Source organism: Halichoeres trimaculatus, unplaced genomic scaffold (assembly GCF_033239565.1).
Source record: "Halichoeres trimaculatus isolate MK-OKI-2021-1 unplaced genomic scaffold, fHalTri1.1 fHalTri1_scaffold_8, whole genome shotgun sequence".
Taxonomy (NCBI): Eukaryota; Metazoa; Chordata; class Actinopteri; order Labriformes; family Labridae; genus Halichoeres; species Halichoeres trimaculatus.
This window is the reverse complement of record NW_027437186.1, coordinates 36,188,860-36,329,708: the sequence shown is the minus strand read 5'-3', so window position 1 is coordinate 36,329,708 and position 140,849 is coordinate 36,188,860. Positions and strand designations below refer to the sequence as shown.

The 140,849-nt window shown below is 37.9% G+C and overlaps 9 protein-coding genes and 1 long non-coding RNA gene across 20 annotated transcripts in view; 5 read left to right on the top strand and 5 right to left on the bottom strand.

The window, feature by feature from the left end:
• The window catches only part of rrbp1a (ribosome binding protein 1a), a 21,036-nt gene extending 6,189 nt beyond the window's left edge, over positions 1–14,847 (top strand). Inside the window, exons 4-27 of one of the 5 annotated variants that reach the window (XM_074676091.1) lie at positions 1–60; positions 886–1,038; positions 3,149–3,267; positions 3,379–3,532; positions 5,666–5,804; positions 5,954–6,138; positions 6,219–6,256; positions 7,519–7,594; positions 7,730–7,767; positions 7,864–7,945; positions 8,030–8,070; positions 8,158–8,236; positions 8,322–8,411; positions 8,550–8,636; positions 8,731–8,820; positions 8,905–8,997; positions 9,103–9,153; positions 9,253–9,345; positions 10,419–10,502; positions 10,732–10,809; positions 12,070–12,153; positions 12,250–12,348; positions 14,095–14,238; positions 14,322–14,847. The exon at positions 1–60 is cut by the window's left edge and continues 63 nt beyond it. In XM_074676091.1, coding sequence (XP_074532192.1) covers positions 1–60; positions 886–1,038; positions 3,149–3,267; positions 3,379–3,532; positions 5,666–5,804; positions 5,954–6,138; positions 6,219–6,256; positions 7,519–7,594; positions 7,730–7,767; positions 7,864–7,945; positions 8,030–8,070; positions 8,158–8,236; positions 8,322–8,411; positions 8,550–8,636; positions 8,731–8,820; positions 8,905–8,997; positions 9,103–9,153; positions 9,253–9,345; positions 10,419–10,502; positions 10,732–10,809; positions 12,070–12,153; positions 12,250–12,348; positions 14,095–14,238; positions 14,322–14,360 — 2,196 coding nt within the window. In that variant the 3' untranslated portion in view covers positions 14,361–14,847. Of the gene's footprint in view, positions 61–885; positions 1,039–3,148; positions 3,268–3,378; positions 3,533–5,665; positions 5,805–5,953; positions 6,139–6,218; positions 6,257–7,518; positions 7,595–7,729; positions 7,768–7,863; positions 7,946–8,029; positions 8,071–8,157; positions 8,237–8,318; positions 8,412–8,549; positions 8,637–8,730; positions 8,821–8,904; positions 8,998–9,102; positions 9,154–9,252; positions 9,346–10,418; positions 10,503–10,731; positions 10,810–12,069; positions 12,154–12,249; positions 12,349–14,094; positions 14,239–14,321 lie in introns of all 5 variants that reach the window. The other 4 variants (XM_074676092.1, XM_074676089.1, XM_074676093.1 and 1 more) reach the window with 4 other exon arrangements.
• Positions 14,848–20,432: 5,585 nt separating this feature from the next.
• LOC141794891 (cofilin-1-like) lies at positions 20,433–23,033 on the bottom strand. The gene is made up of 4 exons (XM_074675503.1): positions 22,905–23,033; positions 21,539–21,831; positions 21,278–21,354; positions 20,433–21,180 (listed from the first exon to the last, which is right to left on the bottom strand). The coding sequence occupies exons 1-4, from the start codon at positions 22,905–22,907 to the stop codon at positions 21,053–21,055; spliced, it is 501 nt and encodes a 166-aa protein (XP_074531604.1). The 5' UTR covers positions 22,908–23,033; the 3' UTR covers positions 20,433–21,052.
• Positions 23,034–23,066: 33 nt separating this feature from the next.
• On the top strand, positions 23,067–37,590 carry LOC141794892 (uncharacterized). Its single transcript, XR_012598567.1, has 3 exons — positions 23,067–23,245; positions 28,561–28,655; positions 37,440–37,590. It is a non-coding gene; the product is annotated as an uncharacterized LOC141794892 (long non-coding RNA).
• On the bottom strand, positions 28,337–41,591 carry LOC141794890 (calpain-2 catalytic subunit-like). Its single transcript, XM_074675502.1, has 21 exons — positions 41,355–41,591; positions 40,905–40,974; positions 38,189–38,307; positions 37,977–38,110; positions 37,731–37,899; positions 37,556–37,639; positions 35,260–35,345; positions 31,931–32,005; positions 31,686–31,846; positions 31,437–31,606; positions 31,304–31,315; positions 31,014–31,225; positions 30,876–30,912; positions 30,725–30,790; positions 30,575–30,632; positions 30,421–30,485; positions 29,211–29,279; positions 29,045–29,123; positions 28,714–28,830; positions 28,572–28,630; positions 28,337–28,480 (listed from the first exon to the last, which is right to left on the bottom strand). The coding sequence occupies exons 1-21, from the start codon at positions 41,589–41,591 to the stop codon at positions 28,457–28,459; spliced, it is 2,103 nt and encodes a 700-aa protein (XP_074531603.1). The 3' UTR covers positions 28,337–28,456.
• Positions 41,592–44,407: 2,816 nt separating this feature from the next.
• Positions 44,408–57,456, bottom strand: LOC141794889 (calpain-1 catalytic subunit-like). 3 transcript variants are annotated; one of them, XM_074675500.1, is made up of 21 exons: positions 57,220–57,456; positions 54,705–54,774; positions 54,476–54,594; positions 51,979–52,112; positions 51,733–51,901; positions 51,563–51,646; positions 51,390–51,475; positions 51,230–51,304; positions 50,903–51,063; positions 49,826–49,995; positions 49,711–49,722; positions 49,388–49,599; positions 47,780–47,820; positions 47,359–47,426; positions 47,215–47,272; positions 47,064–47,128; positions 46,914–46,982; positions 46,759–46,837; positions 44,728–44,844; positions 44,568–44,626; positions 44,408–44,482 (listed from the first exon to the last, which is right to left on the bottom strand). In XM_074675500.1, the coding sequence occupies exons 1-21, from the start codon at positions 57,454–57,456 to the stop codon at positions 44,459–44,461; spliced, it is 2,109 nt and encodes a 702-aa protein (XP_074531601.1). In that variant the 3' UTR covers positions 44,408–44,458. The 3 variants fall into 3 exon arrangements, with proteins under 3 accessions (XP_074531601.1, XP_074531602.1, XP_074531600.1); XM_074675501.1 differs by having other exon boundaries at positions 47,359–47,423; XM_074675499.1 differs by having other exon boundaries at positions 47,359–47,436; positions 47,784–47,820.
• Positions 57,457–61,811: 4,355 nt separating this feature from the next.
• LOC141794764 (calpain-1 catalytic subunit-like) lies at positions 61,812–85,399 on the top strand. The gene is made up of 22 exons (XM_074675255.1): positions 61,812–61,967; positions 69,938–70,184; positions 73,499–73,568; positions 74,621–74,739; positions 74,992–75,125; positions 75,233–75,401; positions 75,548–75,631; positions 75,722–75,807; positions 78,016–78,090; positions 78,433–78,593; positions 78,675–78,844; positions 78,956–78,967; positions 79,843–80,054; positions 80,139–80,178; positions 80,269–80,334; positions 81,261–81,318; positions 81,479–81,543; positions 82,441–82,509; positions 82,585–82,663; positions 82,760–82,873; positions 84,404–84,462; positions 84,543–85,399. Exons 2-22 carry the CDS (start codon positions 69,939–69,941, stop codon positions 84,567–84,569), a joined length of 2,115 nt encoding a protein of 704 aa, XP_074531356.1. The 5' UTR covers positions 61,812–61,967; position 69,938; the 3' UTR covers positions 84,570–85,399.
• A 148-nt stretch (positions 85,400–85,547) lies between these two features.
• On the bottom strand, positions 85,548–87,663 carry mrpl14 (mitochondrial ribosomal protein L14). Of its 4 annotated transcripts, none has more exons than XM_074675257.1 (3): positions 87,582–87,663; positions 87,075–87,177; positions 85,548–86,037 (listed from the first exon to the last, which is right to left on the bottom strand). In XM_074675257.1, exons 2-3 carry the CDS (start codon positions 87,152–87,154, stop codon positions 85,671–85,673), a joined length of 447 nt encoding a protein of 148 aa, XP_074531358.1. In that variant the 5' UTR covers positions 87,155–87,177; positions 87,582–87,663; the 3' UTR covers positions 85,548–85,670. The 4 variants fall into 4 exon arrangements, with proteins under 4 accessions (XP_074531358.1, XP_074531360.1, XP_074531359.1 ...); XM_074675259.1 differs by lacking the exon at positions 87,582–87,663 and adding an exon at positions 87,283–87,552; XM_074675258.1 differs by lacking the exon at positions 87,582–87,663 and adding an exon at positions 87,396–87,551.
• A 1,837-nt stretch (positions 87,664–89,500) lies between these two features.
• Positions 89,501–123,689, top strand: tmem63ba (transmembrane protein 63Ba). Of its 2 annotated transcripts, XM_074675497.1 has the most exons (24): positions 89,501–89,843; positions 102,477–102,695; positions 102,995–103,074; positions 107,454–107,498; positions 108,597–108,687; positions 109,769–109,806; positions 109,925–110,067; positions 111,736–111,787; positions 111,878–111,986; positions 112,072–112,142; positions 112,550–112,630; positions 112,723–112,846; positions 115,496–115,629; positions 115,717–115,854; positions 116,132–116,285; positions 116,376–116,482; positions 116,575–116,661; positions 116,756–116,821; positions 116,892–117,054; positions 119,606–119,711; positions 119,899–120,066; positions 120,146–120,261; positions 120,373–120,441; positions 122,046–123,689. In XM_074675497.1, exons 2-24 carry the CDS (start codon positions 102,501–102,503, stop codon positions 122,223–122,225), a joined length of 2,517 nt encoding a protein of 838 aa, XP_074531598.1. In that variant the 5' UTR covers positions 89,501–89,843; positions 102,477–102,500; the 3' UTR covers positions 122,226–123,689. The 2 variants fall into 2 exon arrangements, with proteins under 2 accessions (XP_074531598.1, XP_074531599.1); XM_074675498.1 differs by lacking the exon at positions 107,454–107,498.
• A 3,136-nt stretch (positions 123,690–126,825) lies between these two features.
• Positions 126,826–136,329, top strand: LOC141795166 (zinc transporter ZIP9). Its single transcript, XM_074675956.1, has 7 exons — positions 126,826–127,140; positions 127,360–127,465; positions 129,132–129,293; positions 129,376–129,444; positions 133,040–133,125; positions 133,202–133,336; positions 133,418–136,329. Exons 1-7 carry the CDS (start codon positions 127,045–127,047, stop codon positions 133,673–133,675), a joined length of 912 nt encoding a protein of 303 aa, XP_074532057.1. The 5' UTR covers positions 126,826–127,044; the 3' UTR covers positions 133,676–136,329.
• A 4,212-nt stretch (positions 136,330–140,541) lies between these two features.
• LOC141795397 (uncharacterized) overlaps positions 140,542–140,849 on the bottom strand; it is a 2,159-nt gene continuing 1,851 nt past the window's right edge. Inside the window, exon 1 of the mRNA XM_074676250.1 lies at positions 140,542–140,849. This exon is cut by the window's right edge and continues 1,851 nt beyond it. The gene's annotated coding sequence lies outside the window, so the exon portion shown is untranslated.

Sequence of the window (140,849 nt, the reverse complement as noted above, 5' to 3'; positions counted from 1 at the left end):
CTGGCAGCAGAGCAGGAGGACGCCTCTGCAGCAAAGAACCGCCTCCGAGAACTCACCAAGGTTAGACACTCTCAGGGTTAGGCTAATATCCTGCCAAAGCACATCATCTGGTCTCATCTATTACACATATTTACACTGTCAGCTCAAAATTTCCCTAAAACCTCCAAAAGCAGCCGGCTTTCTGAGCAACTTCCTAAGAAACCCATTGTCGTAAACATTTTCGGTGAAGTCTCAAGTTTGGAGAAATCAATCTGCTGACAGGAGGAAGCCACACCTCTAATACTGCACAGGTTACACCCATGACTTTTATTTGGTTTGGTAAAAATAGTCACAGCTGCATAACTGACTCATTAACACATGGCCTGAAACTCAGCATCAAAACTGTGTCTGGTTTTAGTCTGTTTTTCCTCTCTGTTTTGAACATCATGCTCACCAATAAAACATTTTGATTCTTCTCAATTAAAAGTCCAAAACCAAATATTCTGTTTGAAACATTTAAGAGGTAAAAAAGTCTGTTTTTATTTTTAATTTACTTTTTTTTAAGTTCCTGTTGAGAGCAGAAAACTCTTAAAATCAAACAGCAACTGAGTTAAAAATCTCTGCTCCTCAGTTTGGCCTGTAGGTGGCAGCAGAGGACAAAGTATTTCTGTTATCTGTCTTAAAAGGGGCAAATTTTGTTGAGTTTGAGCTTGTATCTCTATTTTTTTTGTCCTGGAGGTGGCACTAGAGGACATTTTTTAAAGAAGAAACAGAAACAAATTGTTCTCACTTAAAAAAAAAAAGAACAAAAGGGCAAAATTCATCCTCAGGCAGATGACGTCTTTGATTTTTAAAGCCAGTTACTCCACAGAAATTCCTCCCTGACCCTGTTTTCTGCTTCATCAGGAGCTTTCTGCTGAGAAGTCCAAGGTGGCCAATGTGGAGACCAGACTGAGTGCCCAGCTCAGCAAGAGGGAGCAGGAAATGATCGCCCTGCAGGCTCGCATGCAGGCCAGTTACCAGGACCATGTAGCACAGACCCAGGCGCTCAACGCAAAGGTAGGTTCACACACTTTCTCATTCTCAGGCATGAGGGTTTTGCTACTCCAGGGTATCCACGGGGTCTTAAAAAGTATTAAAAGTTGATAAACCAATTTGGGGAAAATGAAGGCCCTTAAAAAGTATTAAAAAGTCTTAATTGCGGTCTTATGAGATATTATGTTTCATAGGTATTCAAGTTTTGACCCCAAAAAATATCCATGCATATTTATTTTCCTCCTTGCAACTGTCCCCTGATTGGGACGTTAACAGGGTTCCCGCGGATCCTTGAAAAGTCTTAAAAGGCATTGAATTCATAATTCTAAAAATAAGGCCTGAATTGGCATTAAAAAGTCTTAAATCCAAATTTCAAAAGTCTTAAAAATATGAACACATTGGTAAGATTTATGTTAGTTTGCAGTAAAAAAAAAAATTAAGTAACGTTTATCTATTTTTCTAAATAATTTCCTGATTTACTCCCGTGGCAACATCCCGTAATCACAATAGCGGAACTAACAGAACAGTGATGTTGTTGCACCAGGAACTTTTAAAGCAGACGCATGTCTTGGTTCTACCTAGGGGGCCTGGAGAGAGAAAAAAATTGGCAAAAAAATCCAAAAGTGGCTTAGGGAAATTAATTATGGCAGCAAAATTGAGAATTAAATTTGAAATTGAATTTCAAAAACCATGTTAAAATTTCAAAAATGGTTGTGACAGTGGCCAAAAGAGATGAATGGGGGCAAAATAGGCATAAAGTTGTAAAAATGGGGTTAAAAAAAGGTAAAAAGTGATGTTTTATGTAAAATAAACATTGGGTCAAAATAGCCTCTCACCCAGGTAATTCATGTGGTGTTTTTGTTTGTTAGTTTTGTTTGTTTCAACTGTGGTTCGTTATCGACTTGTTTTAAAATTTGATTTCCAACGTCATTAAAAAAGTCTTAAATTTAACTTACCTTGAACTGTAGGAACCCTGGTTAAACAAACAGCCAATAAAGTTCTAAAATAGAATAGAATAGAAAAGAATAGAGTTACTTTATTGATCCCAAACTGGAAAATTGTTGTGTTAACAGCAGAAATCGATGGAGTCAGTAGAAAAATACAAAAATAAAAAAGAATAATTAAAAAAAATACATAGACTCTAGTTATAATAAAATACAACAATAAGGATTGTGAACACCAGCTATAAATTAACGTCATTTCTAGTTTCATAAAGAGAAATTAAATACAACGTTAAAGCAAATCACACAATCTCCGGCACATGTCCTAAATCTTAAAAATGATTAAATAATTTCTCATTTTCTTCAGCAAGTTGGCCTCAAATAACTGCTGTTCCTTGTTGGGGGAGTGTTGATAAACCTGCCTTTAGTTTCATTTCTTCTTTCAAGCTTTATTTCTCTTTAGCTTACATCATTTCTGTAAAAATTAGTGCTGTCAGGCGATTAAAAAAATTAATCGAATTAATTACAGGATTTGTAATTAATTAATCTAATTAATTGCATTTTAATCTCAAATCTGCTTAAGGTCCCAAAATAAAGATTTTAAATTCCAGGACATTAAAATTACATTAAAAGACATTAAAAAAACATTTACAAATAAGGTGGAGATATTTACAACACATTTCTAGGTACCCTGATGCATAAGGAACACAAGAAAAAAGTTTTTTGGTTCTATCTTTACAAAATCTACGCATTCCTGCACCTAAGATAAGCTGATTTGATTTTTAGTGTGATACATTCAGGGACTGTCGGAAATTTGAAAATCTGACGAGAACGCCTCTTTTTCCAAGAAGGACAAACGGTTTGTAAATGCCAGACATTTAAAAATAGGTGCGTCTTTGAACGCCCCACGAGTTTGGGATCCAGATTAATCTGCGTTAATTTTTATAACGCGTTAATATGCGGTGTAATTAATTAATCTAATTAACGCGTTAAAATGACAGCCCTATTAAAAATGTAAACTGCAACTGTTAAAAAGTGGATGCCAACAACAACTGAAAGTTGCGATAAAGGCTTAAAAATTTTTTTAAGGTTTTTGAAAAAGTCTTAAAAGGTATTGAAACCAACCTCAGGATTTTAGCATATACCCTGTCCTCACTAGGGTTAATAACGCTCTGAAACTCTTGATCCCACAGATCCTCAGCCTGCAGGACCAGCTGGAGAAAGGCCCGAATGCCCAGCTGGCCCGTCTGCAGCAGGAGAACTCGATCCTCCGCGACGCACTCAACCAAGCCACCAGCCAGGCCGAGAGCAAGTGAGTCGTTTCCTGCTGAGTTTCACAGAGACATGCTGAAAACCATTTCATACTGAGACATATTCAAGGTGACTCTTTTTCTCTCCCCCCTCTCTTTGATCCCATCCGCAGACAAAACGCAGAGCTGGCCAAACTGCGTCAGGAATGCTCAAAGTTAACCAAAGAAGTTGGAGAGAAGACAGAAAGTCTGCTTGCTGATGAGCACATCAGGAAAGGGCTGGAGGCCAAGGTCTCCACCGCAGAGAGTCAGCTCTCAGTGCTGCAGGTTAGCGAGGCCACGCGTCACATCATTGCTGCTCCTTTTAAAACATTATTTTTGTTTTTAAGTTTGTTTTGCATGAAGATCGAGTTAACAGGGGCTGGGACTTCAATGCAGAATCAACCTCCTGAAGTGTTTTCATGATATTGTAGGAGTCTTTCAGCAGCATTTTCTCATCATTTTTTCCTTGCAGCCGTGAAAAAGTGAAGCTTTCTTTCTTTTCTCAAAAATAAAGAATGCTTCCCTTGCGAGCCAGCTTCTTTCCCACCTCTCAGCGAGCCCTCTAATGTTACGGGGAGGTTTAATTGCCTGGTAATCACAGAGCCTAGGGCTAGACTGGAATGCAGCCATACAATAACGGGGCTGCAGGCGGCGTCTCAGCAACAGCTGGAATGCGTGCGTGTCTGAGCACCTCTCTCTTCTGCATCTGGCTGTGAAGGAGGAGAACAGTGTGAGCCTTTTTGAAGTTTGTCTCAGTACAATCACTGCTTTATCTGAAGATGTTCTCCACAGCATGCACAGATTAGCAATCTCTAACGCAGATTGAGTCAAATGTTCACGCTGGTTAACTATTTCTTAACCCTCCTTCCTAAAGGTTCAGGGTCTTCAGAGGTGTTATGTAACAGCTCAGACCCTCAGACTGGATAGAAACGCACACATATGATATGTATTCATGTTTGAGCTGTTTGGCTCGAAGGGACTTTGGGGAACTTCTGTGAATTACTGCTCTATAAGAGCATGAAGCGCTCGTCAACGACCGGCTGCTTTGCCTGAATCTGTCTTTCAGGCTAAGAGAAACTCGACTTAAAGTTTTCCTGAAGTTTGAAGTGCTTCTTGAAATCCAATCCAAATGTAATCCTAAGAAATTCTGAGATAGGCTCCTGAAATATATTTTGTTCCCCCGTGACAAAACCACAAGCCAAAATTCCTGTGACTTCTTCTCTTTTTTTAAGTTTTCAATAAAGGTTTGAGAGACCAAAACCTTGATCCTAAGTCAAACATAAAAACCTTTTTTGACTCCATGGCGCTAACGAGAGTCTGTCCTTCTCGTCTGAACCCTTTTTTGCCATTTTACCAACCTGACAGACTTTAAGGTTTTCAGTTTTGCTGTTTCTTGTTTTTTTTTTTTTTTTTTTTTATTTATTTATTTTATTTTTTTAATTTAATTGCTTATTAACAAACATTTATACATATTATCCATTTGTCATTTGACGTTTTTGTCTCATTTTTTTCCTTTCATTTTTTCTCTTTTCTTTTTTTTCTTTATTTTTGTTTAGATTTGTTTTCTTGTCTTTCATTTTTTCCCTTCTTAAATTTATAAAAACATGAAGAGTTTCACCGTTTCATCAGTTTTGATTTAATTCGAAGACAATTCTTTTTTTTTTTTTAATTTTTCCTCTTTTTTTGCTTTTTCTTTCACTTTTTCTTTTTGTTTTTTTGTTTAGATTTATTTATTTATTTTTTTCTCTGCATAAATTTATAAAAACATGAAGAGTTTTGCTGTTTCAACAGGTTTTTTTAAGACTTTTTTTTTCATTTTTTCCCTAATTTTTCCTTTCATTTTTTCTTTTTCCTTTTGTTTATTTATTTTCTTGTATTTCATTTTTTATAAATTCATAAAAACATGAAGAATTTTTCTGTTCAACAGTTTTGATTTTATTTGTAAGACATTTCATTTTTTTCGTCTTTTTTTCTTTTCCTTTCACTATTTCTTTTTCCTTTTGTTTCTTTTTTTGTTTAGATTTATTTTATTTTCTTCTTTTCTGCCTAAATTTATAAAAACACAAAAAGATTTTTGCTGTTTCAACAGGTTTGATTTTATTTGTAAGACTTTTTTTTTTCTTTCTAATTTTCAGGGTGGGGTTCCCTCCTTGACTAAAACCCTCAGTGTGTCAGAAAACTTCAGTGATATCACAGTCTTGGTTTCCTGTAGGTGTAACATCTGTCACATCTGCTGAGATTCTACGTTTCCACGCGTTTTAAGAACAATCTAAAAGTAAAGAAGCATTAAATGGAAGAACCAGAACCAGGACAGGAGCTGGTGTCTCCATGTGAATCAGTGCTGCAGAACGGTGTGATTTGGTGACTCTTTGCTGCCCCCTGCTGCCATTTTTGACTCTTTTTTTTGTTTGTTTTCAGGCCAGCCATGCTGAGAGTGAGCAAGCGTTACAGAAGAGGCTGGAGGAGGTCAGCGAGGAGCTGAGGGCGACACAGAGTAAAAACAGCAGCCTGCAGGAAACTCTGGACAAAGCCCAGCAGGACAGCAGCTCTCTCTCAGGTCAGAGAACGGTGCAACGGCTCTTTGCTGCAGAAAATAAAATAAATTTTTATCAGGCGTTACAAGAAATGTGGGACCAGGAGTTCTATCATTTAATATGAAACGCAGATTAAGCGTCAGTGTTTTGATATCGGTCTTTATCCCTGCAGAGTTTCAGGTCACCATTGGGACGTTGGAGGCTGAAATCAAGGAGCGCTCTGCACAGATCGATGCCCTCACAGCCCAGCTGGAGGAGACGCAGGCGGAGAAAAACCAGCTCGTACAGCAGGTGGCCTCCATCAACTCTCTGCTGGAAGCTAGTCAGACCAAAAAAGAAGAGGAGGAGAACAATCAGGTAGGACAGGATGTGGGTCTATCTTTACTGAAATGACCCGACCCTGAAGGAGCTCTCTAACCCATGTTTGTCCGACCCAGGAGGTGAACACAGAAGAGCTGGAGCAGCTGAAGCTCAGGTGAGTGAGTGAGTCGACACCCTCAGGTGTCAAATTACACGTTTGTTACGTAAGTGGAAAAAATCTGGTAAAAGTCCTGTTTGAGCTCAGTTGCACAGTGAAACAGTTCAGGCTCAGAGAGATTTTGAGCATTTCTGCCTTTTTGTGCAACACTTACTAAACTTTAGCTCCTTTTCAAGAGACTGTTACACTTATTTAACATTTTAACATTTTTTTTATCAAATTTTTCTAAAGTATATAATCTTACTCTATTTGCATACCTTTATTTTTAATTTTTATAATTATTTTTATTATTATATTTTTATATTATTATTTTTTTATATGTTGTTGTTATTATTTTTTAATTTTTATATTATTATTAATATTATTATTTATTATTATTTATTTTTTCATGATAATGGATATGTTGGTTTTTCTCCATTTTATTTTGTTAGCTTTCTTAGTAATTTATTATTTTATTATTTTATCAATATGTGCATATTTATACCTCTAAATTTTAAGCCAAAAATTAAATTAAAAAGAATATTTTTTATTTATTTATTTTATTTTTTTGGAACATAATGTTTAATTTTGATTTGGATTTGCCACAACATGGAAAAAAATCATTTTTTTGGTCAGACATGGACCATTTAAACACTTTAATATAAATTCATAAAAGGCAAGGACACACAAAAAAGGAAACAAAATAAATAATTAAATTAATAAATTACACCCTAATGTACAACAGTGTGGCAGAATATTCTTTTATGAATCCTAAATTGGGGAATTGTTTTTTGCCACAGCAGCTCACAGAAAAAGTGTGATAAATGCAATAACATTAAAAAAACAGAATAGTAATAGAAAAAGAATATGAAATAAAAATTTGAAGAAGAATAGAAAAATATTACTATTTACATATTTACATAAAAACAAATAAGTACAGTTCAAGATCAGCATTCGACTAAATAAATATAAATAAATTGAAAAAAGTGGGTAAAAATACACATCTCTTGCTTGTTACCTCTTTATCTGAAAATGCTTTTTTTAACAGTTTACATTTTCACATTATTTCTTCATATTATTTCATGGTCTTCTGCTTGAATCTTGTGGTTTTGGAAAGGTCGCAATAATGTAAAACAAAAAAATCCACCAAACACATTAAAGCTAGAGTAGTTAGCTTTTTAAAGAGTGCACAGTGATGTTTGTCGTAGATTTTGTGCATGGCGTGGAGCAATCTCTGTGATTTGTGAGTGTGTCTGAAATCAACGCTTTCCTCTCTGCAGCCTCCAGGAGAGAGACGCCCAGCTGAGCACACTTCAAGATGAAATGAAGCAACTACAGGAAAAGCAGGAAGCTGCAGTGAGTCTCAGAAACAAGCTATTGGGCAACAGCTGTTTCTCAGTCTGCAGAATATTTTTTCCTTTTTATTCTTAACAAAACGAGAACAGAAGTGTTAACCACAAATATGCTGCTGTTTTTTTTTTTTTTTAACAGGAGAACACTATTGTTGAACTCGAGCAGAAAAGTAAAAGGTATCAAGATTTTTTTCCTCCTCATCTGAGCTCAGGTTTTCTTCATCATCAGTTTCTGTTTAATTTAACTGTTATTAAATTGTGTGTTTTGTTCAGTGAGGACACCAGCCTCATCACATCGCTTCAGGATGAACTGAAAAACCTCAAAGAAGAGATGTCACAACTCACCAGCACACCAGTTAGTTTTCCACCACCAATTAAAGAGACGTTAAATCAGCATGCATATTCACCATCTCAGCGACATGTGTCTTCTGTTTTTCAGGCGTCAGATAACTCTGCAGAGGTCGCACAGCTACAGACGAGGTACACGAGTTAACACAGCTCAGAAAAAATGAGTCTTGTACAGTTTCAGTCTTTTATTGATTTTTATTTTTATTTTTTTTTATCTAGTGTGACAGAGAAGGACGCCCTCATCACATCTCTACAGGAGGAGCTGAGAGAAGTCAGAGAAAAGACAGACGTTGATGCAGTAAGGCCTGTTTTTTCACACTTAAAGCTCATTAATTAAATAAACTTCGCTTTAATAACCTCCCTGATTCTTCGATCTTTAGCAGAACTCTGTCGCTGACCTGACGACTTTCCAAACTCAAACCAAAGAAACTCTAAAGACGCTCTTCCCACAGATACAAATCGAGACAGAGGAGGTAGGAAAATTTCTTTTAAAGGATCATTTCACTATTTTTGGAATGAAGTCGATTTATGCCCCACAGTTGATCTCCTTAGACATCATTTGTTGGTGAAAGTGTTTTTAAAACTTAGTTTCTGCCTTTCTCCCTCTGCAGTCTGACTGGTTACAAGTATTCACACAGAAAGCTCAGGAGGCGCTCAGCCAGCAGAGCCAAGAGTCTCAGTCCAGCACAGCATCACCTGTAAGTCCAGTTTTCTCACGTCTACCTCTATCTGGGTAAAACTGTTCTGTGAAACTCAATCCTGGTTGTGTTTTGTTTATAAATTTTGTTTCAGGAGCTGTTAGAAAAACTGAAGGAGGCCGAGGAGAGCCACGGGTCCCTGCAGGCGGAGTGTGACCAGTACAGGACGGTCCTGGCAGAAACTGTAAGACATACACATGAATAGTTGTTGTTATTTGTTTTTTTAGATACATTTTAAAGTTTTGTTAAAGTTTCTTTTCTCTTCCAGGAAGGAATGCTGAAACACCTGCAGAAGAGCGTGGAGGAAGAAGAGCTCGTATGGAAGTCCAAGATGGCAGACTCAGAAGAACAGCTGAGGGTGGTAAGATCTTTTTTAACCTGGGTTTACTGTTTGATTTAAACACGTTTTGGTCTCACGTTTTATTTCCTGAAACCTCACACTGCTCTCTTTTTCTCACCCCTCCAGGCTTTGGAGAAGGTCAGCAAACTGGAGGCAGAAAACCAAAGTGTAGAACAGGTGAAAACTTCCTCGCACTCAGTTTGAATCACGTTTTAAGAAAATCCAGAAAGTGAAAATCGTCTTCTGCTGCTTAGAAACTGTTTGTTTTCTTTGAAGATGAAGGAACAGATGATGCTTCTGGAGGCTCAGCTAGAGAAGCAGTCTGAAAACCAGGGGACGTCAGAGGAGACGGAGCAGGTACATGAGCAGGTGGAGTTTTATTGGTTGCACAATAAAGACTGGACTGATGGGGATTCAGATTTTAAGAGCAAGTTCCTTTATAATCTCCCACAGAAACTCACAGAAATGATGTGGAACTGTGAAGCTGGTGTTTCCATCACATGGCACATCTTCCTGTTTTTCTAAGGTTTCATTTCCTGGTTCAGACAGCAGCTCAGGGCAAATTGATACCTATTTATTGCATAAATAGAATGATTATTAAAACTTTTTCAATTTATTTTTCAAAAATGTCAGATTATTTTTTTTTTAAAAAAGGCTAAACTTGTGTTTGGTATCTTCACAATCCCATGTTTTTAAATTTCTATACCTGGAGTCTGCAACCTTTACTTTCATAGGAGCCATTATTCCTCAGCTCACCTGGATGAAAATTATTGTGAAGCCACAAAATTTACTTTATCTTCACACAAAAAAAGATGATTAAGTCCATAAAATTCTTCACATAGTTTAAATCTAGCGAACTCTTATTTAAAAAAAAAAAATTATGTGATATCTTGGTTTTTAATTTGTGATAAAAAAAATTTCAAAAAAAAAAAACCTTTAAAAATAATAATTTTCAAAAATAAAATATTTTTTGCATCAATTTAAAACATTTTTGAAATTTCAAAAATAAGCAAAAAAAATCACAAAAATATGAAATTTAATAAATATGCAAAAATTAATACCATACATAGATAATAATTGCAAAACTCATCATTTTTATGTTTTTTGCTAATGTTTCGCCACATATCAAGCCCAATATTAATCTGGCCCATTATCAGTGAAACAAATCCATTAACACAGAATTAAAATCAGTATTTTCTTCCAGATTAGTCTTTTTGTAGACGTAGTTATCTTCCCAGGGCTGTAAAACTTGAGGTTAGCCACAGGTGCATGGAAAGTTGGTGGGCTGTTGATGTTGTAGGAGGTGAAGTAGAGCGGTGGCAGGCTTTATTGACAGATGGGATGAAGATTTAGTTCACTTTCCTCCTAAATTTAAAGGTTTCAGCCCTCATGGTGCATTTGAGAGCCTCACCTGTCTGATACCTGCTCATTTCTGTCCACAGCTGAAGCTGCAGCTGTCCGAGTGTCAGAGCCAGCTGGATTTGGCCCAGAAGGAGGTCCAGGCACACAAGGAGGAGCTCACACAGGTAACTCCACTGATTTTACCTCTTTTTCATCCTCAGGGCGAATAAACTGACTTACACACACCAAGCTGAGGTAAGATGAAGATTTAATTAGAGATTATGATTAAGAGATGTCACTTATCATGAGGTTTACAGAGCAATCCTCCCTTTACCTGCACAACCGGTTTGATGAGGTGTCGTGTTTCACTGAAGGGGTTAAAGTTATGTAACCAGTGACGGCTTCCTGTTTCAGGTCAGAGAGCAGCTGGGTGAGATCACGATGAGGGCTCAGCAAGAGCAGAATGGCCCAGCTGAGGCTCAACACAGTCAGGTCAGGGTGCCGAGGTCTCAGAGCACCCTTCACGATCACTGTGGGGGGGTACTGGACTCCGACTGGAAATTCTGAATGATTTATAATCTGTTTACTTTCTGAATGAGCGTGATTCAACGTGATGCAGATTTTCAAAGAGCAATTTGCAGGTTGGGGAGTCTGCTGAATCAATGATGAAATCAATAATGGGGCTGTCTTTTGGTCTTTAATTTTTCTTTATATTTTTTTTTTTAATTGCATGTGTCAAATTACTTTTGGATTAATTATTTGAACATATTTTGCTCTGTAACCATGAGCTAAAGGTAGAGACAGCAGCAGCAATCAAGACGATGTTTTGGCAGCATGACTACGGTGTGCATGAAAGGACAAAAATTTAAAGAATCAGACCTCAGTTTGCTGATTTCACTTTTTAAATATATAATTCTAATATTTTATTAAGAAATTTCAGTGAAAGCAGGAGAAATGAAAGAGTAAAAAAGCCTGAGTGAGTGATTCCTTGTTGATACATGCTTGTGTTGTCAACATCAGCTCACTGCTTCAGCACCCAAAGCAGAACCAGAGGTCTTGAGTCCGTCTCTGTGGTGAAAAAGTGATAAAGAAACAGTTTTAGTAACAGCCTCGAGATTTGACACATTTATTTTGAAAAATAGGATTGAATGAAACTTTTTCTCAGTGGTCAAAGTCAGACAAGATTTAACGCGATTTAAAAAAACCTGATCTTGCAAGTTGCTCTTTTCACGGATCATGTATTTGTAATTCTTCATGACGAATAAAAACATCTTGTGCTCTGGGTTAGCATGTAATCATACCTCTGCTCTGAATGGAGGATGTTGCCTCAGTACACGGATACTGGGTCACACATCACGCGTGTGAAGCAGAGCTGCATTTCCAGTCTTTCCAGTACTCCTCTGACACAGCAGCTGTTTGTGCTAACCACCTTTTTCACTGACTGCGTGGACGTGACTCTAACCACTTCATTTTCTTTGGCATGCCCACCTTAACCTTCTTTAGTTTCCAGATATTTGTTTGTTCAACTTTTAACCACTGAAGGAAGTTTGTTTGACTTTCACTTCATGTAGCCTGAGAAGAAACTAACATAGCACACAAGCCGAGCAACTTCCGTGTGTGTGTGTGTTTGGATGTGTGTGTGTGCTCTTTAGCTGCTGCTTTGCCACAGGAGAGTGTGTGTACGCTCCAGCGTCTCAGATGTTTGTCTCTGTGAAGGCTTATTGTGTGTTTGCTGTTGTTGTCTGCCGACAGGTCCAGAAGGAGCTGAGTCAGACGAGCGAGAAGCTGCAGGAGGAGGAGTCTCAGAGGCGGCAGCTTTCAGAGGAGTTTGAGCAGGTCGGATGATCATTAGCGTGTTTGTTTTAGGTCAAGGAGGGTGGTTCGTCAGCTCTGTGGATTACATCATTTTGTCTCTGTGTTTTCAACCTCCAGGCTCAGAAGACTTTAATAGATCTTCAGGCACAGCTGGATCTTCAGAAGGATTCTGCTGAGTCACCACAAGCAGACACAGAGGATGTAGCTCAGCTAAAGGTGTGGGAAAGTTTCCTCGTGATTTCTACTTTGTTTCTCTCAGTCCTTTAACGGTGCACTGAGATATGACTAAGCACAATGATTCAGCAGAGCAGTATCCTTATTCAAACATTCAAACTAGGCTTCTCCTCCTTGGCTCAGTGCCAGCTGCAGCACACACCCACAGCCTCCGACAGTGATACATGAACACATTCACTAGCCCAGCAACCACCTGTAGCTTCACGTTTCAATGTGGGAGAGACTCTAGAGCTGTGCACCTGACTTAGCATGTTAGCACAAGCTAATCACAGGTATTTAACACATACCTGGTTAGCAGAATGCTAACTCACATCTCTCTTCATCCCGTGCTGCTCTCCAAGTTCCTGAAAGCGAGTGAAAGTCGAGCCAAGCTCCCCCTTCGTTTCACTTTGGTTGTGTTTTTCTTCTTCCATGCTACATCTGCTATCGTAGCTGCTCTAATTAGCTTCTACAACTCGCTAATCAACACGCAAAGTCACTTGTGCACTAGGTGTGATGGGATTTTGCTGATGTAATTACACTTTCATGCCCAGAAACATCCTGATACAACCAAATAATCAACATCCAATAATTGCAGTAAAAGTCCAATTTTATAAAATTTGCAAAAAAACAAACAGAAATGTAAAACATTTGCTAAAATCTCAAAAGTTTGCTAGAAAATAAATAATTTCATAAATCAGAAGAATTTCAAAACCATTTGTAACTTAAAAAAATGTGCAAAATCCAATTTTTTAAGTAAGCAAGTTTCAAAAATCTGCAGAATTTCAAACAATTGTTAAGTTTGAAAAAATATAAAAAATGTAAGAAGATAAAATGTTATAAATTTACAAAAAATTCTGAAATGTTAAAAAATTACTTAAATTTTAAAAGTGTGCAAGAAAGTAAATTTTATAAATCAGAAAATTTTTAAAAATATTTGAAACTTCAAAAAAATACAGTCCAATTTTATAAATTTGACAAAAAAAAATCAGAAATGTAAAACATTTGCTTAATTCCAATTTTTTTTTTTAATATGCTTGAATTTCAAGTTTACAAGAAAATAAATAAAATTTATAAATCAGAAAATTTTAAAAAATATTTTAAAATTTTACAAAAATGTGCATTATCAAATTTTATCAATAAGCAAAAATTTCTGAAATTTAAAACATTTGCAAGTAAATAAATTTAATAAATGGGAGAAATTTCAAAAATATTTGATACTTCAAAAAAATATGCAAAATCTAATTTCCTTAATTTGCAAAAAAAAAATATATATGAAATTTAAAAATTTGCCTGAATTTCAAAAGTTTGCAAGAAATTTAATAAACTTAATAGATTTGCAAAAATTAAAAAAGTTTTGAAAGAACACTTGAATTTGATAACAGTATTGATAACCCCGCTTTACTCATCAACTTCACATCCTCCTTTCAAGTAGGAGAAAATGTGAATACAATAGACTAAAATGAGTAGAGTGTCAGATGTCTTTTTGGTCATTTGTTGATTTTTTTTAAACAGAAATGAATTCATAAATGAATTTCCCACTCATCTCATGATAATAGCCCAGAAACATCCTGATACAACCAAAACATCAACATCCAGGCAGAGGGTAGGGTTCAGTGCAGACACAGACACTGACACAGATGTATAGACGGCCATAAGAGACGACTGAGCAGGCTTTCTTCTGTATCTTGCATCGTAATAATTAGTCTGTCAGCTCTGGAGTGACGCTTGCTTCTGTTGTGGGATCAGGAACGTTTGGAGAAGGAGAAGAAGCTTTCCAAAGACCTCGGCCAGGCAGCCACCAAGCTCCAGCAGCTTCTCAAAGCCACACAAGAGCAGCTGACCAAAGAGAGAGACACAGTGAGGACGCTACAGGAGCACCTGGATGGAAAGGTAACCGTACACACTCACTCACTTCTGCACTCAGAGCATTCAGCTCTCACAGTAATAACTCTTTTCTTTCTTTCTGCTTTTAGGGAGAGTACGTGGAGCTGAAGGAAGGAACGTCCGTCTGAGAAGTTAACTGCAGACACTACAAAAAAACTGCCAAATATGCCTTATGATTACCATAGTTATGCATTCCAAAACTATTTTTCTTGTACTGTAGTTGATTGCACTTGTTGCAACTGTAGGAATCAAATGTTTGACATTATGAACATTTCAAAGTAGGATCAGAGGAGCGAGTCCTTCTACAATCTTTATTAAAACCCACATTCCATCAACGGTCTGGCTATGCCAGGAGTTATTTATCCCCTGCCTTATATTCCAAACATTTCCCCATAGTTCAGTGTTAAAAAGGGAAACCGACTGTGCGTCAAACGTACATCAACCTGTGCAATTACTTTGTATGTCTTTTCTATGTGGGTGAATGATGGGAACATTTTATGGTTCGATGTGTCACTACCGCTACAGCCTGCTTTCCTCTGTAGCTGGCTGCCAGTACCATGCATCAAATTTGTATGAATGAATAAACTACAGTGTAGCTCTACAGCGTTTCTCTCCAGTGTCTGTGTCGCGGTGAGTCAGGGTGTAGTTCACACAAGCTGGAAGTGATGTAAGTTAGCTCGTGTGAGTGCGTTGGTATTTTGACATAGTTTCAGCAAATCTGTCTTAGACATCTTCCTCATTTAAAAGATTGACAGTTTTCTCATGATGATAAAAATGAAGTAACATCCTGTTGGGTTAAAGAAACTCAAATAAAGTTGTTTCCCAACTGCTTTGAGGAGAACATATTAAGTTTCATACAGGAAGTGTTACCCTTTCCTTACAGAGACCCATGATATCAGCACACAGGAACATGATTTGTTGAAAATGTGGCATTTTTTAAAACAAAACACGAGTTCAGGTCAGCACTTGTTACAGATGGGAGGTTGTCTGTTGATCATGCTCAGGGGTTCGCAACCTGTACTTTCATAGGAGCTATTTTTTCCTCAGCTCACCTGGATTAAAATTATTCTGGAGCTGCAAATTCTACTTCATTTTCACAATAATTAAAAGGTGTATATAATTCTGTACATGGTTAAAATTTGAGGAGTAATTATCTAAATAAGAAGGGTTTTTTTTTTTTTTATGATATTTAACATGTAATGTCTTGGTTTTTTAATATTAATTTAAAAAAAAGTTACAAATATTCACAAAAAATTCAAACAATTCTGAAGATTAAAAATACCAGCAAAATTTCAAAAATATTTGAAACTTCAAAAAAATGTGCAACATCCTTTTTTAATAATTTGCAAAAATATTCTGAAATAAAAAAAACTACTTAAATTTCAAAAAATTGCAAGAAAAAAAAATCATAAATCAGAAAAAATTCAAAAATATTTGAAACTTCAAAGAAAAATACAGTCCAATTTTTAAACATTTGAAAAATATTTTAAAATTTTAAAAGATTCCCTAAATTTAAAAAGTTTGCAAGAAAACATATTTTATAAATCAGAAAAACTTCAAAAATATTTGAAACTTAAAAAAATGGGCAAAATCCAATTTTAAATTTGCAAAAAAATCAGAAAAATAAAAAATTTGCTTGAATTTCAAAAGTTTGCAAGACAATAAATATATTTTATGAATCAGAAAATTAAAAAAAAATGAAACTCATTTTATAAATCAGCAAAAATTTCTGAAATTTAAAATACTTGCAAGAAAATAAATAAATTTTATACATTGGAAAAATTTCAAAAATATTTGATACTTTGAAAAAAAAATGTGCAAAGTCCAATTTCAGTAATTTGCAAAAAAAAATCTGAAATTAAAACATTTCCTTTATCTTTAAAAGTTTGCAAGAAATTTAATCAATTTTATAGATTTGCAAAAATTTAAAAGTTTTGAAAGAATACTTGGATTTGATAACATGTATTGATAACCCCGCTCAACTCATCAACTTCACATCCTCCTTTCAAGCAGGAGAAGATGTGAGTATAAAAGACTGAAATGAGTAGAGCTTCAGATGTCTTTTTAGTCATTTGTTGATTTTTTAATAGAAATAAATTCATAAATTAAATTCCAGCTTATGTCATGATAATATTATAAACTGAATGTTTTCATTGATGTAAAATGTGCAAATCAATCAAATGAGCTGGCTGAGAGATGTTCAAGTAGATGGTGAGTTGGTTTTCCATGTATGGACATGTTTCTCTGAGTGTTTCTATGCGACACTCTGCACCCGCCACACCCACAAAAATAAAAAGATCTGAGTCAGAGGGTGGGTCTCAGTACCAAAACATTGAAGCGTCACTGCGTCACAGTGAGAGGTTGTTTAACCAACAAAACCCGTGAGATAGAGGGCAACCTTCAACATTAGCAACAAGACAAACAAACAAGTAAAAAGCAATAAAAATGATAACAGAAAACATTTTCTTTTGTGATCCAGGTGTCATAAAGTTTTTTTTCAACCCAGCCTTTACACAGTTAAACACCATTTCAAACATTTAAGCACAATTTAGGAAAACTTTTCATCCTTAATTTTAAGAAAGTCTTACACTTTCTTCTCAGCAAGAATTAGATTCTTCCCACAGCACATGAACGCACCGCCACAGAGCAATTTTCACTCCAACAGTGGTTTGGAGATTTTCTTACAGCTTAAAGTAGGAATGCTCTGCTTGTGAAGGGGAGAGTGGGTTGCATTGAGACATTTTTCATCTATGTAATTTATGTTAGATTTAAAGATGTTTTAACTGGACTGTATCGCCACCTTCTGGCCTGGAGTCTCACACACACTGTTGTAAAGATGAAACTTTTAACCAGGTATGTGTTTGTTGTGGAACAAATTTTGTTTGTTCAAGTCAACTTTTTACCAGATATAACACGGTAAGGTATTTATCAGTACAGTTACGTTGCACTTTTGTTTGACAACTAGCCAACATTGTAAGTTTGTACCGTAGGCTAACATGACAACCCTGGTTCTGTCCTGCCAGTCATCTACCAATCAGAGCTACCGTAACCTCACTCTTCATTTTATTGATGGACTCTCAAGTTTGAACAGAATGAGCATTAGCACAAACAATTTAGCCCCTTTAGCCTATTAGCTTCTTGTTTTAGCCTTTTAGCTTGTGTTTTAGCCTTTAGCTTGTGCTCTATCTCTCTCCTGTTTCTCTTTCTTCTGCTCTTCTGTCTGACAGTTAGGCTCCAGTGTCCACCATCCAGGGCTTGACATTAACTTTTTTGCCCACCAGCCACTGTGGCTAGTGGTTTCCCAAAATTACCAGCCACTCTGCATTTTCACTAGCCACAATTTTGTTGTTAGATAATTATGTTTAATGTGATTAAAGCTAATAACGAAATGCTAAAATTTACTTGAACTAAATTTACGACATTTTTAAATGTAAATGACCCCTGTTTATACTCAGTTAAAGACTACATATATGTTTAATGCCACTTTTGAAACAGTCGTGTGGAGGGTTGTGCTTCTTTAATGTGAACGTATGCCAACCATTAAGACAAAGTCATAAAAGGAGTAGTTTATTATTGCATTTGATAAAAGTTGTGAGATTAAATGTGTATGTATACATGAAGAGGCAACCTCCGGTCTGAGAATATGAGACAATGCGGAAGTGCTAAAAATCTGCTGTATCTCGAGTGTTCGCTTGAAGGCTGGCTCCGGAAGTAGCCGAAGTCACAAACACAACAAGCCAAAAAAAAAAAGGGAAAAAAAGCCGTTTTCAAAGCAGAAATTAACCTATTTACAGCCTGGTTCAAAAAACCATATCCTGTCTGAGTCGCTAGTTTTACTGTCAGCTCCCACTGTACGGGGCTGAATTTTTTTCTGACTCTGCTGTTCAGAGGATATAAAGATCGCGAGCTCCCCCAATAAGAGGCACAGCTGAGGGTCACGTGACGGCCGGCGACCTATGGCTGTAGGAGAAGCCCTTGCCACTACCAATATGGCCGCTATAGCCGTTGTGCCTCATTTTTCGTTTCAGAAACAGACGGGTGACGTCGGCGTGACTACGTTCATGTTTTATACAGTCTATGGTTTACATATACAACATATATAAGTCACACTGGACTATAAGTCTTATTTATTTAGAATGATTTGGTTTGTTTACAGTATTTTCACATTTGGAGCTTTGAAATATTGTTCCTACAGCTCCTCATATCTGTGACCAGTTTCTCCTCCTCCTCTCTCCTGCTCTAGGTGAGTGTTGCTGGTGAGATCGATGCAGTGTGACCATAGACTGTAAAAAAAAGGGTTAGAGGACCTTAGATGACCTTAAATGAGCTCTATCTGATAGACGTTCTCACTTTTAAAAAGTTACGGGAGGTGGTGTTTGTGTCTCTTCATTTAAAGAAGGAAGAGATTTTACTCTGCACCTCCACCTGACGATCAGGTAGGATTTAACATCTGATGAACGCAGCTCTAAACACTCCTCGTGAATATTATTTATCACTGAAATTAACTTGACTGCAGGACAGAACCGTAACACATGGAACAAATTCCCATCTTGTCTGCACTCATGCCGATAAAGACTTGAAGCACACGGGTCAATAACATGAACTGGACGAACAGCTTTATCACTCTACCTAATAAATAAATGAATAAATAAAATGAATAGAAGGAGACACAGTCCAGGAGGGCTCTCCACCTCTCCCCACAGACAGCTGGGATAGGCTCCACTACCACAACCCTGAGCTGGATAAGTCAATCAATCAATCAATCAATCAATCAATCAAACAATCAATCAAACAATCAATCAATCGATCAATCAATCAAACTTAATGTATAAAGCACTTTTAATACGGCACATTGTAATACAAAGTGCTTTTCAACAAATAAATAAATAAATGAAATGAAATGAAATGAAATAACAAGAACTGGGATGAGGGAGAAAATTGCATAATTAAAAAAAAAAAAAAAAAAGAGAGAGAGAGAGAAAATATAAGACCCTGCAATCCCCCCCCCTCAAACCAATATACATACACACAAAGACATAAAAAGGAAATTCTGACAGGAAACATGAGGAAACGCAGGAGCTAAAACTAAAATAGTAATTAATTAAAACATTGAAAATAAATAAACAAAAATAAAAAAAATACTTAAAATACTAAAGGTTAAGAAAGGTTAATGTGTAAATAAATAAGAAAAAATAATATAATGATATCAAATAAAAGTTGTAAATAATAAATAATATCATAAAATGAGAAAGTTTAATGTCAGGTGTTTAGTAAAATCATCAAAAATAGGATAATAAAAGGAAATAAAAGGAAAAACATTAAACAAAGAATAAAATTCCAAATAAAAAATCTGAACTAAAATGTATAAATTAAAAAAATTAATATTTAAAATATAATTTAAAATATAATTTAGAATAATAATTTAAAATAATGATATAATAATAATAATAATAATAATAATAATAATAATAATAATAATAATAAATAAAATCTTCTAAAACAGGATAATACAAGGAAAAACATTAAAGAATAAAATTCCAATTTTAAAATCTAGACTAAAATGTAGAAATAAAATATATATATATATATATATATATATATATATATATATATATATATATATATATATATATATATATATATATATAAAATGTAATTTAAAATAATAATAATAGTTATTATTATTATAATTATGATAACAATAATTGTTATCATAATAACAATACATAAAATCAGCCTAAATAGGATAATACAAGGAAAAACAACAAAGAATAAAATTTTGATCAAAAAATCTAGACTAAAATGTAGAAATAAAAAAATATAAAATACTTAAAATGTAATTAAAAATACTACTTATAATAATAATTATATTATTATTATTATTATTATTATTATTATTATAAGTACAATCAGCTAAAAGACAGATTTAAAAGTTAGGTCTTGAGTTTTCTTCTTTTTTTAAACAAGGAGTTTTTTATGCTTTGCATTGATCTTCCAGAAGTATGAGCCCTGGAATGAATCCAAGATTATATGGTTAACCTAACAACCTGCCTTCTTTTACCTCTTAGTGCCAGGACCAGCTCCTCTCCCTCAGGGCATTTTAATACTCCCCTAACAAAAACACAATGGAAAAAAATGTAGGGATGTTCTGTTTAGAGTAGAAGAGAAAAGAATCAGAGGAAAACAGTTGAATTCATTGCATCGAGTTTATTGGATAGTACAGTGCAAAGACTGCTCCATTTCCAGTGAAACGTGACTTTTTAAAGTTGGAAAATTTCTACACAGGTGACCAAAGCGTAGCAGGTCCAGTTATTTTGTCACAACAAATTGCTTAGTTTTTCTGTCCTTATACACCAGTCCATACAGATTATTGAAAGCTCCTGTGAGGAGGTCTTGAAACGACCAAAGAAGACCAGCATTTACAACAATGAGTGTTTCTTTAGAGTTATTTTTAAAGCTACTAGTGGGGCAAGTGTCAGCCTTCAGCCTTTAATTAATTTATTTATTTTGTTATTAAGCATGCAGAGGATAAATCCAGCAGAAATCACTATGGCTACAGGGGAGGGACACAATACAAAAGTTTTCCACAGGAGCTTTAAGCGGCATAATAACAGCAGATTACAGATTTGTGAAATACAGATGTACAAAGTTTCAAATAAAACAGACATTTAAGTTTTGGCCATAAATGGATATGACTGATAGAAATCTTTTCCACCCCAGATTCAAACCTTCCCTTTGGCAAACTTTTGAACCATCCCCGCAGCTCCCTTTATGCTGATGTTTTGATAAAACAGAGGGAGGACTCTGGTTTTGATCCATTTTATGCCTTCATCTTCGTGCACACACATGTGCCCTCTATGTCTTGGAGACCTTTCCCCACTTGGCCGGCAAAACTTTTATGGTCCAAGATGTCTGTACGATCGCTTAACTCCATGTGGTGCTTGATACCTGTGGAAGACAAACAGAGCCATTAAACAATGACAAAACAGCTTTCTGCTTCAGTGGCGGGCTGTTTAATTTACATTAGTTAAAAAAACAAACCTACCATGCATGATTTTCTTTATACTACATTTTGAAGAGGCGTACAGCATTTTTTTTTTGACGGCACAAGTGTCAGGAATCCTGTTGGGAAGGGAGATCATTACACAAGTTTCTACAACAAACAGACTGAAAAAATAGTATCTACCTCTGCGCACAGCTCTTCCCCCTTACACTAATAAAATGCAGTTTAAATAAAGAAAGTGCTGAACCCTCAGTCCAAAGTTAGCTGAGGATTCAGATAAATCAATCCAAATCAGGGACTTACCATGACCCAAAGATGAGCACTTCTTTACCAATCCCTTCATGGTCTTTGTAGTGGCAGTCGTACAGGAAATAGAAACACTCTTCATCCTTGAGCTGTTCCTTGAAAATCTGATAAGCATCCTGTCCCTTCTTGGTCACCTCTTCTTGGGTGACCTTCAGGTCCACATTAATTACGTCACCCTGGATGGTAAATGTCACAAGTCTGAGACGCTGGTTTGAGTCGTCATTGTTTTTGACCACTTTCATCTCATTGTAGATTGTCGTGACATCTGTGTGGACTTGGATTCCAGATGCCTATTTGGAGAAAACACACAAAAACAACAAAACAAAACTGTCATTATCAAGTTTAAAAACCAGGAAAAGGACAAAACTGCTGACTCATCTTGCATCGTGAAGTTTGAAAGATATTTCTTTCTTTCTCATGTTGTGAGACAACTCTGCGTAACTGATGATCCACCGAGTTTAAACTGGACTGAACACAGAAAAGTGCAGACCCGAGGAAAAGGAGTAAAGATTGCTTTTTTTAATGGTGGCCACACCTTTAAAATCAAAAACAAAATATTTTCAATTAAGTTAAAGAAAGCATCACCCTTTCCTCAGGGGAGAGACTTCAGTGAATCAAGTGAAAAAGGAAAGAGCAGCTCAGACTCACTGAGTCACACGTGGATATTTCTCAGAGAGGAGCTGCTGACTCTCCTTTGTCCATGTTGTGTTTGAGCCCCTTAAAATGTGGGATTGATTAAAATAAGCAACACAGTGCGAGCGGTTTGTCTGCAGTTTGCTCTTGCCTGAGTGACTGTTGCTGTCTTGCGCTTTTGTTTTCGGGAAACAAAGCAGAAAAGAAAGATTAAGAAACAGGAAGTTGTTGAAAAAGGCAGCGGAGAGATGTTTTAACACTCTGTTTTCTGCCATCTTTTGAAGCAGTAACATGCTGTGGGTGTAGTTTCCCCAACTCTCAAGGCCTCGGCTCTGTCACATTCCAGTCATTGTGGAACAAGTTAGCGCAAGAAAGACCGCCCCGAGGGATTGTCTCAGAACAAGTTTGAAGCACAGACAAAGCTCCCTCCATTTTGGAGGCAAAAACCACACCTTGAACAAGCCCTTTTCACTAACACAGAGCTCCTTTCACTCAGCAAACAGTCCCCTCAAAGAAACATGAAGTGAAAATCCTGCATTCCTCAGACATTTGCAACAAGTTTCCTCTAACTTCACTCTTTTTCTCTTTCAAAACGTGTGGTGTTTAGAAATCAGGCTGAGGCTTTCTAAAGTAGCTCCATGTTACACAACCAGAGTGGCACACAAGACACAAAGAAGAAGCTGTTAGCAGAGAAATGAACAGAGCTCAGCTCTCTCAGAGAGTTACTCACCATTTTGCCTCGAATGTGAGAAGGACACAAGCAGGAGGGAGAAAATGGCAACAGCAGTCAGGCTGCTGGAGGTTCATAAGGAAGGAGAGCAGGTTGACTCATAGAGGAGGAGCCGGGGCTAAATGAGCACACCTCCAAAACTCGGCACCACCCCCCTCCTCTCAGGTGTGAAGGTTTCTGCTGCAACCTCAGCATTTCTGATTAGAAAAATCACATGTTAAGGATAAAACAGCAGATAAATTTGCCTTATTATCAGGGGAAAAGGAAAGGGGCTTTATCCTGCTTTCAAGTCTCAAAAATCTGCTTCACATACAAGTCTTCCTCTCCAGGAGCAACCTCAGGTATGCTTGAGACAGTCTCAGGTGGGAGCGGCACTTGACACCCTTATATGGACAACAAACCTGTCCACATCTTTGAGCTAATCTGCTGTGGAGAAGCAGCTCAGTGGCCTTATAAGGCAAAGTTAGGATCAGAGCATTGATGTGACTTATGGATTTATCAATCAGCCTCTGGACAGAGAAAGCGTCTGACCCGGACTCCAATACTCGTCATCCGTATTTACAGAAGCAGTAGCCTTCTTTGGGTTTAATCAAATCTCTGAACACAGCTCAAAGTACACCATCACAGACCAGTCAGACGAAAGGAATTTCAAGTGTGAATTTAGGATGTCAGCTCAGCGTCTTAGTCAAAACGCCACTGTTACACCACGGGTCAGTGCAGCGTATGTAAAGTAGAGACATGACTAACAAAGTGACAGCACAAACTCATTACCATCCCGCTCTTCAAATTAACTACAAATAAAAACAGGAAATTGTAGATAAATAATAGTTTATCTTTAATTGGACTCAGAAATCACTGAAGGCAGGCCCTCAGTGAGGAAGAGCAGAAAGAAAAACAACAAAAACAGGTCAGTAGTTAAAAAAAAAACACACCAAACAGCCAGATAACACACATACAGCTTTGGTTAGCTTTGGTTAGCTTTGGTTAGCCTTGGGGCTGATTTAGTGCTTGGATTGATCAGCTATTTAGCTAGACTTCAGGCTAGCTTTAATGAACCAATTAGATGTTTTTTGGGGCTAGCATTGATACGCTATCAGGCTGGTTTTGGGTCCAGTTCTGATTTGCCATTGGGTTGGTTTTCAGCTAGCTTTGATTAGCAACTAGGCCTGGTTTGGGCTAGTTTTAAATAGCCATTGGTTTGTCTTTTGGCCTGCTTTGACTAGCATTTTGCCTGGTTATAATGGGCAAGCTTCAATTAGCCATGGCTTTTTTTATATGGCTAGCCTCTACTAGCTGTTGGCTTGTTTTGGTCAAGCTTCACTTAGCCATTGGGCTTTTATACAGTGCTAGCTTCTATTAGCCATTGGCTTGGTTTAGGGCTAGCTTTGATAAGCCATGGGGCTTGGTTTAGGGATTTCTGTGTTAATCCCTTAAGCTGTATTTTTAGGCAGCATAAATGAGGTTTCAAGCTGGGGAAAGGGCTTGCCTTAATTAGATATCTGGCTTGTCAATTGGTTAGTGTTGATTAGCCATTTCAATGTTTTTTAAGCTAGCTTTGATTAGCATTTGGGCTGTTTTTATGGGGCCAATTTTGATCATCCATTTGGTTGTCTTTGGGCCTGCTTTGATAAGCCATTTGCCTAGTTATGATGGGCTAGCTTTGATTAGCCTTAGCTTTTTTTATGGCTAGCTTCTATTAGCCATTGGGTTAATTTGGGTTAGCTTTTATAAGATATTGCACGGTTTTAGGGTTAGCTTTGATAAGCTATTTGTCTGTTTCTAAGGGGCCAGTTTTGATTAGCCATTAAGTTGGTTTTTGGCTAGCAGTGATAAGCCATCTGACTTGTTTGAGGTTAGCTTTAGTTAGCCATTGGGTTGTCATAGGGCCAACTTGAATCAGCTATTGGAATGTTTTGGGGCTAAATTTAATTAGCCAGTGGGCTTTTTGCAGGGCTAGCTTTCTATTAGCCATTGGCTTAATTAGGGCTAAATTTGCTAAGCCATGGGACTTTTTTTAGGGCTTACTTTGTTTATTCATTAAGTTGTATTTCTGGGCTGCATTGATACACTTTTATGCTGGGTATAGGGCTTGCCTTGATTAGACATTTGGCTTGTTTATGGGCCAGCTTTGATAAGCCATTCGGTTGGTTTTTAGGCTAGCTTTGATTAGCTATTGGGCCGTTTATAAGGGGCCGATTTTGATTAGCCATTTGATTAACCATTGGGCCTGCTTTGGTTAGCCATTAAGCTGGTTTTTGGGTAGTGCTGATAAGCAATCTGACTTGTCTTGGGCTAGCTATAATTAGCCATCGGGTTGACTTGAGGCTAACTTGAATTAGCCATTGAAATGGTTTCAGGGCTAAACTTTTTTTGGCCTTGGGCTTTTGACAGAGCTAGCTTCTGTTAGCTGTTGGCTTAATTTGGGCTAGATTTGATCAGCCATGGATCTTGTTTTAGGGCTTTATTCATTCATCCATTAAGCTGTATTTTTGGGCAGAAATAATAAGGTTTTGTGCTAGGTATTGGGCTAACCAGTTTTGATAAGCCGCTTGGGAAGTTTTAAGTTTAGCTTTAATTAGCCATTTGCCTTTTTCTAAAGGCCCAGTTTTTATTAGCCATTAAGTTGATATTGGGCTAGGGCTGATAAGCCATCTGACTTGTTTTGCGCTAGCTTTAACTATCTTTTGAGTAGTCATGGGGCCAACTTTAATCAGCCATTAGAATGGTTTTGGGGCTATGTTTAATAAGCCAACGAGCCCTTTACAGGGCTAGCTTCTATAAGCCATCGGCTCAATTTGGGCTAGCTTTGATTAGCCATGGGGCTAGTTTTAGGGCCTAATATGTTTATCCATTAAGCTGTATTTTTGAGCTGAATTGAAACGGTTATGTGCTTGGTATAGAGCTAACCTTGATAAGACATCTGGCTTGTTAAATGGTTGGCTTCTGTTAGCCATTAGGTTGGTTTTTAGGTTAGCTTTGGATTAGCTATTGGGCTGTTTTTATGTGGCCAATTTTGGTAAGCCATTGGGTTGTCTCTGGGCCTGCTTTTGTAAGCCATTTGCCTGGTTATTATGGGCTAGCACTGATTAGCCATGGATTTTTTTATGGCTAGCTCCTATTAGCCATTGGCTTAATTTGGGCTAGCTTTAATTAGGTATTGGGCTGATTTTACAGGGGGCCAGTTTTGATTAGCCATTGGGTTGGTTTCTAGGTTAGCATTTGCCTGTTTGCCTTGATTAGACATCTGGCTTGTTAAATGGTTAGTGTTGATTAGCCATTGGGTAGGTTTTTAGGCTAGCTTTGATAAGCTATTGGGCTGTTTTTATGAGGCCAATTTTGATTAGCCATTGGGTTGTTTTTGGGCCCACTTTGATCAGCCATTTACCGGGGTATAATGAGCTAGCTTTAATCAGCTTTAAAAAAAAATTTGGCTAGTTTTTATTAGCCATTGGCTTCATTTGGGCTAGCTTTGATATGCAATTGGATTAGGTTTTTTTTTTAGTCTAGCTTTGATTAGCTATTTTGCCGATCCTATGGAGTCCACTTTTAACAAGCCACTTGGTTGGTTTTATAGTTAGCATTGACAAGCTATTAGTCTGTTTCCAAAGGGCCAGTTTTGATGATGAATTAAGTTGGTTATGGGCTAGCGCTGATAAGCTATCTGACTATTTCTAGGCTAGCTTTAATTAGCCATTGGGTTGTCATTGGGCCAACTTGAACCAGCCATTGAAATGGTTTTGGGGCTAAATTTGATTAGCCAGTGGTTGTCTTTGGGCCTGCTTTGATTAGCAATTTGCCTGGTTATAATGGGCTAGCTTTGATAAGCCATGGAGCTAGTTTTAGGGCTTACTTTGTTTATCCTTTAAGCTGTAATTTTGGGCTGCATTGATACGGTTTTGTGCTGGGTAGAGGGTTTACCTTGATTAGACATCTGGCTTGTTAACTAGCACTGATTAGCCATTAGGTTGGTTTTTAGGCTAGCTTTGATTAGCTATAGGGCTATGTTTAACGGGGCCAGTTTTGATTAACCATTGGGTTGTTTTTGAGCTAATTTTGATGAGCAGTCTGACTTGTTTTGGGCTAGCTTCCAATAAGCCTTACCCCTCACTGAAGCACCTGAATTAATCTGCAAAGTATTTCCCTTAGTGTGATTTTTATGTCCCTTGTATATCTGTTTTCTGCTTCACATAGTTAGTTTTTTTTTATGAAAATTACAATATAGATTTGGATCATTTCACTTAAAAACACAGCAAGCATGACTGAACTGCTAAACTGGCTCATGCAGCGTGGAACTCCTCATTTTTAGATGATACGTGCTAACTGGATACTTTGTGCATCGTAAACCGACCCCCATGGTGACTATTTTAAAATTCAGATACTCTGTTTCAGCAGCACAGTGGCTTTTCTTTCCCTCTGTGGATTAGTGGTTTTCAGGGTCAGAGTCCCACCCAACATCCGGACTCTTGAAATGTGCAGAAATGTCTGCACATGTCATAGCTTGCTGACTAGGTGCTTACATTTTATACCCAGGAATGTGTGACTTTAGGAAGAGAAGTCTCTCTGAAGGTGGATTCAGACAGCTGACGGTATGTTTGGAAAAAGAGTGACAGAGTTAAGGACAATGATCTCACATTTTAGTGACCTCAGGGATTAATGGTAACAATGGTCGGGCCTGCCAGTCAGTGCCGTCGGCAGCCAGCAGTGAAGAGGGAAACAGCTCTGAGCCACTCAGAGCAGGAAATGGCTGCTACATAACTCTGTCAGGACAACTTCATGCAGCTGCAGGCATCAGTTTGGTAACACTCGCTCTGTGATGTGGAGTGGGAAACTCAAAACTGAGAAATATCTGCCCTCTGCTGGAAGAGAACTGAGACTGCAAATCTGTTTTTGGGGGTTGTGTTATTCTGAAGCCACAAAATCTACTTTATCTTTACAATAATACTTTGAAGTATACAAAATTCTATACATAGTTAAAAACTAGTAAATAATTATCTGAACAAGAAGTTTTTTTAATGTATGAAACTGTACATGTGATGTCTGTTTTTTATTTTTGATAGAATTGCAAAAAAAATAAAAAAAAATAAAAATAAAATTAAAGTTCAAAAAATTTGCAAAAAAAGCAAAAAAAAATGTTAAAATGTTAAAAATAAAATCTTTGAAATGTCAAAAAAATTGAAAATTAAAAAAAATCCAAAAATGTTATAAATAAATAAATAAATAAATAAATAAATAAATATAACTTAAAAAATGCAAAAATTCTAAAAAAATAAATAAATAATTAAAAAATGAAAAAAAATAAAAAAAATAAAGACATGACAAAGCAGAGAGGAATGACCAGCATATCAACACACCTTCTTTATTTATTTCTACCTATTGTTTCCATTTCGTAGCATAATTTTAATCAAACTCGTGAATTATTTTCCCTCAGCATCCATTGATCACGTTATACATAAGAAACAAACAGAAAGCAGCCATAAACCACACAGTAAACCTTCAGGCAACACAACTCTACAGGTGCAAAGATTCATCCACCGTGATTGATGAAAACTTCTCTACAACATCGCCAGGTTCAGCCACTGTGAATGGAAACACAAAAAAGTCAAACAAACTTCTGTCTGTGGATTGTCACTGCTTTTTTTTACATTTTTTTCCACAGATCGGTCTCACCTCCATGAATCCTAGCTCTATTTCACCAGACCCATCCTTGTCCAGCGAACTGAAGGTTTCTAAAGAAAAACAACACACTTTTAGGTGAGTCCTGCATTTATTTTTAACTGTTTTATAAAGTAGATTAAGGTCAAAAACTTACTGAAGAGTGACTCTAAGCGGACCAAGCAGCACACAAAGTTGTCAAAATCAATGCTGAGGTTTGGGTTGCTGTAGCGAGCCACGATGATCTGATGCAGCGGGTTGTTGAGAGAGAAACCTAACACAGAAACAAACACAAAATGTTGTCAGAGACATTTTAATGTCACACCATTTTAAAATCAAACGTCTAAGGTGTTAAAAATATATCCTCATATCTTTAAACAAGGGTTTGATACTAATACTAAACATGTTTGTGCCTGTTGTTGGGCCTATTTCAGCCCATGGATCACACAGTAAAAGACTCAAATGTGAGTTGTGAAAAAGCTTCTCACCTGCAGCTTCAACAGCCATCCGCATCTCAGAGGAGTTCATACACCCGCTCCCGTCCGCGTCCCTCTCTTTGTACAAATCCTGACAGAGAGGTCGAAAACTCAGTATCTGCTTCGTCAAACTGCTGCTCAGAGACGTTTATGTTGACACTAGTGATCAGGAACCTACCAGGAACTTCTCAATCTTTGTCCACAGGGTCTTAAACTCCACCAGCCCAAGCTTGGCGCTTCCATCTTTCTTTAAAGGAAGTGTTAAAGAACATTACTCACACATATCGACTCTCAAGTTTGAACAGACCACTGCAGAATAACCACTGACTGTGGGTTGGAATCAACATTAGCACAAACAGATTAGCCCCTGTTAGCCTTTAACTTAAGTTTTTGCCTTAAGCTCAAGTTTTAGGCTGCAGTTAACATTTTAGCCTTTAACTCGTGTTTAAGGCCTTAAGCACGTGTTTTAGTTTTTTTCCCATTCGTTAGCCTTTAGCTCATGTTTAGCTTTTGTTTCATATCCAAGCCATTAGCCCGTGGTTTTGCCTTTATCTTTTTTTTAGTCTTTAGCCTGTGCGTTTGCCTTTTGCCTGAGCTTTTGCCTTTAGCTTGTGTTTTAGCTTTTAGCTCATGTTTCAGTCATTAGCCCTGTGTTAGCCTTAAGCTCGAGTATTTACTTTCAGCTCAAGTTTTATGATGTAGTTCATGTTTTAGCTTTCAGCTCATGTTTTGGTCTTTAGCCCATGTGTTAGCCTTAAGCTTTTGTTACTAGTCTTTAGCCCATGTGTTAGCCTTTAGCTTGTGTTTCAGTCTATGTCCCGTGTGTAAGCCTTTAGCTCACATTTTAGCTTTCAGTTTGTGTTTCTTGTCTTTAGACAGTGTTTTAGCTATGAGCTCTTGTTTAAGTTTTATTCCCATTTGTTAGCCTTTAGCTCATGTTTAGCTTTTGGTTTGTGTTTAAGCCTTTAGCCCATGTTTTTGCCTTTAGCTCTTTTTTTTAGTCATTAGCCCCTGTGTCAGTCTTTAGCTCAAGTTTTTGCCTTTAGCTCATGTTTCAGTCCGTATTTGATGTTTTAGCCTTTAGCTTGTGCTCTATCTCTCTTTCTTTTGCTCTTCTGTCCTTTTTCTGTCTGACAGTTAGGCTCCAGTGTCCACCATCACTACAAAATTAATCACAGAAATCGTTTTCAGCAGAGAAAAACACAGATCTCTCTTCTCTCTACTAAACTTCATCAGCCAGCGTGGTGTTGTCATAGAGACTTCATGTGGTCCTTTCTGGCTTGATTTCAGAAGTGTCATCTATTTGAAACAAAAAAAGTTGGATAAGTTTGTGTCACCATTACTGTTGATTTCTCCAGCAGTTAAGGAAGTAACATAAGGAAGGATACATCCAGTAGATTGACCATGTTACGGCAGGTTGTCAGGCTGAAGCCGTCTGTCTTGATGTCGTCTCCTGTTGAAGAAAAAAAAACAAAGATTCACGTCTGTCAGCGTCACCTTCACATTGAACTACAGCTGTCTGAGAGGGTAAACTCTGCTTACTCCGTGCGAGCACTCTGTTGAGGATTCGCTGCAGCTCAAAAACACAAATCTCCACATCCTGAGGAAAACACACACACACACACTCACACTTTATGACTTATCAGTTATTTGACAGAAGAAGTTAAAGTAGTTTAGTCGTAGCGTGCTCACATGTCCGGCGAGCTGTCCAAACAGTCTCTTGAATCTGTCGCAGATGTCGTCTTCATCGATATCAATCTAGAGGTGATGGAAAGGTCAGATTGTTTAGAGAAATGTTTGTTATTAAAAAAAGGAGAATATTACAGGATACTGCATGTTTTACCTCCTCAACATGGCACTCAACTGGATCATCGATCTCACTAAAAGCAGCAAGACATAACAGTTAAATGATCATTTAGTTTCATTGTTTCAGCACAGCTCATAAACACAAACTTTCCTGTCAAAAGAAGAAACAACGTACTGGAAATCTGCCTGTTTCTCAGAGAACACCCGCACATAAAAGTCTCCGTTCTTGTTGGGCTCGAACGTGGACGGGATGATGAGGTATTCTCCTGGAGGGAGACAGAAGTGGTTGCAGACCTCTCGCAGGTTGATGAAGGTCTCGGAGCGTGCCGCTGATCGGTTCCTGAGGAAGAAGTTTCTCTTCAGGTGCACCTGCTTCATGCCGGAGCACTGAAGAACGACACAGTCACCTGAGGTTAGCCTTCACGTGAACGCTGAGGGAAAAATATAGAAAGGGTTTTAACTCACCTCCTCAGGCAGCTGGAAAATAGACCAGAAATAGAAACATTAGACAAGGAGACGAGTCAGACGGATATAACACATTTTGACATTTCTGCACCTGGTGTATTCAGATTGAAAGCTTATCAGCGACATTTCTCACTTCATATATGGCAAAGCCGATGGTCTCCATGTCCTGCCCCATCTTCCTCATCCTGCGCCTGTTTTTCTGCATCAAACCCACGATGAAGGTGCAGCCCTCCTCACCATCATAGGGGTCGTCATCCACTTCCTCCAGTTTAATGTAAAACTGAGGATTCATCCAGAAGGTATCTGCAAAGACAGCGGCAACGTTAACTCTTTGTTGGTTTAGAAACAAAAGCGCAAGATAAAAAACCCCACATGGTCTTACTTGGGTAGTTCCTGCATCCACCAGCAGTCGTGCCTCTCCTCCACGACTCCTCGAACTCCGTCTCCGCCCAATGCTTGAACTCATCGCCAGTCAGAGCATCAGGGGTGAGGTTGCAGATCTCAAGACGAGAATATTGGCGAAGGAAATCAGGATATGACATCCTGTGCACAAAAATCATCCCTATCAGATTATCCATAACAAAGAGCAGAGATTAAAACATGAGGTGTGGCTTCTTCAGGGTTTACCAGAACTCTCCGTCCTCACAGCGGTCACACAGCCTTCCTCGGTCTTCGCTGCTCACAGATCTCCACTCATAAGACCTGGAGAAGGTGTCAGAAAGTTTGGGGTCAAAATTAACTGCCACTGGTTTGGCTCGAAGTATCTGTGGAGCTCATGTTTTAGCCTTTAGCCCCTTTTTTAGCCTTTAGCTCCTGTGTTAGCCTTTAGCTCAAGTTTTTGCCTTAGCTTAAGGTTAAGGCTGTAGTTTATGGTTTAGCCTTTAGCTCTTGTTTTGGTCTTTTGCTCCTGTGTTAGCCTTTAGCTTGTGTTTTAGCTTTTGGTTAATGTCTTAGCCTTTAGCTCCTGTTTTAACTTTCATGTCATGTTTTATTCATCAGCCCCTGCGTTAGCCTTTAGCTTAAGTTTTTGACTTTAGCTCAAGTTTTAGGCTGTAGCTAATGTTTTAGTTTTTAGCTCATGTTTGAACTTTTAGCTTGTGTTTTGGTCTTTAGCCCTTGTGTTAGCCTTTAGCTGGTGTTTTAGCTTTCATCTTATGTTTTGGTCTTTAGCCCTTGTGTTAGCCTTTAGCTCCTGTTTAAGCCTTTTGCTTGAGTTTTTGCCTTAAGCTTTTGTTTTAGTCTTTTGCCCCTGTGGTAGTCTTTAGCTCAAGTTTTTAGTTTAGCTTAAGGTTAAGGCTGTAGTTTATGTTTTAGCTTTTAGCTCATGTTTAGGCCTTTAGCTCTTGTTTTAGTCTTTTACCCCTGATTTAGCCTTTAGCTCGTGTTTTAGCTTTTGGTTAATGCCTTAGCCTTTAGCTCCTGTCTTAGCTTTCATCTCATGTTTTATTCATTAGGCCCTGCATTAGCCTGTAGCTTAAGTTTTTTACTTTAGCTCAAGTTTTACGCTGTAGCTAATGTTTGAGCTTTTAACTTGTGTTGTAGTCTTTAGTCCGTGTGTTAGCTTTTAGCTTGTGTCTTAGATTTCATCTGTGTTTCATTCATTAGCCCCTGTGTCAGCCTTTAGCTCAAGTTTTTGCCTTAGCTTAAGGTTAAGGGTGTATTCTATGTTGTTGTCTTTAGCTCATATGTAAGCTTTTAGCCTGTGTTTTATCTCTAAGTTTGCTTGTTTGAGCTTGAAGTTTTTGTTTGTTTGTTTGTTTTTTGTCTTTAGACAGTGTCTTAGCTTTCATCTCATGTTTTAGTCTTTTGCCTGTATGTTAGCCTTTAGCTCGTGCTTAGCATTTGCTTTGTGAATAACACTTTAGCCACTGTGTTAGCTCATGTTTTAGTCATCAGCCCATGTGTTAGCCTTTAGCTCAAGTTTGTGTCTTGGCTCAAGGTTAGGGCTGTAGATGGTGTTTTAGCTTTTAGCTCATGTTCAAGCCTTTAGCTTGTATTTTAGTCAAGCCTGTGTGTTGGCTGTTAGTTTGTGTTTGAGCTTTCAGTTTGTGTTTTTTGTCTTTAGACCGTGTTTTAGCTTTTAGCTCTTGTTTTAGTGTTTTGCCCATATGTTAGCTTTAGCTCCTGTTTAGCATTTGGTTTGTGAATAACCCTTTAGCCTGTGTTTTTGCCTCTAGCTCTTGTTTTATTCTGTATCTAATGTTTTAGGCATTAGCTTGTGTTTAAGCCTTTAGCCCATGTTTTTACCTTTAGATCTTGTTTTGGTCTTTAGCCTAGGTGTTAGCTTTTAGCTCCTGCTTTAGCCTTTAGCTCCTGTCACTCCTGTCAAAGCCTTAACTCCAGAAGCCACGACTCTTTCTGCAGCACACTGAGGTTTTAACTCTGAAACAAACATCATCACCCCCTCTTACTGACTTTAACCTGATGCATTCTGGGATTGGCTAACGCTAACTGCCTTCAAATTTGTTTACAAGTCTAAACGTTAACAATTTCAATCTTATCAAGTGTTTTAGCCTTTAGCTTGTGTTTTAGACTATAGCTAAAAGAAAAATTGGCAACAGAGCAAGAGAAAAGTTACTTGTATGAAGACATTTTTCTAGTTTTAAGCAAATTTTTGAGCAAATTTCTCTTCTTCCATCGCCAGATTTTTTTTTTTACATGTTACAAACAATTCAGACCTCTTTTTGTCTTTAAATAACTTGAAACAAGACATTTTTCTGGACTGGTCAGGTGAATGTGGCTCATATCAAGTACAACTAGACAATTTTTCCTTAAGACGAGACAAAAACACTCGATAAGATTTCTTTTTTATTTTTTTTTGTAGTGTAGTCTCATTCTGCAAGAAACAGGAAGGTGAACTTACTTTATTGCTGGTTAAGGAATTAGCCTCAGGCTCTGGCTGTGAAATGTTTGTTACTTCCTGTTTGCCACCTCAGATCACACAAAACCTACATGAGTGGTTCTCTAATTAAAGAACATTTCAGAAAGTTTTTTTTTTTGTACTTTATTTTCTATTTGTTTGCAAAGTTTAAACCTGGAATCTACTAAATTTATTTATTAGCTTAAGTTCTAATGAATTCTTGAATATTTAAGTAATAAAAAACTTTTTTCAGCATAAATCCATATTATGCTGAATTTAGAGTTATTCAACATTTCTCTGTCAGACTACGCTCTCTAGAAATGTCCCTCATCATTTATTTCACAGTTTAGACCAAATTTAAAGAATTATGGCTCAAAAATCACAGAAACCACCTGACAGGATAAGAAGAGAGAAACCTGTCTCTACAACTCTACATTTAGTGACGCTAACACAGTCGACATTTCCTCCATGTTTTGTCCCTTGTGCTAACTGCAGACCTTGAACATGGCACCACCTGACCTCCAGGTTCACACCAAAAAGGATGGGACCTCAGCTGATTTGGGTCATGTGACTTTGGAGCAAACCATTGCTGATTTATAGGGTTTTTTTAATGGGTAACACAGTTGATGTAGATTTTTTTTTACCTAAATTAATAAGTAAAATTGATAAGTTTACCCTATGGACTTTAAATGTTCCTCTAGTTATAGGAAAACAAGACTTAGTAACAGCAGTCAACAAACCACCATATGGCGTCTTCGTGACTGTGGATTTCTTTAGTCTGTGCATGAACAGGATGTACTGCACACACACAAAGTGCACACAGTACACCTCAGAGCCCGAGTCTTTAAAACAAATTAATTACCACAGGTATTACCAGTCATTCCACTGGGTGTGTTTGTCTCTGTGTCACATGTATGACAGTAACACGTCCACGCTCTGTGATGCTTCATATAGGCTGGGTCATCTTTGGAGCAACACCAGAGGAGGAGCTTAAAATCTGTCTTAGGGTTTGGGATGTCCACTTTACATCAAACTTAACTTTTAAAGGTAACATTAAGCATTTCCCAGCCGGAGGACTGGAGTGTGCCGTACTCACTTGTCACTCCAGGCGCCGTTCCACTCCACCTGACCCCATGGGTTTCTAATCCTGACCAGCTCCACCAAGTCCCCATTGTACTCCACCTGACCAAAACACAAGGTGGCATTAATATAAGTTTATTGTATCTCATCAGAATTAAAATCAGAACAGCCTTTATTCTCTGGGTATCTTTGAAAAGAATCCAACCTGTACTCTCTCTGTTCAAACATGGATGAATCAGTGTTAAATATAGCAAAAGGAAACAGATTGAGTAAGTAAAAATTTAATTTTTATATCATGTTGTATCCAGTGTTGGGGAAGTTACCTTTTCAAAAGTAGTGTTTTCTAAATTTCAAAGTGAGATTTAGTGTGCTTATGTGTGTTTATATCTGTATTTGGAGCCGTGTCAAAGACAAATGCCTGTTTTTACTGCAGAAAAGACAAAGTTCCATCTATCTATCTATCTATCTATCTATCTATCTATCTATCTATCTATCTATCTATCTATCTATCTATCTATCTATCTATCTATCTATCTATCTATCTATCTATCTATCTATCTATTTATCTATCTATCTATCTATGAGCACATGAGCTATAAAGAGGAGCACATGTAGAGAAGAGAAACTGAAACTTAAGTATCAATCTCATCACTCAAGTATTGCTCAATACTGATCCCAATTTGGCATCAGTATATCAATATTTTAGGTTGATTGATACACCGTTACTCAGAACTACATAGTGGATAGAAGAGCTGCACACCGAAAGGCAAAGAGCCACATGTGGCTTTTTATGTTACTCGTTACTTTTACGTTACTTTTACGGTGTTCGACTTTGGGCAGAACCCCATCTCATTTCCTAGATGTGTATAGGTCTACATAAAGTTATCCTATGGAGGACATAACAGATATTTCTTTTGTGCCCTTTATTTTGAAAAGTGTCACAGAGACTTGACAAGAAAAATAATAATGCCATGATGACTGACTGCTCTCTGCATGCTGCTGCAAGTAATTCTTTACACCAAACACTGGTTGTATCTTACAATACAACATTGTGTCTTATCCTATAGAATATCCTATAGAATATCCTATCATAGACAACATAACCTGATGTATCATACTGTATTGTATTGTAGCATATCACAGTATCCTATCATGTCTTATTTTATCTCTTGTACCTGGTGGAGCTCTATTCTAGCAGACTTTCCTATGTGCACATTTAAACATCTTTAACCAGCCCAAAACAGCTCATGTCACCCCGCTGTAAATCTTGCTTTACTGGCTTCCAGTGGCAGCTCCAATCAAATTCAGAGCTCTTCTTCTGGCTTACAAAATAGAGACAAAAACAGAGGGTCTTTCATCTAGGTCTACACTCCTTCTCTGCTTCTCTGCAACGGGCTGTTTGTGAAAGACCCCTGGTGCTCCCAGCCCAGTGCGGCTCCAAATCACTAGCCAGACTCTTCTCCTCTGTTGTTCCCAAATGGTGAATGTCTGAAGACTCATCTGATCAGGGAACACTTAGACCCTTAATCTAAGCCTTCTCCTCTTTGTCCACAGGGGTAAAAGGGTCAGAAGGTCTCCGACTCAGCTGTTTGTCAATAATAAGCACTGATCAGGTTGAACCATATTGTTGATGTTGATTTTTGACAGTGGTTAGCTGTGGCTGCATCATTTTAGGCCTTATACACATGTACTCTGGCATTTCCACAAACAAATTTCCCCTTATTTGTTTTTAGAAATACTTTTGTCCACACATAACCGAGCAAATCTGCCGACCCCTATTTTGCGGTGTATCAGACGTGAAACCTGTACCAGCCAATCAGAATGAACCCCAGTCATCAGCTGTGATGCCTGTTTCCCGTCGCACACATAAAACCTGAGTTTTCAGAAATCTAAACTTTGGCAGGAGTTTTCAGGAAAAGATGTTTTTTTGTGACGTAAAACTGTGGACATGGCTTTAGAAAAAATGCACTTTTTCTGACACTAGATGGCAGCACCTGTCTGAATAACTGGAAGCACTTTGTCGCACTCACTAAGGTTTCTCCTCCTGTCTTAATTCTTGCTTGTGTTGTACATCGCTTTGGACAAAAGCATCTGCCAAATGAAACTGTAGAAATGTATCTAAACTAATCGAAGGCTTCATCCTTTACAGTATCATATTACATCAGATTCAAATGTGATTTTCTCTGTCACCAACAGACCAACACAAAGACTGAACTCTGGACTTTACAGAGGGAATCTACCAAACCAAAGGGTCACATCAAGGTCGGTAAGTCTGTCAACTATCTTTGACTCAGTCATGAGCATCCACGTACCCACTCTGCTCCTGTCAATGAATACGCATGTCCCTTCACCAACTTCCGATATGTGACAGCCTCTGAGTCTGCCGCGTCCGTGATCTACGATAAAAGGAAAACGTTTGAGAGGTTAAAACAAGATAACAGGGAGAAACCATCCCCACAACATGAGGGTGAAACAGCCCAAACGTACATCGATGGAGCATCCCAGCAGGGAGCCTCGCTCCAAAGCTTTCCTGATGATTTTGAAGAGGTGGGAATCGGGCCTTGAGAGGTCGTGCCTCTCTGCGATGCCCCCGGTGAAGTCTTCAAAACCCTCAGTGGTGCTGCCTCCAGAGAGCGCCTCGTAGCATCCGTTGATCCTTCAGAGAGGAAGAGTGAGTGTATAAGAGCCTGATTCAGACAGAAAGGATTAAACATGAAGATGTGCTGTCGTTACTTGGCGTAGGCCTTCTCCAGCAGCGCGCTCCAGAACTCTGAACCTTCTGCAGAGTGAACAAACAGCAGCTCTCCATCCTTGGTCGGCAGGCGATCGTCCACCACCACATCCACCCATTCACCAAACTGCCAAAACTGATGGAGACAAACACAAACCTGAATGAGCAGCTTCAGCTCTGAAAGAATGAAAATGAAGTGTTTGCAGAGGTTTACCTCAAAATGGAAGATTCCAGCGTAGCCTTCGTCAAAGCTCTGGTCTTGGGGGACGACGCGGTGCAGAACCTGTTTGCTCAGAGTCAGGGAGGCGATAGCTGCCAGGAGCCAGCAGTCACCTGGAGGCAGGAGTAAAACACGTTAAACCCTGTCAGTGAATCCTGATTAAAACTATGAAACACACAGACCCTGGTGTTAGCTTTGATTTCACCCGTTTGAGATGATGGAACAAGGAGGTTTGAACACATACAGGGCGCGGTCACACTGGTTATCCGAACCGTGCCAGCGGTCACACTGCTCCACTATGAGCCAGACTTTAGCTGGTATCACACACACACGCATAGTTCGCCTACGCCATCGTGAAGCATCTGTTTACATGAAGCGAGATCTGATCAGAGTGAGCACAATGAGACACAGAGAGCGCTGCTACAACTTTAGAGACTTCTAGACTGATGTTCGTGTCGTTTTGGCCCGACACTTGGCTCTCTGACACCTCCGCTTTGTTTAAAATGAATATCGAGGGATGCGCTCGCGGTGATCATACATCGTAGATCACACACGCTGTCCATGTGCTTGCACTTGTGCGTCTTGTAGCATCACATAAAGATGCTACAAGGTAGATCTGTTTTATTGTGACTGCAGCGTCACCTGCTGGCCCGTGTTTCAGTCTATACCCCGTGTGTTAACCTTTAACTCACGTTTTCGCTTTCAGTTTGTGTTTTAGTATGTAGCTCATGAATAAGCCTTTAGCTCGTGTTTTAGTTTTTAGCCCAAGTGTTAGCCTCTAGCTCACATTTTAGATTTTGGTTTGTGTTTTTTGTCTTTAGCCAATGTTTTAGCTTTTAGCTCGTGTTTTAGTCTTTTGCCTATATGTTAGCCTTTAGCCTGTGTTTAAGCTTTCAGTTTGTGTTTCAGTCTTTAACCAGTGTTTAAGCTATAACTTGTGTTTATGGTAGCCTTTAGCTCAAGTTTTAGCTTTCAGTTTGTTTTTTAGTATTTAGCCAGTGTTTTAGCTATAGTTTGTACTTCAGTCCAACCCCGTGTGTTAGCCTTTAGCTCATGTTGAAGCCTTTAGCTCATGTTTTAGTTTTTAGCCCAAGTGTTAGCCTTTAGCTCACGTTTTAGCTTTCAGTTTGTGTTTTTTTGTCTTAAGCCAGTGTTTTAACTTTTAGCTTGTGTTTTAGTCTTTGGCCAGTATATTAGCCTTTAGCTTGTGTTTTAGCTTTCAGTTCGTTTTTGAGTCTTTAGCCAGTGTTTTAGTCTATAGCTCATGTATAAGCCTTTAGCTTGTGTTTTAGTTTTAAGCCAAAGTGTTAGCCTTTAGCCTATGTTTTAGCTTTCAGTTTGTATTTTAGTATCTAGCCAGTGTTTAAGCTATAGTTTGTACCTCAGTCCAACCCTGTGTGTTAGCCTTTAGCTCATGTTTAAGCCTTTAGCTCCTGTTTTAGTTTTCAGCCCAAGTGTTAGCCTTTAGTTCATGCTTTAGCTTTCAGTTTGTGTTTTTTTGTCTAAAGCCAGTGTTTTAACTTTTTGCTTGTGTTTTAGTCTTTGGCCAGTATGTTAGCCTTTAGCTCATATTAATGTTTGTTTTCTTATTTAAGCCTTTAGTTTGTGTTTTTGCCTTTGGCTCTTTTTTTAGTCTTTAGCCTGTGTTTTAGCCTTTAGTTCAAGTGTCGGGCTGTAGTTAATGTATAAGCCTTTAGCTCATGTTTAAGCCTTTAGCTCATGTTTAAGCCTTTAGCTCATGTTTTGGTCTTTATCTAGTGTGTTAGCCATTAGCTTGTATTTTAGTCTTAACTCGTATTTAGCTTTTGGTTCTTGTTTAAGACTTTAGCCCGTGTTTTTGACTTAAGCTCTTGTTTTAGTCTGTCTTTAATGTTATAGCTTTGAGCTCGTGTTGTAGTCTTTAGCCAGTGTATTAGCCATTAGCTTGTGTTTGAGCTCTTGGTTTGTGTTTAAGCCTTTAGCTGGAGTTTCTGCCTTTGGCTTGTGTTTTTAGTCCGTATTTACTGTTTTAGCCTTTAGCTCATGCTCTATCTCTCTCCTGTTTCTCTTTCTCCTGCTCTTCTGTCCTTTTTCTGTCTGACAGTTAGGCTCCAGTGTCCACCATCACTACACAATTAATCACAGAAATCGTTTTCAGCAGAGAAAAACACAGATCTCTCTTCTCTCTTTTAAACTTTATCAGCTGGCGTGGCGTTGTCATAGAGACATAGATGAAACAAACAGATGATTCATGTTTTTCTTTTACAGTTCATAGACATGTCAGTAGCTACTGGCCCTGTTTGAAAAATGTTTGGACACCTTTGGTTTAAAGATTCAGGATCTTAGGTTTTCACAGGTTAGCCTCATTGGTCCACATCTCTCAAACCCACTGAGCACGCAGTCCACGTCCCCGGATTCTCACAGACTGGGTGTGGACGGGGAAGAGCCAGGGAGTTGTTGAGATGTTTTGTACACAGTGACAGCTGATCTCACTGCAAAGGCATTTACTCTGAGTTTTGAGGTTTGATCGGCATCTTAATGGTTACCTAACACGAGCCAAAGATTCTGGACCTGCAGGATGATCCTGCAAAACTCAACAACACTGACAACACTGAGGGAGCAGGACAGCTGGAGATAAACATGCAAAACCTCACGATCAAATTAAAACAGATGGAAATGAGCTTTATCTAAAAATTCAAAGACAAGATAAATGAAGCTGTGTGTGTCTTACCAAGGGCTCCTTGGCAAATATCCGTCCTGGTTGCATCTTCTACGATGAATTTTGGATTTGAACAAATTTCCTGCAAACAAAAAAGAGTAAAATTGATTTAAATTACAATTCTTTATCACATTAACCTTGTCTTTTTAATGTCTGATAAAGTTTTCATCCACAGCTAGAAGATGACAGAGTTAAAGGTATTTGATGCAACATGCATGTGCCAAAAAGATGGTATAAATTAGACTCATTAAGCTTTGTAAAGGCACTAAAAAATGAAGTTGGAATAAACAGGAACAACACATAAGCTGCTGTTTGAATCCAGAGTAACACGCCCCAATCACCTTACAGTTATCAGTCAGCAACACGGCTGCTCTGAGTCTAAAAACAGGCGTCCAGAGTTTCATCTTTAAGGCTAATTTAGCCCCAGGTTGTTTTTGATTCATGTCTTCCTCCTTCACCCACCGTCGGTCTTTTCCAGGTGATTCCTCGAACTTTGTAGGAGTTTGGTCCCAGCTCGTTGAAGCCTAAAGATGAAGGCTCAGCATCAAAGTAGTCGTCCACATACAGCCGGCCCCTGTCCAGACAGTCCCTCCTCAGACTCTCATAGTCCTGGTTCAGGTACTTCACTGCATGGCAGTTTGTCCCGATGCCGTGAGCTTTGTCTCGGTTGTGCTGAAGTTTAGCTGCAATACCGGACATTTTTAAAACTCTTCTGCGAGTGTTTTAGCTGGAGGAGGTGTGTGAGTGTGTGTGTGAGTGTGTGTGTGTGGTTAGACAGGCTCTGTTTCATTAGTGCAGCTCAACTGTCTCCACGCCCTTCATTGTTCATACCAGACACCAGCCTCTGAAGCTGAGGCTCACCTGTTTCACACAACCTGCTCTGCACCTGCCAGGATCTGTCAGGACCAGATGTGGCCCACGAAGACCAGCTGGTCAAACTTGTGCTGGTCCAGGAAACAAAAAAAAGAATCATTAAACTTTTTTTTTTCTCATGTTGTGATTTCAAACATCAAATTTCCTGAGATCACCTTCAGATATTTTAACCAGGAACCCAGAAAATTTACATAAACACACCCCACAGGAAGTTTTCTTCCTCTGACTTTTTAAGGAAGTGCTTTGATGGTTACTGATAACCAAGAAATTAAAGCTTCTTTTGTTATTTTCTTTCCACTGTTAGAAGAAAAAAGAGCAACAAAACAAACTAAGGGAGCAAAAGTTTCCCTGCAGAACACAGACAAAAACTGTGGAGATGGATTAGAGAGAAAACACCGCTGCTTCGTTTAGAAATCTACTCTTTCGAATCATCAACTGAGTAAAAATCATCTAACTAACAAATGCAGTGAATAAAGCAGGGGTGGCCAACCAGTCAGAGACCAAGAGCCACAAAAATTACTGTGGCACCACAAAGAGCCACATCACACACACACTTCCTCTCACACATAAAAAAAGGAGATAAGATGAAAATAAAAAGATTTCCAAATTTTGAAGTGACATTTATCGCGTTTGTAAGAGTTTCAATTCGTACCAAGAGCCGTGTCAAAGACAAATTTTTTGTTTTTGCTGCAGAAGAGACAAAATTTCATCCATTTATCTATCTAGATAGCTATGAGCACATGTGCGATGTAGAGAAAAGAAACTGAAACTTAAGTATCAATCTCATCACCCAAGTATTGATCAATACTGATCACAACATCAGTATATCAATAATTTAGATTGATTGGTACATCACTGCTCATAATAATAGTGAATGGATCAAAGAGCTACACACCGAAAGGCAAAGAGCCGCATGTGGCTCGTGAGCCGCAGGTTGGCCACCCCTGGAATACAGGAACACATAGAGAGGATATTTGGGATGTACAGTAAAACATGTTCAGTCATTCGTGTGATGTTCAAAGGGGGACACAGACAATGGTAAAGGAGGACGCTGGGATTTATTACAGAGAGTTTTTAAAGAGCAGAAATCTTCAAGATGTGTGTTGTGCTGCTGAGAAGCCAACGTGAAGTTGAAGGAACCAGAGAGAAACCTACACCTGGTCAGGGGAAGACCGGCAGATACCACCAAAGACTCTTAATCACTGACCCAGAGCAGAAACTAAACTCAGGAGGATCTGTTTTAATGTGACTGCAGCGCCACCTTCTGGCCTGGAGTCTCACACACACTGTCGTAAAGATGTGACTTTTAATCAGGCGTGTGTTTGTTTTGGAACAAATTTTTTTTGTTCAAGTCAACTTTTTACCAGATGCAACGCAACAAGATGAGGTATTTATCAGTACAGTTATGAAGCGCTATTGTTTGTAGCATGACAACAAGCTAATGTTGTGAGTTTGTACTGTGCGTTAGTAGCCGGTGCTACAACATAACTGTAGGCTAACGTGACAGAAAGCTAAAAGTCAGTTCATACAGTAGTTTAGTAGTGTTTAAAAGTAGCTCTTTCAGCCGGATCCTGTGAGACATGTTGGTAATATGAATGCTAATAAATCCTGGTGCTGCATGGAAGTTGGAATCAACATTATCATAAACACTTTAGCCCTTCTAGCCTTTAGATCGTGTTTAAGCCTTTGTGTAGCACTACTAGCAGTCCGGTGCTACGATGTATCTGTAGGCTAATGTGACAACAAGCAAAAACTGTCAGTTTGTGAGTAATTTAGTAGTTGGAATTAACATTATCATCAACAGTTTAGCCCTTTTAGCCTTTAGCTTGTGCTCTATCTCTCTCCTGTTTCTCTTTCTTCAGCTCTTCTGTCCTTTTTCTGTCTGACAGTTAGGCTCCAGTGTCCACCATCACTACAAAATTAATCACAGAAATCGTTTTCAGCAGAGAAAAACACAGATCTCTCTTCTCATTACTAATTAGCCGACGTGGTGTTGTCATGGAAACTTTGACTTTGCATAAATCAATGTTTGACCCAATCAGGAAGCTAAGAAGTAGCATTTTAAAATAAGCTGTAACCTGTTATGTTGGTTTTAGGCAGATATCTAGAAGGGAGTCTTTTTCAAGATCACTTAGAAAATCCTTAGAGCCCCTTTAAAAATGTCCTCCAGAACAGATCCTTAAAAGTTACAGATCTTGGCCCATAGGGGGCAGCAAACCTGGCCTATGTCTTCATAAATAAAACAAATCTTTAGTGAACTGAATTAAATCAAAACAGATTTTGAGGAGGACATTGTCCGTACAGCACAGAAAGTCAACTTCCTGTCTGTAAAAAATTAACTCCAAACAAGTTAAAGAAATGATCCCCCTTGGTGCAAAAACCTGAATGAAAATCAAATGCACCGCGAATATTCTTTAAATGTGTTTTGGAAATATTTATTTCAAGGTGAATGACCTTTCTTCGTCTACATTTGTTTGTTTATTAACCATTCTTTGATTTTGCAACGAGTAAAAGAGGAAAACACAAAGTTATGTGATAGATTTATTCTTACAGTGCTCAAAGAAAAGACATTTTTCTTTGAAAGGAAACACCACCAAACATGGAGACTGATATTAAATGTAAAATTCAAGTTTTTTCTTGTAATGAAAGGGATGTGTTTTCATCATAAAGGTGTCCTCGTCTCGTCTCCTGAGTTAGATGATGGCCAGGCACAGCCACTGCAAGAGGAAGCACAGTTATTTAACATGCAGCGTAAAACAGAAGTAGAGACTAACAAAGAGATTGTGTTACTGTCTCACACACCTGCTGCAAATCCAGCTCCATCTTTCCAGAACCATCCTTCTCCAGAGCCTTAAACATTCCTGATGGAGAGGGAGAGAAGAAGATAAAGGATTATGAACTCACATCCTCAGTGAGTCAACGTTAGCTTTTCTGAGGGGACGATGTGTTTGCTGACACTCACTGAAAAGCATTTCCAGTTTAATGAGACAGCCAACGAAGCTGTCGAAGTCTATGGCATACCGAGCGTCGGCGTAGCGACTGATGATGGCCTGCAGGACCTCGCTGTTGATGTGGAAACCTGAGGAAGGAAAAACACCCCGGAGTTACTCATCCTCACTGTAACTCGTACAGACGGGGAGTTTTAAAGACGGGATTATTTCTGATCCTGAGGAGGGAGGTAGAGTTTTTAAAACGTGTCAGATATGAGCAGAGATAATAGGAGAGTGAAGTTACACAGCCTCGCCCCTGCTTGTTTTGTCCTTAGTGAGGTGAGCACAGATCTATAGGTGGAGGGAGGAAGTCCTCAGACTGGTTATTCCAGTCTGTGGGTAACAGGCTTCATGTTTCACACACACACAACAACAACAACAAAAAGTAGCTGATCAGATACGTCCTGAAAATACCAAAACAGAAAGTATGACGTTCACAGAAAGTAAAAAAAGTAAAAAAAAATCTGCAGGACCAGTTCTCCAAAGTAATCACACTGGATTAAAGGATCAGATTAAATCAAACCATAACAAGATGATTTCACCAACTTTCTCTCCTACTTAAAAAAAAAAAACCCTGACTGGTTTAATCCAACTTTTTTTTTTTTATTCCAATACCGCAACTTTTTGTTCAAAACTTTTAAGCTGTAGCAGAAAGTTTCATTTAGCAGATGCTTTTATCTAAAGTGACGTACAACACAAGCATGAATTTAGACAGAAAGAAAAAGTTAGTGCAACAAAGTGCTACAAGTTATCTGCTGCAGGTGGAAGTGTTTTTTCCCCTTCATGACCAGGGGTCTGCAACCTTTACTTTCATAGGAGCCGTTTGGCCCCAGCTCACCTGGATTAAATCATTCCTGAGGCCACAAAATTTACTTTATCTTCACAATAAAGACTATACAGTGTATACAATTATATAAATAGTTAAAATCCAGTGAAATGTTATCTAAACGAGATTTTTCTTTAAATTATAAAACTGTCCATGCAGTGCCTTATTTTTATTTATTTATTTATTTTTTATTTTTTGTTGAATATTAAATTTGCAAAATTTTGAAAAAGTAAAAAAAAAATTAATAAATACCCAGCAAAGAAAAATAAATTTCAAAAATTTGCAAAATTAAAAAAAATGAAATTAAAAAAAATGCAAAAATTAAAAAAAAAATTTTTTTTGAAAAATTTCAAAATTTCTCAAAAAAATGCAAAAATTTCTTTTTTGAAAGTATAAAAAGTTACAAATTTGTATTACTTACTTGTATTTGTAATTTTAATATTTTTTCCTGAAAGAATACTTGAATTTCATTATTGATAATAACATTTCTCGTCATTTTCAGTTTGTCTTGCAACATATCAAGGATTTTTATTAACCCTGTAAAGCCTGACCCTTAAAAAAATAGCCAAAAAATTATTTCATTTATTTATTTATTTTTTTAAATTAAGATGCTTATTAATCCATCTGACAAAACACACAAAAAATATTGCTGTAACCTCTTATTTAGGATATATTTTTTGCATCACACTAGTTAAATTGGGTGGTTCTTGGCAATGTTTTGTTAAGTTTTTAGTCAATGTGCATTTGTTCACTGCAAAAAATACTTATTTTAAAACATGAGTAACAATTTAGATGTTATTCTTACTGCAACTTCTTGACAGTTAGCAAAGATTTTTACGGAAAAAGAGAGATGCAGAGCGGTGGCAGGCTTTATTGACAGATGGGATGAAGATTTAGTTCATTTGAATGTTAACACATGATTTTATTTAGTGTCAGTGTCTTTAATCATCGATACCCTCTGTAAGAAAAATAAAAAGTCTTTATTTCAATAATATTTTTTTCAAAGAACTCTGCAGATCGTATATAGTTAGGTATTTCATTCACCATTTGGGAACAACAGAGGAGAAGAGTCTGGCTAGTGATTTGGAGCCACGCTGGGCTGGGAGCACCAGTTATGTTTTGAAGCCAGAAGAAGAGCCCCATGTTTGTGTTTGTGTGAGAAATCTCAGTCTGTTACCTGCTTCGATAGCAGCTCCTCTCATCTCATGGGAGCTCATGGTGCCTGAGTAGTCCGAGTCATAGGCCTTGAAGATATCCTAAAAGACGCACAAAGCCACGAGTTACATGATCACTTCCTGGTGTTTACATCAAACCACGTCAGTCACAACTCACCAGGTATTTCTGGATTTTGCTCCAAAGCAGGTGGAACTCCAGCAGCCCCAGTTTGTCACTTTCATCTTTCTTAAAAGGGTAAAGGTATTATACATTTAAATCTCTATTTCGCAAAAGTAACAAAGCTCCAGCCTCAGGGTTTAAGGATACATCCAGCAGACTGATGATGAGGCGACATGTCTCCAGGGTGAAGCCGTCCGTCTTTACATCCGACCCTGAGAGAAACACGATAAAAATAATCAAGTTTAACCCTTAAGTAAATGAGACTTAAAGCTAACTCATGTGTGAACGATTAACTCACGATGAGCGACGACGTTGTTTAAAATCTTAACCAGCTCAAACACTGAAACTTCGTTGTCCTGTGTGAAAGATGCACACAGCGATATGAGTGATCCAGGATTTAAAGATGAGCACATCTATTTGACCTCTCGTCTGCTTCACTCACATTCCCAGCGATCTGCTGGAAGAGGTGCTTAAAATGAGGATCCACATCGCTCTCAGATAACTCCTCTTCTTCCTCCCCCTGTTGTGAGGGAAAGACACAGATTATCAGCTTTTGTGTCGCTCGAAAATGAGTTTGAATTAAAGGCCCAAAAAGATATTTTTGGTCTTCAAACTGGTACATCTTTTCTCTCAGCTGATGCTTTCCTGACACGGGGAGATTTCTGTGGAAAGAGGCATCAGTGACAGTTTCATTCAGTTTCATGTCGTGTTAAATACTTCTCTCTGGGGCTTTGTAGTTAGGAATATATGAATCTGAGTTTACTGCCTGAAGCAATTTGAAAACAACAAGAAATAATTTAGATTAAAGACAGATTCCCCCTCAAATCTCAGGAGTTAACTTCACATACTGTCTGTGTCTAAACTCACCTCCTTTATGTCAGCATTGAGATCCTCCTCCAGGGGACTTTAGAAAAAGAGAAGAAAAAGAAAAGCTTATTCACACCCTGCACAGAAAAATAAAGACTTAAAGTAAGTTTTATGAAGCTTAAATCTGAACTGTGTCCACTAGATGGCAGCAAACGCCAAGGCACCATAACACAGGCTGCATCCTACTTCACTTGGTGTGTTCATTGTTGGAGGTTTGGCCTTTTTCTCTCAGAGATTGAGAGGAAGTAACTATCTATCCCTCCAGAAAATCTAAATGTGTTAAGGTCACTGTAGTTCAAATGATGTAGTGGATAAAAACTCCCTGTATGCTTTGGAAATTATGCCCTTAACTTTAGCCAGATCACACAAACAATTTAAAACTGAGTGGAGACAAAAATAATATTTTCTTTTCTCTCTTGAATTTAATCAATTCTTGACTCTACCTTCTGATATATTTAACAAAATACTTAAGAACATCAGCTGTCAATCATTGTTTAACGTGACGTAAAGCCTTGTTTTTAACCTCGTATAACTAATGAAAACAAAACTTTTCAGAAAAAAGAGGACCCGAATACAAGGCTGCCAAAAAATATCTTCAAATCACCACAACAATTGGATGTGCGAAACATTTCTACCAGGTGTTTTTATTTTTAAACTTTGACCACAGCCCATCTGGAATGACTGGGGAGATGGATTTTTGACCAATACTGCAGCCGGCCACCAGGGGGAGCAGTTTTCGACCAATATGTTTTCGGCTTCTACCAGGGTTAGACCAGAAAAAATGTCTCAATAAATTTACAAAGAAAGTCCAACCTAAGAGTTACTTTCAGTGACTACTATCGAAAACAAAATGCAGTTATTCAGTAAGAGCCTGGAAGAAGGTTCCTGTGCCCAGGTAAGTCCAGGTGAAGTCCAGGTATATTAGAAATGAATTTAGAATTTTATGAATTTGACTCCAAACCCACCAGTGGACTAACTTTTCTTGACACCCTAAAACCATTGGTAGATGTTGGCGAGCTGAAGAAAACTCTGATTCCCTCAAAAGCAGATATTTTGACTAAAACACCGAGTGGGTGTAAAAAGATTTCCATAAAAAAATATTAAATAATAATAATAATAATAATAATAATAATAATAATAATAATAATAATAATAATAATAATAATAATAATAAAATAACTATATATATTTATTCAAAAATAATAAAAAAAACTTTTAAAATAATAATAAAAGATAACAATGTTTAAAGAATAAATACAATTTAAAAAATAACAACAAAAATAAATCAATAATAAATAAATAAATAAACAAATAAATTATAATCTGTTCTATTTTATTCTATTCCTTTCTTTAATGGGACCTTTTTGGGAATTGTTAGAAGGTCAGGTCTGAATCTTGGATAAAGGTCTTTAAAGATGTGAGGACTCTTAAAATGTGGGGACTTTTTAGATCTTAGAGAACTTAACAATGTTCCATGATTTTAAGAATTCACATTAACAAGAATGCCTTAGAGGAACATTTTTACAGCTTGAAAAATAGTACTGGTACTTACAGTTCTGGGTACTTAAGGTGGAAATGCAGCCCTGATCCTGGATTACAGTTACCTGGTTGCAGCCTGTTTCTCTGTGAACACCCTGAGGATGAAGCTGCCCTTCCTGTGAGGATCGAAGGTGGAGGGAATGATGGCGTATTCTCCTGGGGGAAGGTTAAAGCGGTTGCACACTTCTCGTGTGTTGATGAAGTTTTTGCTTCTGGCCACAGCGAGCTGACGCAGCAGGATTTCTGGTCCGAGGTGGACATTGCTGCGGCCCTTCAGCTGAAGACAGAAATAAAGAGACACTCATAAAAATCAAACATTCAGTCCCTTATTTGGATTTCAGTGTAGGTTTTGGGGGATGGATTACTTTTAAGGATGAATAATACTGACCTCATCTGGGACCTGTGCAGAGGGAAAAAAAAAAGGTGTTAAAGAAAAAAAGACATTTGTAAAAAAAAAACAGAAACAGAGCTGAGTTTGAAGAAGGTCGTTCTTTCTGAAACACCTTATAGATAGCAAAGCCGATGGTCTCAAGGTCACGGCGAAACCTCTTCTGCTTGCGTCCATCCTTCTGCATCAGTCCCACCAGGAACGTGCAGCCGTCCTCATCATCCAGTGGATCGTCGTCCACGTCCACCAGACGCACCACGAACTGGGGGTTGGATGAGAAAGTAGCTGCAACGCAGAAAAAAGTTTATCATCCTCTCATTCAGAACATCAGCGTTTTCGCTCAGACATGCAGCACGTAGACTGTAAAATATAATTTTAATCCTTACTTTTAAAATAAGCAAGATTGTAATGCAACATAATGTCTGCTTAATTTGTTGACTTTCCTTGTTTATACTTGACTAATATAACTTTCTAGTGTTGAAAGTAATATAACAGGTTAGCAGGTTAACATCACAGGCATAACTGGCAAACCTGCATCAAAAACGTTTTTTGTTGTGGTGGTGTTTTGTAACCGTGAGTGAGGAGGAAACACTGTGGGTATGAGGCCCTGCTGTACACTGAGAGGTTGCACTGTGGGGAGGCATAGGATGTCTGTGCTCCACTGCACAAACTGGCCATCTGTGCTCATCTGCGCGGACAAGCCCTCTGTGCTCCACATGGCATGGGCCCATGTACTCAAGGTTTTTTTTTACAGTGTGTTCAGTGTTTATACTAATAAATGAGATGTGTTAATGGGTTAGGGGTCAGACAGACAAGGCAGCTGGTTGTTGCCATGGAGCATAAACAGCTGGTTTGCGCCATTTAGAGCACAGACACCCTCTGTGGCCTCTGTGTAACATCTCAAAGAATGGCAGTAGCTTATATCCACTGTGTTCCCTCCTCACTCACGGTTACAAAACGGCATCACATCAAAACTTACTATCTGAACTCACATTTTATAGTTAACCTAACAAATTATTTTGTGTTAACTACACTGAAGGTTACTACCATGACATGAGTTGTACAAACACACTTCTTTTCAGCTTTAACAACTTCAAATTAATGATCTACTTCACTTGGAAATCAATCAATCAGTTTCCTAAGTTTTTCAAGTAAAGTCAACAAATTACACTTCACAGTGTACGGTTCTTACCCGGGTTGTTACGGCAGCCTCCAGCTGTGGAGCCGACCCTCCATGTGCCTTCAAACTGGTACTGGTTCCAGCGACCCACGTCATTGCTCTCGAGAGTGTCTGGAGTCAGGTTACAGATCTCAAGGGTGGAGAACTGCCGGACGAAATCTGTGAAGGACATCCTGTAGAAAGGGACACATCTGACAGTAAGGGGTGTGTACAACTCTTTAAAGTCTTTAGCCTCTTCAGCCCAAAGCTGCTTTAAGGGTTCATGGAAATCAAATAATCAATCAATTAAATAAAAATATTTTCATGTAAAATCAGTTTGAAGCGTTTCAGACAAATTACCAGAATTCTCCGTCTTCAGCCACGTGGTTCAACTTGGATTTCTCCTCCTCACTCACGGTTTCCCATTCACTGGATCTATTGGTGATTGAAACATAAAAACATTCTTATTCATGGAAATCATGCTGTATGCAGATGATAGAGGGACCTTCTTAGGATTTACTCATCACTCCAGGGTCCGGTCCACTCCACCTCCCCCCAGGGATTTCTGACCCGAACCAGCTGAACCAGCTCGCCATTGGAATGAACCTGAGAGACAGAAAGAGACGATTCACATCTGGATTTGCGTTAAACCACAATTAAAGCAAAATACCAGGAGTTAGGATGAGGCATCACCTGCACAACACCAGTGACGGAGTAAGCGTGTCCTTTGACGAGTTTCCGATACGTCAGAGCCTCTGATTGGAAGGCACTGCTGATCTGAAAACACAGAACGAACGTTGAATTCTGCAGATCTGTGCTGCTGTTGGTGTGTGTTTGCCTGTCAGTGTGAAAATAAGCCTTACACTGATGGAGCAGCCCAGCAGTGAACCAAGCTTCAGCGCCCTCTGGATGATTTGGAAGAGTTTGGGTGGAGCTCTGTCCAAGTCGTAGACTTCAGCGATTCCTCCGGTGAAATCCTCGAAACCCTCGATGCTGTTTCCTCCGATCAGGGCCTCGTAGCAGCCGCAAACCCTGTCACAGATAAGACTTGATATTTCACATTTCATCTGTTTAACTGTGTGAATGATAGAAAGATGTAAAGTCTTTACTTAGCGTAGGCCTTCTCCAGCAGAGCGCTCCAGAACTCAGAGCCCTCTGCCGAGTGGACAAACAGCAGCTTGTCGTCTTTGGTGGGTAAACGATCGTCTATCACCACGTCCACCCACTCTCCAAACTGCCAGAACTAAAAAAGGACATGAAGAAACTCATCATCAAACATGTTTTCTGAGCTGCCTCATACGTTCACTCATCATGGATTAAAACATGAGCTTGACCAAACAGAGGCGTCTCCGGCCTTCCTGACCTGGGAACTGACTTCTGCAGGAGAAGTTTGTAAGAGTGTGAACACGCACATCAAGAAGCATTTAGTCGATGTTTTCATCTTTGATGTGCAAGTTTCTTTATAGGTGGGACTCCCAGGTTTATTCTTGTTTATTATTACTCTAAAAATGCCGACACACAGGAGTGATGTGACAGTTTGAGCCCAGCCTCAGGGTAATATGAGTTGGCTCCTGTGGTGATTTGCATGAAAACCTCTTCCACTCCACGAGCCAATCACATCCCTCCAATGATGCAGTCGTTTTGCTTTGAGTAAAGATGTCAAAGGTTAAAGTCAGACTGGTCTGTTGTTGGCTGCAAAAACCAACACAAATGTTTCTATTCTGTCCAAAGGTGAAAGACGTGGAACTGATAAATGTCAATTAATGTAACCATTTTTGGTTATTAATGAATAGAAAAAAAAATCAAATATTGTGCAAAAAAGTTGATCTGAATTTGATTTTATTAGTCTACTAAACTGTAAAAAATGAAATGTGAAATGATTTGAAATAAAAATGAAATGTTTTAAATTTACTTTGAGATGATATTTAATAACAAATAACGTATTTCATCGGCAAATTACTTCTAGAAAGACAAATTATTTAATCCTTGTCAAGTTTTTGTGAGTACACCATTTGACAGTTTAATGGGACTAATTCTTTAATTGGTAAAAAAAAAAAAAAAGTTAAAAGAAAATCTACGCTACCAACAGAAACAGAAACTACACATTTAAAAAACATTCAACAAATTGTTTGAACAAGTTTTCAGCTGATTTTTTACATCACCCCCCCCCCCCCCCCCCAAAAAAAAAAAAAATAATAATAATAATAAAATAAAATAAAATAAAATAATAAATAAAAAATAAAAACAAAAATAAAACAGAATAATAAATAAATGAATAAATAAAAATAAAAGATTTACAATTTTACTTTGCAGACACTTTTGTCTCAAGCCACGTACATTGTGAGCAGTTCAGGGGTATCCTATCCAATCTAGTCCAATCCAATCCAACTTTATTTGTTAAGAACTTCAAAAAAAAAAAAAAAACCATAGTTGAAACAAAGCGCTGTACAGGAGAATAAACAAAATACGAGATATAAGAATAGACATAAAACATAAGTCAAATGAATTTTCAAAGACAAGGAACAATTTCAAAGACATACAACAAATTAAAATTAATTTAAAAAAAAACACAGAAGAAGCAATCAAAACAAAATTTAAAAAATATATATCATTAATAATAATACAATCGCCAGCTACTGTGTTTCAAAGGCCAGGGGGAAAAGGTCTTAAGGAGGGATTTAAAAACAAGCAGAGTCAAGGCCTGCATTCGTTTGCTCTGGTCTGAATCCTCTCTGGGAATGAAAGTCTGCAGATCCTGCACCGAGGCAGACTTTTAGGTACTTTTCGCAACAGAGATCAAAACCTGGCGTAACAGACAACTTGATCAACAAGGACATGTTGTAATTAGCTAAAAATCTTTATATTTACCTTCATATTCAACACTACCCTGTATGTAGCCCTGTAGAAATAAAGGCTCTGCGACAACTCATCTCACACCTGAACAACAAACCATGCCTCTGCCTTTGATCCATGAGCAACAGATAATAACACAAGATTATTGAAGTATGTGCACATATTTCAGGTGGTGCTGACTTTTATGTAAATATTATATCTGTGGTTCTGATTGGACAATGAAAGCAGGTAGAAAATATGATCTGGTAATAAACTTAAGGGCTATACTATATCATGACTTTGATGTTATAATGAGGAGAAAAATCAGAGTTTTACTTAATTTAGAAAACATTTTGCCTGTCATGTGTCTGATTTTTTGTGACTGTGACTGAGGAGGCGACAAAACGCTTCTGTATGAAGGTGAATCGTCACTTCTTGAAAATTATAATTAAAGTAGGAGAAAATCTATTTCATGTTGGTGGTGGTAAAGTTTTTTTTCTGCTTTTCTGAAGAACAGACTGAGCTTGATTTGGCTCATTTGACTGTTTCTCAGTGGGATTTATGTTGGTAAAAAGAAAGTAAAGAGGTTCAACAGTTTCATTTAAAAAAAAAAACATTAGTAGACATTTTTTGGTGTTGATGCTAGCCCCAGAAATCTTTCTTTTATCTTTTTGTTGGACTTTCATTTGAAAGCAAACTTTCATTTAATGACGTATAACTCTTTGGTTGAACAGCACATAAACAAGAGTGCAAAAGAGAGTTTAAAAGTCTAACCTGGAAGTGAAAAATCCCAGCGTAGTCTTCAGTAAAACTCTGTCCAGGAGGAACAACGCGAGCCAGGATCCGCTGGTCCATGGTCAGGGAGGCTATCGCAGCCAGGAGCCAGCAGTCACCTGCACAGGTGAAGCAGATACATGATGTGAACATGATGTACTCACTCTATGGGGTCTCTCATCCAATCATCTTCCTGAAAAGCCTTGAAGTGATTCTGCTCTTTGCTCACCCAGAGCTCCTTGGACAATGTCCGTCCTCGTGGCTCCATCATCGATGAACTTTGGGTTTGAGCAGAGGTCCTACAGAGCAAAGAGGACACAAAACAAAGAGGTGAAATCTGAGGTAGTATCTATTCAACCTTTATCTAACCAGGTTGGTCCCACTGAGATTATAACCTCTTTTTCAAGGGGACCTGGCCGAGACAGTCAGCAACAAAAACACAAAGGTACAGACAGGAAACACAAAAAGAGACAAAGCGCAGTCAACAAAACACATGACGATGGATTAAAATCACGTTTTTGTTTAAACAGCAGAGCTAAAACACTGGCATCTCATAGAGCCCAACTTCATGTCTTTCATTTTAGATTTAGAAACATTTCAGGAACCAGCTCCTTAAGCTTCAAGTTGTTCTGCAGCTGGTTCCAAGCTGAGGACGCAGAGGAACCAAAGGCCCTCTTTCCGGGGAAGAAAGGTGATCAAAGGGACTTTGAACGTGACATGGTTGTTGGTCTGAGTATTTCAGAAACTGCTGATCTACTGGGATTTTAACCCACAACCATCTCTAGGGTTTACAGAGAATGGTCCCAAAAAGAGAAAATATCCAGTGAGCAGCAGTTCTGTGGGACAAAATGCCTTGTTGATGCCAGAGGTCAGAGGAGAATGGACAGACTGGTTGGAGCTGATAGAAAGGCAACAGTAACTCAAATAACCACTGGTTACAACCGAGGTCTGCAGAAGAGCATCTCTGAACACACAACACGTCCAACCTTGAGGCAGATGGGCTACAGCAGCAGAAGACCACACCGGGTGACCCTCCTGTCAGCTAAGAACAGGAAACTGAGGCTACAATTCACACAGCAACACCAAAACTGGACAATAGAAGATTGGAGAAACGTTGCCTGGTCTGATGAGTCTGGATTTCTGCTCCACATTCAGATGGTAGGGTCAGAATTTGGCCTCAACAACATGAAAGCATGGATCCATCCTGCCTTGTATCAACGGTTCAGGCTGCTGCTGCTGGTGTAATGGTGTGGGGGATATTTTCTTGGCTCACTTTGGGCCCCTTAGTACCAACTGAGCCTGGTTTAAAGTCCACAGAAACAAAAAGGAAAAAGAAAGAAAGAAAAAAAAAGGAAAAAAGAAAAAAGAGGAAAAAAAGAAAAAAGAAGAAAAAGGAAAAGAAAGAAAAAAGAAAGAAAAAAAAGAAAAAAGAAAAAAGAAAGAAAAAAGAAAAAAAGGAAAAAAAGAAAAAAGAGGAAAAAAAGGAAAAAAGGAAAAAAGAAGAAAAGGAAAAAAAAGAAAAAAAGAGAAAAAAGAAAAAGAAAGAAAAAAGAAAAAAAGGGAAAAATGAAAAGGAAAAAAGAAAAAAGGAAAAAGAGAAAAAAGAAAGGAAGAAAGGAAAAAAGAAAAACGGAAAAAAAGGAAAAAAAAGAAGAAAGAAAAAAAAAAGGAAAAATAGAGAAAAAAAGAAAAAAGAAAGAAAGGAAGGAAAAAAGAAAAAGAAAAAAAAAGAAGAAAAAATGAAAAAAGAAAAGAAAAAGAAAAAAAAAGCCCACAGACTTTCTAAGTATTGTTGCTGACCATGTCCATCCCTCTATGAGCACAGTGTACCCATCTTCTGATGGCTACTTCCAGCAGGATAACGCTCCATGTCATAAAGCTGGAAACATCTCAGACTGCTTTCTTCAACATGACAATGAGTTCCCTGTACTCAAATGTCCTCCACAGTCCCCAGATCTCAATCCAATAGAGCTCCTTTGGGATGTGGTGGAACGGGAGATTCTCATCATGGATGTTCAGACCACAAATCTGCAGCAACTGTGTGATGCTGTCATGTCAATATGGACCAAACTCTCTGAGGAAGGTTTCCAGGACCTTGTTGAATCTATGCCACCAAGGATTAAGGCAGGTCTGAAGGTAAAGGGGGTTAGTTTCTGGGATGAAATTACAGTGAAGTGTCTCCTCATGTTGCTTCTCTCTTTACTGTCAACCAAAGCCTCATACAACTTTAATACACTGACATACTTCAGGCACGTATGGCTTTTTCCAACAAATCATGCATTTTCTTCCAAGTTCTGTGAAGAGAGTTCATTAAAGTAGATGAAGAGCTGAAATACTTTGACCTCCTGCTTTTGTCTGTCGAACATATTCACAAAGAATTTAAATGAAGGGAAGAGGAAAGGCTCGAAGTTTTAGCCTGAAGATACCATCAATACCCAAAATCCAAATGACTTTTGTTGCCTGCACACAGCTGCACAAGCAACCCTGGCAGACTGATGTGCTGTAGTTATTAAAGTAAACACATCCTAATGATCCAGAAAAGTTTAACCTTTCTGATCAAAACTAAATGCATTAAAAAAGTTTTTCACAACCACACTTTGCTTCTTCTGCTTGCACCATCTTCTCTTCTGCTTCCACAAATAAAAACACGACACAGATGCAGCTGACGTGTCTGTCTGGCTTCAGGTTTGGAAAATATTCCTGAACAAATTGTCATCTCATGTTTGCATTGCTGTGTGTCTTACTTTGGGCCTTTTCCAAACAACTTCCTTGGTCTTGGGCGAGTACGGTCCCAGCTCTTTGTAGCCCAGAGACTTCCTCTCAGCCGGGAAGCAGGGATCCTCAAAGAGAGTCCCAGTCTTCAGACTCTGCTGCTTCAGACTCTCATAATCCTGCTGGGAGAACTTCACGGCGTGCTGCTTGGTGCCGATGCCCTGCTGCCTCCTCTGCTGATGGGCCAGACGACCTGCCGTGGACGTCATTGTGTATTTAAAGAGCGGTTTCTCCCTCTGAGCAGCTTTGGGATGATGGCGTCCTGCCCTGCTCTCCTTTATAGCTGCGACAGGTGAAAGAGACAGGGTGGGATCAAAGGGGGAGGAGCCTCCAGCGGACAGGTGAGGTTACAGAGCAGGGAGCTGCTAAGCAAATCTTCAATGAGACGCTTTGACCACAGCTGAAACAAACAGAGACACACCTACAGGGTAACCTGAAACACCAATATCATTACCTCGTTGTGGTTTTATGTGTTGTTGTGAGGGTGGGCTGTGAAGGCCAGATCTCGTCTCCCTCTCTCAAAAAAAAGCAGGAAACAGAAACAACCTGTCTGTTCTAATTCAACTCTGAAGATTTTAAAATAAAGTGTTGAAAATGGAAACAGAGCAAAGTTGATTTAAGGTTTATTTGTCATGTTTGCATGCACGCAGCACACACACAGCTGAGGGTTGGGAAAGACAAGCTTACACACATGAATTGAAGCATAACATAAAAAAACACTGGGATACAGATGTCACTGCAAATCTCATGTGTGTGTGGCATTTGCATTTTGCTCTGGTGTGTGATCTTACATCCTTTTCCTGCAGCTACATCCTCCACGCTGAGAACAGGAGAGCTTCTCCTGTTGTGGTTTGATACAGACTGTTTGCTCTCACGTCCAGTGTTTAGTGAGTCTCACCTGTGCAGCACACATTCATATTTAATGAGGAGTCAGCAGCAGCTTGTGAATGGTTGTGATCCACCCGTGTTTACGTTGCCTCACAGGGGCAACTGCTTTAGCTGCTGGTGCACTTTGGTAACAAAAAAAAAAGCCATGAATAAGAATCTAATCTCAGATTAATAATCTCAAATGGACAAAGCAATAGAAATGAAAGCATATCTCATTTAAAAACAATCCTTTGAATTCAGCAGATTTTCTAAATCCTGTTTGTTTCCAAAGATGATGTAACTCCTCTATCTCTTCTTGAGACACTAACCTTCATTGATTTTTTTTAAGAAATATATAATTTCATGATAGATTTGATTAATAATGCCTCTAGAATCTTGCATTTGGGTTTTATCTGTGGTTTAGTAAAAAAATGTGAATAAAGGAGAGCTAAGAACAGAAGCTGTATTTAAGGCATTTAAAAACAAAATAACACATTTGACTAGGAAAGATGGGTTTGTGTTTAAGATTGTTTTTAAGGAATGAGTGGTCTGTGGCGCCCTCACATGGTCAGGTAGGGTATTATACAGGTGAGGAGCAACAAAGGTGAATGTCTAACACTCATTTTGTGAGATTTCTCTGATGGTCTGTGGGACGGACAGACTAATGGGCCCTATTTCCAAAAATTTAATACAGAAATAATTGGCTAAAATAATAAATAAAATACAAAAAAAATGAATAAAATAAAATAAAATAAAATACATTAAATTGAATTAAATTAAGTAGTAAAATTAAATTTAATTTAAATTGAATTGTTTTTAAATTAAATCAAATTAAATTGAATTGAATTCAATTATAAAATTAAAATAAATTAAATTAAATTAATTAACATTAAATTGTATTAAATACAATTGAATTAAACTGAATCAAATTAAGTTGAATTAAATGACATTAAATTGAATTAAATAACATTAAACTGAATTAAGTTATACAATTAGATTGAATTAAATCAAATTACATTACATTAAATTCAATACAATTAAATTAAACTTAATCAAATTACATTGAATAAAATAAAATAACATTGAATTAAATTGAATTGTTATTAAATTAAATTAAATTAAATTAAATTAAATTAAATTAAATTAAATTAAATTAAATTAAATTAAATCTGACTGCTTGGATATTTTTGATGAATGTTATTCATCATTTATAGCATGAACTTTATTTTTTTGTTTCCTTTTTATCTTTCTTCATGTGATGTGAACCTAACGAATGTTATCTAGCCTGTATAAATTTATTGTGGTTTTCTTGTTTACATTGCTTTAACTTTATTTTTTTCTTGCAAATTTTTGTTGTTCTCCCTGCATCAATATGATTTTCCCTTTGCCTCACAGTTTCACACATATATGTCACACATTTTATCTTATGTTTGCACAAGTGGATAACCCAGAACAGCAGTTGATTCTTTGGTTGACACTAAAATATTCTATTTTTGTAGATTTCTACAGAGAGAATATGACAGAGCATCGTTTTACCTGAGCTCTCCTTTTGTAAGTTAAAGGTGTAATTATTCATGAGGGACATGCAGAAGAAGAGGACGCAAGCTGTTGAATATGTTTGATAAAAAAATCAGATTTTGTGGTTCTTAAAGCAGAAAACCCAAATTTAATGAACATTTTTTCATTTCTCATTGATTTTCTGAGGGAGTTAGCTGACAGCAAATTAACATTCAGTAGCCGGTGGTTGATCATAAGAGCATCCACTGAGCTATTAAAGACATACGAGCCATTACAAAGCGTCCATCATGACTCATGTTTCTTTCTTTGTATGAACCAGTTTTATAAGGACTTTAATATTGATAAGTACATTAATGCCTTTATACATGATTAATCATGCATGATATGTCTGCAGAAACAATCATCAGACACTAGCGATCATTTTCATAAGTAGACGTTTGCCTCAGTGCAGCATCACTTTAAAGTCTACATGAGTGGATGAATTAATAAGCTGTAAAATATTCAGAAAGATTAAATGTGGCTCTCTCGCTTCTAATAAAACATTCAAACTATCTATCAGAGAGGTGATTTAATGCTCTAAAAGAGTTAGAGTGTGAGTCAAATTTTGTAGAGCTCCCTCTGCTGACAGATTTCAGTAAGGGCCATTCACCCTGTCTCCTGGGTATGCGTGAATTATACATACAGAAAAATAGTTCATAGTCACAACTTCTCTGGACTGTATTACAACCAAATAAAGAATAACTACATCCTCTGTCTCTGATTTCACAAATGTGTGTGTGTTGTTGACCTTTGACCTCTTTGAAATCTGTGTAATGAGTCATCCTTCAGGTCACACCCTTTTGATTCAGTTTACAGGAGACATACCAAAGATGGAGTTTTGTTTTGACCAACACGTACAAGCTTATCATTAACTTTTATTGTTATGATGTTTTATCAGCTTTTCAGCAGCTTATGTTACAATGCTTTCTGTTGTTTGACACAGTTAACAACCACAGTGGCCTTACCTGTGCAAACAGTTTCTTTGTGCGCAGAATCAGAATCAGGTTTTATTGCAGAGTACATTTGCACATACAAGGAATTTGGTACTAACAATAAACAAAGAAACCATGTGACATTACTTATACAATACAGAAATACAAGCTATACACTCCTTAAAATTGAATTTATGAAAAAGTTGAGATATAATATTAAATTTATAAAAATATTGACAATTATAGAATATTTATAGAAAATAATAATAATAAAGATAATAATAATGAATCAATCAATCCATCAGGTTTATTTATATAGCACATTTAAAAACAACCAAGGTTAACCAAAGTGCTGCACAGTCTTAAAACACAATCAAATAAAAGCAAGTTTTTAAAGAAATAAAATAAAATAAAATAAATAAAAATAGAAATAAAAAATGTGTTAAAAGAGAATAAAAACACTAAGAACAACAAAAAAACAATTAATAGCAAAAGATAAATAACAATAATAATAATAATAATAATAATAATTATTATTATTATTATTATTATTATTATTAATAATAATAATATAATTATTAATTTTATTATTATTATTATTATTATTATTATTATTATTATTATTATTATTCATAGTAGTAGTAGTTGTAGTATTGTCATCATTATTAATAATAATAATTTATTATAATAAATAAATGAATGAATGAATAAATAAATACATGAATAAAAGACACAAGGTGCAATGTGGAGGTAATTTCTATTGTCAAGTTATTGATTTAACACCATAAGCAGTTTCTAAAGTAAAAGGATTCATAATTTCTCTAATAAGTCATACACAAACTATCTGTGGTGTCATTCTTCATCATTTTTTAAATTTATTTGTCAGTGAAATGATAAATATTGGTAAATAATTAATGAGAGGATAGATAAATGAAAGAATTGTTTAAGAAAGAAAGGAATAATGAAATGAAAAATAAAGCACTCATATTTTTCTAGGCAAAATAAATAAAGAAAGAAAGAAAGAAAGAAAGAAAGAAAGAAAGAAAGAAAGAAAGAAAGAAAGAAAGAAAGAAAGAAAGAAAGAAAAAGGTATAGTGGACACGTTACAGCTTTGGCGCCTCTAGCGGTGCTCTGCGGTACTGCGCATGTCCAGTGGCTCCTCCTCCTGCAGGGGGCTGGTCTTTCCCTGCAGCATGCGTGCGCGTGGGTGTGTGAGTGTGTGTGTGTACGTGCGCAGTGTGTGTGAGAGGGCTGGACCTGGACCAGCTCCCTTGTATCAAACCACTGCCCCCCTTTCCTCAGATAATCCGGACTATCACGGTCTGAGTGACTGAAGAGAGGCCGAAAGTTCCGTCTGAAGCCCGGTGAGTGCACCTTTCCTCAGCCCTCCATGTGCTCCTGTCGCCGGTGTGGAGTTAACGGTGCTCCACGGTCTTATTGTAGTCCAGGCCACCGAGCGCTCACTTTGATTTGATGTGTGGAGAAGCTGCAGCTCTAATAATAGTGGACCCAGCTGTCATATTCAGACACGGCTTCATGCAGACTCAGGGTGAGGAGAGTCTGAGCTTTGTCTGCTGAGGAGCTCCTGTTGGAGAAGTCTTTGAAGAGGTCTCTGTAGGCCGCATAGAGACAGGCCTGTGTGTGGTGTACTGACTGAACAGGTGCTGCAAACAGTCTGAGCCTGAACTATAAGGTCTGCATACTGCGACTGTTTGATGCTAACACGCTATGACCAGACTATCTGTGTTTAAAAACTGAAACTCCACAACCTGTGAGTCACAAAAAGCCAGATTTGATGATTAACTTTTCTCTAACAGCCCTGCTCCTCTCTCTGTCATCCTGCCAAAGAGATGCATCAGGGAAAAATATTGATTGATGCTCTTAATTTAACTGAAATCTGAGAAGCCTTTGAAGCTGTTTTTGGGAGAAACCTGGCAAGCTTTCTGCCTTTTCTCTGATTACTGGACTCTTGTTTTTGGAAGCTTGTTATCTGAACCAAAGCTGAGATGGCAAACTTTCCAGAGGTGGATTAAAAATGTGTTGAAATGTGCTAACTTCCTCAAGGAATGGTGTTTATCTTAAGCATGTGACTTTTTTTAAATATCATCTTGTGTTATCAGTATTTACACAGTAGTTTGAACCACCGCCTTCTCTTTTAGCTACTTTTTTCTTTAAAGTACTAAAAAAAAAAATTAAACCATAAGAGATAAACAAAGATGAAAGCAAAGTACAGCGCAATATTTCCTTTGCATCATTTTGATCAAGGACAGATTTAATTCACCTGAGGAAATTAAAATTTTGTCCATAGTACAGGGAGTGGAAGAGAAGACAATTTTCCATACTGGACACGAACACAGCATTGCATGTTTATTTACTGAAAAACAAATGTGCTAAGTTTAAGAATTTTGAGATTTTCTTCTTAAACAAATCAATTTTTATTTCCACATTAAGTAAACACCAGACCAAGTGAAAAAGTTGATTGATGATGATATTGTTTAGTGACTATATCAGGAGCCATATTTTCCCCAAAAGTGCACACCACATGTGAGTCAGTTTTCAAGATATATTCAGGGGATCTGACACCTCAACTTTTTCCAAATCCATCTTATAAACGAAGACTAAAGTGAAGGATTACATTTGGGGAAAAAAAAGATGAAAAATATTTTTGATGTGTTAATCAAAGTCACTGGTGAATTGCTGACTGTTAGGGATGCACGATATTGGATTTTTGCCGATATCCGATATGCCGATATATCGAAACCCCTTTTGGCCGATACCGACACCGATAATCACAAGTTTGTTTGTTTTTTTCACTGTAAAGAAAGCTAAGTCTATCCTGTACTGGAGTTTATATGTTACTCTCATTGTGACAGTCTTATTTGTTTAAGAAACACACATAAAACAAGACAAAAAACATATGATTTTACCAAAAATAAGAGATGTATTATTTTTTCAATCTCAAGACATTCAGTATTGAAATACAGAAAAATAATTTCTTTAGATCACATGAACTTTAAATGTATAATGCATTTTTAAACATAACCAAGTTGCATTTTATTAGTTTAGAGGTACTATGTAGCAATACTACAATATAAGACTTTTCTTTCCCACCCCTAGCCAATACCAATTATTAGCTGTGTATTTTTGGTAATATTTTAATTTTGGTGATAAAATATTTTGTTTTTTGTTTTTATAACACTGTACATGTGATGTCCTAAGTTTTTTATTTTTGATAAGTTTGCATTTTTTTAATAAAACAGTTGTAATGGCATACATTTTGTAAAATTGCTAAATTTATGAAATATCAATAAGTTGCACAATTCTTCCAAAAACTTTAAAATTCCCAAAATTTTTTTTTAAAAAAAAACAGAAATAAAAAAATGTGCAAACATTTGCAGAATTTCTCATCATTTCCAAAATCTTGCCACAATTTCATAAATTTGCAAAAAACTGTCATTTTAAATCAATTTCCACAATTAAATAAATTGATAGAAAATACAAAAAAAACCCCAGAAATTTGCAAAATTTTCCTATATTGTTGAAAAAAACTTAGAATGCAAGATTTTTCAAAGAAGTGGAATCTGAATTAATTGCAAAAAAATGCAGAAATTTAAAATTTTTTGAAATTTTGAAAAGTTTCAAAAATTTGCCAAATCTTTAAAAAATTTAAGTCTTAGAAAAATGCAAAAATCCAAAACATTTCAAAAAAAATTTGAAGCTTTTCAACAACATGTTTAAACATGATTTTATTTAGTGTCAGTGTCTTCAATCTTTAAAACCCTCCATAAGAAAGAAATATATGTCTTTATTTTAGTAGTATTTTTTCTCATCTAAAAGGAACCACTGCAAATGAGTGACACGAGGCTCTGGAGCTGTAGATGGAAGACTCTTAATTTATACATTACATCCTTAAAGATCAGCTGTTTTTGTATCACATGTACGCTGACAGAGAAGTTCCTGCTTTCAGAGTCTCCTCAGAAGTTTTCGTGAACACAAACTTGATCTTTTATTTCTGATGACTCTGCAGCCTTCCTCCCTCCTGCTTGCTTCAAAGGGGACCCCCTTAATCTGACCGTGAGGCTGTAGTTGTTGGTTTAATGCATTGTTTAGGTTGAAGTCCTATGGATCACGTCATCATTTCAGGAATGTATAGATCAGCTCTCCTGCACTCACTGAGGGAAACAGAGATATCCTTTTGGTCAGCAGCCAGCAGTGTCCTCTGTGTCTCTGTTTGACTGAGCAGAGGGACATTCCTGCACACCCTGCAGACATGAGGGGCCTCAGGGTGGGGGGCTGGTCCGGTAAACAATGTCCTTACTTGTTGTAGGGTTAAGTCTATCACAGGTTTAGCCTTTTTTTTTGCATGGTAACACATGTGCTTGTGGTATAACAGTCCAAATTTTCCTCCTGGTTGCTCATCGGTGTATCTCAGGAGGAGTTTTCTCCTCTGACTGAATGTCTGCACTGTTTGTTTAAACTGAGCTCATTAGGATTCCTGTGGAGTCGAGCACAGAGGAGCATCGTATGGCCAAGTTTTCACTGTGCTGACAGAAACCCAAAACCTACATCTAGCTTCTACTCAAAGTAGAACAGGGACAGTTTTTCAAATATAAGAGATAGTAGTTTCTAACATCTCTGTTTTGACACATTGCAGAGGCGTGGTTATTCTTTTTTTACTTATTGTGTATGGTGGCAGGAGTTTTGGAAACAAAGCCAGCAGCCTGGTAGCTTGCACAATTTTTGTTAACCGTCATTTCACCGTAGTTGTGTTTTACTATCATCATTCATTAACTTCACACAGTTTTATTTTTCCTCGTTTCACCTGAACTGCATGTTGGCTCCTTTTGGCTTTTGGATTTTTGGATTATGAACAATTAACACTTTCAAATCTTTTGGACACGGCACAAAAAGAAAAGCTTTATTCAGCGGCTGAAATGTTGAAACAAAAGATCCAGATTTGGGAATCCCATCCTTTCCTTTCCAGAATTAGAAAATCCAGCCAAGTCGCTCTGGATTAGGTCACCGTATCCAGGTTTTCAAGACTACTAAGTCTGGATTACAATCCAGCAGGATGGGCCCATTCATCACATTTAGGCTACTAGCTTTGTGAAGAAACACACTCAGCATCGGGTCATTTTAAAGTTTGATTTTAAGCTTTTCTCCAGATTAAAACCATTAACGTCGTTATGTATATAACTCATGGACTGTTTTGGTGTCAGGTCAGAAAGCTGATCACTCAGTTTACTGTGAACGACCAGGCCCAGTTTTCCTGCAGAGCCATTAAACCCTCTGCTCTCTGGAGACCTGACTGACAGTTGTGAAATACTCTGGCATTGAAAAAGAAAGTGTATTCAGGAAGGAGGAAAAGACCCCCATCGAGTCGTAAACACTGGAGTCCATTAGGGTCCTGCTTTGTCCGGCACAGCTGAACAAGCTCAGTGTTTGAAGAAATATGCAAAAACCTCCTCCAATAACACCTCCTTTCTCCTAATTTCTCCTTTTTTTGTCTTTTTTTTCAGCCTGCCTTTACAGAACAGGTATCCTATTTCTGAGTGCTGTGGTTGATCTGTGGTTTGCTGTGTTTGAGGGGCTTTTGTGCGTCTGTTTTCAGTGCTCATGTTTCCTCCCTGTACAGTGTGTGTTTCAGTAATGGCATATTCACTCAGCATGTCATCTAGAGATAGACCGAATATTACCTGGGCCGATTATCTGCGCCGATATTTAGCATTTTGAAGCATATTGACATCGATATTGACATAGCCTTTTCTTTTAATCCGGTGGCCGATGAGAAATTAAATTTCAGACTGTGTTATTTTGTTTCCAATCCAGCCGCACCTCTCTGTCTACAGTCGCTGCTCTGTCTCATAGCACTGACCCACCCACAGTACCATCTGATTGAGCCATTATTTTGAAAACTTGACTTCCTGTAAAAGTTTGTAGATTAGGGCTGTCACTTTTCCTCAAAATCAAAGTCGAACGGTTTTCAACCATAAACGAAAATAATCGAAGATAATCGAACACCCCCCCCCCCCCCGCCGCCGCCGCCGCCGCCGCCGCCGCCGCCGCTGACCGGCTGTGAATCACAGACACGAGACATTTCCTTTATATTCTCAGCCTTTTTTTATTGCCACAAACACTGCACAACGGCACTAACTGACTTATTTTCTCATATTATTTGCCAGAAACACAAGCCTGTCAACCTGCTCAGGATCAAGTGCTGCTCTTTTTTTGTTAACAATGTTGCCTGCTGACGAGAACACCCGTTCAGAGCGCACTGAGGTACCCGGCACACACAGATATTTACGAGCCAACTTTGAGAGCTGCGGGTATCGAGCACACCCTATTTCTCTCCACCAAAGCAGGGGGTTGCTGTCTGCAGAGAGTGGGTTCTCTCTCATGTAGGTTTGTATTTCTTGAATGGAACTCGCGTTACTTACAACAGAGTCACTCGTTTTGTACAAACTCCCAAACAGGGAGCCCATCGCTCCAAGAGCAGCTGCCCTCTCTTCAGGTTTACAGTCACTGTCTGTTTCATAGTCATTCATCTCACGTGACAAGCTGTCAATGACAACATTTTTCTTCTCTGGTGAAAGGTGGATACTTCCACACATTGCTCCTCAGATGATTCGGTGTTATTATTGAACGTCGTCCACTGTGGCTTTCTGCGTCTTCCATTTTTATCAACTATACTTCACTCTTTGGTCACTGAGGTCAAGAGAGAAGTTCATACGCGATGGAACTGTCGAGCTTTGCGGACAGCGCCCTCTGCTGGATGAAAGGGTTCACTGCTCCAGGCGCCCTGATGAGCTGCTGAACCCAATATTTTACGTTCGAATATGTATTTACTAATCGGTTACGGATATTTATCCCCATGTTCGATTGATTATTCGAATATCGAACATAAAGTGACAGCCCTATTGTAGATCAGGGGTGGCCAACCAGTCACAGACCAAGAGCCACAAAAGTTACTGTGGTACACAAAGAGCCACACCACACACACACTTCCTATTACACATAAACGAAAGAACATAAGATGAAAATCAAAACACTTCCAAATTTTGAGTGACATTTATTGCGTTTGAAAGGGTGTTAAGATTCATACTTGGAGTTGTGTCTAAGACAAGTTTTTACTGCAGAAGAGACAAAGTTTCATCCATCAATCTAGATAGCTTTGAGCACATGTGCAAGTCGAGAAAAGAAACTGAAACTTAAGTATCAATCTCATCACCCAAGTAAAGATCAATACTGATCACAACATCAATATATCAATAATTTAGATTGATTGGTACACCACTGCTCATAACAATAATGAATGGATCAAAGAACCACACGTGGCACCGAGCCGCAGGTTGGCCACCCCTGTTGTAGATCAATAATATGATTAATAAAAATGACTGACAAGAAACCTGTGTTACTATGTCTGGTTTTAAAGTGGATTTGGTTGCTTTTTTCAGCTTTGATTTGCGTTTTTGCATTATATTGACCACGGTTAAGGAAAAAACATAAAAATGTACAGTCTTTCCCAAAATAATATTCTAAGATTAATTAACGGAGATTAATGTTTCATAACTTGTAACGTTTTTTAACAGGCTAAAAAACATGGCTCATTTTACTAAGACAGAACATCTAAAGCTAACAAACCAAACATGAAGTGACAAAATTTTACCAAGTAAAGTCAAGTTTATTTATAGAGCACCTTCAAGAAGACAGCAGTCGATCCAAGTGCTGTACACAAATCCATAGAAATAAATAAATATGACAAGAAAAACCAATTGCAGCTGGTTAGAAGACCTTAGGAATTTTAAAATCGATGAGAAAGCAGACTGGGAGCCAGTGGAGGGACGCTAAAACTGGTGTACTGTGGTCGCGCTTTTTCTTGCCAGAGAGGAGTCGAGCAGCAGCGTTCTGAATGAGCTGAAGGCGGTTAATGGATGACTTATCCATGCCAATGTATAAAGAGTTACAATAGTTCAGTCTACATGTAATAAAGGCATGGAAAGTCTTTTCAAGATCTGCCTGAGAGAAGTAGGCCTTGGTCTTAGCTGAGAGAGAGAGTTGGAAAAAGCTAGCTTTCACAACGGCACTGATCTGCTTATCAAAGTTAAAATGGTAATCAAAGATGACACCAAGGTTTCTAACATCAGACTCAATGTTTAAACTCAAAGGGCCCAGATTTTCAGCAAAGCATGCCGTTGTGGAGGTGTATCCTCCAAAGGAGATGATTTCATTGAATTTGAGAAAATTCTCCCTCATCCATCCTTAACGTCACTGAGGCAAACGAGAAATGCCTGCACATTGTCCTGGCCTAGCGACCTTAGCGGCATGTATATTTGGACATCATCAGCAAAACAATGAAAAGAAATTTTATGCTACCCAGGATGGATCCTTGAGGGACTCCACAGGTCAGTGAGGCCATATCTGAGGAAGTGTGGCCTAACTGCAAAGAGAAAGTAGCAGACAGGTCTAGGAGCTTAAAAACAGCAGGACTACTGTATTCCTTTTAAACTGATTTCTAAATATAAAAAATTATAAGAAAAATTCGGGTGGGCCTGGGACCTTTGGGCCCACCCTTAATGCCACCCCTGCTTTCGGGAGCAATTTTTTAAAAAGTTTAAATTTAACTTTATGAGACAGCTGCTGAGCCTGGGAGCTATTTCATATTATCCCAAATTTTGATGCCAATATTTTCAATTTTACTGCAAATGAATATCAGCCCCAAATATCAGTTATCGGCTTCCTTGACTACTGATAGTCGGTAATGGTATCGGCCCTGAAAAAAACCATATTTTTTAGTTATTATAGTTGGTTATTAGGAGTGTTTTTATAACATTTATTACAAGACTTTTCCTTATTTAAGCCAGGACATGGAAGTGTATAAATCTCCTGCATAAAACCTTCTGGAAAGTTTTTGACAACTTCTATTTTGATCATGTTTAAGGCCCAACGCTGTCATTTTTTGTCTTAAATCAGTGAGATTAAAAACCTAAAACTCATTAGATGGAGACAAACAGATGTCACCAATCTGACCTAAATTCATCCAACAGACTTTAATCTCTTTAATTCTCTATCAAAGTGTTTATTTCTGTGTTTTTCACTCAGCGTGGAGTCATTATGAGTTTAGCACAAAGGTTAAGCTAATCAGTAAAAGCGGACAGCCCACCAGGCTGAAAACAATCTCACTTTATCACTTGAGCAAACGTTATTTCTGCACACTCCCCTCCTCTAATTGCTGTGCTGTAACTGTGAGACAAGCGTGTGCTACTGATTACACGCCTGCTATTTTTAGCCTCGACCGTGCATACCCGCCCTGCCTCATATTTTTATCTCTCACCAGTATGGATCCAGCAGGAGGAATATCTGCCACCATATTCGCCAACCGGCTGCGGGCGGAGGGCATGGGCTCCAACGAGCAGGCCGTGCGCTTCTCCAACCAGGACTACGAGGCCCTGAAGCAGGAGTGTGTGGAGTCCGGCTGCCTGTTTGAAGACCCCTGTTTCCCCGCAGAGCCTCCATCTCTGGGCTTCAAGGAGCTCGCTCCTTTCTCCTCCAAAACTCGAGATGTTGAGTGGATGAGGCCCACGGTGAGAAGAGGGAAAGTTCATCATGAGGATCATTTCCTGATCGTAGAATAATGGATTTTTTCTGCTGTGTCATACCCCATTAGTTTGTCTACTGCCTTTCTGAAAACAGCTATCAGTCTCCAGCTGTCACTCACAGCTACCACACCCCTTTTAGAGCACAACTTTAAAGCTCCCATCAGGCTTTGTTTTCCTCGTTATAACAGACCGAAGCAAACACTGATGCCTCTGTAAGATCTGCAAGAGCTGAAGAAACAGTCAGCATAAAGATTGATTAAATCTGTGCAAGTATATCTACTTCTTGAGGCTGTCCCTGAAGGGTCTATGTCAGACAAAATGCTACACTAGCTAAAGTTTTGCAGAAAAAAATGTCTATTACATAATTTGCTAAAAACAGCAAGATACATTTCTTTGGGAGGTCATCTAGTAATCTTGTCTGCAGGAAGTTTTGTTACTTGTTTGTTAACACAATATTCAAACTGGGCTCCTCCTCCTTGGCTCAGTGCCAGCAGCAGCACACACCCACGGCCTCCAACTGTGAACACACTCATTAGCCAAGCAAACACCTGTAGCATCATGTTTCTACCTGGGAGAGACTCAAGAGCTGTGCACCTGACTTAGCATGTTAGCACAAGCTAATTATGAGTATTTGACACATACCTGGTTAGCCAAAAGCTAACTCACGTCGCTCTCCAAGTTCCTGAAAGCGAGTCAAAGTCAAACCAAGCTTCACCCTCGTTTAGGAAAAAGTTTTATCTGTTTGGCGTTTTGGTTCACTTTGGTTGTTTTTCTTCCTCTGTGCTACGTCCGCTATCGTAGCTGCTCTGATTAGCTTCTTCCACTCGCTATCATTAACACACAAAAGCCGCATTTCCACCAAGCAGATCGGTTTGGTTCGTCTCGGTACAGCGCGCATTTTGTGGGCGTTTCCACTGACTTATCCCGAGACAGATCCCCAAATAACCGAGACGACCTTTCGTATGGGTGCCAGACTGAACTGATCCGCTCTTGAAAGGTGGAGCTACAACACTGCAGACCGCTGATTGGCCAAAATAATCGTCACTTATCCCGACAGCGGCTGTATTTCTCCTGGCGGCACACAGACTTCTCTGAAACAAAGCTTGATTGATCTTTGTATCAAAGAGCTAAATGCTAATCACAGTGAGGATGAATTGCTGCATGTCTTCATCGTCGCTCTTTGTTTACTGTGTCGCGTTTTTCTTCTTCGTTGGATTTATTAGCTGGGTAAACTGTGACGTGCTGCTACAGCGTCGCGCTATTGTTTTACAGCTGCGGCTTTCGGCATCCAGCTTACATGCCACCTACTACAAGAGGGCACAGTTTGCTGTGGAAACACAAACGGGATCAGGCTTAACTGAACCAAACAGTGCCAAACCGTACTGAACCGACCCGGACTGCTTGGTGGAAAAGCGGCTTAAGTCGCTGCATCCACTCTTTGCCTAGAAACATCCTGAAACAACCAAAACACGACACGGACACTGACACACATGTATAAACTGCAAAAACTGAAATCTTATCAAGTGTTTTTGTCTTTTTTTCAGTAGAAAATGACTTTTTAGACTAAATATGAGCCACATTCACCTGACCAGTCCAGAAAAATGTCTTGTTTCAAGTTATTTAAAGACAAAATGAGGTCTAAATTGTTTGTAACAAGAGGCGTTTCGAATGTGGCTCATATTTAGTCAAAAAATACATTTCCTACTGAAAATAAGACAAAAACACATGATAACATTTCTGTTTTTTGCTGAAGAGGCCCATAGGAGACAATAGAGCAGGATTGTTTCTCTAAAAGTTGGCATTTAATGTTTTAGAAAAATCCTGCTGACTCTACCTTTAATCCTTGAAATAATAGAACAGCGTTTATAACCACATCACTCTTTCCGTTTATATTTAATATTAGATTTTCTCTCAGAGACCAAAGCTTTTATATGTTTTATTCTGTCCCTGTGCCGTACAGAAAACAAAGTTTCTTTTGTTTTATTCACGTAGAGAAACGTCTTTAATGCACATTGACCGGAGCAAACATCAAGAGGTTAAGTTTGGGGTGAACTGAGCACATTTTGGCTTAAACGTCAACATTTGATGAAATTGAAAAGGTGTGTTTCAAAAATATTAACTACATTTTTATTGAAATGAGAACCAAAGATATGATTTTATTAGGTAGTAAAAATGTTTGTGTGTGCTTAGTGTTTTAACTCGAGGCTGAACAGGCATTGACTCACTGTTCGCAAAGGATCTGCACTGTTTCAGCTCCTCTTTTCACTTCATCAGCCTTGGAGTTTAAAGAATGGAGCTTTAAAAGACCCGAAAGATCGTTTTTATTCTCTGTGATTAGCAGCTCACCTGTAAACATGATCCTGAGACGCACACTTTAAGTAAAGCTGTGTTTACACTCTTATCCTCAGTCTCTGTCAGGATACTCATGTAACTCTCCTGAAGACCCGTCAGGAGCTCCAAAGTGAAACATATCGAGTTAACAAACACGTCAGTGACCCTCTCTTTCTGTTATTTAATGTCTGCGAGCTCAGACGGAGCAGAACAAGCAGGGACAGGAGCGTCTCAGACCTCTGCAGCTGTTGGCGTCCCGTGGTGGCATGTTGACCACTCCTCGCTCTGACATTTGTTTACAGCGCTGCATTAAACACAGGAAGCTGACACATGGGTGTAAGAATAGCAACGTGTGACTGTAAAGAAGATGTTTCTGATGTTAGAGATAACTGTTTACATGTATTGAAGAGGCAGGATGATCAGATGGTGACACGACAACAGAAACTCAAACACTAAGAGATGAGGATAAAATCTGAATTATCTGAGACTAGTAATATTATAATTATATTGCACTAATTAGGACAAAAATATTGCTGAATAAATGTTTTTTCCACCTCAAATCTTCAGACACCAACAGCCATCGCTTAGATTACACCAAAGATTAAAGACCAAACTGTAAAATTTAGAGCGAGAGGAAAGAAGATGGAATAACACTTAAGAGGGGAAAGAAAATAAAGACTCTAAGGGAAATTAAGAAGAATAAAAAACGCTATTTCATTATCGCTTTGGATTAAATATTTAATCTTTAATTTTGATCAGATCAGTATCGATATCAGCTGATACGAACGCCCAGCTGTCAGTGTTGGTATCAGGATCTAAAAAGTTGGACTGGTGTTTCCTGAAGCAGGTTTATTCTTCTGTGATGATGATGTTGTATGCAGATATTTTTGTTAAAAAAAAAGTAATGATTAAAAGAAGAAACGTCTGTTTTCAACAGATACTATGATCAACCTTTAATGTCTCTGCAGGAGCTGACAGATGACCCTCAGTTCATCGTGGGCGGAGCTACTCGGACAGACATCTGTCAGGGAGCACTCGGTGAGTCCTCGTCTTATTATTTTTAACATCTTAATTTACTTTCAGTGTTTCCCTATTAAGGTCTCCAGATAGAAATTAACACAGAAATTTATGCCTAAAAATCGAATTAAAAAAACACACATTGGTACATAGTGGTTGTATGCTTCTTGTCCTAATCTTTGTATCAATGTTTTGTGGATTAGATCTATATATTTTCTTATTTCATTTTCTTTTTTGACAGAAGTTATTGTTAAGTTTCCAAAATGTGATGGATTGTACAGACTGTGTTGTGTTCTTGCTCATTAAGACGGAAGTATTTTATGCTTGTGCTTCCTTTAACACAGTTTTATATTTAAGTGCAATTTTTGACTAATGTCTATTTTATTTTATTTTATTTTATTTTATTTCATTTCATTTCATTTTATTTTATTTTATTTTATTTTATTTTTTTTTATTTTATTTTATTTTATTTTATTTTATTTCATTTCATTTTATTTCATTTTATTGTATTTTATTTAGTTTTTTAAAATTATTGTATTTTATATCATGTATTTCATTTATCTTAATTTATTTTATTTGATATTATTTTACTTTATCTTGTTTTATTTTATTTTATCTTATTTTATTTCATATATTTTATTTTATTTTATTTTGATATTATCTTATTTTATTTTATTTTATTTATATTTATTTATTTATTTTAAGGATATTTGAAACTTATTAATATCAATTTATTATAATAATGAGAAAATAAAAATTATATTATTATTATTATTATTATTATTATTATTATTATTATTATTAAGAATAATAATGAGAAATAAAAATGTATTGCATTTGAAAGGGTATATTTCATTATCATAATTTATTATTATTGTATTAGTGGTTAATTTGGTCTCAAAATAATACTGTCGGTAATATTGATTATCGTTATCATCCAGCAAAATTTGTTATCGGCTCAGGTCTACTGCTGTGTATGAAAAGTGTTTTATAAATAAAGTCTGATTGATCAATCAATAACATTAAACCTGTAATAAAAAAAAACACTCATACTGAATCTCGCTGTCTCTCAGGTGACTGTTGGCTCTTGGCGGCCATTGCGTCCCTCACCCTTAACGAGCGGCTCCTTCACCGAGTTGTCCCTCATGGTCAATCGTTCCAAGACGACTACGCTGGAATCTTCCACTTTCAGGTTCGTCATCTTTCACTTTCTCTTTAAGTCACAGACTTTTAGCAGGAAACTCAGTCTAAAGTTAGTGAGGGATCTATCTCTGATCTGTAAAAGTTCGATACCCTTTCTGCAGTTCCCGCTTTAGGCCAGAATAATCTGAAAATATGTGAAGTCTCTGAAGGAAACTGAGTCGTTTTCATGGTGACTTCAGTGGGATGGAGGGAGCAGGCGTTTCAGACTGATGGACTTCCTGATTATTGCTCTGTGTTGCAGTTCTGGCAGTTTGGCGAGTGGGTGGATGTTGTGATTGATGACAGACTGCCCGTCAAAGATGGAGAGCTGATGTTTGTCCACTCTGCTGAAGGGAATGAGTTCTGGAGTGCTCTCCTGGAGAAAGCTTACGCTAAGTGGGTATTAACAGAGCTAAATAATTCAGTCTGAGTGTATTTAGTGGAGGGTTTTTATTCATTTCTTGAAGTGCTTTCTGAGTGCGGGTTTTGCTCTGTGGTGTCAGACTGAATGGCTCCTATGAGGCCCTGTCAGGAGGAAGCACAACCGAAGGCTTCGAGGACTTCACAGGTGGTGTGTCCGAGATGTACGAGCTGCGCAACGCTCCCAGAGATCTGCATAAGATCATCGCCAAAGCTCTGGAGAGAGGCTCTCTGCTGGGCTGCTCCATCGACGTAAGTGCTGAACACGCTGGCACGAAGCCGAGACACGCGGATCAATGCTGCGCCGCCCTGAGAAACACGGCTGGATTAAAAGCTCTGCTATTTATTTCCAAGCCGATCCATACTCAGTGCAGTAACCATGATTTCACTGAACACAGATCACCAGCGCCTTCGACATGGAGGCCGTGACGTTCAAGAAGCTCGTGAAGGGTCACGCCTACTCCCTCACCGGGCTGAAGGAGGTTTGTTTACACATCTCTGTGTTTTTTTATCATAAAAACCTCAACAGATAAAAAAAACTTGAGGTCAGTGATGACTTTGTCCATCTTTAGGTGAATTATCGGGGAAACCTTGAGCGCCTCATCAGAGTGCGTAACCCCTGGGGCCAGGTGGAGTGGACTGGTGCCTGGAGTGACAAGTGAGTGTCGGAAACTTGGGAAAGTGTGCAAACAAAGGGTGGAGTGTTGGATTGAATCTGTGAATCTGGACCATCTACTTCAAAGGTCTCTGTACACTGCAAAAACTGAAATCTTATCAAGTGTTTTTGTCTTATTTTAAGTAAAAATTGTCAGTCCAGAAAAATGTCTTGTTTCAAGTTATTTAAAGACTAAAATGAGGTCTGAATTGCCAGAATAATGTCTTAATAAAAGTAACTTTTCTCTTGTTTCATTGGCAGATTTTTTTACTTGTTACAGCAATTCAGATCTCATTTTGTCTTTAAATAACTTGAAATAAGACATTTTTCTGGACTGGTCAGGTGAATGTGGCTCATATTAAGTCTGAAAAGACATTTTCTACTGAAAATAAGACAAAAACACTTGACAAGATTTCAGTTTTTGCAGTGTAAATGGAGAGTACAACCTGACCGCTAAACCAAATCAGCGACTCTGACCAAAGCTCTAGAAGAGTCAAAATTACCCCTGATACAATATTGATGTTTCAACTGTGAAAACTGGTATTTTTGTAAAATTAAAAAAATATATTTTAGCCAATTATGGAAGTAAAATACGACTGAACTTTTTATCCAGTGTCAGATTTTTTATGAGTAACATTGTTTACATCAAGTGACATCTATCAGTTTCACCAACTGACCACATCTTAAACTCGGTAATTTCTTTGCAACATTAGACAAACTTGAAGCACTTCATGTTTTCAAGTCAAGTGAATGTATGAAACACTGCATCAGACTTTTGAGTATTTCAAAAACATTAAAGTTGTTTTTGATTAAGTTGTTTTGACTTAAAGGCAGGGTTGGCAGTCCTGAAAAACTAGCATGAACTTGAATGTAGCATCTCGTCAGGACTCTGTCTAGCGCCCCCCCACCCCCGGAGGTCCTTCAAAGCAACGCCCCTGCTCACATGCACGAGCGCCGCTGATTTGCAACTATGATTGTGAATGACTGAAAGACGGACTCAGCACATCATTTTATGTTTTGCCCTACGTCGAGTCATGTCTCAGTTAGAGGTAAGGAAACACCAAAACGTTAAAACGTAAAGCTAAAAACAAAAAAACAAATGTGACTTTAGTTAGTACTCGCAACTGTCATGCTAGAATCGTCCACTTTTACCTGTGACATGATATCAGGAGTAAAGCCATAATACAAACAGTACATTCACATTTTCTCGAGGACTTACTAAATATCACTTTTTTTTATTTTTGCCTGTCAGAGCCCCTGTGGTGAGAGTTTGTTAGACTCTGATCCAAACTACAGCCCAGAGTACAGTAATCGGGGGTTGGGTAGTTTCTCTGCCATTCTTCTGCTGAGCGCCAACCTATACACCGCTAAACTCAGGAAGACGCATTGAGTCAGGGGCAGAGCGCCGGTGAAATGTACGCACAGGAGCAGGGCAAAATGTCAGGACGGGATTTGATTGGTTTAACAGATTGGATCCTAATCGATGTGATTGGCTGATGTTATTTGCTCTTATTTAAGAACACATCATGTATTGCTGCCATCGGGACATATAGATCATTTTAACCAGTATAACAAAAAGTGTATCTAAATCAAACTACCAATTATACCTTTCATTTGTCCTTTCAACTTTGAGCAACATTGTTTGATTGACATAAACATCATCTCTAATTTTTCTTAGTTAACTGTGTAGAATATTGCAATTTGTCACCATAATGTGATACTTCACGATACTATCCTACTGTGTTGGTCTTGCCAATACTCAGCCCTATTTGAGACTGGTATCAAGACCTTTGATTTTTTTTATCCTTTGACTTTGAATTTTATTTGAAAATCGCTCAAGAAAATGACTCTAGAGATGTCACTGAATAGCTGAGAGATAACTTTGTCCATCTTAAAGAGAAACTTGACTTGAGTCTATTTCAGGATTCTTGTAGCTGTTTATTTCTCTTGTGGGTGTTTTTCCTTGTGAGGTGGATCTTGTAGATCAAACTGAGAATTTTTGAGTTTTTGATTTTAATTGTGGTATGAACTGAGCCACTTAGACTTGTCTGGGCCTGGTATCGTCTCAGATGCTCAGGTCTTGGTCATGACTCTTAGCGGTCTGAGCTGCAACAGTAGGATTTTAATCCAGTGATTTCCTTTCTCAGTGTGTAATTCTGAGTATTTTACCTCACACTGAAACATTATTCTTGTCTCTCTGGTTTTTCGTAGCGCTCCTGAATGGGACGAGATTGACCCGTCTGAGCGGGAAGACCTGCACCTGCAGATGGAAGATGGAGAGTTCTGGTGAGACGACCCAAAGGCTCAAAAACTTAATGCTACTTAATGCACAAAGAATAATTAAAAGAACCGGTTTTTGAGTTTATGCAAAAAAAACAAACAAACTTGAACGTAAACTTTTTTGACAAATTTGGTAGTAAAGGATGTTTTTTCACAACTGTGTAGGTGCCAAACTAGTTTTTCCTGCCTGTTATTGGCCTTAACTTTAAGTCAGTGGTGAAACAAATGATGCCAACTGTAGCTTGATATAATTTGTTTTACATGACAGTGGTTTCAATTCTTATCTCTGCTGAACAGGAAGCGAGTGCATTGAGTGTTTCTAACCACATTTTCCTCTCCATCTTCCAGGATGTCCTTCAGGGAATTCCTGCGACAGTTTTCCCGGCTGGAGATCTGTAACCTGAGCCCCGACGCTCTGAGCGAGGACACCATGAGCCACTGGAACACCATCAAGTTCTACGGGTCGTGGAGGAGAGGCAGCACCGCCGGAGGCTGCAGGAACCATCCCAGTGAGTCCGGAGCGTGTGTCCTCCAAAAATGTCCATCTGGTCTGAAGAAATGTGAATAGACACGAATCATCCTCTCCTCAGATACCTTCTGGATCAACCCGCAGTATAAGATCACGCTGCTGGAGGAGGACGACGACCCAGAGGACGACGAGGTCGCGTGCAGTTTTTTGGTAGCGCTCATGCAGAAAGACCGTCGCAGGTATCGGCGCCACGGTCAGGACATGCACACGATCGGCTTCGCTCTGTATGAGGTAAGAACACAAAACTTATTTGGTCCCTTTCCCTTTACTATGCAATTATTACATGTTTTTAATCTACCTGAGCTCATTCATCTTTATTTTTCCTTTTTTCTCTTTTCCTAGATCCCAGAAGAGGTAAGAGGATCATCGATCACAGTCGTGCTGTTTATATCCCTGAAGTTTCTTTTTTAAGTCTTTACTTTTTGGACTATAGGCTATAAACAGAAGAGGAAAAGGGCCACTGAAAAAAATAAATGCCTCCAAATTATTATTATTATTGTTATTGTTATTAGATATTATTTTTTCTATTGATTATAAATAATTGATAATATTTTATATCAATAATATGAATAAATAAATAAAACATATTTATTTTAAATATTACAATATTATATATTATGTATTATAATATAAAAAATATATTAATAATACTTATTTATAATATTTTTATAAACAGTAATTATAAATAATTAATAATGAATTTTATATCAGTAATATTTATTAAGAATATAAAAATATTCATTTTAAATATTACAATATTACATATTATGTATGATAATATAAACACATTTTATATTGATAATATTTTTATTTATAATATTTCTTCATGATGATGATAATAATAATAATAATAATAATAATAATAATAATAATAATAATAATAATAATAATAATTTTTGGCTTTAAAATCAACATTCTGACTTCTTTCTCAAGAAAAAATTGTAATGAAAAAAAAAGTGGACATATTTTTTTCCTAATCCTTTTCTGTGGCTTTATGAGGAATTATGCTCAAGTAAGTGTTATAAAAAACGGAATATATTTTAAAGTTGTGTCAGCTTTAAAAGAGTTTCGAAGGACATTTTTCTCCCTCTGTCGCCGTCAAAGTTACACAAATGATCGTCTCGTGCTCGGTAAATGTTTGACAGTAATAAAACAATCCTGATTTTATCTGTAAGACTTAAACTGAATCAAACTCCTTTCAACCCACGTTTTGTTTCTTCTCCTCTCAGTACAGAGGCTGTCAGAACGTCCACTTGAAGAAAAATTTCTTCCTGACTCATTCTTCGTGTGCTCGCTCTGAGACCTTCATCAACCTGCGAGAGGTGAGCACGCGGCTTCGTCTTCCTCCTGGAGAATACCTCATCGTGCCCTCCACCTTCGAGGCCGGCAAGGAAGCTGACTTTGTCCTCCGAGTCTTCACTGAGAAACAATCGGAAACAGAGTACGAGTCGTTTTCTTGTTCATCAGCTGAAACATTTCTGATTCATAGACATTTCTGTCTCTAATATGTATTTTTAATATGCAGAGAGCTGGATGATGAAATTTCTGCAGACTTAGAAGATGAGGTTTGTATTGTTGACACACATTTTTAACCCCAGGAAAAACTCAGTTTATTTATTAAAAATCTGAAATATAAATATTTTGTGTTTCCACAGGAAGATATAACTGAAGATGACATCGATGACTCGTTCAAATCCATGTTTGCTCAACTAGCAGGAGACGTAAGATCTAAAAAACAAGTCACAAATGATCAACTGCATCTTCCTTAAAATAAACTTGAATCAAAAACTGAAAAACAAGAAATATTTTCTGACAAGTGGAAAAGTAGGATCTGCAGGATGTTTGGTTACTTGTTCGTAAACACAACATTCAAACTGGGCTCCTCCTCCTTGGCTCAGTGCCAGCGGCAGCCCACACCCACAGCCTTCAACTGTGACTACGTGAACACACTTACTAGCCTAGCAACCACCTGTAACATAGAATTTGAGAGAGACTCGAGACCAGAGCATCTGACTTAGCATGTTAGCACAAGCTAATCACAGGTATTTGACACATACCTGGTTAGCAAAAAGCTAACTTGCATCGCTCTTTGTCTCCAAGTTCCTGAGAGAGAGTGAAAATTGAGCCAAGCTTCACCCTCGTTTCTGAAAAAGCTTTATCTGTTTGGAGTTTTATTTCACTTTGGTTGTTTTTCTTCTTCCGTGCTACATCCGCTATCTTAGCCGCTTTGATTAGCTTCATCCCACTAGCTTATCAACACACAAAGTGACTTGGTGCTCTGACTGTCTGATGTAAACACACTTACTGTCCGCCCAGAAACATCCCGATACAACCAAAACATCAACATCCAGGCTGAGGAGGGGGTCGGGGCAGACACAGACACTGATACACATGTACAGAGGCCCAGCGGAGATGATTGAGCAGGATTATTCTTGTAAATGTTGACGTTTTATTTATTTTTTGGAAGATCCTGCAGACTCTACCTTTAAACTGAGTGCTTACAAATAATCAAAAAAGAAAAAAACACCAAAAAAAAAAATTAAAACATGGGTTTAGACCTAGAATTGAGACTATTTGTGTTACTGAAGAAAACAATGAAGTAAAAATATTCTCAGCTTGAGCTACAAACTGTCTTGTCTGTTTCCAGGACATGGAGATTTCCATCCGGGAGCTGAAGACCATTCTTAACAGAGTCGTCACCAGGCGTGAGTTTCTATATTTACATATGAGAGTTGACGTATTGGTAATAAATGTCCCATAACTCTGCAGAGCGAACACCACCTTATTTCCTGTACAGCCCCTCCACTGCTCCTCTGTCAGTGTTTTAACTCCAGCCTGTTTCTGATGAGTGTTTTTGTTTTACAGACAAAGATCTGAAGACAGACGGCTTCAGCACAGAGTCCTGCAGGACCATGGTCAACCTGATGGATGTATCCTCTTCAGTTATTGGACAAAAGGGGGACAAGACTGAGACTTTACTGATTTCTATAAGAGAATTTCCATAGAAAGTAAATTAGGGGGCGACGACTGAAAGGTGCTGAGCCATGTTGAAGTCGCAATCCAGGGAATCCAGTCGATTTTTTGTTTTCAATATGTAAGTTATTGCTTTCAATTGCAGTGCATGGAGAGCCCTGTTTACTGATGTGGATAATAATAATGTTTTTTTTTTCCATGCTCTTTTTATTTCATTTTTGGTTTTAAATTTAAAGCCATGCATATGTAAATAAAAATAAAATTAAAAAAGTCATCCAAAAATAAACAAATAAATAGATTGTAATAGATCAGTGAAAGGCTAACAAAATTTAAAAAATAATAAATAATTTAAAAAAAGAATAAAAATTATTTATAATAATTATCATAATATATGATAATATTTTTACAAAAAAATAATTTAAAAAAATATTATTATTAATGTTTTAAAAAATGACGTAACAGTAAAAATAAAGAGATATAAATGCTAAGAATTAATAATAATAATAATCATTTATAATAATTATATTGTAATAATAATAATAATAATAATAATAATTATTATTATTATAATTGTAATAAATTATTATTGATATTTTTGTTTTTTTATTATTATTATTGTCATTATTATTATTATTATTATTATTGTTATTATTGTTATTTTGAAAATGACATAATGCTGAAAATTAAGATATGTAAATGCTGATGTTTATAATAATCCACTGTAGTTTCAATCATCTCCACAAAATATGATTTCATGGGTCATTGTTCAGATGCCTGAAGTTGGTCTCTCCGCTCCACCTGTACATCTGTCAGTGACTGTCTATCTACGGTTTCCTTGACGCTGTCTTTATCAGAAAGATGGCAGCGCCCGGTTAGGACTTGTGGAGTTTCAAATCCTTTGGAACAAAATCCGAAAGTGGCTGGTGAGTTAGTAAATGTTAATGTGAAGAATATCAGGAATGCTTCTGGTTGAACCTGTTTCTTTCTGCGTCTCTCAGGTCATTTTCAGACAATACGATCTCGACAAGTCCGGAGCCATGAGCTCGTACGAGATGCGTCTTGCTGTGGAAGCAGCAGGTGTGTTTAACGTAAATCCCACCAGTGTTGACTGTACACACACTCAGAGCTGAGTGATGAAACCTTCACTGTTGTTTTTACTCTTCTTCTGTGCAGGCTTTAAACTGAACAACAAACTGAACCAGATTCTGGTGGCCCGGTACGCAGACGATGAGCTGATTGACTTTGACAACTTCATCTGCTGCTTGGTGAAGCTTGAAACCATGTTCAGTGAGTATTTCTGAGTGAATACCCTCTGGGTGGAGTCTGAGTTTTAGCCTTTAGCTTGTGCTCTATCTCTCTCCTGTTTCTCTTTCTTCTGCTCTTCTGTCCTTTTTCTGTCTGACAGTTAGGCTCCAGTGTCCACCATCACTACAAAATTAATCACAGAAATCGTTTTCAGCAGAGAAAAACACAGATCTCTCTTCTCTCTGCTAAACTTCGTCAGTCAGGTATTGATATCGAGAAGGGAGACTTTTTCAAGATCACTTAGAAACTCCTCACAGAGTCTTTAAATGCCAAATCCGATGCTAAATATCAGATGCTAACTTCAGTTTTTAATGGAAGATGAGGATCAGTCAAGTCTGAGCAGACACATCTGGTAGGAAAGTTGGAGAGACACTTTTAATTTTATACAAGTGGACATTTTGGAGTCAAACTTTTTCTGCAGAAGACGAGTTTGAGCAAGTTACTCAAATATTTCTACCCAAAGTAAAGAAAGCGTGTGTAGGCCTGTCACGATAACAAATTTTGCTAGACGATAGTTTTCCAAAATATTATTGCCGATAAACGATATTAATGTCAATATTACTTTGATTTTTTTCTCAATTTTTTCATTGATGTAATTATGATAAATGGGATAATAAAGTGAGTACACCATATCAAAAGCAAGAAACTTTAATTTCTTAAGAGTATTTAACTGTAATTAAAAGGTCAGGATCTTTTAAATAAAATAAATTAAACAAAAAATATAATAAATTTAACAAACAAGAAAGAGAAAAAAAATACAATGAAAATTAAATGGACTCCCTTTTTAAAAAAAACATATTAATGAAAATAATTAATACTAATCAAAAACAAAAAAACATAGACCCTGTTTCTAAAGAAAAAACGAAACTCCAAAAAAAAAACCCAACAACAATAAAAACTATAGCCTAAATAAAAGGGAGTTTATACAGTTCCTGAATTGTTTGTAACATGTACTTTTTCCCAGTCAATCCGTACTGTCTGTCAAACATTTTTAACATTTCTGGCTTTAACCGTATTGAAGGGCTGCGTTTCTTTGGCAATGTAGCTGTCTTTGAGCGCCACCATTTGGTGCTTTTATTTCTATTTACTCTGCAGACCAAAAGCCTCAGTAAGAGCGGATTGTCAAAGAACAAGGCTCCGCTGCACCTCCCCTTCTTCTTCTTCGTCGCCACTATTTTCAAACAAATGTGACATATCAGCTCGTTGGTGTTCATGAGCTCACACTTTGTTCATTCTGATAAAAAACAAAATATTCCCACACTGGGACTGTGGCAGGCGGCTTAAGAACCGTATCTTTGGTGCCATCACTCATGTTAGCGTGTGTTTCCTCCTTACCCCTCAGGACGCTCGCTTCAGCTCTCCGTGTGGACGCTCGAGCAGCCCCGTCTTCACCCCAAAGATCGCATTTTTGACAGATGCTCACTCGCTAATTGATTTATTGATTATTGTGACAGGCCTAAGCGTGTGCTTCTGTGACCTCTTTTGACCATCAGTGGAAATTTTTCCCAACAGGATCTTTCCAGCAGTTTGACAAGGAGGGGACAGGAGAAGCTGAGATGAACCTCTCAGAGGTCAGTTCTGCTTTTAGGGAAACTTTGTCGACTTTATTTCTTGTGTTTCTTGTTTCTAACATTATCCTTTGATTTCTCAGTGGCTCTTCCTGACAATGTGCGGCTGAAGACGCCCGAGTTCACTGAAAGAGGGCCTGGAAACTGCTGCTGTGTTCCTGAAGACCCCTCAGCCTTACGGAGCTGTCGAACCCACTAACACATCCCACCTCAGCGTACCTAGAGTAGCCAAACAACAGTCGAATAGGAAGAGAAGAAAACAAAGCCAAGAGTCTCCCAGCTGAGTTTTTAAACTATGCAAACCAACAGTATGAAGCAGTCGCTGCGCCACACAAACCGGTCGTCTCTGTAGAGTCAGCATGGGTCTGTGCATGAGGAAAATCATTAGCTGTAATGTGCAATGTTGGCTGGTTTTATATTTTTATTTCAAATTTTGCTGTCTGTGTGAATATCCACTGCACACTAACATAAATCACTCTTCATTTTTTACTGCAGAGCTCTGACAGAGAAGGAATAGTTTGACTTTTTTATTCTGAACATGTGTCTTTTATTTCCTGATATTAGAAGGTTTAGTCAGAAATAAGCATCTTTTACTCTCTTCATTTAACATTTTCACCACTAGGTGGCAGCACAGACTGTCAGTATGTTTTATTTTTTTGACCTTTGAAACTTGTCTCCTGTTCATATAACACATCATCATCCTCAAAAGATGAAATTAAAGTTTAGCAGCTAGATTTTAGTTTTACTTGATTTTATTTTTTTTTACTTTGCACTAAGATTTTATTTGAAGTCGCCTCACATTGAAGACAAACACTGTACGTCCGCTCCAGTGACAGTTGCAGGGATCACATGACACTGAAAGCCTTATATCATGTTCTGAAAATGTGCCAGTCATGTGTCTTGTGTTGTGAATGTATGTTGTGCCTTTAATAAATATCCCCATTATTCCTTGACTTGTTCATTGTGTTCAAAACATGAGTTTAACCTATATTTTAATAGCCTGAGGTTTAAAGAGGTCGTGTTTGGAGTAAACATAAAGAGCCTCAGTCAAATGCCAAACATGCTGACAAAGACTCGACTATCACATACATTGACAACAGACTCTGTGTGAGGACGTTATGACAGTGTTTGCGTATTTCAAAGTTTATTGAGGACATTTACAAGACAAAGAGAGCGAAAAAAACAGCAGGTTTCATCTACAAAATTCACAACTAAACAAAAGCACTAGCAATAGCCAGAACTTTAGAGTAGTCTCCCTCCATTTTACGGAGATGTGTCGGGATGGGGACTTTAATCCTCGTTCCCGTAGGATTCCCGTTGTCCTCAATGAGAACGACATTGTTCGAATCAAAGCGAGCAGTCATCCGCTCACCGGGCATTTTCTGACCAACGATCAGAGCTTTCTTTTTCTGTCCTTTTATGGCGAGCAACACTTTGTCACCGACTTTTCCAACCCCGTTTTTGGTGTAGACGTGGATTACTCTCGGTGGACGGTGATACGGTGTGTTTCCCAGGGAGCTGTTGTCCACCACACGCACTCTGGTCATTTTTTGAATGGCTGCTGCGACGGCGGATACACTGTCAAAGACAGAAATAGAAAATTGGTCATTTTCACATTAAGCCAAGCAAAAGGAACTTTACAAAGAGACTGGTGCCCTGGTGTTTCTGTGACTGTTTACATTTTACAGTCATGCAGGCTGTTGGTGCACAGTGTTTGCATATTTGACTGGATCAGAATCTCACAGCGCCAACAACCACATGAACTGAAAGTCTTCTTCAGATATTTAATAGTGGTTGACAAACAATTTGTGGATGATTTACAGCCTCTGTCAGGTGGTTATACAACATTCCAACTCGGCACTGGTAAAATCTGTGGGAAATGTATTTCGAAGATGAGACGAGTCATTTCTCACATGAACGTTTTTATGAGTTATAAACTATAAAGTATGTGATATATGGTCAATTAAACAATTTAATGAGAACTTCAGTGTCTCAGGAGACGGAGAGAGAGGCTCTGGATGCTCCAGCCACTTTGAAATCTGAGCTTTTGGTTAGCACGTGTTTAGGAAATGAAAAAAAAAAAGGTGACAGAAAAACAATACACAGACACTCCCTGACTGTGGTGACCTACACGTTTGGTAATGAGTCATTTGGCTAATAATCAGCTTCAAATGCAGGGAAAAGAATATAATTAAAGGATGTAGCCTCTAAATGTGTAATTTACAAAATTATACGAATAAAGATTTTGAAAACATCCTACATTACTCTACATAAACTCAAGGAAATAAAGCGTAATGTTTCCAATAAAAGATTTTTGTGCACATAAGTTAATATTAATTTCACACTTTGGTCAGCTGTGACAGTTAAAACATATTTACACACAATATTATAACATCTGTGCAAGGCTTGAAGCTAAATTAGACACAGTATGGGGGTAACTTAAGAGTATTAATGGCCTTGTGTGTACACATACATTACATAAACTGTCAAACTCAGCACTATGATTGTTAAAAAAAAGACCAAGCACTATTTGAAGTAATAGATTCTCCCATATTGAGAAAGGAGACGTTAAATAAATCACCATTTTGGCTCCAAATGACGTCAGAATTTCTTACCTAAAAGTCCTCTGATGAATCCTGGACGATGTCTCTGTCAGGAACCCGATGAGGGGTCTTGAAAGATGATGAAGAGCCATAACTACATCGGGGACTGTGTCAGCTATGGAAGAACACACATGATTAGCAGGAAGCTAACAGCTCAAGCTAGCTCAAGGGTCGGCTTACATTAACATTACCACAAAAACTACAAAACTATTTAACTCAGGTTTGAAATATGTAGCCTAGCTTAAAGCACAAATTCAATTTCTACATCTAAGGTCGAAAGCTAAAAGCTAAATTCACAAGTTATAAACGTTACCCTTCTCTCATGCTGCATACCAATGTCAAAGCAAGCTGTTACGTCATCTAAACGCGACAAAAAAGGCTTTCAGTTAGCTAGACGATAAACACAACTTTTGTCGGCATGTGAAGTACAATTATTTGACTTTTTATCAATAAGACGCAACTTCATTTGGTCACTTTCAGCCAATATTAACCGTAAGTAGGAGTAGAAGGCTAAACTACCTTGAGACACCGTAAACAGGGTCCTGTTGTGCTGCGTTCAAGAGAGCCAGACTAATTGGAAAAACAAGTTTCTGTAAGACAAAAATAACGTGAATCCCCCTCAAGTAAAACAAATGGTAAATTTATTTTAAGTTTATAAGTTTTTAAGTTGAGTTGTCTTGCTATTTTCTATTACTGGAAAATCATGAATGTGACTAAATGGCCAAAAACTGTCATTTAATTCTCCTACGAAGGGAAGGATGGGAACCCCCAGAGGCGTAGCTACAATTAGGCAAACTCAGGCAGTTGCCTGGGGCCCCAAGATTTCCAGGGGCCCCCAAAGCATTTCTTAAAAACTGATTTATGAAGTTCTCTTCAATTGAAAGCATTTCTTTTTTCTAAATCTTACTTCACATGCTTCAAAATACATCAAAAGGCTTAATCTTAAATGATCGTTTTGGGTACTCCCCCTCCCTTATTATTCAATGGGCTATTCCATGTCACAACACAAAATTTGATTCAGGAAGAAAGTGGTAAAAAAAAAGAAATCCCATTTTTTTCTTATTTTCAACCAAGTGGGAAATAAAAACAATGTTGCTTTGAAATCTGAGATAAACATATGAGACTTTTAGGATTTGAAGGACTTTATCTAGCCCAGGAAACAGGATCATTTTCTCCAAATCAAACTTTTTGAGTTGGTGATAAACATTATTGTACAAAATCTCTTTTTTGGAAACAGAACTCACTGGACAGGGGCCAAATAGAAATACATCAACTTTAAAATAATAGTACCAAAAAGTATGGTAACTGTAAATATCACCTCTTTCAGTAGATTTTTTTTCCAGTTTGATGTTGTGCTTGATATTTACATATTTTTTCTTAACTAAATTATTTTTTTCAATATTTACCTGTTGTAATGTTTTTCACTTCATACTTTCTTGTTTGTTCCTGTTACTCTGTAAATTCCCCACTGTGGGACAAATAAGCTGTCATCGACCATAAAAGATTTCAAATCCAGGACAAAGTGGACTAAATTATTTATTCACTTTTTTTTAAAATCAAACTAAAGTAGAAATGCATTTAGTTGCGTTAAGTTTTTGGTACAAGATTAGCACTGTCTCATGCCTTGATTCTGGGAAAGAGACAGTGGACCCAGGGAAGGCCAGTCTAGCTCTAGTCAAGGAAGATGAGTTACAAGGACATGGAGGGCCCCATTGACTGGGTTTGCCTTGGGCCCCTGGGAACCCCGTGGGTATATCACAAAGGAAACATAACCTTTTCAACCAGGGCACCTCACCTTTGGAGCGAATCACCCATTTCTGGGAGATCAATCATGATGTTTTCTGCTGGGTGAAAGCTTTTGGAGATTTGAAATCGGTCCTCAAGATAACCGAGGAGAACCTGAATGCAGCATTGGCTTGTGTAACGTCAAACGCACGTGCCGGGATATGCGTAGAAATAGAAGAGTAGAAGCTACCTGCTATGGAAAATGCTACAAACATGTTTCTGTCTATACGCTCTATTTCTGCTAACGTCACGCCATCTACCTTCAGGTACTGTTGAAATAATCGGACAATTGCCTACCGACTAAGACAGCTAACGCAACCGCCCACTCAAAGAAAGCAACGCCTGTCACTCAGAGACAATGTTGGTCGAGTTTACAGACTTTAATGTATTCATGCAGTAACAAGCGGGGCCTTTCTTTATGGATTATAGTTGTAAAAAAAAAAAATCTCAAAACGTGTGCTTTGGCACAAGTGCAAAATCTATTTCCCCCTACTCGTGTAGTGGTTTAGACATTTTTATAGCAATTATAAAACGCAAACTGTTGCAATTGTATCCACGTTTTGTCTGTATTCAAAAATGAATTGAAGCTTTCTTTCAGAAAACATGTATGGACAAGACGGGTTTAGAACTTAGGAATTCCGAGCAAGCGATGAGCACGTGAATGCACCATGAGTCTTCAGTTGGACTGGTTGGGTTAGCGATAGTTGTTAGACAGGCTGTCAGACATAACAGTAGCGGCTTAAACTTGTTTATCACTACAGACAGCCACACCGTTTTTCTAATCTAGCTTACACGGTTATTTTTGGTGTTGTGGCCTGAGAGAGGGTCAATAAATTCTGACTTTTTGTTAAAATAAGCCGGTGGTGTTGAATATCTGATAGTCTCCACCTGTTATTCGCTACATCGAGGGCTAAGTGAGCTAACATCAACGTCTCGGCTGCTAGCTTTCATTAGCTAATTGTTTAAGTTTCTTCTCCTGCTGCGTAACATAACACGGTAAGTGATTTGAATTTTATTAACTTTCTATTTTAAACAGTTTAACCACAAACTTGTTGATGTTTTCAGTTACAGTTGGGATAGTTAGTAGCTTATACGCTGGTAAAGTTGAATGGTTTCTCCAAATCAAGTTGACAGATCCCGTTATTAGTGTATGTAAAGGCTAACTCATCAAATGTTGATGAGCTTTAAAAGTAAAGTCAGTGATAATGTTAACTAGTGAAACTAGCGTCATTGTACAGAAGTGAGTAAGTGAATGGTGATGACTCCAGTTTCTATGACATTCTTTATGACTGTATGTGAACCTACTCGAACCACGCGTCCTTGAAGTGTTTGACTGAAAACAGTTTGTACTTTAAAAATACTTGGCCTAACTAGGAAAGATATTCAATATTCATAAATCTTGTAAATAACCTGTAGTTTAGCAGTTTGTTCCATATTGGGCTTCAGTTTTGTGACACACCTTCAATGACAAGCAGATATAAGTAATTCTTTACATATCTTAGCTGTTTAATTATGCTATTGGTTATGTAATAGTGCTCTGAGAGAATCCCGACATAGAGTAACAGGTTTAAAGAGTGATGATTTCACCAACATGAGTCCCACCGTAGACAGCTTGGCTGTGACAGCTAATGCTCTAAGTGTTCCCTGGTGCATAGTTTATAAGGGGATAAGCATGAGCTGTCTGGTTTCTGTTCAGTGACTTTAATGAATGTGAATGGAAAGATGCTATACAAGCTAGCTGCTTACTAGTTTGTATTATGAAAATGTAAAATATAATAATAATAATAATAAACAGTTAAAACCTAGCAAAGAAAAATGTTTTTTTTTATTCCACCAGTTCAAAAAGAAACTTACCTTATTTATATTAATTCGTAAAATCTGATTTATATAGTTGCACATAGCTACAGTCTAAATGAAAGAATACTCCTTGTGATAATTGGAAACTGGATTATTGTTCTGGCATTGCTCTAGCTCCATGTTTAGTCGTTGCCACCATTTAACCCCATTTTTAGAAATGCAAAAGCTTTTTGTCTTTGTGGTCAGGACCCTTAAAGTGTGCTGAGTTTCATTATGGACAGCGGGGACTGTTGAGGAAATTTCAGGAATTAGCAAAATCCACACAGTCTTCTGTACCCACAACACTTCCCCAACTTCAATGAAACTCACAGTTCATCATTATCAGTTTTAAATCTCAGTTTCAAATTTCCAAATTTTTAATTTAAATTCAGAATTCCAGTTGAGAGATTCCATGACACACATTAACAATCCAATTTTGTCAAACTCCAACCAATCAAACATTTAGTTTCTTTCTGATCTCGTCAAACTCAGACATTGCAATTGCAAAAAAAAAACACAATTTGCACTTACCAGTCGTTGTGCTGAGATCCTGTCCGTGATGCCAAATTGTTGAGGAAATTTCAGGAATCTTGATACTTGATGAAGAAGACTCAGGAGACTCAGATGGCTTAAGTTGAAAAAGTTTATATAGCTTGATCGAGGAGAAAATGACAGACAGTACACATGGTGTCCAGTGTAACGCAAAGTTAATTCTAGCAGACCAGTCCGTACTCAGTATTTTGTATTCTTGAGATTGGGTTTGCTATGTCTATCTTTGAGCCAATGGGTTCAGCTTAGCTTGGGAACTCAATGTGAGAAACAGCGTTCAAGGAGATAAGAACATGGGAATCGGATCCAACCCAGACTAGGAAAAACACTGTCTCTATGTACTGATAACTTAAAGGCAAATACAGGTATTATTGTGACACATATAGAGGCAATTTATAGAATTAATTAAGGAAAGGCATAAAGCAATATGAAAATTCCACCACAGGGACTGTGACGACGTCTAATACCGAGTGTTTCCTTGTGCATAGGTTATCAAAGGATAAACATGAGCTTTCTGGTTGCAATTCAGTGAATATTTACAGAGGCCTTTAAGATTAAGTACTTCTGTGACACACCTCTTGTCGAGGGTGGGAAATAACTTGTTATATTTACTCAGGTTACAGTGATTGAGTAGCTGTTTGAATACTGTAGTGGAAGTATTTTCCAGGGATGTCCCGATCAGGTTTTGTTGGTCTGAGTCCAAATCATTTGATTTTGAGTATCTACTGTTACTCAGTCCCGATGTACCTCTGCCTCTTCTACTCCAGTACATGCGCGGAAAAAAATAATGAATATCTTTGATCGGGATGTAATGTCTGATTCTGATTCTGATTGAGTCTGTAACAACACCATTGGCCATGATTTCTGGTCACGTGATTGGATCAGGATATTCCTTGTATTTTCCCCCCTACATTTGGTATGGCACAAGTCATAAGAAACTGAAAAGCAAGCCAAATAGAAACTTTTTTATCAACTGCTAGAAGATTGGTTGATGTCCACCATCTGACAGAGGAGAAACTTCAATATGAGTAAACAGTTTTATTTATTATCATTTTAGAAAATATGAGTAATGTGGGATGTCTATGGTGGTCAGACTCAATTGTGATGTCTGTTTAAGATGTTTTGTGGACAAGAGCAGGAAAGGATAGGATAACCCCCTGTGGAGGCTAGATGGTGGCGAGCTTCCTGAGGAGCTTGTGCTAATGAGATGGATTGTAGGTGACTGGGGTAGAGGAAGGTTGCATTACTCGAACTGGCAAAATCTGCATAGTTTAGTGCTTGAAAGAGTTAATGATGATAGTTTGCTAATCACCTGAAAGACACAGATAAGGAGAGGATTGGTGGTTTAGGACTTGTGCTTTCCTTCAGCCTAACACCCTCTGCTCAGTTAGAGCAGTATATTAACATTAGGGGCTTTTTAAAGTCAACTTTTACTCTCATAGAGTCACAGGCTTGTAGTTTTACTTCTACTCAAATGAATACTGAAACCAAAAGAACCATACTTGTACTTCTTTAGAGTGTCATAGTACTTCTAATAGACGCCATCAATAGATTTCTTTATGTATTTGTTGCAACTTCAAAGTAGGGCTGCACGATTATCGCAATCGCAATCGCAATCGCAATGTCAGCACACGCAATTATGTAATCGCAAAAGAGGATATCGCAATCGCAATCGCAATGTCAGCACATGCAATTCAGATTTTTCTCCATGATAACCAAGCAAGCGTGTAGACTCATCATGACACAACTTTTTTTATTAAATCGCAAGCACAATTGCAATCGCAATATTGTCCACCTAATCGCAAATCGCACCTTTTCCCCAAATCGTGCAGCTCTACTTCAAAGCAAAACTACTTCTCACTTCCCTTCCTTTAAAAAGAAACATGACCATTTTTGATGAATCACACCTTTATGGCGTCATCTTCCTCTAACTGTGTCAGAGTGATGTCAGACAAAGATGAACACTCACCATTAGCTGAATGCTAAGTAATGTCTTATTGATTAATTTATTGATCAAATGAAATTACAGATATAAGCTCTTCCTCGTGCACTACAAATGAAAACTGCTGGTATCCTACTGTACAGTAAGTTAGCGGTGTAGCTGCAGCTTCTTTCGGTTTCCTTTCATTTTATCACTCAAAGCTTTTAATGACTTTGTGAGCGGGGCGGGGACAAATAAGGCAGGCTTGTGTTGGTAGAAATTTATTACAGCGGTGATATTACTTTTATGGAGATGGCACGATTCCCTGGATTTTTTACTACGGTAATTCAGACCTTGTGTGGTGCTACTGACCTGAGGACTCACCTGTGTTTGATTTAGCTTTTAGCTTTTTAGCTTTTTTATCATAGGGCTCTAGCTTTGATGCTAATGCTGTTTTATCCTTCAGTTAACATGTGTATGATCATTGTCTCAGAGTTTATTTTATAATATTCAGCATTATTATTGTTTTTTTTAAATATATAAATATGTCTAATATATCCTCCTGACTATCAGGAAAAAAATATTGTCCAATCACAAAGTTTTTAAGATTCCCCAATCTTTGTGAGATCATGAGAATACTAAATAAATTTTTTTGGAAAAAAGAGTTTTTATTTTTCAGATATCTTGTGTCTACTACAGAGGACATTGGAACGCCGAATGTGTGAAACTGAACCTTGATGGCAATCATTTAGTGCCAAAGAAAATAGCAAAAAGTGGATATAAGAACGAGTTTAACTGTCCATTTTCCTTTTTGTTTTGCTTCTTTGGTGCTTATTTGGTTTAATACTTCTAAAAGCAGTTCCCCTTCTTGGAAACACAGAGGAAAACCTTCACTTTGTGAACATTAAATATGTTTTGCCCTTGCAGCCGGATCTGCGACATCTTGCTGCATATGTTTTTGTCTCCATTTCTGGAAGATGGATGGCATGTTGGTGTTGTACTCAGCACTTTTGCTCCACAGTTGACACCAACTGGACTTAGATGTGGACCGTTCTGTCATCTGAAACTGCTTGCCCTGCCTGAGTTTCATCCTCAGAGCTCTCTGAATCATCTTCCTCTGCCTCTGCATCTTGATCTTCTTCATCAGACAACTCACTATCTGAGTTTCTATCAACAACTGCAGTAAAACTCTCTCTGCTTCTGAGAACGAGCCCCTTGCTTTTCATTTGAAAAAAACAGAACAAAATGAAGTAAATAACTACTAATGTCCACTACAGAGGACAATTTTTAAACACTTAATTACAACGCTAAAATACAGTAAAAATTATTCAGACAATGTTTAAATGTGTCGTTAAGAGTCCCTTATAAAATATGCCCCCAAAATTTCAAGCCAAAATTTGCACATTAAAAAGTTTTATACACTTACTTTTCCTCTTCCCATAAAATGCACTTGCACTGATGGATGCCATTTTCCTTAACGAAAAAGAGAAAGGTACCAAAGCCCGCCCTTTACAATTTGGTATCACTGAAAAGCCCCAAATGTCCTCTGTAGATGGCATGAGGAGTTTATTCAGTGGTGTGAAGTAAGTGTAGGATATTCAGGTTAATAAATGTCCTCCACAGAGGACAAATTTGAACTACTGGTAGTCAGGAGGATATATTCATATTTTGTTGTCTTAATTGTCACACATGCTGTGACATGACTGTTAACTCCAACATCATCAGTGTGTTTTAGAACTAGGGTTCGACTGATTATTGGCGCCAATATTTGGTATTTTCAGGAATATCGGCATCAGCCTTTTTTTTTTAATGTGTAATTAAAAACATCCGATTGGTTACACTGCCTGGGAGCTGTTTAATAAACATATTCTTAAAGGTATTTAAACACTGTGACGTGTTGGAGTTTGTATAATTCAAAACTATGATGCCAGCATTTTCACTTTTACTGTAAATGAATATCGGCTCTAAATAGCGTCCCCCTTGACTAATGATAATAATCGATATTGGTATCGGCCCTGAAAAAAAAAAATCAGTCTGTCTGTTGTTAGAACTCATACAGGGTGCTTTGTCAATGATTTACAGGCTAATACCATCATGGCTAATATGTGAAAATCTGCTTCATCAACTAATAACGTCAAGTCAGATAAATCTCTGTGCAAGCAGATTAAAAGGATTTACCCTTGGTTAATAGTTTCACATGAAATGCAGTAAATTCATGCAACATTTTGAATGAAATCCAAATAATAAGTTTGATTAAAAGCTTTTGTTAAAGGGCTTAAAGGAATCAAAGTTGTTACAGATTAATTTCTCGTTTCTGCTCGAGTCACTTTGATTTAGTCAAGGCGAGATGCAGCTCGTCAGTTCAGCATTGCTCAACAGCTGCTAACCTCAGTTCGTAGGCCCAGAAAAAGCCACAACAAATACTAAAGTGATTCAAAACCTGATGACTCACTCACAGATGATAATCAGTGTGGATTCAAATCCATGAGATCTCAGACGTGTGTGTGTGTGTGTGTGTGTGTGCTGGAGCTGAGGGAAAGCGTCGGTGCTGTGCAGTTTAAAAGCCAGACTTCTCTAAATAAAAGTGGTTGCGTCTTCATTAGCATTCAGAAACAAGCAGCTGCCTGCTTGGCCGAGAATCAGCTGCCTTAATTTATCCTTTTTGCTCTTTATTTAGTCTGGGTACCCGTTCCTCTGCAACATTGTTTGGCTAATTAATTTAACAACACGTATAAAATCAGACGGACAAACCAAACCGTTTCCCTCCCAAGGAAGAGAAACTAACTCCAGATTGAATTGTTCATGGACTTGTATTAGATTTGTCCCTCTGTGCTTCTTCCTCTGGTATATTTATTTGTTTTGAGAATGTGTGCCAGTTCGATGGTGCCATGGCAACCCACTGCAGGTGAAAAGGTGATGAAATATTCCCGTGCAGGTGCAATCCCACTTTGAGTTTAACAACATCAAGACCTCTACAATGACGTCAGATAGATTTTTAGATTTGTTGGAGTAAGAGGTCGTTAATAACAAGTGTCCTGCTTCTGAAATCAGATCTAAGGTTTTCACATTTTGACTAAATGAAGCTGAAGAAAAAAATAATCAGGGCTTTGAGGAAGTTTAACTTTAAACAACCAGTATGTGATGACAATCTAAGGTCATATATTTCACATTTTTAAATTTTTTCTTTTACACGTCATAGTTTGACAGTTTGAGTTTTATTACTATGCTTTTGATTCTACTTTGAGGAGAAAACAGTGAGTTTGTCTCATCTGTTTATCCGCCTTAATGTCACAACAGCTGACTTTGAAAGTTTCACTGTGGAAGCAAATGTGTTGCTGGATACATGTGTGAGACTTAAGTGACGGCATTTTGATTATTAAGAAAAACTTAGTGTACACTTAACTTCAGTTTGTTTAGGATAAAATCCCACAGAGCAACAAAGACAAAGAGACAGAACAACAACTAAAGACAAAAAGCTGAAACACAAACTGTGAGCGAAGCGTTTTTAAGACCTGACAAAAATGTTCAATATTTGAGTCAAATAGCTTCACTTTAACTTTCAGTTTTTAAACAACGAATAAAGGGAGTTCCCATTTCTGTGATAAAAGAGGAATTGATAAAAATGTTATATTGTAGAGTCAGAGAGCTGTTGATTCAGCTTTAATTTACTGACCAGATCTGATCCTTTTAAAAAGAAAGGGGCTTTTTACACTGCGTTAACAGATGTTGGCATCTTTCTGTTCCCTTGTGTTTCTGAGAAATACAATACATACAAATGAAACCAACAGACATAAAAACAAAAAAAGATAGTGTTGCTACTGTCGGTTTAGTGCAGTTTTCATTTCTATTTCAAGCTTAAGAGTAGGGCTGAGTGATTATGAGTTGAGAGTATGGCAAAAATTCAAAATCACGATTAACTCAATCTTCTATCTCGATTTCGGTTAATTCACGCTTATCCTGTTTTCAGTTAGGGCCAAATGATTCAAATATTCTAATTGCAACTTTTTTGAACCAATTTTGCAATTGCAATTCGGCATGCATTTTTTGGGGAGGGTTATCTTCTGCATAAGCCAATAAACACAAGCAATAAATCATTCTGTAGTATATCCATCACAACAAAAGATACTAAGGATAGAACGATATGGATTTTTCAGGGCCGGTACTGATTATTTGCAGTCAAAGAGGCTGATAACAGATATTTGAAGCCAATATTAATTTGCAGTCAAAGTGAAAATATTGGCGTCAAAATTTTGTACAATACAAACTTCAACACTTGACTTCATTCAAATGCCTTTAAGCATGAGTTTATTAAGCAGCTCCCAGGCTCAGAAGCATGTTTTATAAAGTTAAATGAAAAGCTAAAAAAATAAATAGCTAAAGTTTTCTACAGTTAACAAAGTTTTCCAAAATTTCAATGCAACTTGGCTGTTTCCCAAGCAATGGCTCTGCTTGTAACCAATCAGATGGTACTGTGGTAGGGACAGTGCTGAGGACTGAGTAGTGACTGTGGGCAGTGGTCAGAGCCGCAACAACTCAGTTTTAAATTTGTTTCTTATCGGCCGTCGGATTAAAAAAAAGGCTGATGCCCATATGCCTCAAAATGCCAAATATCGGCCCCGATAATCAGTCTATCCCTACTGTGTACATGAAACTTTGTTTTCTTTCTTTCGTTTTCTGCCTTTGTGATTTGAAAATTGCATTATATTACATTGCCATGTTGGTTTCAATTTGATTAATTGTTCAGCTTTACTCTCAAATTCGAATCTATTCTGTAATTTTGAAATAAGTAGATGAATGGATAAATAATTAGAATAGAATAGAATAGAAAATACTTTATTTATCCCCGAGGGGAAATTCAGGAGTCACCGCAGCATTTAAGAAAACAAAAGTAAGAAAGAGTATAGAAAGTGCAAAAAAAGTCCATAAGAAATTAGATGACGACACCCCGTCCACCACTCGTCCACCACTCTCCAGCCCAGCCAGTCTCCACCTCCACAGGGTCCAGGACCGAGCATCCCCAGCAGTCTGTTCAGTCTCTGTCTCCTGGATCCTGTCTGCTCACAGCAGGTGAAGCTCCTCCAATGTGGGGTCGGCGTCCGATGTCAGCTCCATCAGCCACGTCGCTGGGTTAGCACAGCTGGCTCGTCCATCCCACCAGGGCTAGATCCCACGTTCCCAACAACGATGGATGGAAGGACAGGTCCACGTCGTCACCTCCCAGCTCACATCCGAGAACCAGCACGTCGTCCTCACCTCCTCCTCCTCAGCTTGAGGGAAATCATCAAGCCTACACTAGTTAGCATTGACATGCTACAGGCTGCTAACAGCTAATTTTGCATGTAAACAATGCAGCCATGGTTACATGTCGGATCTCCAGACAAACACAGGAGAAAAGTAGTTAAAAATATCGCCGAAGCCACAAAAAGTTTGGTGTCCGTGACCGACAATGAACCATACAAAGTGATGATCCACTCCAAATACAAAGATCACGAAAAAGAGAAAAAAAAAAATTACAAGAAACGGACAAAGACGAGAGAGCTGCTGCAACAGGCAGCTACTTGGGTAGCGCCTAATTAAGGGTTATTTATTGATGCAATTGATTTGAAAACACAGCTAGAATGGAAACTGGGGGAAAAAGAAGAACATCGGTCAGTCAGAAGCTCTGTTTGTTGGTTTAGATTGTTTTTTTGAATAATTACCTAGCCCTACTTAAAAGGTTAAGCCCAATTTGGACAATTAAGTGTTAAAGTCTGATTCATCTTGAGTCTGAATATTTTGTGACACTGTCATGTGGAGCTGCTGTGGGTTTGATTTAGCCAAATATTGCACTGAAATATCACTGATCCCTGAGCCCTGACACTTGAAAAAGGATGCTGTACTCTTCTTAAAAGATGGACCCCTGTCACCTCAGAAACAAAGAAAGCTCACTTTAGCATCAATAATATGTCTAACGAGTTGTTTTGGAAACGTCCTTTCCACGATGTTGGTGTTGAATGTTAAACAGTCTGAACTGCAGCCATGGGTCCAGGATGTGCGGCAGTCTTGTCGAAGGCACAGGGGGGTATGTTGTGTCCTCCTTGGGTTGAGACCGGTCCATTTGAACCCTGTGGTCTCTATCGGCTTATTGTTCGGCTCTGGCCGCGTCCCTCTCCACTGATGTCACAGCATTCCAGTTAGCGGATAAATGAGTTAGTGTTAGGGCAGATGAGCAGCGTCGTGAATGCTGCTGCTAATAGTGGGTCAAAGGGCACAAGTATAGCAGTGCAACTGTGCAAACACACACTCCAAAACACCCACACACCTTCTCCAGCAGTTCACTCAGTCTCATAATATCAAACATTTGTCATGGGGCAGAGTGTCACTTGGTTTCTTTGTCCAGTTGTGATGAATTACTGTGTTTCTCAACTCTTTGGCTACTATCTCACATGTTGTTTCTCACAAAGCTTTTGTTGATGTGTCACTGCTTAAATAAGGTTACGATTGGACGAAGAGGGTTGTGTTTTGGCATTTCTGCAGCTCTGCTTGTGTGTATAAATTTGAGCACACACTCACCTGTAAAGGGAAGAAGAGCGGCCGCACCCCCTCCTTAACACATACAACAAAACAAACCCAACGCAGCAGGTGGCGCAGTAATCATTTAATCTTAATCATTTCATTTTCATGGTCTTAGGAAGCCAAAAATCATAATTAAAATGAAAATTTGATGAGTTGCCCAGCCCTACCAAGCTGTTCATTCTACTTTTTGCTCATCCTTGTTGTTGATTTTATGTAAATAAAGAAAAATATTCCTCTTCCATTTAGTGGTACAAGTCCCAGTTCACTACAGTTCATGCTGTGGTTTGCCCTGTTAATTTGATCACCAGTAGTGTTGTCAGACATTTCAAGAAGCTAAGATTTGGTTTTCTTCTTGAATGAATTAAACATTTAATTGCACATAATTTAGGGAAAACAGTCTATCTCACCTTACATTTAATTCAGTTTTCTGTTCATGAACACAGTTCAGAAATTACACTATATCTAAGATGTTTGCCTAGTCCGAAAAAAGGGATACCTGATGTCAGGTGTAAAGTGCTGAGATCATTGAGGTCATGCTTTAGCCTCACAGTCCGGCTATTGTAATCTCTCAGGACTCGTAACGCCTCATTCACTATTCATGTTTTGCAAATGTTTTCCATCACCAGCACTTAAGAGTCTTGCTAGGTGAACTGCTTCTTCAGCTTGTCTCTTAAATGAATTTTTATGTAGGTTTCGGGATGAATAGAAACAGGATATGATTTTTTTTTGCATGAAAGCTAATGAAGGCAAACAACGAGCTAGCTAAAGACCCAAATATCATTTAAAGATAGGGGAAACAGAATCTGTAGTCCTCGTCCCAGCAGGACTGGTTTGACCCCCAGCCACGATCACGTCATCTCCCACTCTCTACTCCTTTATTTCCTGCTTGAGTCAGCTCTTTTAGCAATGGTCCTCTGTGGCTTGCTCTCTTTGTGACAGGTGTGTTTGATCATTTTCTGGATAACTGTCAAGACAGCAGTTGAGGCTCTCTATTCATAGTTTCTAAATGGTAATTTTCTCATTCTTGAAATAACATGGGCTTTCCTTTAATTTTTTTTTTTTTTATCATAATTTATCAGAGAAATGCACCAAAAAAAAGAATGTTCATGCTGTGTGCCTAGATTTCATTTTCACATTCTTAAATTCCTGATAAAAGTAATAAATTTATCTATAATATCCAAATTTATCAGGCTGCACCTGGTGGTCTTAGTGCAAGAGTCTTCAACCTGTGGCTCTTTGACTCCTCTGCAGCGGCTCCTTGTAGCTTTAAAAAATATTATTGAAATAAAGAATTGCAATTTTTCTTACAGATGGTATTAATTATTAAAGACACTGACACTAAATAAAATCATAAATCAACATTTAGTTGATCTAAATCTTCATCCCATCTGTCAATAAAGCCTGCCACCGCTCTACTTCACCTCCTACAACATCAACAGCCCACCAACTTTCCATGCACCTGTGGCTAACCTCAAGTTTTACAGCCCTGGGAAGATAACTACATCTACAAAGAGACTAATCTGGAAGAAAATACTGATTTTAATTCTATGTGGATGGATTCATTCAACTGACAAATGCTGGCTTAATTTATGGGCTTGATATGTGGCAAGACATTAGCAAACAACAATAAAAGATGAGTCGAGCAATATTATCAATATATGTCATCAAATTCAGTCATTTTTTTTTAAATTTAAATTATTTTTTTATGTTTTTTTTTATTTATTTATTTTTGTAATTTTTACATTTCCAATTTTTCCTAAATTTTGCGTATTTTTTTATATTTCTAAAAATATATATTTTTAAAAAAAATGTTTGCAAATTCTTTGAAAATCATAAAACATCAATTTCATAAATTAAAAAAAAACTTCTCATTTAGATATTTATTAACTAGATATTAAGTTTACATAGACTTTTATACACTTTATGGTCTATATAGTAGATAAAGTTAGACATGCACCAATTGATCGTTGCCGATTTCCTTAATTTTGGGGGGATTGGTGATCGGCCCATCCCTACATATGAGACTGATCTTGTATTCATCCAGGAAGGTCTGACAGCCAGTTATTGTTGCTTTTTTGCTCTGAGACCTAAAACACAGGACACTTTATTGTTTTTTTAAGTTAATACATAAATATTTTATTGTTGCACAGGTATTGTTCAATGATTTTCAATAAATAAGATTGGAACATTGAAGATATTTGCTGTCAGATATAAAAAATAAAAATTAAATCGGGCCAGAAAATTGTGATCGGTGCACCCCTAGATGAAGTAGATTTTGCGGCTCCTGAATGACTTTAAACTAGGTGAGCTGTCTATAAACCCTGAGTTCAGCAGTTTTTCCTGACTACAGTTTTTCTGAATTCAGTACAAAGTTGAGGCGTGCATCATTGTGGCTGCAAAAAGGGAACAGAAAGTGTGTAATCATTCAAGATGTTGGTTTTAGTTGTCATGCACATGGTTACTGCATGGGACGTATGACAGGGCAGAAATGTCAGCAGAAAACTACAGAGCGTGTTTAACCCACTGATGTTTCTGCATCACCACATCCAAAAATAGAAGTCATTCGTGGCGTTCCAGATAACAAACTTTGCATGAACATGTCACGCTGTAAAGATCAATTTTTCCTCAGTATGTGTCTCTACGTCTGCTGTAGGGAAATCCTCAGCGTCAGTCTGTCACAGATAACAACACAGTGCCTGATTACGCAAGATTGCAGAAGAGTCTGTCACTGTGTTTTGTGTTTTTACATACATGTGTCATCTTTTCAGGTGGTCAACATGCTGCAGTGAGTGATGCACAGAGCGCTGATCTTAACAATGGCCATGTGGGGCGTGCAGGGATGCTCAGATTCAGAAAGCTGCCTGACCAAGCCGCCCAATGGCTCCGAGGAGTTTTGTTACTCAGCCCGAATACGCAGCACGGTGCTCCAGGGATTGCCGTTTGGAGGGGTGCCTACTGTGCTCGCGCTCGACTTCATGTGCTTCTTGGTGAGTCTTTCGTCAGTCTTCAGAAACGTACTTTAGCTCCATGTAGATTTTAACCTCGAGCTTCTGCAAAATGTAGTCAAATTATGACTGAATGTATATGTACAGTAGCTCACAGCTTCACAGCGCTGCCTTTCTTGGTATTTGATGTCTTCATAGCCCTCAGCAGCGACTTGACAAATTTCCTGGAAGGTGTTTTGAAAAAAACAAACACCAACAGTTATGTGACATTGTCTCGCAGGTCTCTACTGTAAATAAAGGCCATACAGGTGTTTACACCCAGTGTTTGTTTTATCTTCCAGGTGCTGCTGCTTGTGTTCTCCTTCCTGAGAAAAGTAGCGTGGGACTACGGGCGTCTGGCTCTAGTGACGGATGCTGACAGGTAATAAGAACACACTGACGCTTGTTTGTCAGTAATTATAACGAGTAATAACTCTACAGACCACATGCATGTTCGGATCTGATTTGTTAACGTCAGTCAAACTCTGCTGTGTACATGTTTGTTTAATGAGCAGTGGGTGATGTTAATGCCAAAGAGTAACTGTTTGACAAACGTTATCTTCACCGCAGTACAAACACATTTATCATAGATTCAAAGAGTAAAGTATTAATTCTGGGGTTTTTTTGTTTTTGAGTGATTCTCTAATTAGGGAAACATTTGAAATGCAAATGCAAATGATACACCTGGAATGTACTTAATTCATTAGTTGGCAAGCTTAAGCTCTAACAAATTTTTAAATATTAAAGTAACAAAATAAATTTTGGAGCATAATTTTGTTGACTGTCAGACTACGCTCTCTAGAAATGTCCGTCATCATTTTTATCACAGTTTAGACCAAATTTAAAAGAATTAAGGCTCAAAAATCACATGTAATACGGTTGACAAAACATTGTAACACAGTTGATATTTCCTCCATTTGTTGTCCCTTGTGCTAACTAAATTGCAGACCTTGAACTAGAGGTGGGCGGATCGATCCAAATATCGATAATATCGATGCCAACGTTGGTATCGATATCAAATGATACTGGTGTAAAATGATAGATACTCTATTCTTTTTTTCTCCTGCATGCACTGACTGCTGCAGTTTTATAAAAGTGGTGATTTGGCTGTGTCACGTTACGTGGCTCAGTTGCACTAGGGAAACAAGCAAGCAGACTCCAAAAAAAGAAGTTTGTTTGAATTTTTTTTATAACATGAATGAATTAATAATTTTTATGAATTTTATTTTGAACATGCAAAGAAAACGGAAAATAGGTCGTCACCTTAAACAAACACATGCATACTAAAATTAAAAGAAAACAATGACTGCAGCAACAACCTGCATGTGTTACAGATTTACATGCTCGAAAAGTATAGGAAGAAGTTAAACTTATTTAATCCTACCCCTTTTATCCACACCTCCTACAGTGATAGTAACATTTGGTCTGATGTCATAATTCTTCAAACTTAACTATTTTAAACTATGAGTTTGATAACAGGAGAACTTTTATTTATTCATTTATTTTTCTGCATTAAAGTTTTCAACTGTATACCTCAAAAAATTAAATGAAAATTTTACAATTTTTTGCGCTTTTTTTAAGAAAAGAATTCCACTCAAAATGTTTTGGGGATTTTTTTTTCTTTTTACTGTTGTATTGTTTCTGAACATAAATGTTTATCATGACACCAAAGTATTTTGTAGCCACCTTTAAACTTTTTACAACATAATCAAAAGAAAAAATCACAAAAACAACTTAAGGTCAGCAGTTTTATGAAAAATCAACCTTATATATTAAAAAGTATCGGTATCTGTGATACTGGCCCTGTATTTACTTGGTATCGGATCGACACCAAAATTCCCAGTATCACCCACCTCTGCCTTGAACATGCCACCACCTGACCTCCATCAGCTCATATTTCTGCTCCTTTTCTTCACAGTTTGGTCTTTATAACATCTATAGTAAGAACAGTAGAGAATGTTGGTAACACAGCTGATGAACAGTTAATGCGCCCCATGTACAGACAATCATTCTGATGAAATATTGATGAGGAGGAGCTGAAACATGACACACTTTCTTCAAGGTTCACACCAAAAAGGATGGGACCTCAGCTGATTTGGGTCATGTGACTTTGGAGCAAACCATTGATGATTTAAAGAGGTTTTTTTCAGTGGGTAACACAGTTGATGCAGATTTCTCGGACACACTTAAATTGAATTACAGTATTTATTTATTTTTAGCTAAATAAATGGTGAAACCTGTTCACTTTCTGTATTAAATGAAAGAGAAATAACACCCAAATGCCCCACTGTAAAATTGGTTTCTGCTTGAAATTAATATTTAATGAAATTGAGAAGTATACCCCATGGGCATGAAATGTACCCCTAATTATAGAATCACTCATTTTCCTCTTCAGATATTCTTCAAATGTGTGTTTTGCTACATAACTGTTTGTGACACTGTTTAACATCTTGATGACTTGGAAGATGTTTTTCTGAAACATGTTTTTCGTGACCTCAAACTCTATTTGTGTAGATGTAAACAGGTTATAATGAAGAGAAACTACTGTGTTCTTGAAAATATTCATTTACATGTGGACGGGGCCTGAGGCGAACAGTAGAGACGCAGCCAAACTCCCCTAACCTGAATAATGCAGTCACCCACCCACCCACAGCTAAGTCATGGTGAAAGTGCATTCATCCTGTGAAAGTCATTTTCAGGAGTGCACTGTGTGTGAAAAGCTGATACAAACACATCAAAAGACAGTCTTATTCTTGTTTGATGGGTTGAGTTGTTTTCTGCCAGACGCAGACATCACAAGGATTGTCCTCCAGACACGAAGTCAGCATCAGCAGTTTCCCTTTTAATTGAAATAATGCCCTCTGGCATTGCTCAACTTTAGTTCTTGTTACATGGTTTCCTTTCTGTGCTGTAGAAGAGGTTAAGCTGTTTTCTGACTCAGACGGCTCTGGAAAAGGCAGAATAAGACATTAAAAGCAATTTATCCACCCTCAACATCCATTTCCCAGACCACTAAAGACCTCAATCTCCAGAACCCAATTACATGATGATTTACTGACAGAAATCAAATAATGAGACTTGTTTAAGGGGCCAGAGTTGCCTCTCTGAAGCTCCTCTTGAACTGCTTTGCAATGAGGTGAAATAACAAGACTGATGAAGTGAAAGAGCGAGGGGGATCGCTCTTCCTAACAGACTGTGAACCCAGGAAAGTTCATCACACAGTGCTCCATCACCTACATCCCCCCGCTGCGTCTGTGTGATGTTGCAGCTCCACTATTTTTGCAGCTGCATGTGAGCAGAGAGCGGGGCTGCAGCGCGGCGTGAGGCTGGGAGGGGGTGGCAGCATGAGACACTTTTGTAACAGACGGGAAGTGTAGTGTGATGTCCCATGACAGAGCACTGACCTAAGATGAGTGCTGTTCCTCTGATATCTGAAGCTTTAGTAAAGAGCTTTACTGACCACCAGTTAAGACACAATTTAAAATGCAGCTTTTTGACTCATTTGCAGTGGCTCCTTGTAGATTTAAAAATAGATTACTGAAAGAAAGGATTTTTTCTTACAGAGGGTATTGATGATTGCGTTAACAATTTGTTAAACTAAATATGCATCACATCTGTCAATTAAGCCTGCCACCGCTTTACTTTACCTGTGGCTAACATCAAGTTTTACAGTTCTGGTAAGATAAGTAACTCGCAAAAAGACAAATCTGGAAAAAAATAGAGATTTTATTTCTTTGTGGATGGATTCATTTAACTGCCCCAGGCTGGCTTAGATAACATGCTTCATATCGCGAGTCATAAGCAAACAACAATAAAAGATAGGTCAGGCAATATTATCAATATATGTATTAAATTCAAGAATTCTTTTAAAAATTTGGAATTTTTTTTTTTATTTTTTAGAATTTTTTTACATTTCAAAAAAAAATTTAAATTTTAATGATGAGTTAAGCAGCATTATTAATATATATTATCAAATCAAATATTCTTTCAAAAATTGCAAATGTTTAAAATTTCTTAAATTTCAAATCTATTTTAAAAATTTGCATTTTTTTAATGTAATATTTTTTAAATATTTTTGCAAATGTTTGACATTTAAATGGTTTTTGAATTTTTTGAAAATTTTTAAACCAATTTTTTACGTTTGCATAATTGTTGAAATTTCTTAAATTTATTTTTTTCAAGTTTTGCATTTTTTTAAATCTCTAATTTGTAATTTATAACTTTGCAAATGTTTTACTTTTTTTCAAGTTTTGCAGTTTTTTAAATCTTCTTTTTTCCAACTTTTGCACAATTGTTTAAATTTCAGAATTTGTGCCAATTTTTTAAATTTTTCTTTCTGTACTTTTGATTTTTTTTTTCGTAATATATTTTTTTGAAATTTGCATCTTTTTTTAGACATTTTGGATTTTTTTTCGTAATTTCTTTTTTTTTAAATTTTCATTTCATTTTCTTTTTTTGCAAATATTTTCAAAATAAAACACACACGTGTCCTAATTTCAGAAAACTTAAAATTTTGATAATTATTCATTAGATGTTACAGAATTTTATACACTTTATTGTCTTTTTGTGAAGATAAAGTAGATTTTTTGGCTCCTGAATGACTTAAATCCAGGTGAGCTGAGGCTAAATGGCTTCTATGAAACTAAAGGTTGTAGACCCCTGGTCTCTGGTGTACCACCCTCCCCCATGTCCCCCTACACCAGCTCTCTCACTGGTCAGCAGTAAATAAGCTGTGTTGCTGTATTTTGCTTCTCCTTTCAGCAGGAGAATGGACCAGCGCTACAGTCGCCTGGATGATCGGGAATAGTAGGTTAACTCTCCGTAAAGTCGACTCACTAACTTCTTCTTCTCTCCATCACCTCTTCGTGGTTAACCTAACTCATGAGTCTGGTCCTCTCTGCCTAGGCCGCTGTGGGTTTCAGCCTCTTATCGCTGTCACTGGTTTAGCCTTTTCCCTCCTCCTCCAGGCGTTTCCCAGCACCAGGCTCCTAATCATTTCCCCCCTTTGTTCACTCTTATGTCTGCTGTTGGCTGTCTCTGTCCTCTCTCACTGTCCTAATCAGATCTGTGTGATCTAATCTGTGTATTGACCTCTTTATCAGCCTGGACTTCTTCTCTCTGAGTGCGCCACATGAGCTGCACAGACAGGATCCTTACAGGGAGAGGTAATACTCCCCTGATGGATGTTGTTCATAGACAGGCCCTAACATGGTGTGCCTACAGTTTCCTGTCTGCTAGCGCTGAGATGAGCCATTCCTACCTCTTACAGGAATGTGAAAGGAGGACTGACGGTGGATTACAGCCGCAGGCCCTCTCTGTATTCCATTAGAGGTCTCTTAGATCCACGTCATCCTCTTTAATGTAGTCGTAAGCTCTGAATCAATGTTGGAATTCCTGCAGAGTCTGGGTCCTCTTGTGTGAAAACTCACCTGGCATCACCTCGCCAGGCAATAAAGTTACATAATAATCCTTTAAACATGGCCTTAAAGCTGTGGTATGTCCAGGAGTACCTGTGGCTCAGCTGGATAAACTCCACAAACCTCCCTCTGATGATTGCTGGTTTCTCTTTCCTCTGTGATTCTTCTCTCCATAGAGTTTAGCCTCCTAACTTTATCACCACCTTTCCTCTGACAGTGACGGTGTTTGTAGAGTAGACTCCTAATGCTGCATGAAATGTGGCTGCAGAGATTTTACCTGTGGTTGAATGGTTAACCAACACAAATCCTGTGTCGAGCCCACAGAGGGTAACCACGGGTGAATCTCTTCAGTCTCATTCCAGGGTGTGTGTGTGTTGTGTAGTTTGTTCGTCCATACCGATGATAATCCCGCTGTCATGAGACAGAGGGGACGAACGTCCGGACTGGGCAGGTGTTGATTTGAGGTATTTGTGTTTTCTCTGCACAGCGTGGCGTCTACCTTACCATCAGGGACACCAGAGCGCTACGAGCGGCTTACCTCAGTTTCCAGCTCGGTGGACATCGACCAGAGAGACACAGTAAGTCTGCCACTGCTCGTGCTCGATGCTCAGGGCCGCGCCCTCATTTGAAATCATTAATATTAAACATGTTGAGTATTTTCAATCGGATGTCCTGTTGTGTGGGCAGAAGCTTGAGTATGATCTTACATGGTTTCCATTTCTGAGAGTCAGGAATGTGGTACACTGCAAAAAACTGAAATCTTATCAAATGTTTTTCTTAGTTTCAGTAGAAAATGTCTTTTTAGACTTAAAATTAGCCACATTCACCTGACCAGTCCAGAAAAATGTCTTATTTCAAGTTATTTAAAGACAAAAATGAGGTCTGAGTAGCTTTTAGTATGTGAAAAAAGAATCTGCCAATGGATGGCAATTTTTTCTTGTTCCGTTGGCAGATTTTTTTCACTGTTTACAAGCAGTTCGACCTAATTTTGTCTTTAAGTTTCTTCAAACAAGATATTTTTCTGGATTGACCAGTTGAATGTGGCTCATATTGAGTATATTAAGACAAATTTTACCAAAATTAAGACAAAACACTTGGTAAGATTCCAGTTTTTTGCAGTGTAGTTATCTCCGCCAAGAAGGTCCGAAGGTCTGTGACCAATATAACTCAAAAAGTTACAAACAGATCTTGATTAAATTTTCAGGAATTTTTAAAAATGGTATAAAGAAGAAGTGATTACATTTTGGAGGTGATCTGGATCACCGTCTGGATCCAGGATGCTTTTAAAGGAATCTTTATTTTTGTGAGATAGGGCCGTTTTCACCATATGTGTATAACTCCACCATAAATGGTCGGATTGGTTTGCAAAACAATACTAGACAAGGTCACCATAATTTCTGACAGATGTTAAAGTATGATCCAGATCCTGCCAATATTCTGGATACTAAGATCTGGAATATGAAATATGTACTGGGTCATCATCATTTTCAAAACTGTCAACTAACTAAATTGTAGCAGACACTCTGCTGAAAGGGAGTATAACATTAAAGTCGGACTAAAGTGTTGGTGGCAATCACAATATGCTTGGTGGAGGTCTGAGCTCTCAGAGTGTTAACGTTACAGTCAATCACCATCAAAACGAATCTGTTTCTGTTTCAGGGCTTCTGCTCCTGGCTGACTGCCGTCTTTCGCATCAAGTGAGTAAACCTTCTCGTAGCATAGATGTGAAAATGAATATTAACACAGAATGATCCATGTTTTAGTTTTTGAACTGAATGGCTCTCATGTTGATTTTGTCCCCGTGTTATCCTGCAGGGTTGACGAGATCAGGGAGAAGTGTGGTGAGGATGCAGTACACTACTTATCCTTTCAGAGACACATCATTGGCCTGCTGGTCGTGGTCGGTGTGCTCTCTGTGGGAATCATCTTGCCTGTTAACTTCTCTGGAGACCTACTTGGTAAGCCTGAGGATTTGGGGGATACAGAGGGAGAATGCCTGTTTTTACTATTCTTCTGTTTTTTTTTGTCAAAAGTCACAGTTACATGAGGAGTTTTTTCATCTTTACGAATGGAACTTTTCTGAATGACTTTTCCGAAAACAATAGTATACATGGAAAGGAATATTCCAATCTCTGGTCTACATGCGCCACTGTAATCAAATAGAATAGTCAATTAAGGGAATTTAAACAAACGTAAATGAATTGAGGAACTTCTCTAGTAGCATCTTATGTCATATCTAAGCATGCGCTAAAAGAGAGCACCCTGACAACTTTCCATTTGAGTGGATACATGATACTTCAACCAGTTCGGGAAAGGAATATTCCACCCCTGTGAAACCGATTAAATGTCCATTCAGAATAGGGGGAATACAAAGGTTAAATTCTTTCTGTTGAAGCAAATAAACCAAATGCAAGCAGAATATTTGAGTCCATGTATACGTGGCTTATGATGCCTTTTTTAGCATTTTAAAGGGGCTGTGACGAGTTTCAAAATGATCTTGAAAAAGTCTCCCTACTAGATATATGCCCAATCATAAAGCGAAACTGGAGGGTGATAGAATACGAGCTAAAGGCTAAAAGGGCTAACCTGTTTGTGCTAATGTTGACTCCAACCCACAGTCAGCAGTTATTCTGCAGTGGTTTGTTCAAACTTGAGAGTCTATCAATGAAATGAAGAGTGAGGTTACATTTAGGGATGGCCAGATACCGATACCTGGTATCGGTATCTGGCCGATACCAGCCTTTTTTCAAGATATCTGTACTTGTGAAGGCTACAGATACCAGCAGCAGATACTCTAGTCAAAAATATCATACTCAGAGCAAGTCCTCCTCACCACTAGATGCTGCTACGGTTTAACACCACTGCAAATGTGTGCCAGGTCCTTTTCAGACAATATGAATAAAGCAGGAGGAGTTAACAGTTAAACTTTTTTTATTTTGCACTTAAGTTTACTTTAAAAATACTTCAACTCTGACAGGTCTTAGTTTTATTTTGCACTTTTAATATTATTTTTTTTAACATTGATCAAAAAAGTTCTTAACTCAGAGAGAGATGTTTGTGTTTTATTTGGACTTTATGTCAGAGTGACTCTGCTGTCTTTGACCAAAATGATCTGTCACTGTTAATTGAAATTTTATGTATCAAAAGTACTAGCAGTATCTGTACTCGGTATCGGTGAGTACTCAAGAAGGAGTACTCGTACTGGTATCAGTCTGCATAAAAAGTGGTGTCGAACATCCCTAGTTACGTTAGCTCTGATTGGTAGATGACTGGCAGGACATGACCAGGATTTACTAACGTTACACATTACAGACATGTCTTAGGGCACCGGGCTGCCGATAGCACTACATATAGCCGGCTACTAAACTACTGTACAAACGGACAGTTAGCTTGTTGTCATGTTAGCCCCCTGTGAGACTCCAGGGCAGAAGGTAGCGCTGCAGTCCATTTAAAACAGATCCTCCTCATAGCTTTTTTAAGGGTGCAAAGCCATGTAGACACTGAACTGACAGAAAGCACTTTAGAATAAACTATACAAGAATCATGTTTATGAAAAATATGCAAACTCTGATAAATTTGGAAATATTCTTTTAATTTATAAACTGATGTCTTTTTCCTTCCTACAGAAAACAATGCCTATAGTTTTGGGCGAACCACTATAGCAAACCTAAACGCAGTGTGAGTTAATTTTTGTTGTCACTGTCAATAATTCAAAGTTCATCTTTTCTTGTGCTCAAAAATAATCCTTCATGTCTGAATCTTCCTCAGTAATCCACTACTGTGGCTCCACACCACTTTTGCGTTTCTGTACCTGTTACTGACGGTGTACAGCATGAGACGGCACACTTCCAAGATGCACTACAAAGAGGACGACCTGGTGGGTTGCTGGTTGTATTCCCTGTTCATAAAATCACTGCTCTGAGCTCATTTGGTGGTAACTCTCCTGTTTCTGCCCCCTGCAGGTGAAACGCACTTTATTCGTCAACGGGATCTCCAAATACGCCGAAGAGGCTGAGATAAAGCAACACTTTGAGTAAGCGTTATCCCGACAGCACAGTTAATTAATCACCAACTCTCTAAAATCTGTCTGTTCTGTTTCTGTATTTAAGTGTATGAGAGCCGTGCGCTTTCTTGTTAAAAGCAGCTCTACTTATGGCCTGAATCAGACAATGGCTGGCCTATATGTGTAATTGTTTATAATAGAAGACAGATGAGCAGGATTATGCAAGTCATGTGTCGGGATGGGGGAAGTTTGGCCCAAATCCTGTTACGGCAAATGGGATGCACCAAAATCTTACTCCTGCAAAAACAGACTCCAAGCACCATAGAATAAGAAAGAAACTTCCAGTGTAAAATCTAATCTAAGTGCTGTATTTCTACATTAGAGCTGTTTTAATCTTTCGCTCTCCTTCACTTCTCATATTTTGCTCCTCTTTCCAGGCAGGCGTATGAAAACTGTGTCGTCCTGGAAGCTCGTATCTGTTACAACGTGGCCAGGCTGATGTATCTCAACTCTGAAAGGTAAAAGTGTCTCTGTGACTTCATACTCTGTTTCTTTTCAGTTAAATTGTCCGCCCGCAGTCTGACACAGCTGATGTTTTCTTTGCATGCAGGAAGAAGGCAGAGCGCAGCAAGAAATTCTTCCTCGACCTGCAGGCCAAAGAGCACATCACCAGCATGGTCAACCCAAAGCCCTGTGGACACCTCTGCTGTTGCATCATCAAAGGCTGCGAGCAGGTCAGACTCTTTATCTGAAAAACACACACTTCAGAAACATGTTGGCCAAACGAGCTGATACTTTACCCCGTCTTAGGAATGTGTTATGTCATTACGTGCTCCTGGTTGATTCCTTTGAGCGTGTTTATCATTAAACCGGCCGCTCGTCTTATCTGAAACATGCTGGAGGTTGTTGTAGTGTTTTATTTATGGCAGCTCTGTTTGGTTCCAGTTACTTTCACTTTGCTGACTTGCAGAATGATGATGGTGTGTGTGTGTGTGTATCTATAACTCCATGATCATGTGATTCATGCTAAATGGTTTGATGAGTAAAATAGATTAGTGAAATGTTACGAAGGCTCGTAGAAGGAGAGGGTTGTATAGTCATTTTTCTGTCATAAGCTTGTGTGTGTGTGTGTGTGTGTGTGTGTGTGTGTGTGTGTGTGTGTGTGTGTGTGGTTATCTTAATCATGCTTTGATTCCTTCAGTACCACATGGTTTAAAGAAAACAGTATCCATTAACATTACATTCATTATACATTCATAAGAGAAACATTAGGGCTGCACATTCATTTCAGTATCATCATCAGGATATGCACTTGTGCAAAATTCATATCGCTTTTCTCAACGCAGAACTTAAATCATATAGACAATACAGATGATCAGGCTGTACATAAAGTTTAGGGCCAAAAAAGAATAGAGTAGAACTTTATTTGTCATTGCAACAAGTACAACGAAACTGCAAAAGCCCTTCTGTCGGTGCAAAACAGTGTGAGGTGCAAACATAAGTGAAGTAAAGTAAAATAAGATACAAAATAAATTATTAAATAATAATTAAAATATTCATTTATTCATTTTCTGAACTGCTTATTATTATTATTATTATTATTATTATTGTATTATTAATAAATAATAAATAAAATTAGTCTGTAATGAAATACAGTATCACACACATAAACTTATAATAAATTCTAAACAAATAGAAAAATACGATTAAATAAAAATAAATACAACAACATGTATAAAAAAAGAAACATGAGACACATCATATTTTGTTTTAATCTTAATTAAGGGTTACTGAAAATTATTAATTGATTTATTATATGACATCGGTTTCAGAGTGCCCTAAATAAAAAATTAATTCTACAAATAAAGATATGTGAAATTTACCCATGAGAATCATAATATTTGTTATGAAGCAAACTGGTTTATCATTTACGTCAGTTTCTGATATATCATCTTTGGGTCCGATCGTGATGGAGCGTCCAGTTTTCTCATGGACAAATTTTTCCACGTCCCTCCAAAATGCAGTCGATGATAGGCAAGCACAAAATAAATGTAAGATTGTCTTATCACCACAAAAATGCATTTTTTATTTTCAGCAATCTTGGAAATTAATTTGATACATGGTTAAATATTAGGTAAAATTTTATTTGAAATGCAGAATTGGAAGAGACAACCATGCTTTGTGCCAATTTATTCCCATCAATTGTGAACCCCCCCAAATTTTCCTCTGGGCAAAATCTTATGATTTCCCTGTAAAGTTTTCCTTACATGCTTGTTTGTACATTTTCGGTCTATTAAATGGATCCCATAGGTCTTCAGAGAAGGTGTCTGAATATTAATAGTTTGATAATGTCTAGGGATGGGCGAGTGCCGATACCAGGTATCGGTATCGATGTAAGGCCGATGCCAGCCTTTTTTTCAAGTTTTTTGGTTAAACTGTTTTATTTTTCACTTTAGTTTATTTTAAAAAAATACTTTAACTCTGCCAGTTGCTTGTTTTATTGTGCACTTTTAATATAGATATTTTTTAATATTTATAAAAAAAATTCTAAACTCAGACAAAGTTGTTTGTGGTTTTTTTTTTTTTTGGACCTAATGGCAGAGTGACTGTGCTGTCTTTGATCAAAATAATCTGTCACTGTTAATTGAAGTGTTATGTATCAAAAGTACTAGTAGTATCGGTACTCTGTATCGTACATAAAAAGTGGTATCAAACATCCATAATAATGTCTGCTCGTATTTAACGACAACATTTGACACAGAGGGGAACTTTTAATTTTAAATTTTAAATGATTTAACGTCAGTGCAAGAGCTTGTTATTTAATAGTTTGACCTGATATGAGAAGAACCACCTGCTGGAAATATAGCTAATCAATATTAATAATTAATAGATAACAACATGATTAAGACTCCTTGCTAACAAACCATTTGCAGCTGAGTCTGTTATCATCATTTCAGGGAGAATTTAGCTAAACAGAGGGAAGCAGTAAACTTTAGACAGTATCACAATCATTTTTCCCAGTATCCTGCAGCTATAATAAACATAACAACTCAACTTTTCAACCAGAGGCTGCCTTAAGTGGAAAGTGGATGAAAGTAAAATAGAAATTAGCAGTGGTAAATCAGAACCTAAACAGAAAAACAAAAACGTTGAAACTATTTTCCAATTTTGTGAAAGAACATATAACCCTTTGATCCAGCTGTGTTATCTGACTATCTTTAATTTGCCTTTGATTTCTCTTTTTATTGCCAGGTGTGAGCTAGCATGCACCACCCTGGGTAGCAATGCACTTTGGGTAGCGGCACTATAAAACACATCAGGGTAATTATAGTTATAGATAAACTGAAAACAAACATCACATGCGCCTGATGTGTCCTTTGCAGGAGGAAGCTGTGAGCTACTACACCAAGCTGGAGGCTCAACTCAAGGACGACTACAGGAAGGAGAGGGAAAAGGTGAACAGGAAGCCGCTGGGAATGGCTTTTGTCACCTTCCAGAATGAGGCCATCACTGCCAAGTATGTCCCTTATCACACAGTCAATTACCTTTAAGTTTACTGATTGTTGGGCTCCATCTGACGTCTTCTGTGAATGTTTCCCCTCAGAATCTTGAAAGACTACAACGCCTGCAAGTTCCAGGGCTGCAAGTGTCGCCGCGAGCCAAAGAGCTCGCAATTCAGCGCCAAGCTTCACACGAACAACTGGACTGTCGGATACGCCCCTGATCCTCAGAACGTCTACTGGTGAGATCACACTGTCGGCTCGTTAACTGACTCGAACGGTCATGTACTTCTCAGACTTTGGGTGGATCCAGTTTGGCTGTTCAGAAACTTTTGATCCAGGAACCCAAAGGGAATTTTGCAAACACAGACTTTCAGATTTGTGAGCTCTAACGTCACACTTTGGGATTGTTAAAGTCAAGACACTTCTCACTCCATAAATGAGACAGTTTCTGAGCCGCAGTATCAGTTTCCAGGCCAGCTGTGTCCATCTAACCGCTACATAACCTTTATCCCACAGGGAGCATCTGTCAGTGGGCGGAGTCTCCTGGTGGCTCCGCTGCTTGATCATCAACATCGTCCTTTTCCTCCTACTCTTCTTCCTCACCACCCCCGCCATCATCATCTCCACCATGGACAAGTTCAATGTCACCAAACCCGTCGAGTTTCTCAATGTGAGCAGAAGTTTTTCTTTCGTTCTCAAAGTTAGTGTTCCTCTGCTTCTTTTTCCTGGACTCAACATGTCCGTCTTATCCGTCCTGCAGAATCCCATCATCACCCAGTTCTTCCCCACCCTCCTCCTGTGGTCCTTCTCAGCCTTGCTTCCTACCATCGTCTACTACTCAGCCTTCTTTGAAGCCCACTGGACTCGGTTTGGTTTACTCCTTATTTGATTTCATATCTGAGTTGTATGAAGAAGTCTGTGTCTGTTTTAATTTACACATTTCTTCTTTGGCCTTGCAGGTCAGGAGAGAACAGGACCACGATGCACAAATGTTACACTTTCCTCATCTTTATGGTCCTGTTACTGCCCTCTCTTGGACTCAGCAGGTACAGCATGTTTTCATCTCCCCTGCTCTTGTCATCTGTCATTAATTTAAGACAGATTAAGTAACTGATTCCTGTCTTTTTTGTATCCTTGCAGTTTGGATCTCTTCTTCCGCTGGCTGTTTGACAAAAGCTTCTTGGAGCTTGCATCCGTCAGATTTCAGTACGTAGCAGAACATCGCTCAGCGTGTCGGCTCAGTTTTTACTGTAACACTGACTTTGTCTCTTTTAAGGTGTGTGTTCCTTCCTGACAACGGCGCCTTCTTCGTGAACTACGTCATCGCGTCTGCATTCATCGGTAACGCCATGGACCTGCTGAGGATACCCGGTCTGCTAATGTACATGATCCGCCTCTGCCTGGCTCGCTCTGCAGCCGAGAGGAGGAACGTCAAGAGGGTCAGTAGCCACGGTTACATGAGGAGTTTTTCGTCTTTCTGAATGACTTTTCTGAAAACAATAGTAAACATGGAAAGGAATATTCCAATATCTGGTCTACATGCACCGCTGTCATCAAACAGAATAGTCAATGGGGCATGCGCAGAAAAACGTAAACATCACGTGATTTATCAAAGCTGGAGGACGACAGTTTGTTTATCATGGTGTTGCAATACCCTGTATTGCGAGTTTGTCGTCCATCCAGTCTTGATATTATGTTTATTTCTTTCAAAGTTTAGAGCAAAAACAAACTTTCCGCAGCAGTACAGTGCTGACGGCTTGCCGCCATTTTTAAGGTTGAGGAACGTCTCTAGTTGCGTCTTACATCATATCTGAGCATGCGCTGAAAGAACGTACTCTGACAACTTTCCGTTTGAGTGGATACATGATACCTCAATCGATTTGGGGAAAGGAATATTCTACCCCTGTGAAACCGATTACATGTCCATTCGGATTGGCTCTTTTCTTTCAGAATGAGGTGTATACAAAGGTTAAATTCTTTCCATTTGAGCAAATAAACCGAATGCAAGCGGAATATTTGGGTCCATGTATACGTGACTAGTGTGACCGATGGGGCTGTGCTGAAAACCGCTTATACATGATCCACACAGAAGATTAGTTTAAGACTCACAGCTTGGTTTTATCTTTGTCTTCTGTGAACATCGACTCTGAAAAGAGCACAAAAGAAATTCTAGCTGAGTTTGTTTTGATTGTTGAAATGCTGCTTTATTTTATTTTACCTTTAACTTTTTTCTTTCACAGTTCACAGGCAGGATCTTAAATTCTTATTTTTTGTCACTTTAATCTGTTTTTTTATTTTTATTTTTTTTTATGTTTTCCTTTCCTTGATTTGGTGGTAGTTTTAGCCACTTTCTTTTAGAAATCGTCTTTTTATCAAGAAAAGCAGTTTATTTTACATTACACATAGCTTTCAATATCCATCAGACTTCCTTTCTCTTCTTCAAGAGGTATTTGTTTATTTTTTATTTGTTCATTTGTTTATCTTTTGACCTCCTATCCAGGGTTAGGGTAAAGGTAGGGTTAGGGATTTGGGAAAGACTAGTGCAGAAAGTCTGAATGTCTTTATCCATAATGCTTTCCCAGATTTTTTTCCCCTTATAGGTCATTTTTTACTACAACCTCTTAAGACCTAGCATCCACACATTACATTTCTGCCTCTAAAAACCCATGATACTTCATTTTGTTCACATGTAGGGACACTGCCCACATCATCTTATGGTGAAATCACAACATCACACCTATTTTAGTGAAAAAAATGACATATTTAGGTACAATAACTACTAACAAACATCTAACAGAGGACTCATAACTAGAGGTTGACCGATATGGATTTTTTGGGGGCCGATGCCGATGCTTTCCAAATTTGGGCAGCCGATGCCGATATGCATAGCCGATTTTTCCAATTTGATATTCAGGCCGATTGTTAAATAAATGTATATTTATCACATTTTTGTGAAAAGCAACAATTTCTGAGCAACTAAAAGAAATCTATTACAACAAGTCGTGTCCAGTCCTCTGAACATTTATTCAGCTTTCAAAACAATGAAATATTTTGTCTGAGTAAACACACAATGTAACAAGCAGTAGTAAACATTCACACTCTTCTTAAAATGTCAAAAAAGAAATTTAAACTTATTAATATCATTTGAACAAAAGTATGCAATGTATCCAAGTGGTTCCACAAGTTTGAGGTGCTCATCTTTTTTGTGCCTGAACAAAAATTGCGTCATTTTATACAACGGATCAAAAATCTGCTTTTTAAAAGAAAATACGGCCGATGGCCGATAGAGACAAATGTCCAAATATCGGCCCGATATATCGGCCGGCCGATATATCGGTCTACCTCTACTCATAGCACAAATAACCGAACTTCCTTTAGAAAGACCAAGTTTAGTTATTAAACTTATAAGGTCTTTCTTATCCCAAACAGCAAGGTGAATTAAAAATCGTAGACCTGACAAAAGCTCGGGGCTTTGGGGGTTCAGATGAACCACAGAACCGGGGAGCTCACTATTTCTAGATCAAACAAAAAAAGAAATAAAAACCAATGTGTGGGGGGTTTATCGGAACAATTCACAGATAAAATCAGTTAAAGTCCAATCTTCATGTTGTATTCTGAGGGAAAGTGTTATCTTTCCCCTGATATAGATCCTGTGTACAAGGTTTTCAACCTTTGATATTATTTTTTGTTTTTTACATTTCTCTTCTACTCCTGTTATTTCTTCTCTTTTATTTTTTTTTTACTGTTCGTTTCATTTCTTTACTTTTACTTTTGAAAAGTGCTGTATAAATAAAGTTTATTATTATTTTCACATTAGTCTTTTAAGGATCAGCAAACTACAAACAGAATGCCAAGGCTTAATTTGTTAAAATACCTTCAAAGCGAAAAGCAAATACCTTCAACTGATGCTTTTTTAGTTTAAATCAGCTTCTCATGTTTAAAAAATTGAAATGTTTGTGTTTTTAACTTTCTGTCTTTTTGTTTTTCCAGCATCAAGCTTATGAGTTCCAGTTCGGGGCAGCTTACGCCTGGATGATGTGCGTCTTCACGGTGGTCATGACCTACAGCATCACCTGTCCAATCATCGTCCCCTTTGGTGAGTCCTGCCTGGTCTAACTGAGTTACTGTTGTTAGGAAGAGGTGCAGAGCGCTGACTGAATGACCGCAGGCTGAACACACAGAGTACAGGATGCGCTCAGGGCCTCTGCTCCTAATACCACAGCTTATCAGACGGCTTAATTGGATTATCCGCAGTAACTGTTTGCTCTGCTTTCTCCGCGCAGGCCTGATGTACATGCTGCTGAAGCACCTGGCCGACAGGTACAACATGTACTACGCTTATCTGCCCACAAAACTGGACAAGAAGATCCACTCTGGAGCCGTGAACCAGGTGGTGGCTGCTCCCATCCTCTGCCTCTTCTGGCTCCTTTTCTTCCTCACTGTTCGCTCGGGTAAGACGCGGGCTCCCCCTGCAGGCCGATGTAGTTCACAGCATAAAGCACAAAACATCAAACCCCTTTCTTCCCACAGGCTTCTCAGCTGCAACCTCCATGTTCACATTCATCGTCCTGATCCTCACAATCATCATCTGCCTCTCGCACGTCTGCTTTGGACATTTTAAATATCTCAGCGCTCACAACTACAAGGTAAAAAGACGCTGTGTGATGCAGTTAATCCATGGTTTCTCAGTTCAACTGTACTTCAGGTTGGTGTTACGTGCTGCTGCTTTGGTTAAACGCCCATTTCTCCTGTCACAGATCGACAACCAGGTGGACGGGATTGAGAACGGACAAGCAGTTGGCAATTTTACCTCCAGCACTTCAGGGGTAAGAAATCATTTTTATCTATTTCAAACAAAAACCACAGACTGTATAAAACATAGATGGAGTCTCCTGGATGTCCGTGGTCCGTTCCTGATACAGTAAAATGAAGCCAGTCCACGGATGCTGCCACATTGGGTATGACGCTGGCTTTGAGCTTCCTTTCTAACAGCAACAGGGCGCCAGTCAGGCAAGCAAGCTGAGCTGTGTCTCTTAGTCAGTGGGACTAAGTGGCAAAACAAGCTTCACTCATTGTTGCGGAGAGCGGCAGTAAACACGCCGAGAGCGGTAAAAAATGTGGAATAGGACATGAAATTAAAGAGAGGGGGACTTGACATTGATTTGTTAAAGCTACCAAAGAATCAGGGGTCCACGAACATGGACATGTGGCCAGAAATCAGTTATTTGTTCCTGATTTTAAGTGTGCCTGGGCGATATATCGATTATATCGATTAATTCGAAATCCCTGTCCTTAAATCCTCTGTTTTCTACCGGTCAGTTTTCAGGAGTTTGTTTAGATCTTTGACTGAAACATTTACAAAGCCGGGACCCTTTTGGGGTCACCTGCTGATTATTAATGATGTGATTGATGCGCGTAAGACCTGCTGCTCTTCGAAGTTAATACTCTGATCATTTTGAGATTTAGATAGTAAAGAAACATACATTAGTTTTTCTCAGAACATCCTCCCTTTACCGAAGAAAACCCCCTCTTATGGTGATATGGACGGTTCATGGTTTGTGGAAATAGACGGGACGACGATGGGTGATCGAACAGAGCGGCGTGGACAGACATGACTGAGAAGTTGTTTGACTTTTACCTGGTGGAAAGCTGAGTCCTGCCTTTCTCTGTAACTCCCTCTGTTTCACCAACTAAATCCTCCATTAGCATAAATCCATCCGCTGACGAACAGAGCAACATAACGAACCAGGATCCAGGTACGCTCTGACAGGCAGGGGCGGACCAGACTTTTTAGACTGGGGTGCCCCGACCAGGGCACTGACTTATGCAGGGAGGCATAAAATTTGTGAGTCCACACTTGAATAAATGGGATTTATTTTTGCTTAATTGTTTGAATTGAAATTACAGATTAACAGGCTACAGCCTTAAAAAATAAAACTAGACAGAAACAAAGTGTTTTTTATTTTTTAATCATTTAAAAGTCTAATATAACTGAACAGTGCTATAGAGCACTGGAACAGTACCGTACACACTTTTCCTAACAGTATTTTTAAATTCAAAATGTACAAAATGGTGCAGCTTTCAATGTGAATGCAAATAAGTCTGTCTCCTTTAAAACTACAAAGTGAAGTTACTGAAACAGAAGAAAAGCTGAAACTTCAATTCCAAGAATCAAATAGAGGTTACTCTTATTAAGTTTTTGATAAAATTTAAATAAAACTGGTTTTGAACTCTCTGTCATTTGTTCTTTTTGTTTTCTTTAAAAGGTTGGGGGAAAAAAATCGTCAAAAATCGCAAATCTTTTTTTTTTTTTTTTTTTAAATCTGAGATTTTATTTTTAGGCCATATCGCCCAGCCCCAGTTGGAACCGCTCCAGTCAGACTTTTATCAGACTTTTATCAACCATTTTATCTTTATTTCTCTTCCACAGCAAACGTACATCGCTCTGGTGCTTCAAGACCCATCTTTGGAGGAGGGCGGTTCAGGCAGCGGCGAGGACGACGGCCAGGGCTCCTCGCAGGACGAGGACATCATCAACGTGGAGAACAGTCTGACTGAGGACTTTCAGTCCGGCGAGGACAGCCTCATTGATCACGAGGTGCGGAACTGACACTACCTGAGACCTCAACAGATTCCCAGAGTTTGACCAGAAGACTGCACTGAACATGTGAATTAAACAAGGAACTGATCCCACAGTTCTCCAAAGCATCTCAGCCTCCACAGTGGGACTTAACACTAACATGAGCACACTGTCTACTAAGGATTTAACGGATCGTTGACTCCTGCAGAGGGAGTCCTCCCTGACGATGGAGGGGCAGTTACCTCCTTCTGCCCAGAACACTGCACATGGACCCTGAAAAAGACACTACTGTACAAATGAAGAGTTGGCCTTGTCTGTCGGGGAGTGATGCTCTGTCTGTATTCTTTAACAATGTTGCACTTGAAACGAGAACCTGTCCTATAAGCTCCAGTTCCTCTGAGGTACTGTTGTTCAGCATGCCTTCCAGGATCCTCCTGACGCATCCTGCTCGTATCTCTGACGTCTGCAGCTGGTGTGAGAGGAGCAGAGGTTTCCACACCGTGCAGACGAGATGTTCTCAATACTGTTCTTCCAAATCCATGAAAGCCTTTCAAAACAAAAGGAAACACATCTCTACTAACACTTCATGATGCTCTGACACTGTACAGCTAGAAAACCTTTTTTTGACATGGTATTTATTTTAAATGCTAGTAAGTTTGATGCTCCCCAGCCTGTGGAAGAAGATAACTGATCTCTTGGCACACTACATGACCTGGACTCTGGGTGCGTTTGGTCTCTGAGCCTCGGCTGGGACTGCTGTGGGACTGCTGCTACTGGAGGAGGGGAAACGTTTGCACGTTATGTTGTATTGTTATTTTTTCATTTTGGAAACTCAAAAAGTAAAGGAGTCGATCCTGTGTGCAGCTCAGAAACCACACAGGAAACAAAGTAAAAATCTGTTTTGTTTTGTTTTTTTCCCAGAGATGAGCTGGTTTTTCCCAAAGCGATGAATTCACGCACCTTCTCTGTGACTCTTTTTGCATTTTTAGCTGTTGAGCTAAAGTTCTTGCTTTCTTTGAAGCTGTAGCCCTTTTCTCTGTTGATTAGTTTGCAGATGTCATATCAAATTAACGGTTTTGACTGCAGCTCCTGCGCCTCACAAAATTATCATATTGCAAATCCTGCAAGTAGACTTTGTACTGTTTTCACTTTCTAGTTTAACATATTTCTATATCTTTGATTTTGAACTAATTGGAGTAAAGTGGTCGGCTCAGATTGCAGCTCCGCGATCAGCTTGAAAGCATCTAGATCGGCTCTGATACAATTAAGACATCCCAAGTTTCAGACTTAAGCACTCATACCATCAATTTCCACTCTCTCGCTTCATCATCTGGATTACTTCCTGTTAATTATTCCATCTTAACCCAAAAACATCTGTTTTTGTTCTGTTTTAACATGAAAACTTTGTGGCGAAAGCTCAAGGGGATGATTGCTCACCTGAGGCTCTGTGCAGTTGCGTAGTTTCAGAGTTGATGCTGTGGCCTTACCAAACAGGTGAGCAGTAAATACTTCACACAATCCCAGTTAAAAAAAAAAACAGACTAAACAGGAGTTCACATGGTGCAAAGACAGAGAAAATGAAATCTAGAAACTTAGAGATGGTTACGAAGATTATGAAATGAAGTAAAGGAAAGTTGCTAAATTAAAAAAAAACTTTCACGCTGTCACAACGGACCAATAACTGTTTCATCAGAAAAACTAACCCTCAGCTGCTCGGAGGACCACTGTGGGGCGAGTGCACTCATCAGATCTTCACCTCTATGACTGACAAAGAAGGGCACACCACTGCGAGTGACGACAGAATAGAGCATACGATTCACAGCTTCTTCTGTTTTCACTGTAAAAGCACCACCTTTGGGTTTCTTCTGTTAGCACTAACGGTACTGTTTGACACCTTTGGTTCAGGTGCACTTCTCGTCATGATGTGGTGATTTTATATTTTATACCTCTTCATTTTTTTATACCTCTGAGATGTCTTGAACTCTCTGAATGTGTTCTGTGATAACATGAACTTTCCGGCTCATTTTGTCTGAGTGTCTAAACGCTGAATGTAAGTTAATTCCAAACTTTTTGTAAGATAACAGTGGCTTAAGAAACAGTGTGATCGCTGTATTTACAGCTTGAAAAGGGCAGTTCACCTGTTAACCTGACGTTTTATACTCTAACAAAACTTACTGTCGTCCTCTTCCATGTCATGGCATTTCACTCGAGTACTGTCTGTCAGCCTGACGGTCGCCGCCGTCTTCTGCTTCGTCTAAGTCTCGACACTTTTTATAAGATGTTGTCTTCGTTAGATCTCAGCGGGACTCACTGGAAATAAAAGGATTGTTGTTCTTTCACCGTTTTCTGGTTGGTTGAGTTGTCTCTGCGTCTCCAAACTGTGCACAGGTAGAATGTGTTTCTGTGATCTGCCTCTTTTAGTTTGACGTTTTTCTAGAGAGAGGGAGTAACACCTGCAGGGTCGTCTGTAATACAGATACATCCTGTGTATATCTGGACTTCTCCCCTCAGCTCTTTGAAAAATAAATCTGTCTGTAATCAATCTGTCAGTACAAAGAGTTTCTTTTTGGCTGCATAAAACATGGCTGTAGCCTCAGTATGACCATGATTTGTTTTCTGAAGCAGAGTTTCAAAGCCCATTGACGGTGAACTGACCTGACCTAACTCTTGGTCAACAGCAAGAAGCAAAGAGACGGAGCTGAGGCAGACTTTGGACTTTAAGGTAACAGCTACACGTGTTTAACTGTCACTCAGGTCAGCCACAGCCCTGCTTTACGACTCCTTATGGTGTAAACTGGTAACCTGGGAGTTTAAAACAGTCTACCTTGATCATGTGTATGAAAACAGATAAAAGCTACAAAAACTCTAAGTATGGACATTTTAACGTGTTCATTTCAGCTTAGTCTCAAGTGGACCACATGGGCCAGCCTTTGTTATCCCTCCGTTTTCACCCTGTTGTGATTCTAACCTGCATAAAACCACCTGATCATGATACATTACTGCTCTAGTTGACACAAAATATTGATTTAAAGAGCATATTTAAGATTTAAAAATGGAAAATGCCAGACTTAAGCATGGCCTGCTCTGACCTGCACTCACCAACATCGTCCATATTCCATTATAACAGCTTTATATAAGATATGTTGTAATTGATTTTAATCAGGGATGTTCGGTACCACTTTTTACACACCGGTACCAGTACTTTTTCTGTAAACTCACCAATACTTACTTTTGCTTCATAAAATTTCAATTTAAGACAGCACGGTCACTTTGCTCCTCAGTTCAAAATAAAACACCAACTCCTCGCTCTGAATTTTAGTATTTTTTTAAAATAAATTAACAAAAATGAAAATTAAAGCTGTCAAAGTTTTAGAAATTTCTTTAGATAACCCAAAGTGCAAAATAAAACCGTTTAACTGGTTCATTTATGTTGTCTGAACAGGACCTGATGCACATTTGCCATGATGTCAAACCACAGCAATTTAGGGCCAACTACTGGCAAGGAGGATTTACTGGACGTAAGATATTTTTTTCCCCTGAGTATCAGCTAATTATGGAAGCCAATTTATGCCAGTTTAAATAATAATAATAATAATAATAATAATAATAATAATAATAATAATAATAATAATAATAATAATAATAATTAATAAAATAATAATAATGATAATAATAATAATAATAACAATAATAATAATAATTATAATAATAATTATAATAATAAATGATAATTATTATTGTTATTATTATTATTCATTCAGATGATTAAATACATAAATAGTCAAAATTATGAAATAATTGAGTCGTAATATTGGGATAAAAAATCAGGATTATGAGATTTAAAAAATCAAAATTATGGGATGAAAAGTCTTGATTATTGGATTAAAAAGCAACATCATGAGGGAAAAAAATTAAATATGACAATAAATAGTCAAAATAACCAGATTAAAAAGTTAAACATGAAATAAATAGTCATAACTATGAGATAGTAGAAAGGAAGAACTATGAAAACGTATAATCATGAGGTGAAAAATCAAAAGGATGAGATTAAAAAATCATTATTATTAGATAAAAATCTAGAGGCATTAGATTAAAAAGTCGTAATTATGAGAAAAAAAAGTCAGTGCTAAGTTGGTCAAAATTTTTGAGATTTTATTTTCTCATAATTTGACTTTTATTATTTTATTTTATTTATTTATTTTTTCAATTTTATTTTTTTCAAACTGGCGGAAATGGGCCTCCATAGCAGCCTTCACCAAGAATTAAAGCTGGTATCAGTCCAATACCAGGTATTGGTAACCCCAATCTCTTATTTTAATGAAACTATTTAAACTCCTACAAGTAAGTCCCAAATATCAGTTTACTTTTTTGTTGTCTTTAGTGAATTTGCCTTAAAAAAAGAAAAAACATGAGATAAGAAAAGTTGAGCTTTTTCCTTCTTCGCTTAGAAAGATGTGTGTTCACATTTAACACAGGCTCTCTATAATTCAGACAACCTCTAAATACAGTCTGAGAGTCCGTTTTAAGACCAGAAGGGGGGTGATTGGAGGTTGGGAGTTTAGTGGATCACCGGGGCGGGCGGTGCAGTTCTCAGTCCCTGACACTGGGTGCTGCTGGGGGGCGGCGCAGAGCTGCGGCGGAGCCTCTGGGCGCAGCGCAGCGCGGCGCACAGACTCTGAGGCGCGACGTGGAACAGCAGAATGGCATTTACGCCTTTTCTGATCCAGCACATGAAAACCAGCGACACCAGGGCACAGGAGGGTCCGCTTCCAGGGGGATCTGACGCGGACATGTAGCTGACACAGACACCGCTTCATGAGGGAGAAGAGGGAGAGGACAAGTCATCGACATGGACGGAGGGTTAACTATCACTTTTATTTCTGTTGCCATGTTTTTAGGCACTTTTCTACTCGGATTCATTCCGCTTCTCTTCAAACTCTCTGAGGTAAGTTTAGAGACAAACTCAGGCTCAGTGACAGCAAACTGTCCGCGTCCTGCTGCTTGTTTATCTCCACTTGTTGTTTTTGTGGATGAGCTTTGGCGCAGGGCTGTTTGCTTATCGCCACAGAGGAGTTCAGAGATCCGTCCAGCTGCTTTGACTGTAAAATAAATCATTGGGGGAATGATGGGCACGGATCAGCTGATGTCATGTGTCTGTCCACAGAGAAGCCTGCAGTTCGTCTCCATCCTGGGGGCTGGGCTGCTGTGTGGGACCGCGCTGGCCATCGTCATCCCTGAGGGAGTGGGTTTACTGGAGGAGTCATGGAGAGGTGAGCTCCCAGGACAAATATTAGCTCAACCTGTGGGCGCTGTGTTCACCCGGATATCCCACTTTGTCCTTGGTCTCAGTTCTAGTTTAATCCCCAAATAATTATCTCTACTCTCATTTTTCAACTATTTATTATTTTTATTTTCTAGATGATAATTTAAAAAATGATCCACACCTTAAGGAAGCAAAAATTACTCTTTGAAACCTACGTTTGTAGAAATCAACCATACACATTTGCTACTCTAATTTTTTGTTAAAATTTTTTTTAGGTAGCAGCATATTTTACAGCTTTCAGATGAGTTGATTGTGATTTTGATTGATTTGATGTATTTATTTGTTTGATTATTTGATTATTTCCTAAGATTTGCAAAAGACCACATTATTTCAACCTGAAATTCAAGAGCAAATTTTTTCATTTGTTTTCCAAAGTGATTCATAAAGGCACAAAATAAAGCAGACAGCAATATATATGAATATGGAAGCCCATTTCTGCCAGTTGATAAAAAAAAAAAAAAAAAAAACACAAAACTATCAGAAAATAAGGGCAAAATAACATAAAAAATTGAAATTTAGAGATAAAACTTCAAATTATGAGATTAGAAAGTTTAAATTTTTACCTCACAATTATGACAATTTTGATCTCATAATTTGTTTTGTTTTTTATTTTATTTTTTTTTAAACTGGCAGAAATGGGCTTCCGTATACATATAATACTAAAGGATAAAAAAATATTAGAGTTTTGTCAAAATGAAAAATAGAACATAAATAGTAAGAAAAAAAGAATAAGAAAAAAAAAGAAAAAGAAAGAAAGAAGGGGAAAAAAAGAAATAAAAAAGAAAAATAGAAAATAAATAGCAAGAAAAAAGAAGAAAAAAGGAAAAAAGAAAAAAGAAAAAAAAAAGGGAAAAAGGAAAAAAAGAAAAATACTATGAAAGAGTTTGATCAAAGATAAAAGAATATTCAGTTTTTATAAAATCCCCAAAAATTAGTAGAAAATTTTGCAGGTATCAACCTTGAAGCATTTTCTTATTTTAACAGTTAAATTATTTTATAGCATACTTGTGGAGACGCTCTTTGTTTCTGTTAAATTAAACACATTTTAAATAAATTCTGATAAACAAAATGTTTTAATTCATTTTTTTGCAGTTAAATCAGTTTGAAAGTCCATATTGACAGTGTGAGGCTGGTATTACTCGTTTCTTTATTCGAGAATCAAATGAATTCAGTGAAATGTTTACCACTGCTTTACGATGTTTAGTTTTGGATTCAGTATTTAATCAACTGCACTTATGCAAATCTAAAGTAAACTGTGCAGCTGCGGGGGTTAGGTACAGTGAGCCAGAAGGGACAAAACATCACACAATTTGACCTCAGTTGCTTCAGGATACATGTGTTAAAAAGAGCACAAAGAGCTTTAAAAGTTACGTCATTAAATCTTCATAAAACACGCTGGGATCTGATGTTAAGAGGCTGAAAAAGGACTTGGTGATCCAGATTTTGTTTCTGGTTTAAAGTCTGGTGGATCAGTTTTGTACGATCAGATTTCTGTGCCCGGTGAATAAATGTGGGTGAAATATTCTGGGCATGAAAGCGGGCTGCCCACTGCTCTGCCCGCTGCTCTTTCAGGTGGATTTCATCAAAGCTCTCCTCGTCCTTCATCTCTGCAGCATCCTCCTCCTCTGAACCACCCGGCCTGAATGACTCTGAGAGGAACGTCACCTCCACAGACGGAGACCCTCCACCTCGCTTCATCATCGGGGTGGCTCTAACGTTTGGCTTCACCCTGATGTTCGTGGTGGATCAGATCGGGAATTACTTTTCCAGGCAGGGTGAGTTTTGGCCGAGCTCCCGTTTCACTTCCTCATATTTCTTTTTCTGTATCACTAAAACTTCTGCTGTTTTCTCTTTCAGAGCGATCGGCTCATTTGCAGAGCAGTGTGGGACTCACGGCCACTCTGGGGCTGGTGATTCACGCAGCAGGTAAACTAAACTTCACACCTTGTCTCTAAGTCTTCCCTTTGTGTTTGCTCAGCGCACACAAGATGTTTGCAGGAATCTAAGGCCACAAGCGTGGAAAATTCCCAACAAAGCATTAGAGTTGTTCGTGACCTCATGTGATCAAGCATGTGATTCCTCCTGTTTGAGTCTTTTATGTTTTGAAGGAGTTCATTTTTCTCCGTCTGGAGGCTTAAGGTCACTGTGGCAGAAAAAACAAGGAGCACTGCAAAAACCAGACTTAAGCAGACAGGAAGACGTTTTTTTTTAGAAGTGTTTAACCACAAGTTTAACAACAAACAGGCGCCAAAATGACAACTTATCATAAGTTTATCAAGCAGAACTTTGAAAGCCAAATGTGTGGTTTAACATTGCCTTCAAATCATGAAACCCAACCAAGTCGTCTGAGACCTTCTGACTCATTCTCCCCCTGAGGACAAAGAGGAGAAAACTCAGATCAAGGGCCTGAGTGTTCCCTGAACAGATGAGTCTTCAGACATGTCTTAAAGTAGAAAAGGACTCTGTGGATCGTATAGAATTAGGTAATTCATTCACCATTTGGGAACAACAGAGGAGAAGAGTCTGGCTAGAGATTTGGAGCCGAACTGGGCTGGGAGCACCAGGGGTCTTTCACAAGCAGAGCGTAGTGGACCAAAAGGAGTGTAGACCTGGATGAGGGACCCTAGGTAGGCAGGAGCTGTTCTTGTCTCGGTTTTAAGCCAGAAGAAGAGCTTTGAATTTGATTGGAGCTGCTACTGGAAGCCAGTGAAGGCAAGGCAAGTTTTTTTTATATAGCACATTTCAGCTAGGCAATTTACAGTGCTTTACAGAGAAAAAATTAAATAAAACAATTAAAATTAAATCAAAACACAGATTGAAAATAATAAGATCCAATAAAAAAAAATGAAATTAGAAAAAAAATAAAGAAGTTAAAACAGATTTTAAGACATAAGTTGCAGTGCAGATTTACATTAAAATAATTAATTAATTAATTAATTAATCAATTAAATATTTTAATTAAAATAATTAATAAAATACTGTTTTATCAAAATAATAAATAAAATACTGTTTTATCAAAATAATTAAAACAAAATTATTTTATCAAAATAATTAAAACAATATTATTTTCTTAAAATAACTAATACAATATTATCTTTTCAAATATTAATACAATATTAATTTATTAAGATAATGAATACAATATTATTTTATTAAAATAGTTAATACAATATTTTTCATTAAAAAAAATATAAAATATTGTATTAAAATAATTGATACAATATTATTTTATTAAAATAATTAATACAATGTTATTTTATTAAAATAATACAATATTTTGAGGACTCGAGGAGTAGCTACCTGACTGACTTTTTAGGGAGACCTTAAAGATGCTGTTACAGTAATGAAGGGGTGTCATGTGCTGTTTTGGGCTGGTTAAAGACCAAACGTGCTGCTGCATTCTGGGTAATCTGCAGAAGTTTAAATGTACACACAGGGAGACCCACTAGAAAAGAACTGCAGGAGTTGATAAATGAAATCACCAGGGCCTGGACCAGAAGCCGTGTGTCCTGTTGGGTCTGATCCTCCACAGATTTGTCTGGCAGGAAAAAGTAGGTTGAGATTTCTTTGTCCTGCTATGAACAAAACAAGATCAGCTTTTTTTATTTGACATAAAGGGAGCATCAGACTCCGAGGATTCTTCCTCAGGTCAGCTCTGACCTCTGGAACAAAGGAAAGTTATCAGTTACAAAGATTAAGTTCCTCTGCTCTTCTGTCTGATCTGTTGGAGAGAGGAAGATCTCAGATAGACGTGTAAATTTATACAGCTCCCTGTTCAGTTACAACCAGATATTATTGTTGCACAGTGTATTATTGTTTGGCTGCAGGAGATACACCTGATCCATCCTCTGTGTGTCAAGAAGTAGGACATGTTTGTTGGCTGCTTTTTGAGTTTGTTTTGTTCCACTAAAGAGAGGCCCTATGGGGCTAAAACAGTCCATAAATTATCCAAATAAAAACCAAAACACACCTTTAACTGTTACAAAAGGGATTTATCATTAAAAACAATCTAAAGAATTAAACACAAAAAAAAAACAGTCAGTTAATGATGCTGCAGCCGACGTCAAAAACAGCATCAGTCTGGAAAGGTAGCCAACAAGTGGGTGGGTTATTTGACTTTCCCACACCTGAAAAAGTAACAGGTGGTGATGGACACAAAAGTGGATGGCAGTCACAAACCAAAGGGATCCTCGACTACAAAATGATTAAATGATCCAACACAAGAGTCCGCCGCAACCACAACACTACCTGTCAACTGTGAGTTGTAAAGACAGTTATTGTTCTAAAAGTTTTAAGCTAGCTAAAGTTTCTGTAAATATTCCCAAAAATTTTTTATCTTTTCTTTTAAAATTTTATTTTAATTATTATAATTTCATTCTTCTGAAAAAGTTCCCGTATATATTTTTATTTATTTAACTTATTTTATTTTGATTATCATTTCACTTTTCTGTAAATATTCCCAGATATTTTTTTTATTTAATTTATTTTAATTATTATCATTTCATTTTCTGTAAATATTCCCATATATATTTTTTATTTTTTTTAATTCTATTTTTTTTGTTATGATTATTTTATTAATTTGTGAATATTCCCATATATATTTTATAATTATTTTTTATTTTAATTACATTTTTATAATTTCATTTTTCTTTAAATATTCCCATATATATTTTTATTATTTTTATTTTGTTTTTATTATTATTTTTTCATTGATTTGTGAACATTCCCATTTATATTTTATAATTATTTTTATTTTTATTTAATTATTATTATTTCATTTTTATGTAAATATTCCCAATTTTTTATTATTGTTTTTACTTAATTTTATTTTGTTATTATTTTTCTCTATATTTTTTTGCCTCTTTGTATATCTTACATTTTTCTATATTCTATCTGCAATTTCATTAATTTCTTTGTTAAATGTTAGCACCAACGCACCAAGACAAATTTCTTGTATGTGCAAATGTACTCGGCATTAAAAACTTGATTCTGATTCTGATTCTAATTAAATGGACTTCTTGGGCTTAGGGAGCCACTGCCCAAAATTCACTGATTTGTTGAAACAAAACAAAAACACTACAATTAAGAACAACCAGTGACAGGAAAATGGTTAGATCTGTAGCCTCAACTAGCACAAAGGTTGAAACTTGCACCAAAGAAGCAACAAAGTAATCCAATGAATGTGGTGTAGCTTGGATCATTTACTTCAACCTCTAAACACTGAACAAGCAAGACAATGAAATCCCCATGTAGAAGCAGCTCAAATGCCTCAGTCGTGAGCGTTTGAAGGCTGTAACCAGGTGAGCTTGACAGTCAGTGGCCTCACCTGGAAACAAGCTGTGGAAACAGGAAACACACCCAGAAACACACAGAGAAACAGGGGGACGGTCCTTTGATGTGTCCCAGGGATACTGTGGTCTTCAAAGGAGATGCAGCTCACCTGTGGACACTGAGGGTCTCACTGAGGAGGCACAAACGTGCTTTAGATGTGGAAATTAACGAGGCCTCTGTTTCTGTGCAGCTGATGGATTCGCTCTGGGTGCAGCTGTAGCAACTGGTCAGGTTTCTGTGCAAGTCATCGTGTTTTTCGCTGTGATTCTGCACAAGGTGAGGAACATTTCAGGGATCATTAAATAAGAAATAGGAAGAGTGATATACGTTGAGCATGCTCTTTCTTTCCCAGGCCCCTGCTGCTTTTGGTTTGGTCTCCTTTCTGATGCACGCCGGCCTGGAGAAGAAGTACATCCAGGGACATTTACTGGCCTTCTCCGCTGCTGCGCCTATCCTCGCCATCACCACTTACTTCATACTACACGCAGTAAGACAGCGCTCGTCACTCAGTGTTTTCACGGCCTGATGAGGATGTGAAACCTGATCATGTCTGTTTTATTCATCACAGTCTGGCAGCTCGTCTCAGAACCGGCTCAGCGCCACAGGCGTCGGGATGCTCTTCTCAGCCGGGACGTTTCTCTATGTCGCCACCGTGCACGTCCTCCCTGAGGTCAGCAAAGGGGGACCGCCGTCTCCTGAGCTCCTCCAGCAGAACACAGGAGCTGAGGCCCCCCAGCACGGACACATGGGGCTCCTGGAGAGCCTGATCCTCATCCTCGGGCTCGGGCTTCCTGTGGTTCTGGCTCTTGGGCTGCAGGACGACTGAGAAGGAAACGTGAGGGCATTTAAGGTCTGAGCAAAGAGACGCCGCACCTGCTCCTCCTGGGAGGAAACATGAGCACCTCCTCATAAACTGAACAGGGTTTAATCCCTGAGGAGGGAACAAAAGCTGCTGTTCCTCCAAAAGTGCCAAGAGTTTTTAGCACAGAGACATTTTTTAAAGAAAGGAAAGGTTTCTCTAACAGATTACCGACTGCTTTCTCACAGACGCTACAATACCTGCTGACGTCTGGAAAAGCCAAACCAGTTCAGCACGAATCCACAGACGTCACACCCAGGATTTCTGACTGTATCAACCAAAAACACCACAGCTTCACGATCAAAAGGCTTTAAAGACCGAGCTGACCCCTGAGGCCTGAGTTTTCAGAATCAGAATCAGAATCAGTCGTCTTAATTTGTCAAGTAGCTTCAGGAAAACAATGAACTGGACGTCAGTCTGAACTAAAGTTATAGTTGAATGTGAATAAACACTAAATATTATGAAAATAGAAAAAATAGAATGAATGACTGTTTTATTTCAAATGTGTGAGAATAATGTAAGAAGTGGAAAAATAAAAACAAACCAATACAGAACAATAACATACAAACTAGTGAGAATTATCAAAACAACAGTAACAGTTTGCACCTTGACACGTCCGAAAAGGAGCAGGACGAAGCAAAAGCTAATTTTAAAACCCACCCTTTCTCCTCTACTGAGTTAGACATGCATATTTATATAATACATAATAAGTTTTTACAAAAGTGGAAAATAAATAGAGCTTAAGCTGTAATTATATTGTTGATGATAATTGTACAGAGGAGAAAACAAATATGAACACATTTAAGTTAAATTCACTGTTGAGATATTTTACGAGAGCAACACCCGACTTTTAAACAAGCGGTCTCTCTTTGTAATCTTTGCTGTAATTGAACAAATATTTAAGCAGCGAGGGAGACGGTGTGCAGAAGTTCAGCCTTATTTACAGATTTACAGGAACATCCACTCTTACAACACTTCTGAATTTCCCTTCTGGGATTAATAAACAAAACCCTGTCCTAAATCATCACCTGCTGCTCAGATGATTCCCTAAAGTCCCAAACTGTGAAACCCAAAGTGGAAGTGAAAAAAGCAGCAGTTCCCAAAGTTTCCACTGGAGCCTTTTTGGCAGGGTGAAAGTTCTCCTGATACAGACTGTGACCCTGATTCTAAGAAGTTTTGAGGACAGCCTTTAGTACGGTGGCCTGTGGGTGTCAGACAATTTGCAAAACCACAACACAAATGCAGCTTGGTAGGGATCTCAATTTCCTTTATAGTACTTACATTTTTTTTATTTACCAGAAAAATATGTCATCTTATTTTTATGGAGGACTATATGTGCCAAAATGAAATATATAAATAGATCATTAATTAAAATAATATTTGATAGAATAAATGATGTGCTGCCAGAGAGCGGTGACCATGAATTAATTAAATAAATAATTCAATAATTATGTTGAAATGCTGACTCAGCATTTCAACATATTGTTCTCCAGTGACTTTATTCTTCTTCTTCAATATTCTTCCGTACGTTTTTTGGTTCGCTACTCCTTCAAATTTTGTCAGATTTTTACCATTCAAATTTTAAACTATTCAGCTTCTTCTGGAGATGTGTACTATGACTTCTCTCATATTTAACTCTTAAACTTTTTGAATTATTCAGCTTTTTCTGAAAAAAATTCTCCATTTGAAATGCATTGGGAACTTCAGCTTCTCTTAAAAAAATCTCCTTCAACTTTGAGAAGCTTCAGCCTCATCATACTTCCACTTACAGACTTCTCTTAAACTTTAAAATATTCAGCTATCTTTCCACTCTTCATGTTTTTATCTGCTCTTAAATATCTTTTACAGTTTTTGAGATTTCACTCTTCAAGCAACATAAACTTTTCCCACTTTGCCCTAAAATCTCAGCTCCTACAGTGCGGAATTTCTTCAGATTGAGTGAGAGAGGCCCCTGCAGAAAGGTTGCAGCTGTCTTGAACAAATTGTCATAACTTCCAAAATCTTCACAGTAAATTTTTTTTTTAAATACATCAAGTTGTAGGTAATCTTGTCCTGCTTCTGACAAAGTGGTTTTTAAAGCAAAAACATAGAGCACTTAATCACAAAATGGCCAACTGTCAGGTAAAGTCAGCACCCGCACTCATCTGCTCCAATGTTAATTCCTGAGGAGTTTTCTCATAGATCAGTGGAATTTCTCTCATCTATCTATCACTGTCATTGGGACATTTCTGCGTCTTTAGATATGAAACTAGCGCTGTCAGCTTCGTCAGGGTCTTGGGATTCTCACAGTCTTGGAATTTTTCTCCTAGCACTCACAGTTTTGGCAAGGCGACAGGAGATTCAGACTCTTGCTTCACCACAAAATGCCAAAAGAGTAACAAATTAGCAGGGCAAAGTTCTGCACCTGCAGCCTAACGAGCCTGTCACCATGACAACCTTTCATCTCATGCAGCTGTTTGTACTAACTAATCAAAACATCCAGGAACAAAGACACACATGTACTTCAGTTACTTATAATACCATACCTCCCCCTTTGGCTTAATCTACATGCTCCACCATTCATACAACTTTTTCCCACAGCTTTTACTTCTCAAAGCAATACTTCTTCTTCTATTACTACTGCTACTTCAACCTCTGTACTTTTTTTTCTCTCCCATTTCTACTACTTCTTCTTCTCTCCATTCCACATTTTCAGCTATGGTTCACTCCTTATAACATTTGTTTTTCATTTTCATTCTTCAGCTTCAGCATTTCAACGCAATTGCTGCAAGGGAATGCTACTTCTCTAGTTATTTAAGTATTTCATAACACTTTTATTCAGTTAAAGAAATAAATATATATTTATTTAGTATTTATTAATTTATTTCCAATATTGAATAATTATTGACACAATTATTTATTTATTTCATTAATTATTCTTAATTAATGATGAATTTATATATTTTATTTTTCCACATTCAGTCCTCCATATATTTTAAACTTTATGAATCAGAAACGTCAGCATTCATGCTACATTTATTATAGCTAAAGGTAAAAAAGAAAACAATCATTTACTTACTTTCACAAATTTTCTGTGTCTGTTAGGAAAACTGTTCTCTTGACTTGTTTGACACCTACAGGCTACCGTATTTCAGTCTATTTTCTTATCCGCTGTTATGTGGACCAGTTTTTCTGTAAGGATTTGACAAAAAAAATGTTGTTTGTTGACGTTTGAGTTAGATAATCCCTCTTTTAGCTCTTCATTGAGTAAAGACCAACCAGCTAATACACGCTGTCCAAGTCATACGACGACGAGCTCGTTCAGTTTGTTTAATCAGGCAGTGAAACAAGTCCAGCAACTTGTTCCTCCTCTGGATATCAAACAGTGTGCTCCAGATCTGTGTGGATATTATGGGATATGAGCCAGACAAACAGGTGGTAAACAGTCAGACACTGATCATAACAAAGCCTCCTCTGGCTGTTTCTCTTTCAGCTTCTTCTCAAACATCCATAGAAATCAACACAGATAATAAAACATGTCGGCTCATGTTGTTATGTCTGTGTGATGTCTCACATTTTCAGTGCAGATCTTTTCAAAGCTCAGTGTTTCATGTTCGCTGTGTCTGCTTGTATCTGGTGTATGTGTCAACTACAAAAATGGAAACTTAACACAGAGCAGGCAAATCAAACTTGAAGTATAATTTATTTATTGAAACATTAAAAAGCATTCAGTAAATTTAGATACAAAGCAGATCAGACTACACTGGAAGAAAGCAGCACAACAGGCCGTAATCTGTCACTGCACGTTAATCCCCATCACTGATTTCATTCAAATTCAAAATAAGATTTATTAGCATCAAGTTTAAAAAAAAAAAAAAGGGCTAGGATTAAAGGATTAAAAAAAATCCAGATCAAAAAATAAACACATATTTTAAAAAATACAAATATAATACCACCTTTTGTTAGAAACTTTCACAGGAACAGAGATATAACTCTGTCATTTTGAGGTAAACATGAGTCTCAGCTTTCTTCATCCTAAGCTGCAGCTTCGTGCTCCTTCAGCAGCCGTACACTCCCTCATAACTCCTCTCTTATCTGCACACGCTCAAATCCAAAACACTGATGTCAGCCTCAAACACTCACTGCTACAGACCCGAGTTAACCCTTCACTCTCTGGTCTGAGGCCCTAACCTGAAACTTTTAATCCTCTGTGGGCTGAAAAAACTCTCTAAAACTCAGCTTGTGATATATTGTGATATTCTGCCCAGTTAACGATTTGATTGAAACAACTTTTCTATTTTATTGTTATTGAAAAAGTTAAAGTCAGATGCAGAGTTTCATAAAAGCACTTAACTTACAAACATAAAGTGCATCAAGTTTTCTCTCAAACTACTCTAACATTAAACTAATGCTACGAAGAAATGATTGGGTGAAAGAGGTGGTCAGTTGGTGAAACTGATACATGACATTGGTGTAACCAATGCGACTCATAAAACATCTGATATTGCACAAAACATGACTCTGACTGTTGTTTATCAGTCTGCTACACTGTAAAAATAAAACTTTAAATGATTTTAAACTAACTGATCCGAGAGCAGAGAGAAAACATTGATGTTTACGGCATCAAAACTCACGTTATTAGATTATATTTGTTAGACAGTTAATGAGAAACATACAGCGGGGTAGCTCGTCAGCGCCATCTACTGCAGTGGAGGTGCAGAACACAAACTGTTCTTCCAACTCACCTAAGGAATTAGTTTTTATTTCAACCCTTGTTATGTGTTAAAAAGCTGACAACGTCTTTAGAGTTAGTGGGTCAAACTTAAACTCAAAAAACATTCGCTATCACCAAATACTGTTTTTCACCTTGTAGCCAACTTAATATATATTCATGCCCATGTAAACAATGTTTCAAATGTTACATTTTTTGGCACCACAGACCTTTTATCTTAAAATAAACCACTTGTCTTTGATTTAAAAAACTGTTTAAAATCTCTTTTTTATGAAATTACTGATATTTTATCACAGGTCCAAGTATTGCAACATATCCCTGTATTGATATTTTTTCACACCTGTAATCAGATGCAAACTTCTTGGTTCTGGAGCGCAGATGGCTCAGCTGTTTTGGTGGCGCCTCATGAGGTTCAGCTTTGAGTGGGTGGCCCAGGTTCGAATCCAGCCTGTGGCCTATTTCCTGCTCTATCCACTCTCCTATCCTCTCCTATTAGAGGCATAAAAAGCCAAAAGATGATCTTAAAAAGTTCTCGTTTCTACGTGTGTGTAGTCACAAAAAAGAATCCACTTTCTGTTCTTGTTTGTTTTCCTTTTTATTCTTGAAGTCTATCAGATATGGCACTTTCTCCAGGACTCCTTCTCTCAGGTGTCATGACCAGTGAAGCTGTGATGTCATCACCTCCTTTACACCTGAGATCAAAACATTATCTAAGTGAAGAGCTGAGGCTTAAAGACCCCAAGCCTCTTCATCACAGTTTTGAACGGTCCTGATATTTTGACCATTTCTCAACTCAACTCAAGTTGACCCAAGAGCTGTACAGATTAAAGCAACACAAATAACAAGATACAAAACTGAGATACATCAAAACACAAAAACAGAGAAAATACAAAATGAGACAAAATAAATCAAAATTTAATTAAAAAAAATGTACCCTTTTCTAGTCTATTTTCTCATGCAGCCAATGAGCTGGACGCCTCATTTTGGAAAACTTGAGATCCGATCACTCAGGCTTTGTTTAGATGGTCAACATTAAAGAGGTCAAAGGTCATTTCCTCATGTTGACAAACACAGATGGTTTTCCTTTGATTTAGAGAAGGAAAGATAACTTAATTTCTGAAAACAGGATGATGGCAGCCCTGAGCACTCAGAGCAAAAACCATTTGACAGGATAATGATCCGTAGACGTCGCCCTGGGCCTTAACGCTCACCTTCCAGCTCGACATGTTACCACATTCAAGTCCAGGCGTCGTGGCGTGTCCGGACAGCGTTTCATGCTCAGCCAGAAAGAAACCTTCTGTCTCAGCTCGTATGGAAATATAACCTAATATAACTCGGTCACATGTGTCAAATACTGTTTTATTCTAACACCGTTCATTTGTGTCTGTCCAAACCTAAAACACCAGGAGTGTAAAAATCAGAGCTCTGCCTCCTTTAATTCCTCTTCTGTGGTATTTACATTTTAAAGCTTGTGTGAGGAGTTTTATGAGCGAGAAGAGCAAACAACACTGACAGCAGGATTAGATGTTTCTACACAGATATTTAAAACCTGAAACCACCGCAGGGACTGGATGTCAGAACGCTGATTAAACAGCAGAGGATTCTGTTTATATTCTTAAGTGAGATGTTTTGAGTGATTCTATAATAAAAGGAACATGTCAAGTCTATGCGGTATACTTATCAATTTCACTAAATATTAATTTCAAGCAACAATCAACTTTACACTGGGTCATTTAATACAGGAAGTTAACAGGTCCCATTATTTATTTAGCCAAAAAAAAAGCAAATCATGTGTTGGAATTTGCAGTTTTTGTGCTGATTTCTCAAATCTCAAGTTTGCTTTTTAAAATCAACACTAGAATACATGTTTATGTTTATTATTTTCAGCATTATTTGTTCAAAATAATCATTAAAACATGAAACTGTTGTTATGTTATGTTGAAAAAATAGTCTCAAGTTTTGTCCATAACCTAGTCGACAAAAAAATTGGCCATTTTTTTCTGAATTACTTAAATATTTAAGAATTCATTAGAGCTTAGCTTGTCAACTAATGAATCTAGTTCATTCCAGGTTTATACTTTGCAAACAAATAGAGGATGAAGCAAAAAAGCACAGTTTTTTTTCACTTTTTTGTGAGCCTAAAATGTTCCCTAATTACAGAATCACTCATTTGCTGTGGAGCACAGTTCCCTTTTTGGGGTGAAATCAAAACAAAAATAAAGTTTCTAGCAGAAACTTAAGTTTCGATTTCATTTCTCCCCTGACCTCTTCTCCTACTTTTTCATTTCCCTGTTAGATGTAGTTTTCTGGAGGTGGAGTTTAAGGTTTTTTGTTGTTGTTTTTATCAGACTGAACAGTCAACAACCAGGGACAGCTCTGGGTGAAGTTGCGCCTCCTCTGAGGCCTGAAGGAGGAGGCCTGGAGGAGGAG

What these genes read in the sequence shown, in the direction of transcription:
- LOC141794891 (XM_074675503.1), bottom strand. An exon ending in GTGCTCATCTTTGGGTCATG is followed by an intron (nt 21,355 to 21,538) that starts GTAAGTCCCTGA and finishes CCTTCCCAACAG; the next exon opens with GATTCCTGACACTTGTGCCG. An exon ending in TATAAAGAAAATCATGCATG is followed by an intron (nt 21,181 to 21,277) that starts GTAGGTTTGTTT and finishes TGTCTTCCACAG; the next exon opens with GTATCAAGCACCACATGGAG.
- LOC141794890 (XM_074675502.1), bottom strand. Translation starts at nt 41,591, where the DNA reads ATGTCCGGTATTGCAGCTAAACTTCAGCACAACCGAGACAAAGCTCAC. An exon ending in ACATGGTCAATCTACTGGAT is followed by an intron (nt 29,280 to 30,420) that starts GTATCCTTCCTT and finishes CTTCCTTTAAAG; the next exon opens with AAAGATGGAAGCGCCAAGCT. An exon ending in TAGAGCTAGGATTCATGGAG is followed by an intron (nt 28,481 to 28,571) that starts GTGAGACCGATC and finishes TTCCATTCACAG; the next exon opens with TGGCTGAACCTGGCGATGTT.
- LOC141794889 (XM_074675499.1), bottom strand. Translation starts at nt 57,456, where the DNA reads ATGACGTCCACGGCAGGTCGTCTGGCCCATCAGCAGAGGAGGCAGCAG. An exon ending in CCGTCACTGGTGTTGTGCAG is followed by an intron (nt 51,476 to 51,562) that starts GTGATGCCTCAT and finishes TCTGTCTCTCAG; the next exon opens with GTTCATTCCAATGGCGAGCT. An exon ending in TCCAGCAGATCGCTGGGAAT is followed by an intron (nt 47,273 to 47,358) that starts GTGAGTGAAGCA and finishes TCTTTCACACAG; the next exon opens with GACAACGAAGTTTCAGTGTT.
- LOC141794764 (XM_074675255.1), top strand. Translation starts at nt 69,939, where the DNA reads ATGGATCCAGCAGGAGGAATATCTGCCACCATATTCGCCAACCGGCTG. An exon ending in CATCTGTCAGGGAGCACTCG is followed by an intron (nt 73,569 to 74,620) that starts GTGAGTCCTCGT and finishes GCTGTCTCTCAG; the next exon opens with GTGACTGTTGGCTCTTGGCG. An exon ending in ACAAAATCCGAAAGTGGCTG is followed by an intron (nt 82,510 to 82,584) that starts GTGAGTTAGTAA and finishes TGCGTCTCTCAG; the next exon opens with GTCATTTTCAGACAATACGA.
- mrpl14 (XM_074675257.1), bottom strand. Translation starts at nt 87,154, where the DNA reads ATGGCTCTTCATCATCTTTCAAGACCCCTCATCGGGTTCCTGACAGAG. An exon ending in ATTCATCAGAGGACTTTTAG is followed by an intron (nt 86,038 to 87,074) that starts GTAAGAAATTCT and finishes TGTCTTTGACAG; the next exon opens with TGTATCCGCCGTCGCAGCAG.
- tmem63ba (XM_074675497.1), top strand. Translation starts at nt 102,501, where the DNA reads ATGCACAGAGCGCTGATCTTAACAATGGCCATGTGGGGCGTGCAGGGA. An exon ending in CTAGTGACGGATGCTGACAG is followed by an intron (nt 103,075 to 107,453) that starts GTAATAAGAACA and finishes TTCTCCTTTCAG; the next exon opens with CAGGAGAATGGACCAGCGCT. An exon ending in CCCTCTCTTGGACTCAGCAG is followed by an intron (nt 116,662 to 116,755) that starts GTACAGCATGTT and finishes GTATCCTTGCAG; the next exon opens with TTTGGATCTCTTCTTCCGCT.
- LOC141795166 (XM_074675956.1), top strand. Translation starts at nt 127,045, where the DNA reads ATGGACGGAGGGTTAACTATCACTTTTATTTCTGTTGCCATGTTTTTA. An exon ending in TTCTCTTCAAACTCTCTGAG is followed by an intron (nt 127,141 to 127,359) that starts GTAAGTTTAGAG and finishes GTCTGTCCACAG; the next exon opens with AGAAGCCTGCAGTTCGTCTC. An exon ending in GAATTACTTTTCCAGGCAGG is followed by an intron (nt 129,294 to 129,375) that starts GTGAGTTTTGGC and finishes TTTCTCTTTCAG; the next exon opens with AGCGATCGGCTCATTTGCAG.